We start from the raw sequence: 144,179 nt of genomic DNA, 5'->3' as shown, positions 1-144,179 counted from the left end.
TAGACAGGGAAAGGGACATATCCATGGAGTGATGAGAGAGAGAGCTCAGAAATGCAGTTTTTAGACTAATATACCCATCTTTGTGGGACTTACATAGCACAGCCACAGAACTAGGGCTTGAGAAAAATGTTAGAAGTCATTCATCCCTTTTCTAGCCAACTCTGGACATCCCTGTTACGATTTTGGTGTTGAGTTCTCTTTACAGTCTCAAGTAAGTTTTTCCTTTGGCAAAATTCTGCACCTTTGCTCAAACATTCCTCTAGGCCCAAATTCCAGTATTTACCTTATTCTCTCTTCTATTCATCTAAACAAGAGGAATCTGTTCCACCCAATAGGATTTACTCACTGACAGTTAAATAAACCTACATTTCCAAATGCTATATCCTGTGTACTTTATTACTAGGTTTGGAATATCTTTTCCCTCCTTTCATCTAAGGTAGAGGTATTCATCCTGTAAGTAATAATTTATATTTTTCCCCACATATGATCCATCCTTCAGTTCAGTCGCTCAGTCGTGTCCGACTCCGCGACTCCATGAATCACAGCACGCCAGGCCTCCCTGTCCGTCACCAGCTCCCGGAGTTCACTCAAACTCATGTCCGTCGAGTCGGTGATGCCATCCTGCCATCTCATTCTCTGTCGTCCTCTTCTCCTCCCGCCCCCAATCCCTCCCAGCATCAGACTCTTGTCCAGTGAGTCAACTCGTCGCATGAGATGGCCAAAGTATTGCAGTTTCAGCTTTAGCATCAGTCCTTCCAATGAACACCCAAGACTGATTTCCTTTAGAATGGACTGGTTGGATCTCCTTGCAATCCAAGGAACTCTCAAGAGTCTTCTCCAGCACCACAGTTCAAAAGCATCGATTCTTCGGCGATCAGCTTTCTTCACAGTCCAACTCTCACATCCATACATGACCACTTGAAAAACCGTAGCCTTGACTAGACAGACCTTGGCTGGCAAAGTAATGTCTCTGATTTTTAATATGCTATCTAGGTTGGTCATAACTTTCCTTCCAAGGAGTAAGTGCCTTTTAATTTCCTGGCTGCAATCAGCATCTGCAGTGATTTTGGAGCCCTCAAAAATAAAGTCTAACACTGTTTCCACTGTTTCCCCATCTATTTCCCATGAAGTGATGGGACCAGATGCCATGATCTTCGTTTTCTGAATGTTGATCCATCCTTCAGTTCAGTTCAGTTCAGTTCAGTCGCTCAGTCGTGTCCGACTCTCCGCGACCCCGTGAATCACAGCACGCCAGGCCTCCCTATCCATCACCAACTCCCGGAGTTCACTCAAACTCATGTCCACAGAGTCGGTGATGCCATCCAGCCATCTCATTCTCCGTCGTCCCCTTCTCCTCCCGCTCCCAACCTTTCCCAGCATCAGAGTCGTTTCCAGTGAATCAACTCGTCGCATGAGGTGGCCAAAGTATTGCAGTTTCAGCTTTAGCATCAGTCCCTCCACTGAACATCCAGGATTGATCTCCTCTAGAATGGACTGGTTGGATCTCCTTGAAGTATAAGGGACTCTCAAGAGTCTTCTCCAGCACCACAGTTCAAAAGCATCGATTCTTCGGCGATCAGCCTTCTTCACAGTCCTTAGCTCACACCAATTTCTCCTTTGAATTTTAAGCCCAAATTTTTATTCAGATTGTTTGGCAGTTGATCATACATAGAGTTGCTTGTGATTCATTAACATGTACTCATGCCTTACTCTCCTACCCATATTGCCTCCTCCCTAAGAAAAGGAAAGGTCATTTTAATTTTTTGTCACCTACATTGTATACACTGCCACCTAGCAAGTATTATTAAGATTTAGAAAAATATATGTTGAACAATATCTTTAAATTAAAAAGAATAATATTTCTTGGCATTGTTATTGATTCAACACAGCATAATTGCTGCTGCTAAGTCACTTCAGTCGTGTTCGACTCTGTGTGACCCCATAGATGGAAGCCCACCAGGCTACCCCATCCCTGGGATTCTCCAGGCAAGAACACTGGAGTGGGTTGCCATTTCCTTCTCCAATGTGTGAAAGTGAAAAGTGAAAGTGAAGTTGCTCAGTCGTGTCCGACCCTTAGTGACCCTATGGACTGCAGCCTACCAGGCTCCTCCATCCATGGGATTTTCTAGGCAAGAGTACTGGAGTGGCTTGCCATTGCCTTCTCCGACAGCATAATTAATAGTGTCTTATATGATAAATGGGAGAAGGCAATGGCAAGCCACTCCAGTACTCTTGCCTAGAAAATCCCATGGACAGAGGAGCCTGGTAGGCTGCAGTCCATGGGGTCGCTACGAGTCAGACATGACTGAGCAACTTCACATTCACGTTATATGATAAATAATGATAGTGCCCATTTATTGGGCCTTCATTATTTGACAATCCCTGTTGTACATGCTCTTCATGGATTATCTGGTCTTATAGTTGTAATAACTCAACCTATGACAAAATAGAGGAAGAGATGCATTAAGTTGCCAAAAGTACACATCTAGTAAGATGGTGGAGTTGAGTGTTGATCACAGGCTGTCTAATCTCAGAGCCCACATTTTAAAACTATTTCTTTCCCTGGTGGCTCCATTGGTAAAGAATCTGGCTATAATACAGAAGACTGCTGGCAATGCAGGAGACCTGGGTTCAATTCCCTGGAGAAGGAAATGGCAACCCACTCCAATATTCTTGTCTGGGAAATTCCGTGGACAGAGGAGCGTGGCAGGCTACAGTCCATGGGGTTGAAAGAGTTAGACTTGACTTAGCAACTAAACTACCACTTATATTTCTCCTTAGTACTTGGTTGACCCTGGGATTCCTTTACGTGCAGTAGATACTTGTAAAAGAGTTTTGTTGCTGATCATAGTGTTGAGTGACAAGATACCATGGAGGAAAGCTATTCCCATCTCAGATTTCTGGGAAAAAAATTGTACCTGAACAGAGATTTCTAATCCAGTTTTATTCTGTCATACCTACCGTGAAAGAAGTGACATTAAATGCATGGTCTTTTATACCTGCTCCCAGCATTTTGCCCTGGATCCTCTTTCCGTAATTATCCTTATGTTTTCCTTGTGAAATGTATGATACCCAAATAACAGAAAGGCCTCCTGTGTTACCATACCATTTCCTGGGTGATTCTTCCTCACTCTGTTTAGTATACTCAGCTCATTCATTCACTCAGCCTAGCTCTTGTTATTTCTTTTGAGTCAGTTACTATCCCAGACTCAGTGAATAGAGTAGGGAACAGGACCAAGTGTCATCTCACGGAGCTTACATTTTATTCTATGAGAAGGAAGTCAATTTTCATATATGAGGGGAAATAGCTAGTACGGATGTAGAGTTTGTACACAAATGAGACAGTGAAATAAGTGGTAGTAGGATGGCACCCCACTCCAGTACTCTTGCCTGGAAAATCCCATGGATGGAGGAGCCTCGTAGGCTGCAGTCCATGGGGTCGCACAGAGTCGGACACGACTGAAGTGACTTAGCAGCAGCAGCAGGGACCCGTGATAAGGCAGGAGAAGATGGGATGCAGAGCACAGGCCAGATTAGCCTTGGGCAGGAGGGTTTCTGGCTCCACCATCACTAGAGGGAAAGAGAATGGTAGCCAGAGTGTGAGGACTAGATATCTTCTCTGAGCAGGCTGAGATGGACTTTCAAGGCAAGTAGATAAAGTTCAAAATAACCACCACAGGAGAGGGGTTTTGTGAAAAGAAACATCAAAACAGGAGGGGAGTGATGTTGAGAGCCTGGTTGTGTTTTATAACCACAAAATTTATGAAAGTGCCAAATTTTATGGGTTGAGTAGTGGTGTAGTCCCAGAAGTATTCCAGGCATATGAGGTAGGTAGAGTCATATCAGCTCTGCTGCCATATTTTCAACAACCCTTGTTTTTTAAAGATTTGTTAATATGTCTGATGATCACCTGAGTTTGGGAACCATTAATTTGCATCACTTGCATTTCATCACAGTCCAGCCTTCTGAAGCAATATTTCTAACGAATTAAACAATGAAGTATAGGAGAGGAGGTCCCAACCTCCTCTGTTAACAAACTGAGGCTTTAGGCAAATCACCTCTCCACTCTGTTTCTTCATCTATAGAAGAATGGAGAGTAGGTTAGAAGAGCCCCCAAGTACCTTCCCTTCTGATATTCTTTGATCCAGGTAAGAGAAAGTACTGTGAAATGAAAAGATAGCAGCATCTTAGCCAATTGCCCTTCCTCTCTCCCCTCCCCAGCCTCCTTGAAATCCCGAAAGCAAAGCCTGTACTCTCTCCCCCTTTATCTCTCTTTGCATTTGAGGGATGTCTGAGCTGAGGCGTGCTGCGAGATCAAGAGAAGCGAGGAGTGCCTTTAACAGATTTCCTCTGTACATTAATGTCACAAGTGACAAGACAATTTTATAGGAAAAAGAGGAAATGTACTTGTTTTGTGGGAATGAAAGTGAGAGATTAAAACTTGAAGATTCACAGGACCTTTTGGGGAACTTTAAAGACAATTCTGCCCTAAGAAAACTCTTAGATTTCCAGGGGGAGCTGTTTAGCCTATTTTCCGTCTATAATCTTTTATGGCCTTTATGAGAAAAATGGTTGCATGTTACTCATAGTAACCAAGATGAAAAAAAGAAATGAAAGTTGGTAGCTCTGTGATAAATTTAAGAGATCTTGATGCCAAGCCTCTTCCTTAACAGAAGTTATAGAGGAATTGACTGGGTCTGTGTCCACCAGTCACTAAGGTGTACATTAGGACTAGTAAAACTGAGGACATGTATTGTGTGTATTAAAGCCCTGTATTGGGTTGGTACAGACATAATTGTGGTTTTTGCATTGTTGAAATTTGCCACTTGATACTGGAATACATTCTTAAATGTGGTTTGTTATGCATCATTTTAACACACATTTACTTTATGTTTTTTGCTAATGATTTATTACCTGCTGTTTATTTTGTATTTATTTTAGGCTATGGAAATGATGTTAGACAAAAAGCAAATTTGAGCAATTTTCTTATTTGTGTTCAAAATGGGTGGCAAAACCCTGAAGACAACTTGCAGCATCAGCAACGCATTTGGCCCACGAACTGCTAACAAACGTACGGGGCAGTGGTGGTTGAGAAGTTTTGCATATGTACCACAACTTTCTTATCCATTCATCTGCTGATGGACATCAAGGTTGCTTCCATGTCCTGGCTATTATAAACAGTGCTGCGATGAGCATTGGCGAACACATGTCTGTTTCAATTCTGGTTTCCTCTGTGTGTATGCCCAGTAGTGGGATTGCTGGGTCATATGGGAGTTCTGTTTCCAGTTTTTTAAGGAATATCCACATTGTTCGCCATAGTGGCTATACTAATTTGCATTCCCACCAACAGTGTAAGAGGGTTCTCTTTTCTCCACACCCTCTCCAGCATTTATTGCTTGTAGACTTTTGGATAGCAGCCATTCTGACGCGTGAAATGGTACCTCATTGTGGTTTTGATTTGCATTTCTCTGATAATGAGTGTTTGTTAGCCATCTGCATGTCTTCTTTGGAGACTGGAGCCTATTATACAGAGTGAAGTAAGCCAGAAAGAAAAACACCAATGCAGTATACTAATGCATATATATGGAATTTAGAAAAATGATAACGGTAACCCTATATGCAAGACAGCAAAAGAGACACAGATGTATAGAACAGTCTTTTGGACTCTGTCTTTTGGAAGAGGGTGAGGGTGGGATGATTTGGGAAAATGGCATTGAAACATGTATATTATCATATATGAAACGAATCGCCAGTCCAGGTTCAATGCATGATACAGGATGCTCGGGGCTGGTGCACTGGAATGACCCAGAGGGATGGGATAGGGAGGGAGGAGGGAGGGGGGTTCAAGATGGGGAACACACATACACCCGGGGCAGATTCATGTCAATGTATGGTAAAAACCAATGCAGTAACGTAATTAGCCTCCAATAAAAATAAATTAATTTATATTAACAAAAAGAAGTTTTGCAAAGGAGACAAGAGCCTTGAAGATGAGGAGCGTAGTTGGCAGCCATCAGAAGTTGCCAGCCACCAACTGAGAGTATCACCGAAGCTGAACTTCTTACAACTGCACAAGAAGTTGCCAGAAGAACTCAACTTTGACCATACTGCAGTCATTCAGCATTTGAAGCAAATTGGAAAGGTGAAAAGCTTGGTAAGTGAGTGCCTCATGAGCTGATGGCAAATCAAAAAATCTTGGTTTTACAGTGTCATCTTCTCTTATTCTGGACAATAAACCGTTTCTTGATTGGATTGTGACTTGTGATGAAAAGTAGATTTCACATGACAACCAGTGATGACCATCTCAGTGGTTGGACTGAGAAGAAACTTCAGAGCACTTCCCAATGCCAAATTTGCACAAAAAAAATAGGTCATGGTCCCTGGTGGTCTGCTGCCCTTCTGACCCACTATAGCTTTCTGAATCCCAGTGAAACGATTACGTCTGAGAAGTAGGCTCAGCAAATTGATGAGATGCACTGAAAACTGCAATGCCTAAAGCCGACACTGGTCAACAGAAAGGGCCTGATTCTTTTCAGCTACAGTGCCTGACCACATGTCCCACAACTAGTGCTTCAAAAGTTGAACGACTTGGACTATAAAGTTTTGCCTCATCTGCTATATTCTTCTGACCTCTTCCCAACTGACTACCACTTCTTCAAACATCTTGACAACTTTTTGCAGAGAAAATAATACCATAACCAACAGGACACAGAAAATGCTTTCAAAGAGTTTGTCAAATCCAAAAGCATGGATTTTTATGCTACAGCAATAAACAAACATTTCTCATTGGCAAAAATATGTTGATTATAATGGTTCTTATTTTGATTAATAAAGATTTGTTTGAACCTAGTTACAGTGATTTAAAATGCACTCTCTGAAACCGCAGTTACTTTTGCACCAACCTTACTAATAGAATAGATAGCCAATACTTATGTAATATGAAGGCCAGTTCTCTTAAAAGTCTGTAATTGAGAAAAATACCTTTTTCTCTATTTATTTATTCTCTCCACTTACTCTCTCTCTCTTTTGTTATCTCAAATTCTTCTTGTCTCCAAGCATGTCAGTATCCTCAATCTTTAACCACTGTCTCTTGGATTAAGTTTTGTTACTGATTAATTTCTCTATTATTAATAGAGTTTTCAAGAGTCTTTTAAACATGATACCATCTCAAAATCCTCATCTGTTATTAACCATTAGACCTGTTCTAAAATGGGAACTCTCTATTTCCATGAAAACTACTCTCATCAAGTGTATCAACAACCTCCATGTTGGTTGATCCAGTACAGACTTCAATTTCCATCTTAATCTTTTGCCCATATTCAACACACATAATTGACCATTACTACTTCTAACTTCTGTGATACTATACTCATTCAGTGTTTCTATAACTCGTGGACCATTCCATTAGTCCGTGTGTGCATGCATACGCGCGCACACACACACACACGTACATACGTATGCCCACAGATGTGTATATGGAGTAGGGACAATATGCATAAAAGTAAATACTTAGCACTTCCATTCAGTGATTTACTTCCATATACACACATTTGTGTAATGACCATCCAAACAAAGATATAGAGTATTTTCAGAAGTCTTTCTTGTGCCACTTCCCAGTCAATACGCTTCTGCTCAAAGAGGTAAGTACTATTCTGACTTTTGTAGGCTCCCAGTAGCAGCAGGAGATGGCAAGGCACATTAGTCCACACGTTTCTGTGTGAGAACCATTCTTCTAATATCCCACTGACCAAATCAAGTAACACGGGCAAGCCCAGATTAACAGTGGAGTAAGAGATGCCCCTTTTTATTAAGAGGAACTGCAAAGGCACATTACAAAGGAATGTTTCCACTTTTGCTAAATATACAGAGAGAGAAGGAGGATAGAGAGGTATGTCTGTGTATTGTCTCCTTGTTTCCCGCCACTTCTAATGTGGGTAACATTACACCATGACAGGGACCAAGCCTACAGTGTTTTCCTGTTGGTCATTAGTGCCTAGTCCAGTGACTGTTACATAGATATTAATAAATATTTTGTTGAAGGTGACTAATGGTTGGTATGTATTTAGGTTCAGATTTCATAACTCTCATTTGGTGCTTAGAGAAAGGCCTTTCAACCGAGTTTTGTAGATTTGCAGAACAAGGAATACTGGGTAGTGTGCAGATTATAAATATGGGTGATTATTATAAACACATTAAGCCAAGGTGACAGTCTTCTCCCAAATTTCTACATTCCAACGCAAGAAAAGATCTGTATTCCTTTGCTTTCTTAAAAGAAACTTGCTTCTGTATTGTTTACTTCTTTGTTTTCTGGAGACATTTTTATTGTCCCGTTAGCATTTGATTACATTTGATAAAACTGGCAATTATAATAACAGCTAGTATTTGTTGAGTGCTTTCAATATGGTCCACCTGCATTGTAGGCGACCCCAGTTCGATTCCTGGGTCCGGAAGATCTGCTGGAGAAGGGATAGGCTACCCACTCCAGGATTCTTGGGTTTCCCTAGTGGCTCAACTGGTAAAGAATGCAACTGCAATGCAGGAGACGTGGGTTTGATCCCTGGGTTGGGAAGATCCCCTGAAGAAGGGAAAGGCTACCCACTCCAGTATTCTGGCCTGGAGAATTCCATGGACTGTGTAATCCATGGGGTCACAAAGAGTGTGACACAACTGAGGGACTTTCACTTTCAATATGGTAAGCACTGGGCAATTATTACGTTTAATAATTACATGTAATTATTAAAATCACTATTTAATTTTACAATTAATAAATTATAATTTAATTATTTCATTTAATTCTCAAAACTTTTCTATGTAGTAATATTGTTATTGTCCCCATCTCATAGGCTAGGATACTGAGACTAAGAGAAATGAAATAACTTTTTATGGTATCAAAGAAAATATGTGGTGGAACTAGGACCCAAACACAAGACTGTCTGTTTCCAAGCTTATTATCTTAAGTGCTGTGCATCCTGGCTCTCATGATTATATTTATTTGGAACTTTTGGAGTTAAAACTCAGTGGAATTTATCTGCAAAAATAGGTTTTTAGAATTATGTACAAATTTTAATGTTCCCTAGTTCAATATCCAAAATTTGAAATGTCTCTGCAGTGTACTTGACAAGCACTTGCCTCATTATTTTTGTAGTCTCTTCAGTGATAAGGGAGCTAACAACTTTACTAGAAAGCCTATGACATTTCTAAGGTAGAAAATTTATTTTATCACCAGAGTGAGGTTGAAACCCAACAGATCCTCTTGAATTTCTAGGTGGGCTAATCTTATAGTCACCCATCTTAGTGTCAGTGAATTAGTAACTGGAAATAAAAAATAGGCATCTAATGGAAAGTTGAGATGCATTCATTTTATTACTGGAAAATCATTTATGGCTTCCCACCTCAACTTAAACTTACCTGTCAGATCATAAGTGAATGAATAGACTTGGGATGGTAGGTTGACTGCATTGTGGGGAGGAGGACAAAAGAGTGAAAGGATCTGGTCACAGGCTCTGAAATTTGGGGCAGGTACTCAACACTCAGAAAGAAACAAAGTAGGTGGACCGCTACTCCCCAGATTCCAGTTCAGTTCACATTCCTTTCTGTTTAAAATAACCCCGTTGATGTTAGATTCTCCCCAGTATCTCTTTTTAAATTAGGAGATTTTTTAGAAGGATCAGAAATTGAGAGAATTGGCAAATGAAATAAAATATTCTCTCAGAAATGCCAATTTTGGAGTGTATCGTGTTTGGGAGTGTGCAAATGTGTGCGGATTCGGGAAGCTGAAACAAAATTCTCCTCCAGAAATCATGAAGCATGAGAAGTTCCCCACCCGTGTCTCAACAAGAACTCACACATCATCACTTGGGAAGGAGTGAGACTCCTCTTGTAGCAAAACTGAAGTAAAGGATAGTAAATATCAGGGGAGAGGGTGTTATTTCTTTAGACAACTGCTGTTCCAGATCTGTTTCACAGAACATTTTCTCTGGAATTAGTCCCTGAGGAAAAGATTTTATCCTCCCCTGCCCCCTCATCCTTTGGTCCTGGAAAACTGAGGAGTACAATTGTCTTCTTGTTTGGACATCTATAAAACCTATTAGCTTATTAAAGGATGTGGCAAGTACAAAAACTGAAACAGAGCACATTCATTAAACATAACTATATATCACTGATTTCCCCTGGAGGAGGAAATGGCAACCCACTCCAGTGTTCTTGCCTGGAGAATCCCAGGGACGGCAGAGCCTGGTCGGCTGCCGTCTATGTGGTCGCACAGAGTCGGACACGACTGAAGCAACTTAGCAGCAGCAGGCTATGGGACTACTGTCTGAGGAAACACAAGCTACCGCTTACTGTTGCTCAAGTTGTACACTGTGCAAGTTGAGGATGACTGTTGCCTTTCTCTTCTCCTAAATTTGTGTAGCTATTACAACAATTTTCCGGCAGATGGCAATAAAATTTCTTAAGGTAGGGATGCCTCCCCCCCGCAACTCACCTAAATTCACCCTTTACAGATGCAATGAAAATATCACCACTCATTTTAGAGCCATGGTCTTCACTGGCAGTGGAAGAAATTCTGCAAACCGGGACATTGTTCTTTTAAGGTAATAAGCTGAGCTGTATTCCTTGAGGGTTTTTTAAAGACATAAAATTGGTGTTCCAGGAAACATTAAACTCAGTTGCCCTCACATAACCCAATACCTTCAACCAGAGACACTTTTTTTTTCTTCTTCTTCTTCTTTAGAATCATAATAAAACGAGTCAGCAAACAGATGGGTTTCATCTCTGACCTGAGACAGTGAGCCATGCCAAACACCAGAGTTCTTTGCCCCAAGGCAGTGGGATTCATGGACTTCATTAATTCTAGGAGTCCAGTTACCTGTGAATTTATAGAGGTCACCTGCTGGTAGGGATTGGACATTGAGCTGGTAGACAGGGTGTCTTGTTTCTGATTCTGACTTTGTGACACATATGATTGTGATATATCAATTTACCTCAATTTTCTCATGGGGAAAATTGAGATGATCATATCCACCATTTCTGTCTGTCTTAATTGTGGAAGTTGGGATGCATTAAATTGACAAAAAAAATGTGGAAGGTCATTATAGACCATAATTTACTATATAAAACATAAAGGTTTTTAAAATACTATTTCTATTTTGTCTTTAAGGCAAGGATCACGAGGTCTAATCTTTAAAGGACCAGTTAGGTAATTGTGCCAGCTATTAAGCTATCGATTCTTAACTTCCAACCCACTTTTCTTTACACTGTTTTGTAACCTTTGGTTATAAAAACAATATTTTAGCTTAAAAGCCACCACAAACTCTGTCTACAGAAGCAACAAAAGGAGACTGGGAGGCTAGAGGAGGATCAAATAATTTACACTTTTTTATTTTGCTTCCTTTTCCTATTTTACTTCAATTCCTGTTTTTGTTCTGTTCCTAATTCTGCATTTCCGATTTTATCACTACCAGCATAGCATTTCTCCACCTCAGTAACCACAGTACATTCCAGAACTAGCAGTTAATTCCAGTTTGCAGATTGTCAAACTTTTGCAGATTGTCTCATCATACCTCCTCCAGACACCCACACAAGGCAATGCCCTTTTCTGCAAAAGTCCAGGTTGCAGCCTCAGAGGTTGATTTCATCTCTGCAGGGGCCCTCCCACAGAGCTTCAGGTTTAACAAGTACAGTCTCTTTCCTGATTTTTCTCCCAGCCCCAGGGGTGGTAACTGCTTATAGTTGTATAATTTCCAGTTCCTCAACTGGCTCCTGATTAACACAGAAATATAATTTACTGAAGTAAGCTTGGTCTAATTGTTACTTTTGCATATTTATACTTGATTTGCATAGTAAACACACAGTGGTCTTTTATTTCCATAGATTTACGTGATCTTCCTCTATTTATTGTCCATTCTTTCTTTCTGCTTTTTAATGAAGCATGTAATGCTTTCACACTAGCTCAATTTATCCATGCCTGTTAAGCATATGTCCAATGACTATTTCACTTTTCTCTTAACATTAGTGGAAAAATTAAGCACAGCTGTAACAAAAAAGGACACCTATCACTGGAACTCAGGATTTCAGGGAAATTGGGAGAGATGGAGAAAGTGACAGATTAGAGATTGCACACCAAAGGTGATGACTGACTCAGTTCCTGCCAACTGTTACCAGGGAGGCATGAGCTCATGTCCCTGTGTCCCCGCATTTTAAGAAGCCAGAAATCCAGAGCTTTGTATCCTAAATTTAAGTGCACTTAAAGTTACTAGAAAATAATTTTAAATATCGTGCTGGCCAGAATCATGTAAACCAAACAGTAGCCATCTGTGGTCAGATCTTGCCCAGTACCTGTCAGAGTTGCTTTGTAATAGAATTTGATCCTATTTCTATAAACCAAGTTTTCATGCACACACTCATACTTTCAGATAATCACATTACAACAGAAGAATGAACACCTTGTAGCTAAGAAGAAAAGCACAGTTATTAAGGGAAAGCATTGATCTCATAATCATGATTTCAGAAAGACCTATTAAGAAATGTTATCTTTATAACTGAATCAATTCAAGGAAAATTGCTGTTTAAAGTTTTTGAGGAATAGAAGCATCTCCAAATGGTCATCAATTAGACATCTTCACTTCCAAATCAACACAACAGCCCTTGCCTTTTTCCAACAAACTTCCCTTTTCACCACTGATTTCTACCATCTCTCTTGGAGTTGAAGCCATTAAACCTGAGCATTTACCTTTACTTTCCCATCTCTCTTGTGTTTCACAGCTAATGAGTCATAAACTCACTCGTTTCCTCCCTTGTAGTATTTATCAAGTCTTTCTAACTTATCCCCATTCCCACAACTGCTGTAATCTCAACTGAGGCCATAATGCCTCTCTTACCTATATTCCTGCTACAAACTGTGAACAAGGCTTGCAGGCTCAAATCCTGCCATTAACCAAGCGGTTCTCCACATCATGGCCAAAAATTTGTACCAAAGCTCAATTATGAGCCACTGACCATCTTATAAAACATGCGTTGACTTAGTTTATAAATATTATTGTCATCTAACCTGTGATTGACTTTACAGCTTTCTTTATATATTTCTTTTTGCACCTTTTACTCCTGTGGAGTAATGGGCAAATTAGGCCTTGGAGCACGGAATGAAGCAGGGCAAAGGCTAATAGAATTTTGTCAAGAGAATGCACTGGTCATAGCAAACACCCTCTTCCAACAACACAAGAGAAGACTCTACACATGGACATCACCAGATGGTCAACACCGAAATCAGATTGATTATATTCTTTTCAACCAAAGATGGAGAAGCTGTATACAGTTAGCGAAAACAGGACCAGGAGCTGACTGTGGCTCAGATCATGAACTCCTTATTGTGAAATTCAGACTTAAATTGAAGAAAGTAGGGAAAACCACTAGACCATTCAGATGTGACCTCAATCAAATCCCTTATGATTATACAGTGGAAGTGAGAAATAGATTTAAGGGACTAGATCTAATTGATAGAGTGCCTGATGAACTCTGGACGGAGGTTCGTGACATTGTACAGGAGACAGGGACCAAGACCATCCCCATGGAAAAGAAATGCAAAAGAGCGAAATGGCTGTCTGAGGAGGCCTTACAAATAGCTGTGAAAAGAAGAGAGGCGAAAAGCAAAGGAGAAAAGGAAAGATATAAGCATCTGAATGCAGAGTTCCAAAGAATAGCAAGGAGAGATAAGAAAGACTTCCTCAATGATCAATACAAAGAAATAGAGGAAAACAACAGAATAGGAAAAACAAGAGACCTCTTCAAGAAAATTAGAGATTCCAAGGGAACATTTCATGCAAAGATGGGCTCGATAAAGGACAGAAATGGTATGGACCTAACAGAAGCAGAAGATATTAAGAAGAGGTGGCAGGAATACACAGAAGAACTGTACAAAAAAGATCTTCACGACCAAGATAGTCACGATGGTGTGATCACTCACCTAGAGCCAGACATCTTGGAATGTGAAGTCAAGTGGGCCTTAGAAAGCATCACTACAAACAAAGCTAGTGGAGGTGATGGAATTCAGGTTGAACTATTTCAAGTCTTGAAAGATGATGCTGTGAAAGTGCTGCACTCAATATGCCAGCAGATTTGGAAAACTCAGCAGTGACCACAGGACTGGAAGAGGTCAGTCTTCATTCCAATCCCAAAGAAAGGCAATGCCAAAGAATGCTCAAACTACCGGACAATTGCCCTCATCTCACACGCTAGTAAAGTCATGCTCAAAATTCTCCAGGCCAGGTTTCAGCAGTATGTAAACTGTGAACTCCCAGATGTTCAAGCAGGTTTTAGAAAAGGCAGAGGCACCAGAGATCAAATAGCCAACATCCGCTGGATCATGGAGAAAGCAAGAGAGTTTCAGAAAAACATCTATTTCTGCTTCATTGACTATGCCAAAGCCTTTGACTGTGTGGATCACAAGAAACTGTGGAAGATTCTAAAAGAGATGGGAATCCCAGACCACCTGACCTACCTCTTGAGAAACCTGTATGCAGGTCAGGAAGCAACAGTTAGAACTGGACATGGAACAACAGACTGGTTACAAATAGGAAAAGGTGTACGTCAAGGTTGTATATTGTCACCTTGCTTATTTAACTTCTATGCAGAGTACATCATGAGGAACTCTGGGCTGGAAGAAGCACAAGCTGGAATCAAGATTGCTGGGAGAAATATCAATAACCTCAGATATGCAGATGACACTACCCTTATGGCAGAAAGTGAAGAGGAACTAAAAAGCCTCTTGATGATAGTGAAAGAGGAGAGTGAAAAGGTTGGCTTGAAGCTCAACATTCAGAAAACAAAGATCATGGCATCTGGTCCCATCACTTCATGGGAAATAGATGGAAAAACAGTGGAAACAGTGTCAGACTTTGTTTTTTGGGGCTCCAAAATCACTGCAGATGCTGATTGCAGCCATGAAATTAAAAGACGCTTGCTCCTTGGAAGGAAAGTTATGACCAACCTTGATAGTATATTAAAAAGCAGAGACATTACTTTGCCAACCAAAGTCCGTCTAGTCAAGGCTATGGTTTTTCCCGTGGTCATGTATGGATGTGAGAGTTGGACTGTGAAGAAATCTGATCGCTGAAGAATCGATGCTTTTGAACTGTGGTGTTGGAGAGGACTCTTGAAAGTCCCTTATACTGCAAGGAGATCCAACCATTCCATTCTAAAGGAGATCAATCCTGGGTGTTCATTGGAGGGACTAATGCTAAAGCTGAAACTGCAATACTTTGGCCACCTCACGCGACGAGTTGACTCACTGGAGAAGACTTTGATGCTGGGAAAGGTTGGGGGCGGGAGGAGAAGGGGACGACCGAGAATGAGATGTCTGGATGGCATCACCGACTCTGTGGACATGAGTTTGAGTGAACTCCGGGAGTTGGTGATGGACAGGGAGGCCTGGCGTGCTGTGATTCATGGGGTCGCGGAGAGTTGGACACGACTGAGCGACTGAACTGAACTGAACTCCTGTGTTAATACAGGCAATTGCCATTTCACTGAACTTGCCTTAATCTTCAATTTAATATGTGAACTGATTGGAAAGCCATTCCCAACCTCTTTTCTATCCTTCTATTAAGTATTCTTAATAGAAGGCCCATCACATCATTCTTTCTGGATTTGTTTCTCCACTGATCTACAGTAGCATATTGGGTGCCTACTGACCTGGGGAGTTCCTCATTCAGTATCCTATCATTTTGTCTTTTCATACTGTTCATAGGGCTCTAAGGCAAGAATACTGAAGTGGTTTGCCATTCCCTTCTCCAGTGGACCACATTCTGTCAGACCTTTCCACCATGACCTGCCCATGTTGGGTGGCCCCACATGGCATGGCTTAGTTTCATTGAGTTAGACAAGGCTGTGGTCCGTGTGATCAGATCGACGAGTTTTCTGAGATTATGATTTCAGTGTGTCTGCCCTCTAATGCCCTCTCGCAATACCTACCGTCATACTTGGGTTTCTCTTACCTTGGTTGTGGGGTACCTCTTCACGGCTGCTCCAGCAAAGTGCAGCCACAGCACCTTACCTTGGACGAGGGGTGTCTACTCACAGCCGCCCCTCCTAACCTTGAACGTGGAGTAGCTCAAGCTCAGGCCCTCAAAACTGGAACCTGGAATGTTAGCTCCATGAATGAAGGCAAATTGGAAGTGGTAAAACAGGAGATGGCAAGAGTGAATGTCGACATTCTAGGAATCAGTGAACTAAAATGGACTGCAATGGGTGAATATAACTCAGATGACCATTATATCTACTACTGGGGGCAGGAATCCCTCAATAGAAATGCAGTGGCCATCATGGTCAACAAGAGTCCGAAATGTAGTACTTGGATTCAATCTTAAGAACGACAGAATAATTTCTGTTCGTTTCCAAGGCAAACCATTCAATATTACAGTAATCCAAACCTATGCCCCAACCAGTATTGCTGAAGAAGCCAAAGTTGAACAGTTCTATGAAGACCTACAAGACCTTTTAGAACTAACACCCAAAAAAGGTGTCCTTTTCATTATAGGGGACTGGAATGCAAAAGTAGGAAGTCAAGAAACACCGGGAGTAACAGGCAAATTTGGCCTTGGAGCATGGAATGAAGCAGGGTAAAGGCTAATAGAGTTTTGCCAAGAGAACACACTGGTCATAGCAAACACCCTCTTCCAACAACACAAGAGAAGACTCTACACATGGACATCACCAGAAGGTGAACACCGAAAGCAGACTGATTATATTCTTTGCAGCCAAAGATGGAGAAGCTCTACACAATTAGCAAAAACAAGACCGGGAGCTGACTGTGGCTCAGATCATGAACTCCTATTGCCAAATTCAGACTTAAATTGAAGAAAGTAGGGAAAACCACTAGACCATTCAGATATGACCTAAATCAAATCTCTTATGATTATACAGTGGAAGTGAGAAATAGATTTAAGGGACTACATCTGATAGATAGAGTGCCTGATGAACTATGGATGGAGGTTCATGATATTGTACAAGAGAGAGGAATAAAGACCATCCCCATGGAAAAGAAATACAAAAAAGCAAAATGGCTGTCTGGGGAGGCCTTACAAATAGCTGATTAAAGAAGAGAAGCAAAAGTCAAAGGAGAAAAGGAACGATATACCCATCTGAATGCAGCATTCCACAGAATAGCAAGGAGAGATAAGAAAGCCTTCCTCAGTGATCCATGCAAAGAAATAGAGGAAAACAACAGAATAGGAAAGACTAAAGATCTCTTCAAGAAAATTAGAGCTACCAAGGGAATATTTCATGCAAAGAAGGGCTCAATAAAGAAAAGAAATGGTATGGACCTAACAGAAGCAGAAGATATTAAGAAGAGGTGGCAAGAATACACAGAAGAACTGTACAAAAAAGATCTTCACGACCAAGATAATCACGATGGTGTGATCACTGACCTAGAGCCAGACATCTTGGAAAGTGAAGTCAAGTGGGCCTTAGAAAGCATCACTACAAAGAAAGCTAGTGGAGGTGATGGAGTTCCAATTGAGCTATTTAAAATCCTGAAAGATGACGCTGTGAAAGTGCTGCACTCAATATGCCAACAAATTTGGAAAACTCAGCAGTGGCCACAGGACTGGAAAAGGTCAGTTTTTATTCCAATCCCAAAGAAAGGGAATGCCAAAGAATGCTCAAACTACCACACAATTGCACTCATCTCACACTCAAGTAAACTCATGCTCAGAATTCTCCAAGCCAGGCTTCAGCAATACGTGAACCATGAACTTCTAGATGTTCAAGCTGGTTTTAGAAAAGGTAGAGGAACCAGAGATCAAATTGCCAACATCCGCAGGATCATGGAAAAAGCAAGAGAGTCCCAGAAAAGCATCTACTTCTGCCTCATTGACTATGCCAAAGCCTTTGACTGTGTGGATCACAATAAACTGTGGAACATTCTGAAAGGGATAGGAATACCAGACCACCTGACCTGCCTCTTGAGAAACCTGTATGCAGGTCAGGAAGCAACAGTTAGAACTGGACATGGAACAACAGACTGGTTCCAAATAGGAAAAGGAGTACGTCAAGGCTGTATATTGTCACCCTGCTTATTTAACTTATATGCAGAGTACATCATGAGGAACTCTGGGCTGGAAGAAGCACAAGCTGGAATCAAGATTGCCAGGAGAAATATCAATAACTTCAGATATGCAGATGACACTACCCTTATGGCAGAAAGTGAAGAGGAACTCAAAAGCCTCTTGATGAAATTGAAAGAGGACAGTGAAAAAGTTGGCTTAAAGCTCAACATTCAGAAAACAAAGATCATGGCATCTGGTCCCATCACTTCATGGGAAATAGATGGGAAAACAGTGGAAACAGTGTCAGACTTTATTTTTGGGGGGTTCCAAAATCGCTGTGGATACTGATTGCAGCCATGACATTAAAAGACGCTTACTGCTTAGAAAGAAAGTTATGACCAACCTAGATAGCATATTAAAAAGCAGAGACATTACTTTGCCAACAAAGGTCCATCTAGTCAAGGCTATGGTTTTTCCAGTGGTCATGTATGGATGTTAGAGTTGGACTGTGAAGAAAGCTGAGCACCGAAGAATTGATGCTTTTGAACTGTGGTGTTGGAGAAGACTCTTGAGAGTCCCTTGGACTGCAAGGAGATCCAACCAGCCCTTTCTAAAGGAGATCAATCCTGAGTGTTCACTGGAAGGGCTGATGATAAACCTGAAACTCCAATACTGTGGCCACCTCATGCGAAGAGCTGACTCACTGGAAAAGACTCTGATGCTGAGAGGGATTGGGGCAGGAGAAGAAGGACATGACAGAGACTGAAATGGCTGGATGGCATCACCAACTCGATGGACATGAGTTTGAGTGAACTCCGTCTGGCGTGCTGTGATTCATGGGGTCACAAAGAGTCAGACACGACTGAGCAACTGAACTGAACTGAATAGAAGGCCATCTAAGATATGGGAAAAAAACCTTGATTCAAATTCATCCAGGTACATTTATAAATTCTTTTTGTATACTCAATAACTTTATAATTTTGTGTAACAGAGTATTCTCTCTGCATCATAGATAAAATGAGGATTATCGTATCTACTTCCCAGAATTTTTGTGAAGTTTAAATGAAATAATGCATGCAAAGTGATGGACATGAATAGATTCTCTTGAAATGGAAAGAGCCTTGATGGTGGTAGCAATGATGATGGTGCTGAGGGATGACAATGAAAAGGAAATAATGATGGTATTACAAATGACTTTGGTCTGGATGCAGACTCTGGCCCTTCTAGCTCTATATTCCTAGAACTTAGGCCTGGTCAGTCTCTCCAGGCTTCTTTGGCCTCCATTATCTCTGACCTTCTCCAGCATGAAAATGTGTACCACCACAGAATTCATTTTAGAAACACATGCACCTTGAATTGTTAAGCTTCTGCTTGACGTATTTTCTTACTCAGGGATATTAATCACATTTTGAATTTTACTATAGTATTTGGAAGTTCACAGATATTTTTCTTATTAAGTCAATTAATATGCACAATATACTTGAAGTAAATCATGCCACATAGCAAGTCCCATATAAATTTTAGCTGCTATCAATATCTGTATTAAACCTATTATCAGTATTACATGTTAGTTCATGTAATTCTTGCAACAACATACTATGAAGTAAGTAGAGTGGATTTTTAAATTCCCAGTGAACAGAATAAGATACTCAACCTCAGAAAAACCTAGTGATTGCTAGCATTTAGCTTTCTGCTCAAAGCCAGGGAATTTTTTTTTGCTTAAGATGACTTTTCCAGCACTTGGTGCTTGTCTCCTCACAGAGCAGGTGTTCTCTGTCACTATTGTTAAATGCTTATGCAGGTGATTTATAAAGGCCACAGGAAGACATTGGCTCAGAAGCCCAGTTAGGTATAAGTCAAGTATAACATCCGTATTATATTAAAAAATCAGAATGAATAACTTGATTCAAGCATTGTTATACAAATGAAACAAATGACAAATAAAACTACACACTATATAAACTGTATGAAAGCTTTGCTTGAAATCACAAGGTCTTGAATATGTGCTGACCCTTCAGATATCTTCAAATGACTTTAACTGTTTTTGTTACTTTTTAGAAAAGTCTGAAAATAGCTGGTGATCAATACTTAGGGAACTGGACAACAGAAGTAAATGTCCAAGCTCTTGACTGAGACAAAAATGAGATGATCTCAATGATTATCTCTTCAGATAAGGTTCACTTATGAGTAGACCTTGGTGTTCCCCTTTATAGAATGTGGTAAAAGAGGCAGAGACGTGAAAACCGCTTAACTCACAACAACAGCTTGTTAAAGAAACATATTTAACTGAGGTCAAGAAACACAAATGTTCTAAAGTAATTCAGGTGCTCGGAAAGATTGAGGGCAAGAGGAGAGGGGGGAGACAGAGGATGAGATGGTTGGGTGGCATCACTGACTCAATGGACATGAGTTTGAGCAAACTCAGCTAGGTGGTGAAGGTCAGGGAAGGCTGGCGTGCTGCAGTCCACAGGGTCACAGAGAGTTGGACATGACTTAGTGACTGAACAGCATCAGCAAAAGTGACTTGACCCCAGCAGTGGGGGAGTGTTTGCGCTCTCAAGGGGCACCAACCTCAGGCAAATTTTGCACTAGAGGGGTGTGGGTGGGGGGAGGTGGGGGGGCATGGGGTGCTGTCTGTGCTACATCAATAGTTCATAGAGCTCCAACCATTTTTTTAAACAGTGTTCATCATTCAACGTCTAGTATTATTTTGATAAATGCACCAGGATAATTTAAGATGATAACTGGTGAAGGAATATACGGGCTTCTCTCTGTATGATTTTTACAGCTTTTCTATTAACCTAAAATTATTCAAAAATAAAATTTTTATTTTAAATTATACATTACGTTTTCTATTAGTTTGGCAAGGGTACAAAGGATGACTTGGATAATTAGGGAATGTTTCCAAGAGAAAGTGATTGTTAAAGTCTTTAAAAAATGAGTAGTGGTAAGTAAGTTGAGGCCGGGATAGGGAAGTAAACATTTAATAGTCTAATGTTTTTCCCAAATGACATTTCATATCTTGCTGTGTCAATTACTGAATTTCATCAGTTTTATTCGGTACAAGTAGTTTCTGGAATAGACATACACTAAATTTTTTTTATGAATATTTAGGGTATTAACATTTTTCCTTTTTTTGTAACCAAATCTGTAGGAAACATTATTTCCACTTATATTTTAACTACTTGTTTTATTTTCTCCCAGTAAACTGTAATCTTTCTGAGAACAACAGCTGTGCTTATCTTGTTTACTCATTAGTCCCAAAAATATGGTATAATACTTAATAAAACTTTATTGAATAAATGAAAATGTAGTGTATGCAAAACCATGAAGGGGGAATAAAACAGTAAGGCATGTAAGAAGCTTACAAGTAGTTTGTTTATAGCTGGAATGAAGGATGCCCATTGTGAAATTTGAGGAGACTGGAAATAAATTGAAGGGTTGACATTCACTCTCTAATACAGTCAACAAAATGTTTATTTCAGACTCAGTCTGTGTCATGCATTGTAACTAAAAAGTAAGGAATACATTTGCTCACCCAGGGAGTTTATAAGATTGCAGGAACTACCATATGAAGGACTTTTCTTTCTCTTTGTCTTAAAAACTGTAAGAAGCTTTTGAAATATTTTAAAATAGGAATCTGAGATCTTTGCATCAGCTGTAATTCTGCAGAAAAAAACAGAAAAAGGCAATATTAGGAAACAGAAGCTCAGTTAGAAGTTTGTTGCAGTAGTCTGGGTAGAAATGATGAGTGCTTCCACTAAATTAATTATGTAGAGACTACAAAGGAGTGGGGCCTGGAGGGGCAGCTAAGATTAGGAGGATGCAATGTGGTGGCACCTGTGAGAGGAGATTTAAGAGGAAAACACTGGGTTAAGATCAGCTATGAGTCAGCATCCAGAGAAGGCAATGGCAGCCCACTCCAGTACTCTTGCCTGGAAAATCCCATGGATGGAAGAGCCTGGTAGGCTGTAGTCTATGGGGTCGCGAAGAGTCAGACAAGACTGAGCGACTTCACTTTCACTTTTCACTTTCATCCATTGGAGAAGGAAATGGCAGCCCACTCCAGTGTTCTTGCCTGGAGAATCTCAGGGACGGGGGAGCCTGGTAGGCCGCTGTCTATGGGGTTGCACAGAGTCAGACACGACTGAAACAACTTAGCAGCAGCAGCAGCAGCAGGAGTCAGCATCAGCTATACTATATAACTGACTTGTTGTGGAGAAAGACGAGAAAAGAAATGGAATACAGATCACAATTTGATGGCTTGCATCACTGGATGATGGGTGGAAATAGCACACACGGAGAAAGGTAAGATTGAAGACAGTGCAGGCTGTTATGGGTATGGAAAGGGCTTTTGGAATATTGCCGGGAGCCAGCGAGGGAAATCCTACCCGTGGCAAAGGTCAACTGGGGAAGAGGCCTGACGGGCAAAGGCTAATCAGGACTCGAGGAACCCCCTGGACTTACCTGAGCATCTACCCCAAAGAAAACCGGAGTCTGACTGCTTTACTATCTTACGCCTCTTATCAAGTCCTCTAATACTTACGGGGGCTTCCCCCCAATCACCTTTCTCTGAAAACATTAATTCAGAGCTGTAGTTTAAAAGTTCTCCTCGGCTTAATAGGAGTGTTCCAATCCAAGCCCCTCTGATAGCTTTCTAACTTGCACGACAAGTTTGTCCGGGCTCTTACAACTATGAGTGTGACTGTTTATAGCCTCCCAGCCATGCAAGGACAGAAAGCCTAATATTCTAAAATACAGGAATCTGTTGAAGAAGTTAAAATCATTAGAATAGTACTAAAAAAGATTTCATTGTTGAATCAGTGCTTGCTGCAGTTTCCTCTATCTATTATATCCTTGGAAATATATTAATCACATATAGAGAATATAAGTAGTAGCCTTTGATTTAACCACATCAGATCTTAATAAGTTCCTTTCTTGCAGCTCACTACACCGGTGCCTTATAGGAATGTAACTTTGTTACGTGTCTAGCACCTAACTTTAGGAAAGTCACCTTAAAAGAATATAAGCCTTTTACTTGCTAACTAACCTATTGTTAGGAGAGAGGGCCATAAAACTGTTAGCAGGCCCCCTGGCCAGAAGATGATGTAAACCACCTAAAACTTTTATCACGAGACACACAAAAATAAGCCCTGATCCTGATAAGAATAAAGACTGCTGACCCCACGTACCTCCCTTTCTCTGTTTCTTATGCGCATAACTTAGGGTATAAAAGCAGCACTGGAAAATAAAGTTTTGGGCCTTGCTCACTGAAGCTTGGTCTTCCCGTGTTGTTCTTTCTCTTTTTCCATCCTTTTCTCTATTCTCCTTTTTCTGGTTGAGATCCTTGGAGCGCTGGGCCCTCTGAGTTTCCTTATCTGCCTGGGCTTCTAAGACCCACTCGAGGGGGTGCCCTGGTGGGGTGCCTCCAGTGATTCGAGAGGGCGCCTGCGGCCTAAGTAAACAGAGCAAGCCCCGTGCTGGGGTTTTATTGGTTTCCTGCGTAAACCAAGGAATCATCAGCCCCTGTCTCTCTCTTTCTCTCTCTCTCTCTCTGACGCTGACGCCGTTCATCCCGAGGATACCCTGGGCCATATCGAGGCTGGACCCCGATAGAATATGTTGAGTTAGATTTCACTCTAAAACTCCTAGGTGAAGATGCCCAGAGAGTGTTTGAGTATCCTGATTTCTAGGGAGAGAGCTCTGGCTGGAGATATCAGTTCAGTTCAGTTCAATTCAGTCGCTGAGTCATATCCGACTCTTTGCAACCCCATGAATCACAGCACGCCAGGCCTCCCTGTCCATCACCAACTCCCGGAGTTCACTCAAACTCATGTCCATCGAGACGGTGATGCCATCCAGCCATCTCATTCACTGTTGTCCCCTTCTCCTCCTGCACCCAATCCCTCCCAGCATCAGAGTCTTTTCCAGTGAGTCAACTCTTCACATGAGGTGGCCACAGTATTGGAGTTTCAGCCTTAGCATCAGTCCTTCCAATGAACACCCAGGATTGATCTCCTCTAGAATGGACTGGTTGGATCTCCCTGCATTCCAAGGGACTCTCAAGAGTCTTCTCCAGCACCACAGTTCAAAAGCATCAATTCTTCGGCGCTCAGCTTTCTTCACAGTCCAATTCTCACATCCATGCATGACCACTGGAAAAACCATAGCCTTGACTAGATGGACCTTTGTTGGCAAAATAATGTCTCTGCTTTTTAATATGCTGTCTAGGTTGGTCATAACTTTCCTTCTAAGGAGTAAGCGTCTTTTAATTTCCTGGCTGCAGTCAGCATCTGCAGTGATTTTCAGTTCAGTTCAGTTCAGTAGCTCAGTAGAGTCCGACTCTCCGCGACCCCATGAATCACAGCACGCCAGGCCTCCCTGTCCATCACCTTGAGTATCCTATCATTTTGCCCTTTGATACTGTTCATGGGGTTCTAAAGGCAAGTATACTGAAGTGGTTTGCCATTCCCTTCTCCAGTGGACCACATTCAGCTGTGGTCCATATGATCAGATCGACTAGTTTCCTGTGATTATGATTTCAGTGTGTCTGCCCTCTGATGCCCCCTCACAATACCTACCATCTTATTTGGGTTTCTCTTACCTTGGGCGAGGGATATCTCTTCACAGCTGCTCTAAGAAAGCGCAGCCACTGCACCTTAACTTGGATGAGGGGTATCTCCTCAAGGCCTCCCCTCCTGACCTTGAACGCAGAGTAGCTCCTCTCGGCCCTCCTGCGCCAGCGCAGCCACCGCCTATTGGACGTGGAGTAGCTCCTCTCCGCTGCCGGCCCTGGCCTCAGGCGTGGGGTAGCTCCTCACCATCGCACCTCTTTGCGTGGTCGGTTGCGCCGGGCCCAGCGTCTCTGGCGTCTGCGCTGCCGGGGCCGGCGTCTCTGGACACCCCTCAAAAAAGTCTGACACTGTTTCCACTGTTTTCCCATCTGTTTCCGTGAAGCAATGGGACCAGATGCCATGATCTCTGTTTTCTGAATGTTGAGCTTCAAGTCAACCTTTTAACTCTCCTCTTTCACTTTCATCAAGAGGCTTTTGCGTTCCTCTTCACTTTCTGCCATAAGGGTGGTGTCATCTGCATATCTGAGGTTACTGATATTTCTCCCAGCTGTCTTGATTCCAGCTTGTGCTTCTTCCAGCCCAGCCTTCCTCATGATGTACTCTGCATATAAGTTAAATAAGCAGGCTGACAATGTACAACCTTGACGTACTCCTTTTCCTATTTGGAACCAGTCTGCTGTTCCATGTCCAGTTCTAACTCTTGCTTCCTGACCTGCATACAGGTTTCTCAAGAGGCAGGTCAGGTGGTCTGGTATTCCCATCTCTTTCAGAATGTTCCACAGTTTATTGTGATCCACACAGTCACAGGCTTTGGCATAGTCATTGAGGCAGAAATAGATGTTTTTCTGGAACTCCCACACCCAAGAGGCGGTGGCTGTGCGAGCGCAGGAGGGCCAAGAGGAGCTACTCCACGTTCAAGTTCAGAAGGGGCAGCCTTGAGGAGATACCCCTTGTCCAAGGTAAGGTGCAGCAGCTGTGCTTTGCTGGAGTAGCTGTGAAGAGATATCCCACGACCAAGGTACGAGAAGTCCAAATAAGACGGTAGGTATTGCGAGGGGACATCAGAGGGCAGACACACTGAAATCATAATCACAGAAAACTAGTCAATCTGATCACATGGACCACAGCCCTGTCTAACTCAATGAAACTAAGCCATACCATGTGGGGCCACCCAAGACGGGCGGGTCATGGTGGAGAGGTCTGACAGAATGTGGTCCACTGGAGAAGGGAATGGCAAACCACTTCAGTATACTTGCCTTGAGAACCCCATGAACAGTATCAAAAGGCAAAATGATAGGATACTGAATGAGGAACTCCCCAGGTCGGTAGGTGCCCCGTATGCTATTGGAGATCCGTGGAGAAATAACTCCAGAAAGAATGAAGGGATGGAGCCAAAGCAAAACCAATAACCAATTGTGGATGTGACTGCTGATAGAAGCAAGGTCCGATGCTGTAAAGAGCAATATTGCGTAGGAACCTGGAATGTTAGGTCCATGAATCATAGCAAATTGGAAGTGGTCAAACAGGAGATGGCAAGAGTGAACGTAGATATTCTAGGAATCAGTGAATTAAAATGGACTGGAATGGGTGAATTTAACTCAGATGACCATTATATCTACTACTATGGGCAGGAATCCCTTAGAAGAAATGCAGTGGCCATCATGGTCAACAAAAGAGTCCGAAATGCAGTACTTGGATTCAGTCTAAAAAACGACTGATTTCTGTTCGTTTCCAAAGCAAACCATTCAATATTATAGTAATCCAGGCCTATGCCCCAACCAGTAACGTTGAAGAAGCCAAAGTTGAACAGTTCTATGAAGACCTACAAGACCTTCTAGAACTAACACCCAAAAAAGGTGTCCTTTTCATTATAGGGGACTGGAATGCAAAAGTAGGAAGTCAGGAAACACCTGGGGTAACAGGCAAATTTGGCTGTGGAGCATGGAATGAAGCAGGGCAAAGGCTAATAGAGTTTTGCCAAGAGAACGCACTGGTCATAGCAAACACCCTCTTCCAACAACACAAGAGAAGACTCTACATATGGACATAATCAGATAGTCAACACCGAAATCAGGCTGGAGATATGGATATATGTAAATATTGATTTGAATGGCCATATCTCTAGTCTTTTATATAATCATTACAAATGAGTTTACTCAGGGACACTAAGTAGGCAAGAAGGAAAGATAGCCTTGAGTGAACCGTGGAGAATGCCAGTGTTCAATATAAGAAAAAGAGGAGCATAAAAAAACACATTTGGAAGTTACGGTCAGAGTGGTGTCAGGGTCAATAGATGCGAATGATTTAAGAGGTGTATTACAGTGTAATTCAGTAAGTAGGAATAATTCCACACTACCAGATGTGAATGAAGGAATCAAATGATGATACTCCTATAAGTGATAGGATGTACACAATTAGGAAGTCATCTGTAGTCTAAATTAGAGCAATCCTAGGCACTGTGCCAGTTCATAACAGGGAAAACTGCATTTAACTTATACAACATCTTATGCAGGTAATATAATCCTAATTTTACAGATGAAGAAATGTTAGGTTAACTAACTGATTCACGGCCACCCAACTTGTTAGAGATAAAACTCATAATCAGACCTAAGAATGCTGATGCTGAAAACTGCACTTCGAGTAACTAAGCTCTATTGTGCCACCCACTGACATACCTAATTATTTTCCATTTAACACTGGACAGGTTAAAGTTTTATCATATCCTTCAATTTTTCATAAACCTATTAATTCTCAAATGATATTCTCAAAGTACCTTTTGGACTAAGTCATATCATATGCCTCAGTGTGTTCCCCCAAGTTTTTAATCCAGAACAGGTTACCCGTAGGTGTCGCATAAATTCCATTCAATAACTTATATTGAAAAGAAATGAGCATTTAAAGTTTTGGAGTAAAGGCAGAGAAGCCAAATTGTCATCCAGTGACACAAGTGGCAGACCGAAGGTCACAGTCAACTCTATTGTCTATAATCTCTGGTTCTAAGAACCAAATCATTATATTTCTCTAATGATTTATAGGGCTTCCCTGGTGGCTCAGAGGTTAAAGCGTCTGCCTCCAATGCGGGAGACCCGGGTTCGATCCCTGGGTCGGGAAGATCCCCTGGAGAAGGAAATGGTAACCCACTCCAGTATTCTTGCCTGGAGAATCCCATGGATGGAGAAGCCTGGTAGGCTACAGTCCACGGGGTCGCAAAGAGTCGGACACGACTGAGCGACAGAACAGAACAGAATGATTTATATGTGAAATTTCCAAGGTTATAAGACTGCACTACACAAATGAGGTCATACTCACATCTCTTATGGGCAGGTCCTTTGAGCTTAGAGTCCAGAAAAACTATTGTAAAAGGAGCATACTTTTCATCTTCCAACTAATAAAAAATCACCAGTTGTTTTATATTTCAAAACATCTGAACAGCACCCCAGGGCTCTGTAAAGGTTTTTTTTCTAGGTCCATAGCACACAAGCCATTGTCTTAATCATGTGCATGATCGTCTACTTAAGAGACACCATGGATTTTGCATTCTTCTGAAAAAGTGGACACCGTGGATATATTTTGCATAATACTAGCTGCCATGATGTAATTAGAGGAGAAATAAATTTTACCATCTTGATGACAGAATGTGAAACCGAAACTCGGCAGTATAGATGGCTTAGAGAAAATGGAATCTTGTATTTTTTGACAGTGTAATTATTACTGTGTCAGCTTATTCAACTTTTTTCATAAAATCACTTAATACTTCACAAAGATATTACTTTTGCCACCAAATATCACTTTGGGAAATGTTAATAATTTAGGAACTTCTATATTAAAAATGACTAAATCACTAAACGCATGAAGTGCCGTAACCTGAGAGTCCTCCTATCTCAAAGTTTTGTTTGACAAGTCCAATCCCAATGTGAGACACTGGAGAGACTCAGAGGGCAGCATTAAGTGTCCGCTGTCTGGTACTGGGAACCCTGATAGTCAACAGCTCAGTTGCAAAGAATTTAGGAAAGTAGCCCTACTATTTGTATGAGAGTTTTCTGTCTAATAAAGTGTTGTTATAAGTTCATTTTTTAAACATACCTAAAGGGTGTTCATTGGAAGGACTGATGCTCAAACTGAAACTTCAATACTTTGGCCACCTCATGCGACGAGTTGACTCACTGGAAAAGACTCTGATGCTGGGAGGGATTGGGGGCGGGAGAAGAAGGGGACGACAGAGAATGAGATGGCTGGATGGCATCACCAGCTCGATGGACATGAGTTTGAGTGAACTCCGGGAGTTGGTGACGGACAGGGAGGCCTAGCGTGCTGTGATTTATGGGGTCGCAAAGAGTCAGACACGACTGAGCGACTGAACTGAACTGAACAGAACTGAAAGGCATGTCTTGAAAGACTCATTTGAGCTAAAGTACACTAGTAATTGACATTTCCTTTTACTCTAAGTTGATTTTTAGAATTTATTTATATAAAGTAAAATCCACTGCTTTTGGTATAGACTAACATGAGTTTTTACCAACATATTCAGTCCTGTATCTACTACCATAATAAAAATACAGATAGGTTCTTCCACCCCCTCCAAATTCCTTTGTTGTGCCCTTTTATATTCAATCTCCTCCACCCTGTTCTAGTCACTGGCATCCACTGAGCTGTTTTTCATTCCTGTAGTTTTGCTTTTCACTGCTGTATAAATAAAATTATACAGGAAGCAACATTTTGAGTCTGAATTTTTCACTTAGAATGATGCATTTGAGATTCATCCATATCATGTATATCAAAATAGTGTTTTTTAATTGATGAACACTGTTTCATTGTATATAATACTGTCGCTTATTTATCATGAAAAAATACATTTGTAATGCTATGATGGCAGTATAATAATGACAAATATGCAGTTGCTTATTGTGTGTCAGGCATTATTCTAGCTCGGTCCGCATACTGCCGGTTGAGGGAAGTCATTGAGAAGACATGGCCAAGAGTTTGACCTGCGAGTTGGACCTGGACAACTGGAGACTCGTCACCTTCTTTCTGGTCCTTAGAATATGCCTCCCATTTGCCTTTTCCATTCCCAGAAGTTGCCCTAAGGATATAGCCTTGAGATAATGCTGTGGTAATGAGACTATCTGGACTGTTCTGAACCCACTTAAGGCCTCTATATAAAATTTTAAGATTCTGAGAGTGGGGGAGATGCAGAAATTCACTCACCTTGGGGCCACCCAAAACAAGCCTTGTAAGTCAGTTCCCTCGCTTATTAAACCTGCCACTTACAAATCTGAAAAAGCAGAGCTGCTTCTTTCTTTGCTCTCTCCCTGCCCTCTGCATAAGGAAGGAAGTCTGTTTCATTTTACACCTGATGATTTCCTAAGAAGTTTCATGAATCAACAATACCTCACTTAATTTTGTCATCAAATTACTATTCAACTTCATAGAAAAGAAATGGAGGCAAAATATTATATAACCTCCCTAGGACCACACCATTTATAAATGTCATAACCTACACTTGAATCTGAGGAGGCAAACCTCAGAACCTATCATTGTAACTGCTATTGTAAACTGCTCCACAGTAATAGCTAACAATTATCGAGTTTTTCTTTGGACCATGGCAAGCATTTTCTCAATTGATTTTTACATGAATAAGGGTAGTTTGAGAAAAATGAAGTTTTCAGAGATTATGCAACTTGCCCCAAATCACACTGATAACATTACCTAATTTTCAACGAAATTGTGAAAACTAGGCCTCAGTACTTTTAGGAGTATTAAGTTTGATCAGTTTCTGGCTTTCAATTGTTTTATAATATCCTACTATAACATTGCATTTCCAATTCCTCTCAGCATGCAGAGAACCTTTTGCAATTGGGATAACTTGTTGGACATTGATACAAATCATCTTCCAGTCTTTAAGATTAGATAATAAAATATATTTAATGCAAAAGAGATCTAGTCTCTATCTTGATTTATTTCTGTCCGTGGAGAATTCAAAAATTTTTTAAGTCTGCTATTCCTGATTCAAATTATGTGGAGTTGACATATAAAAAATTATATTCATTTTAACTTCATGTTGTTCCTAAAGAAGCTAAATCTTTATTCCAGAATAAAAATAATAATAAAATTTGTTCCTGGATTGCTTATATTATCACCTTATCATGAGCACTGTAGAACTGGAAACAGCAATCTTCTGTAGAAATGACTAAAGGAAGGATCTGCTTTTATTTTTCAGCTGTTTAATAGTAGTAATAATATGGCTTATGACTTTAATAAAAAGGTCTTGAAGTAGTCTGCTGCTGCTGCTGCTGCTAAGTTACTTCAGTCGTGTCCGACTCTGTGTGACCCCATAGACGGAAGCCCACCCGGCTCCCCCATCCCTGGGATTCTCCAGGCAAGAACACTGGAGTGGGTTGCCATTTCCTTCTCCAATGTGTACTCTACATATTATAATTAACACTTCTGTACTAAGGACATAGATATTATATCAATTTTAGTGAAGCATAGGATATAGAAAGCAAATTTGAGGACTTAAAGTTGAAGTCATGGCCAGGTGATAAAGATAATGTTTTCTGGTAGAGACAGATTTATTAAATGAAAGACTGGGAAACAACAAACAGCAAACTCTGTTACCTAACATTTCATCAAATCAGCACTCTGTACATCCCATTGTTCCTTTGGATTATTAATTTCTCACTAACATGCTATATGGGCCTTACCATATGGCTCAGTGGTACAGAATCTACCTCCCAGGCAAGAGACTCAAGTTCGATCCCCCGGGTCGAGAATATTCCATGGAGAAGTAAATGGCAGGTCACTCCAGTATTCTTGCTTGGAGAATCCCATGTACAGAGGAGCCTGGCAGGTTTTGGTACATGGGTTTGCAAAAGAGTCGGACACCACTTAGCAACTAAACAGCAATAAGGACAACAAACTTGCTGTATAAGAAACATGTATCCTACATACTCTTTCCTACCCTCATTTCTGGATTCATTTATGATATTGTATGGGGGAGATATCTTGTTTCTGAACAAGCTTAAACATTGTGGTCAACTATCTCATCTATGCTTTTTACTCCCATATATGTTTGGCTTAGTATAGGAGATTGGCCATGCAACAAAAGATGTGTTCTAAAGTGAGATTAGGACAGAACCAGCCTTAATATGGAGCAAGGATTATGGCACTGTTTCTAGTTCTTCATGTGAGTGGTAATTATCAACTACTTGCAAATTTTAGCTCAGTATAAGGTGATTATTTTTTTAAATAATTGGAGTTGTCCAGAATAGATTCATTTGTCTTTGTAGGCAGTGAATTATAAAGAAAAGATTCCAGCATATAGTAGGTGATTTGACTAGACACAGAGCAGGGCTTCATCCAGTTCTAAGAAGCTGACTAAAAAATTAGTTTAAACTTTTAATAATAAATTTATTGAGGTCGATGGACATGAGTTTGAGTGAACTCCGGGAGTTGGTGATGGACAGGGAGGCCTGGCGTACTGTGATTCATGGGGTCGCAAAGAATCAGACACGACTGAGTGACTGAACTGAACTGAACTGAATTTAAATATGATAAACTCTGATGCTTAAAATATATAATTTCATGTTTATTTTGCCACGTTAACCATTTTTAGTTGTATAGTTCAGTAGTATTCAGTCAATTCACACTGTTGTGCAACATCTCTACAGAGCACTTTCATCCTGCAAAACTGAAACTCTGTATCCAACAAACAACTCTCCACCCTCTTCTTCTGCCCAGATCTTGTAATCACCATTCTGTTTTTTGTTTCTTATGTAAATGCCTCACATAAATGGAATCCTACATAGTTGTCTTTTCTGTAATTGGTTTGTTTCACTTAGCATAGTGTCCTCAGCTTTCATCATTGTTGCAGCAGGTGACAGGATGTCCTTCCTCGTTGATACTGAATAGTATTCCATTGTGTGTATATAACACAGTGTGTTTACCATTGATGGCATTTGGGTTGCTTCTTGCTCTTGGCTGTTGTCAATATACTGCTATGAACATGGGCATGCAAGTATATCTTTGAAATCCTGTTTTTACTTATTTTACTTATATTATCCAGAAGTGAGATTTCCAAATTATTTGGTAATTCTGTTTTAATTCTTTTGAGGAACTGCTATACTGTTTTCTGTAGTCCATGGAAAATATCCATTCCAATTATACATTCCTACTTACAGTGGTCATGGGTCTAAATCCTTCACATCCTTAGCAACACTTTAAAGAACATTTTACTGTTCTTTAAAGTGGCCATTCTAGTGGTTATGAGATTTAGTTCAAACTCTTATAACTAGGAAGTTCATGAATTGAAAACCACAAAATTTTCCTGATTCAGATAATTTTCATTGTTACTAATTATAAATATCTTTGTACGAGTTACTTCACCTCTCCTTGCAGTTTTTCCAAGACATTAGATGACAGTAAAAATAATAATAATACATATCCTAAGAGAAGAGTTTTATGTGTTATGTGTGGTATATATGTGGGGTCGCTAAGGGTCGGACACGACTGAGTGACTTCACTTTCACTTTTCACTTTCACACATTGGAGAAGGAAATGGCAACCCACTCCAGTGTTCTTGTCTGGAGAATCCCAGGGACGGGGGAGCCTGGTGGGCTTCCGTCTGTGGGGTCACACAGAGTTGGACACGACTGAAGTGACTTAGCAGTAGCAGCAGCAGCAGCAGTGGTATATATAGACAGATGTATCTGCAAACATAGTATGTTGAAAAATATGAATATAGATAAGTACATGTGATGGGTGATTATACATGATTGAATCCTTATATACAATAAGATGTAGTAAACAGATATACGGTAACTTCTTTGGCAAATTTCGCTACATAGCTGCCTTCCATTTTCTGTCTCACTTCCCACTTCCCTAGGATCACATCCCAAATTAATTTTTTGCCTAGAGTCTTTGTTTAAGAGTCTGCTCCTAGGGAAATCAGACTAATACAAACACCTAATCCTTTTAAATCATGCAAATATAATATTTATTAAAAGTTTGAATTAGGAGGAGTGCATTTGATGAAACTAGCATAGTTCCTGGCAGTTATCTTTATTTCTTGTGTTACTATTTTGATGGTTATACTCATCATACAGAATGAAGAATAGTTAATATTTCTTTAACACCCTCCCCATCTCTTCCCATTGAGGGAGAATGATAGCCTGTATAGGGAACTACGCAATCAGAGGTTGAGAATCTCAGGCCTGAGCAAGACCAATAGCAGCACAAAGGCCATTTTCTTCATGTCTGTTAGCAAATATAAGGGCTGAATTTCACAGTCTCATTTTTCCCTCTATATTTTCTCTCCTAATCATCGGAAGATGAGCAGTATGAAAAATAAGGAGTAGCTAATTCTTTGCAGATTTAAAGAGTATTTGAGCTTCCTGAGGGTGATTCCTGGAAAGAAGTATGTAAAGAGGATTTTTCTGTTCTGGTGAGGCCCGCATTAAATGCTGTAATCTTTGGAAAATGGTAGGGATATAAATGAGTAGCAGTCGAAACATACTGTAGGCATGAGGATGCATCGTCCAATTTTCTTATGAAATCCTTCCTTTTATTGATTTCTGCCTACTGTAACCTATCTCAATGCTCATTTGTATCCTCTGGAGGTGGGATCAAAAATGAATTTTTTAAAAAAAGTGTCTTCCATCTTTGTCTGAAAGCAACCTCTGCACAACTCAAGTTCCATATCTTCACTAAATCCTTCCTACAGGTCACCCATCCCCAGATCAGTGTTTTTCTTCTCTTCCCCATGTTTCCATTGTGTTCTGTACTTCTGCTTTTGTGATTATCATTTTGTATTAAACTGCATTTACTCTCAGCCTGGATTGAATGTGTGCACTTAGGAGATAGAAACAAAACATTTTTTTTTTCTCTCCTCCTCTGGGATTCAGCATAATGTATGGCATGTATTTATAGATAAAAGGTTACATATCTGTCATTAAATCTATAAACTTTTATTTCAGTGATTTGAGAGCAGCGGACATTACTGACCACCTACTCTGTGCTAGACATTCTGGTAAATGCTTTATAAAATTCGTTTAATCTCACAAATGCTCTATACTTTATGCTGCTGCTGCTGCTAAGTCACTTCAGTCATGTCCGACTCTGTGTGACCCCATAGACGGAAGCCCACCAGGCTCCCCCGCCCCTGGGATTCTCCAGGCAAGAACACTGGAGTGGGTTGCCATTTCCTTCTCCAATGTGTGAAAGTGAAGTCACTCAGTCGTGTCCGACCCTTAGCGACCCCACGGACTGCAGCCTACCAGGCTCCTCCATCCATGGGATTTTCTAGGCAAGAGTACTGGAGTGGCTTGCCATTGCCTTCTCTGCTATACTTTATAAGTGGCTGCAAAACAAACCATCTTAAATTTAGTTGCTTAAAACAAAAACCACTGAGCCTCTAAAATCAATCTTCAGAGGGCACTGCCTTGGGCATGTGCAAGATCACCCCGAAATGACAGTGGTTGTAGCCGGTCTCTTTCTGACTCTCTCTCCCTAAATTTTTGTTAAATTTTCTCTTTTAGTATGACACCTACCTGTTAGTCTCTATTCTTTTCTAGCTCATTGCTCAATTGATATTTACAATGCCACAGTTGATATTGGTCAATTGATATTTCCACATAACCTGAGCCGATTAAATTTGTGACCTTTTACTGAACTAGTGTTTGAGACCAGTCCTTGAGATTTGTTTTGACCTAGTGGTAGATTTTTCTTAGTTGTTTCTTTCCTGGGTTCTCATGGGTAAACTAGCTGGCCTATGGTTTAACTTCTTATTCTCAGGAAGTTACATGCCTCCTCTTATTTGCTGATCATAATATCCATTTTAGGGAGGGAAGTAGAGTTCCCTTAGGACTGAATTGCTCCATACTTTGTTTCAAATAAAGTGAATTTCTAGAGGACAGCTTCAGGGTTGTCTGCTCTTATGGACTTCCTTCATCCCTGGGGAAATTCTCAGAGCCACTGATCTGGAGCCGAAGGCTCAGAGCAGTAGTCTGCTTTTCTTGTAGATACACCCACCTTGTAACAAGGGAGTTGTTTGGGAGCAGTAGCTTCTGGCTTTCTCTACTTGTCTCTAATGGTATGGAGCCCCTGCCCTTACGAGTGAGCTGCAGGAGGACAATTGTGGCTCTAATATTGTTAGACTTTATGCCTAATGTAGAGTCTCTATTTGTGGGAGGAGAAAGGAACCACTCTCACCAGGAATTTAGCTTCTGGAGTTCACAGGTGGGATAGTGGGTGGATAAGAAATGTTTACCCTCTCTTCCAGAAACAAAATGTCCAAAGTCATTTTGCACTTGTCCTGTGATGATATCATTGTGCTTTGATGCTACACAGTGAGCTAAACTGTCATCACTGCTGGCTGCCCACTTCTGAACCTTGAATATGGCTCTTTCTGCTGCTGCTGTCAACAAAATTGACTTGAAAATATACTTGTGGTGTTATTGTGACTCACTATATTGAGTCAAAGTTGAGTATGTGGATACAATTGATTTGAGAATCTAGATCACAGTCCTGCATACTATCCATAAAAGAAGTTGAGGGAGTGAGCATCTAGTATTTTCATCCTGATAGTAGGAAGTGAAACTTGTCTTCTGTCAGTAAGTATGAAGTTGGGAATGCCTTATAGGCAGAAAGGATGCTTGTTATACATGTCTTTAGAAAGCATATTTTGAATTAATGAATTACAGAATTAGGAATAGTTACTATGAGAAGTTATACTTAATCTCAAGTCTCTCTCAAACACCAAGAGTAGGAGGACAATGAACCATTTATCATAACAAGCCAATGAGAGGAGTGACATGGGTTTCATTCTTTTCATGATTCTTTATTGAATGCCTTCTCTGTGCTAGCCATTGTGTTAGGTAAATTGGACTCAGTGGTGAGGACAAACAGACATGTGCCTGCACTGAAGGAGATTATAGCCTTTAAGAGCAGAAGTGTGTTACTTTTAGGAAATGTACATGTGTAAATATCTTATAAATATTAAAAGAGTGTGGAATTGGGATGTGACCTCAGAAGAAGATTAAGCCAAAGCTTATCTGGGAAAAGAATGAACAAAGATCTAAAGAATAAAGAGAAAAATAGCTATGTAAAGAGGAAGTGGAGAGGGTAAATCAAAAGTATTCCTGATAACAGAGGAAAAACACTTGCAAAGGTCATGTGGAGGCTGGAAAAAGGTCCTCTAAGACACTAAAAAAAAGCAGTTAATGGCAGAAAATTTTATGCGATTTCAGGATGCAAATGGACACAAGGATAATACTGAGTTTTGGAGAGCTTATAAGGATAGGGATTTTATCCTAAGAACTGTGGGAAGTCATGGAGGGATTTTGTGGCAGACTCTTCCTGTTATATTTGTGTTTGGAAAAGGTAACACTAGTCCCAGTGAGGAGGGTGGATTAGAGAGTGCATGAGTGGTGCAGGACAACAGCTCGGAGGCTGCTGGACTAGCCTAGATGAGAGGGGATAGTGGCTTTGCCTGCAGTGGCAGCAATTAGATAGAAATAAAATATATATATCCTAGGATGAAGCTGAGGGAGATGCAGGAGAAGTAGGTGGCAAGGAAGACATACACCAGTTTTGCATTGACTGAAGCCCAATTGAATGCTCTACAAGGGCTGGCAGACAGAGTCCTGCCAGACTGGACTTTTCCCCAAATTCAGTCCAGTTCAGTTCAGTTGCTCAGTCGTGTCCGACTCTTTGTGACCCGATGAACTGCAGCACACCATGCCTCCCTATCCATCACCAACTCCTGGAGCTTGCTCAAACTCATCTCCCCAAATTTCCCCAAACTGAATTTCCCCAAACTGAATTTCCCCAAATTCATCATCTGCTACTATTTAAAATGAAATTTGTCATATAAAACAAAATATATTTAGGTTCTCCTTATTCTTCTCTAATAAAATTTGAAACATCAAATCCACCCTATAACATTCTCGATAACTTATTTTTATCTCTATTTAAGAAGTCATCTTTTAAATATTTTAGGTTGTTGATGTTTAGTCGCTCTGTCACGTCCATCTCTTTGTGACCCCATGGACAGCTTCCCTGTCCTTCCTATTTTCCGGAATTTGCTCAAACTCATGTTCATTGAGTCAGTGATGGCATCCAACCATCTTGTCCTCTGTTGTCCCCTTCTCTTCCTGCCTTCAATCCTTTCCAGCATCAGGGCCTTTTCCAGTGAGTCAGCTGTTCGCATCAGGTGGCCAGGTATTGGAGCTTCAACTTCAGCATTAGTCCATATTCAGGGTTGATTTCTTTCAGGATTGACTGGTTTGTCCCTTGCATGCCAAGGGACTCTCAAGAGTCTTCCAGCACCACAGTTCGAAGGCATCAATTTTTTGGTTCTCAACCTTTTTTATTGTCCAGCTTTCACATCCATACATGACTACTGGAAAAACGAGAGCTTTGACAATACTGACCTTTTTTGGAAAATAATGTCTCTGCTTTTTAATATGCTGTCTAGGTTTGTCACTGCCTTTCTTCCAAAGATCAAGTGTCTTTTAATTTCATCACTGCAGTCACTGTCCACAGTGATTTTGGAGCCCAAGAAAAAGTCTGTCACTGTTTCCATTGTTTTCCCATCTATTTGCCATGAAGTGATGAGACCACATGTCATGATATTAGTTTTTTGAATGTTGAGTTTTAAGCCAGATTTTTCACTATCCCTTATCACCTTCATCAAGAAGCTCTTTAGTTCCTCTCTGCTTTCTGCCATAAGGGTGGTGACATCTATATATCTGAGCTTATTGATATTTCTCCATGTAATCTTGATTCCAGATTGTGCTTCATCTAGCCTGGCATTTTGTATGATGTGCTCTGCATAGAAGTTACATAAGCAGAGTGACAACATACAGCCTAAACATACTCCTTTCCCAATTTTGAAACAATCTTTTGTTCCATGTCCAGTTCTAACTGTTGCTTCTTGACCTGCATATGGTTTTCACAGGAGGCGGGTAAGGTGATCTGGTATTCCCATCGCCTTAAGAATTTTCCACAGTTTGTGGTATCCACACACTTAAAGGCTTTAGCATAATCAATGAAGCAGAAATAGATGAATTTCTGGAATTCTCTTGCTTTATCTATGATTCAGTGGATGTTGGCAATTTGATCTCTGGTTCCTTTGCCTTTTCTAAATCCAGCTTGTCCATCTGAAAGTTCTCAGTTCACATACTGTTGAAGCCTAACTTGAAGGATTTTGAGCATTACCTTGCTAGCATGTGAAATAAGCACAATTGTATGGTAGTTTGAACATTCTTTGGCATTGCCCTTCTTTGGGATTGGAATGAAAACTGATCTTTTCCAATCCTGTGGCCACTGCTAATTTTTCCAAATTTTCTGGCATATTGAGTGCAGCAGTTTAACAGCATCATCTTTTAAGATTTTAAATAGCTCAGCTAGAATTCCATCACCTCCACTAGCTTTGTTTGTAGTGATGGCCCACTTGACTTCACACTGTATGGTGTCTGGCCCTCAGTAGTGATCACACCATTGTGGATTTTTTAGTTTTGATTGTGTAGGGTTGGTGCCCCTAATATATGTGTTGTTCAAGGGTCAACTGTACTCCTTAGAATGGTGTCCCAGGAATTTGGAGATAGCTCTTAAAAGCTCAATGGGAATCATAATTACCAGATTTTCTGTACTTGCCATTGGTGGGAACTAAATCACAGGACCCATGAAAGTTTTGAGGGATGACATGTCAAAATCATAAATTAGGGGCCCATGGTACTTCTGAGGCTACATTGAACAAATATATGGCAGTGGACATTTCTGAGTGGATAATGATTGTGGAAACAGGTTACCCAGAACAAACTTAAGTAACTTCACGAAATTGTTGGGGTCACCCTGCCACCTATCTCGATAGTCTTCCCATGGTTTACCACTGCTCACCTTTTTAGAAACAGATCTATGATACTTCAAAGAACAGTGGTTCTTGAACAGCAGCATGAGCATAAGAAAGGAACACTGTTCACACCCCACATTTATAAGTAAAATATACTTTACTGCATATTTTAGGAAAATCAGAGGAAGGGTTCTGAGTGCACACTCAGCCTGATACCCTTGGAAGTTCTATCCTACTTTCTCTTTCCTTGTCTCCTCCTCTAGGGCTGTCTTGGACTTGTTTCAAGTCCTTTTTTTTATGAATTGAGTATTACCGTCACTTGGCATCAGGCCCTCAGAGTTCACCTCTGCACTTAACCCCTAACAAAAATGAGTCAATAAAGCCATCTTCCACCAAGAGGGAAGTTGTGATTGTAGATGCCCATTTCAGAAGATAGAAGGCAAAGGAATTTGGGTCCATACCTAAAAGTAATAAGTCACTAAATGGGCCCTTGGGCTTCTCTGGTGGCTTAGACTGTAAGGAATCTGCCTGCAATGCAGACCAGGCTTCAATTCCTGGGTCAGGAAGATATCCTGGAGAAGGGAGTGACAACACACTCCACTATTCTTGCCTGGAGAATTCCTTGGACAGATGAGCCTAGCAGGCTGCAGTCCATGGGGTTGCAAAAAGTTGGGCATGACCGAGCAACTAACACATAGGCCCTTGAGCAGAAGTGTGACATGACATTAACGTTGAATAATTCCTATGAATTACTTCCTATATAGCAGACATTTTCATGTATAGCATTTATACCCTCTACTATCTTGGGAGTGAGAGTTTATTGGTATTTCAAAGATAAGAGAAGTGAGACTCAGAGAAAGGCTGAGTGATGACTTTCCCAGAGTCATATAGATTAAGTGAATGATAGAACTAAAATCCATGCCAGACCCCATATCCAAGGCTAGTGTCCTTTAAATAAAAATAAATTAGGCAGTTGTGTGTGAATAGGCACAGTTATCAGGAAAAGAAAATTATTGGTCTTGAAGTGGCATTCTATTTTGGAAGTTGGGAGAAAATGGTGGGAGGTAGAGATGAAACTTTCAGCAGATGAAGACTCCACACAGGAAATACTCAGAAATACTCCAGGCTCCCACTTTGTTCTGAATCAGTTGAGGACCAAGAGGCACCCAAAGCAAAGAGCAGCAGTTTAGCAGTCTGAACTTTCACACCATCACCCTTCTCTGGGTTGTGAATTAGGTCCCAGAGAAATCACAGCAGGGCCAGGCAAGGTGGGAAATGGATATTTCCTCCCTGAATGTGAGCCAATGAAGCTTTGTCACTCCAGTGAGTTCCTATCAACTTTCTCAGCTGAGTTTATGTCCACTTTGAGGTTTCTTGATTTCCTGCTGGGCCTCTAATAGACATGTGAACCCAGAGTGCAACTGTGAAGTCAAGAAGGGTGAGGTGAGGGTAACACAGGAAAAAAGAAGGACAGAATGAAAGGAGTCCATCCACAAAATCTATATCTGTTCAGTGACATGATCCAGGAGTTTACAGGGTCACAGAGCAGAGAGCCATGTCTGGCCAGCAGAGGTTTCTGTGGAACTTTGTGCAGGCCCACATATCAATATGATTACAGCAAAGTGTTGGCAGGCCCAAAATGTCAGGCTGCCATTTTGATTCTAGGAAGATAGGAGCCACTCAGAGAGGATTTTGGACATCTTCTCTGTATGCTGTCTAGTCAAGCATGACTTTTGTTCACAGTTCCATGAGGGTTATTTTTTTTCAGTGTTCCCAGAGACATGGCACACTCATCGTTCCTTGTTTACATGGAATAGACTGTTCTTTCTGTCAGTTGAATCTCCCGGCTGAAGATGAGAAATGGCCCTCACTGCTTATACCATCTTATTTGAGATAGCTGCCAAGAATGGAGAATAGTAGATCCTATTTTAGTTTCAAGGATAAAATTAGGATATTCATAAAAGCATTGCAAATAATTGTGTTCACATGATTAATTTTAGCTATATTGCTCATTTACCAATGCACTTTTATGAGTAAGGCACTGGGATAAATTATTTTATATGTTATCGTTAATCCCAACCATGTACTTTTTTTTTAATTGAAGGTTAAATGGTTTACAGAATTTTGTGGTTTTCTGTCAAACATCAACAAGTATCAGCCATAGATACACCCAAGGCCCCTTCCTCCTGAAACTCCCTCCCATCTCCCTCCCCATCCCATCCTTCTGAATTGTTACAGGGTCCCTCTTTGAATTCCCTGAGTCATACAGCAAATTCCCATTGGCTATGTATTTTACACGTGGTATTATAAATTTCCATGTTACTCTCCATACATCTCACCCTCTCCTGCCTCCCCTCCCCGTGTCCATAGGTCTGTTCTCCATGTTTGTTTCTCCATTGTTGCCCTGAAAATGAGTTCATCAATACCTTTTTTCTAAATTCCATATATGTGTCAGTATACAATATTTATATTTCTCTTTCTGACTTACTTCACTCTGTATAGTAGACTCTATATTTGTCCACCTCATTAGAACTGACTCACATGTGTTCCTTTTTATGGCTGAGCAGTATTCCATTGTGTATGTGTACCACGGCTTCATTATCCATTTGTCTGTCGATGGACCTCTAGGTTGCTTCCATGGCCTAGCTATTGTAAATAGTGCTGCCGTGAACATTGGGGTACATGTGTCTTTTTCAGTTTTGGTTTCCTCAGGGTATGTGCCTAATAGTGGGGTTGCTCTGTCATATGGTGGTTTTATTCCTAGTTTTTTAAGGAATCTCCATACTATCTTCCATAGTGGCTGTATCAGTTTACATTCCCACCAGCAATGCAAGAGGGTTCACTTTTCTCCACACCTTCTCCAGCACTTATTGTTTGTAGAGTTTTTGATGATGGCCATTCTGATTGGTGTGAGGTGGTATCTCATTGTAGCTAACCATGTACTTTTAAGTAAATATTATGTCTTCCAGTCAAAGAATTTGAACATTAGAGAGCTAAGTTTACTTGTCTAAGATAACACAGCTCATACATGGTAAAACTGGGATTAAAATTCTAGTTTCTCTCTCTGAAACGTTAATACTATCTCTACTGAATTCTCAATCAACAAAATATTCAGAGGTTGGTGTCACAGTGAGAGCTTTGCTTGGAGCCAGAAAAATTGAGCGTGCTCTATATGCTCTGTTTCCTAATAAGTCGTTGAAGGCTTGCTTTTTTTCCCCATGATTGACACATCTGATTCTTTTTTCAGAGAAAAGACATGTAACAAAACACTGTATAGTATTCTTATCATATCAGTTAATAAAACTTATCATCAGGTTTTATTTTCCAGTATTTTACTCCTTATCCATAATGTACTAAATGTTGTCAGTCCTTCTCAGAAGGATAGTTTCTTTCTAAGAGGGACGCCAGACAAGGAAGTGATGCAGCATGATTGGAAATGGGATAGACTTGGTCTTCATGGTACAGAAGCACAGTGGTGCCATTTCAAGGATCAGAGTAACATTTCAGTGGAAGAGAAGGTCAGAAGAGAGATAATGGAACACAGCAAATTTACAACACACAGGGCATCAGAAGGCCAGTGATCTAGTCCTATATCTTCTACTATCTCATGGAAGGACCCAGTAGGAAAGGTTTCTTCCCTTTGGGTCTCAGTGGAGTCACATATAGAAGGAATCATTTACTCAATTCGCATTTGTGTGTTTCAGTTGTGTCTGACTCTGTGTGATCCCATGGACTGTAGCCTGCTAGGCTCCTCTGTCCATGGGCTTCTCCAGGCAAGGATACTGGAGTGGGTTGCCATTTCCTGCTCCAGGGGATCGTCTCAACCCAGGGATCAAACCCGCATCTCTTAGGTCTCTTGCATTGGCACGCGGGTTCTTTACCCCTAGTGCCACCTGGGAAGCCCAATTCACATTTACATGAGTGAACTCCGGGAGTTGGTGATGGACAGGGAGGCCTGGCGTGCTGTGATTCACGGGGTCGCGGAGAGTCGGAGACGACTGAGCGACTGAACTGAACTGAACTGAAATTTCAGACAGATTATTAGCAAAATTAGAAACTTATTTGGAAAAAAAAAAAGATAAGTGTAAATACATGTGAAGATAAAGGTAAAAATAATTTATTCAAACCCTCTAGGAATTCTCATTTTGTTTGTAGGGATTACCAGTTGGTATAGGAATTCTGGGAATAAAATTAATAATTAGTAAAGAAAGGAATATTATTAATACCCTTAGCTCTGAAATAGAGTGGGCTATTGCAGGCAATAAATTTTTAAATAATCATTTAATGTAGGCTTCTCTTTGAAATATATCCTAACCACTAGAGAGTTCTAATTGTTCTAATAAACTTTATTCTGAACACCAGAATAATAATAGAGATAAGAAGCACTAAGTTGAAACCCAGTTAGTTACAATAACCACAGAATTTTAACAGCAGTGTTGTTGCTTAGGATGCTATGATTTCACAACATAAAAACACAGAATATTAAGGGTGTTAGACAACAGGAAGAATATGAACTGGATGCACAAATTTCTGTTAAGACACATTTAGATAAGCACTCTATTTTTATCTTAAAGGCAAAAATCAATTATATTATCATCTTTCTTCAACTAATCTTCTTAGTTGAAGATTAAGAGAAACAAATTCTTATACCCAGACACTTCAAAACCATGGTAATCTCAGATCTTGCAACTATTGTGGATGAATAGGAATCCTTTGCATAAAGTTAGGACAAAGCCCCGTCCTTGAACAGATACCAAAATTTATTAAGGGCATGGATGCACAGCACTTGGACAAGATAAACCGCGAAAAGTATCCACTCACAGAAGTCAGTGCCCAAAGTTCTAAGACATGGTGTTAGAAAACTAAAATTTGTATTATGAGGATTGATAGGAAAGCAAACTGTGCAACACTTTTCAAGTATTACTTCATAGTACCTTGAAAACTTGAGAATAAGAAAATCTGTTATCTGGCAGTTACACTCTGGGGCTATCCCTAGAGAAACTTGCTCACATTTTCACACATAGATATCTATGAGTGAGCGAGTGAGTGAAAGTCACTCAGTCGTGTCCGACTCCATGGAATATACAGTCCATGGAACTCTCCAGGCCAGAATACTGGAGTGGGTAGCCTTTCCCTTCTCCAGGGTATCTTCCCAACCCAGGGATCGAACCCAGGTCTCCCGCATTGCAGGCAGATTCTTTACCAGCTGAGCTATCAGGGAAGCTCAATCTATAAGAGCATTGAATAATTTTTTAAAGTGAAGCAATCTAGATTCTAATCAATGGTAGAATGGATAAATAAATTGTAGTATGATCACACATTTAAGCACTATTCAGAAGCGAAAACGAGTGAAGTAAAAGAACACTGTCTAAGGTTGGATATCCTAGAAAATAGACTCCAAGTCACACATTTCACACAGGAAGTTTACTGAGGATTGCTCTTGGGAACAACATCTGTTAGGGAATAAATGAAGCAGAACTGGACAGAAAATTTTTCTGCTGTGATACAGCCATAACAGAGACCTCAGTGAACCCCACGTGGAGCTCTGACATGGGGACAATTTTCAAAGTTATCCAAAATCCAGATAAGGGCCAGACATCTATACCTTAATTGACTAATTATTGGATAGTTGCTTCTGGCAAAGTATGAACCGGGACAAGGCAGATACCCACCTTTGGCTAAGGTCAATTCCTGGAAAAAGCAATCCCTGGAGAAGGTCTCAACTGAGAGCCACCAGTAGACAACAAGCACATCCAGTTCCTGAGTGGCTCAGTTCTGAGATTTCTGAAAGAAAACATAAGAAGCATACCAGAACATCCAGAATAGACATGCATCAATGTGATTTCATTTCCTAACATAATATTGAAGCAAAAACCAAGTTACAGAAGAAAACAGAGAAGCACAATGCAATTACTGTATAACATTTAAAAACATGAACAGTGATGCATGTTATTAGACATCCATAAATAAATAAACACATTAAATATAAATAGTAGTGAAAATATCAAGTTTAACATAATAGTTGCTACTGAATACAAAAGGAGATGTATGTATATTTTCACTGTCTAGGTGTCTAGATGATGTATATTTTGTAACTCAGAATTCTTTACAAATATTTATATGTTTAATATATTTTATTGGGAAATAGTAAAACTTTAATCTGAAAAATAAAATTATGATTTTTTATAAACTCATTTATCCATCCACTCCTTTTATATATATATACACACACATATATATGTATATATATATATACACACAGTTGTTTTATGGCTGAGTATTCCATTGTACATATGTACCATACATTTTATATGTGTGTGTGTGTGTGTGTGTATATATAGATATATCTATAGATATAGATGGGCTTCCCTGGTGGCTCAGAGGTTAAAGCGTCTGCCTCCAATGCGGGAGACCTGGGTTCGATCCCCGGGTCAGGACGATCCCCTGGAGAAGGAAACGGTAACCCACTCCAGTATTCTTGCCTGGAGAATCCCATGGACTGAGAAGCCTGGTAGGCTACAGTCCACGGGGTCGCAAAGAGTCGGACACGACTGAGCGACATAACGGAACGGAACGGATATATATATATAATACAATTTAAAACAGAGCTTAGGTCCAAATTCAACCTCTTCGATGCTAAGAAAAACAAGAGAAGTATAACATATGGCCCTTGTTCTTAAAAGGCTTTATCTAGTCTGGGAAATACAAGACAAACAAGAAACTTAGGACAATAATGTAAGATTTATGTAGTTGTTGGGCTTCCCTGGTGGTTGAGATAGTAAAGTCTCTGCCTGCAATGCAGGAGATGGGATGTGAGCCTGGATCTGTAAGATCTCCAGGAGATGGGAATGGCTATCCACTGCAGTATTCCTGCTTGGAGAATTCCATGGATAGAGGAGCCTCGCAGGCTAAAGTCCATGGGGTCGCACAGATGCAGACATGACAGAGCAACTAACACTTTCTTTCACTTTATATGGTAGTCGTTGTTCAGTCTCTAAGTCATGCCCACTCTTTGCAATCCAGTGGACTGCAGCCCTAGGTCATGCCTGATTCTTTGCAACCCAGTGGACGGTAGCCTGACGGGCTTCCCTGTCCTCACTGTCTCCTAGAGTTTGCTCAAGCTCAAGTCCGTTGAGTTGGTGGTGCTGTCCATCCATCTCACCCTCTGTCACCCCATTCTCCTCCTGCCCTAAACCTTTCTCAGCATCAGCATCTTTTCCAATGAATCAGCTCTTCACATGAGGTGGCCAAAGTATTGAAGCTTCAGCTTTAGCATCAGTTCTTCCAATGAATATTCAAGATCGATTTCCTTTAAGATTGACTTGTTTGATCTCCTTGCTGTCCAAGGGACTCTGAAGAGTCTTCTCCAGTACCACAATTCAAAAATATCAGCCTTCTTTATGGTCAAATTCTCACATCCATACAAGACTACTTGAAAAGCCATAGCTTTGACTATACGGACCTTTGTGAGCAACATGATGTTTCTGCTTTTTAATATGCTGTCTAGCTTTATCATAGCTTTCCTTTCAAGGATCGAGTGTCTTTTAATTTCATGGCTGCAGTCACCATCTGCAGAGATTTTTGAGCCCAGGAAAATAAAATCTGTCACTGTTTACACTTTTCCCCCTTCTATATGCCATGAAGTGATGGGACTAAATGCTCTGATCTTTGTTTTTTTGAATGTTGAGTTTTAAACCAGCTTTTTCACTCTCTTTCACCCTCATCAAGAGCCTCTTTAGTTCCTCTTGTTTTCTGCAACTAAAGTGGCATCATCTGCATTTCTGAAGTTGTTGATATTTCACCTGGCAAACTTGATTCCAGCTTATGATTCATCCAGCCTTGGATTTTGCACAATGTATTGTGCATATAAGTTAAATAAGCAGGGTGACAATATATAGCCTTGATGTACTCTTTTTCCAATTTTGAACCAGTCCATTGTTCCATGTCCAGTTCTAAATGTTGCTTCTTGACCTTCATATCGGTTCCTCAGGAGGCAGATAAGGTGGTCTGGTATTCCAGTCTCTTTAAGAATTCTCCACAGTTTGTTGTGATCCACACAGTCAGAGGTTTTAACATTATCACTGAAGCAGAAGTAGATTTTTTTTTGGAATTCCCTTGATTTCTCTATGATCCAACAATTGTTGGCAATTTGATCTCTGGTTCCTCTGCCTTTTCTAGATCCAGTTTGTACATCTGGAAAATTTTGGTTCACCTAGGTTGAAGGATTTTGAGCATTACCTTGCTAGCACAATGAGCACAACTGTACAGTAATTTGAACATTCTTAGGAATTGCCTTTCTTTGGGAGTGGAGTGAAAACTGACCTTTTCCAGTCCTGTGCCCATGCTGAATTTTCCAAATTTGCTGGCATATTGAGTGTATCACTTTAACAGCATCATCTTTTAGGATTTGAAATAGTTCAGTGGAATTTTCTCACTTCTACTAGCTTTGTTCATAGTAAAACTTCCTAAGGTCTACTTGTCTTCACACTCAATGATCTGGCTCTAGGTGAGTGACCACACCATCATGGTTATCCAGGTCATTAAGACCTTTTTTGTATAGTTCTTCTGTGTATACTTGCCACCTCTTCTTAATAGTTTCTGCTTCTATTAGGTCCTTACATTTTCTGTCGTTTATCATGACCGTCCTTGTATGAAATGTTTTCTTGGTATCTCCAATTTTCTTGAAGAGATCTCTAGTCTTTCCCGTTCTATTGTTTCCTGTTTCTTTGCATTGTTCACTTAAGAAGAAACTTTCTTATCTCTCCTTGCTATTCTCTGGGACTCTGCATTCAGTTTCATATATCTTTCCTTCTCCTTTGCCTTTCACTTCTCTTCTTTTTCTTAGCTATTTGTAAAGCCTCTTCAGACAACCACTTTGCCTTCTTGCATTTCTTTTCCTTGGGGATGGTTTTGGGAGATTTATGTAGGAGAACCTGTGTATAAAGGGAAGATACTGCTTTAAACACTAGCACATAGTATAGGCTGTCTCTCAAGGACCTGGATAAAGTTAAATGTAAAAGAATGTAAATGTGAAGGAAGAACACAGGAAAAATAAAACCCTCTTTGAGTCCTTCACTTTCCTTTCCAGGAAATAGATACAGAGAAATCTATTAACCTAACACCTCTGTGTGCCTCTGTTATTTCAAATGTTTCTTACAGTGCCCTAAAATCCTGCACCAAGAGTGATTTTCATTCATGGTATGTCTTTCAAGAAAATATCACAACTCTCTTAGAGGTATATCAGTGATAGGAGCTGTATTAATCAGTCATTATGATATCCTGTGTAAGGTAATACTTGTAACTATGTTTCTGCCTTAAGAACTTTTTATTTATGAAGATATATATTTATACCAGAAAATATCTTTCTTCTTAGTGGAGAACCAAGTGACTTAGTTCTGCGTACTTGACAACCATTTTTGAAGGACTGTATAAACAGGATTTACTTACCACTTCAAGGAATGACTAGAACACCAGGGAGGACCTATCAGTACTGATAGCTATACTGATATCTGTTATAACATCTCTGGCTGCCTTTAAAAATTGTTGTGCCATTGTCCTCCATGAATCTCCTTAAGCCCCACAATTTGTTGTGCTTGATATTGTTTCATTGTTTATGTAGGATATGCACTGGATAATTTTAGAGGTAACAATGTCCAAAATGACTTCTATTCCTGTGAACATAATGGGATAGCGTATTTTTTTTTGCTTCTGTCCATAAATAATCTAGTTTGAGAGGCAAAGGAAAGTTCAACGTTGTGATATTTCAGTGTTCTAGTAATTCTCCAAAAAATGTCTGATCCCACTGAGCCCATCCGAGCTTATGTTATTAAGCCGCCTGTATTTGTGATAGCTTCAAACCCAGCTGCTCATTCAGCTTTCATTTTTGCTTCATGAGAAGCTATTTAATTTTGAGTTATATTTCACATGCTTTTGCATTTTTATTTTTATTTTATAACATCCTCATAAATTAGCCATATTTCATGAGGAAACTGAGGTCTAGAGAGACTATGATTTTGCCTTAGGTCAGATGGTGGCCATTCCAAAACTAAATTTAGAACCAGAAAGTCTTTACCAGTTTTTTAATCTACCTAGTGACCAGTCATTGAATATTGCATTGAAATGTGAACCACGAAGTAATGTCAGTAAGATGACAGAATATGAGCTACCATTACCACTCAAGAGAAGTATAATTTTTTTTATTGGAGTATAGTTACTTTACACTGCTATGTCAGTTTCTGCTGGAAAGCAAAGTGAATCAGCCATACATCTATGTATATCCCCTTTTTATTTGGATTCCCTTCACTTGTAGGTCACCACAGAGACCAAGTAGGGTTCCCTGTGCTTTAGAGTAGGTTCTTATTAGTTATCTATTTTATACATAATAGTATATGTATATACGTATTGTATGCAAAGAACTTTCTCATTGGAAAAGACCCAGTGCTGAGAGAGATTGAAGGCAGGAGAAGGGGACGACAGAGGATGAGATGGTTGGATGGCATCACCAACTTAATGGACATGAGTTTGAGCAAGTTCCGGGAGCTGGTGATGGACCTACTCCAGGGAACTCTGTCATGCTGCAGTCCATGGGGTCGCAAAGCGTCAGACACAACTGAGTGACTGAACTGAATTGATTTCATGTATGTCAGTCTCAATCTCCCAATTCATCCCACCACCTTCCCTGCCCCTTTTACCCCTTGGTATCCATACATTTCTTCTCTACATTTGTGTCTCTGTTTCTGATCTGCAAATAAGATGATCTTTGCCATTTTTCTAGATCCCACATATATGCATTAGTATATATTTGTTTTTGTTTTTCTTTCTGACTTACTTCACTCTATATGACAGCCTCTAGGTTCATCCATATCTCTGCAAATGACACAATTGTGTTCCTTTTTATGGCTGAGTAATATTACATTGTATATATGTAACAAATCATCTTTATCAAGTCCTCTGTTGATGGGCACTTAGGTTGCTTCCATGTACTGGGTACTGTAAATAGTGCTGCAGTCTACATTGGGGTGAATGTATCTTTTTGAATTATGGTTTTCTCTAGGTATATGCCCAGGAGTGGGATTGCTGGGTCATATAGTTGTACTGTTTTTAATTTTTTAAGGATCCTCTGTAATGTTCTCCATAATGGTTGTATCAGTTTACATTCCCACCAACAATGTAAAAGGGATCCCTTTTCTCCACAGACTCTCCAGAATTTATTAGACTTTTTGATGATGGCCATTCTAACTGGCATGAATTAATACCTCATTGTAGTTTTGATTTGCATTTCTCTAATAATTAGTGGTGTTGATCATCTTTTCATGTCTTTTTTGGTCATCTGTATGTCTTCTTTGGAGAAATTCAGATTCATACTTTTGTGGGAGTCTATCTAGTCCAGCAGTGAAATTCCAGCACAACTTTGGAGCAAAAAAATCAAGAATCGGTGCATCAAGGAGGGTAAGAAGAACAGTTTTACTTTACTTGTGTCACCCCTTCTCCAAGGTAGCATAGATCAGTGCCTAGAGAGACCTTCTTAGCCTGTAATTTCTCCCACAAGTGAAAGTGAAAGCATAGGGTGAATGAGTACCTGGATGACCTGGCCATTACAGACACTGTCCAAGTTGTCACTTCCTTCTTTCCTCAGCCAGATTACTGAGGAGATCAGCACTCCTGAGTCATTGGGAGAGGCTGAGACCAGGGGAGAGAAGTTGCACACCCTACCAATCCCACTAGGAGAAGGAAATGGCAACCCACTCCAGTACTCTTGCCTGGAAAATTCCATGGATGGAGGAGTCTGGGAGGCTACAGTCCATGGGGTCGCAAAGAGTCAGGCACGACAGAGTAACTTCACTTTCTTTCTTTCTATAGTTCCTTTTGGAGAAGGAAATGGAAACCCACTCTAGTATTCTTGCCTGGAGAATCCCATGGATGGAGGGTTCTGGTAGGCTATAGTCTATGGGGTTGCAAAGAGTCGAACATGACTAAGCAACTAACACACACACACACATGCACACAAACCGATTCCACTATAGACTCCAATGGGAAACCTGCCCATGAGCCACGTGGGACACCTTGGTCATGAACCCATCCCACATGATGCATAAGTATGTCAAATGCTTTGTGTCCCTCACTTTCTCCCTCTGCAAGGTTGGATACAAGTACACCCCTGTAGACACTGAGAACAGGTGTCTCAGACAACTTGACTCTGCGTGACTGAGAAAATGTATACAAAACTGAGCAAATCACACCACCCTAGAAAAAGAAATAAGAGATTATCAACACACATTCTTGCTTTGCAGAACAGAGAAGCTATTCAATCATAAGAAAAAAATCCCCCATGAGATGTGGAATGAGCACATTGATGTATGAGAAAAAAATGTAAGAGAGACTTAGATCCCTGTCCAGTCTGCTGGTAAAGGTGTTTCTCTCCCAAAACTAAATCATAGAGACTGAAGGAGATGATTGCTGCTTCAGTTGCAAAGGCAGCAATTAAAGACTTCAAGGAACATGGAAAGTCAAGGAACCATGACACAAAAGGAACAAAATTATGTTCCTGTAGCCAATCTGAAAGAAATGGAGATCTGCAATTTGCCTAACAAAGAATTCAAAATAATTGTTTTAAGGAAGCTCAGTGAGCTTCAAGAGAACACAGATGGAAATTCAACAAAATCAAAGAACAATACGTGAACAAAATGTATTCAATAAAGAAGTTCAATAAAAACTAGAAATCATAAGAAAATCAGAAATTCTAGAGCTTAGAAAACAATGAATAAAATTTAAAATGCAGTAGTGAGACCCTTAGCAGTAGGTTGGATCAAGCAAAAGAAAGCCTAGAGATTTTATGGTACACCTTCAACAGAGCTAACATTCTTATAATGGTAGTCTCAGAAGATGAGTGAGAGAAAGAGGCAGAAAGTCTGTTTAAAGAAATAATGAATGGGAATTCCCTGGTGGTCCAGTTGTTAGGACTCTTCGCTTTCACTACCAAGGGCCTGTGTTTACTCCCAGGGCCTGAGTTCAAGTCAAAGAGCCGGACCAAAAAGAAAGAAATAGAGAGTGAAAGAAAGGATGAAAATCTCCCAAATCTGGTGAGATATATTTACATATGGTCCATGAAGATAAGAAATATGCAACTAGGTTAAACCCCAGAATACTTCACAGATACATATTAAAATCAAACTGTCAAAAATGAAAGACAAAAAAGATCTTTGAAAACAGCAAGAGAACCATTTCCAAGCTCAGTTTATGAGGTAACCGCTACGCAGATACTAAAGCCAGACAAAGATTAAATGGATTGTTTGAGGATTTTACTATTGGGTTATGTGAACTGTTTATATACCTTGGATATTAACTTGTTTTCAGATAAATAAAAATTTAAAAAATAAAAAATGACTGCATGTTTTCATGGGTAATGTTTGGGTAAATGTTAGTCAATAAGTGCTTTCCCTCTTTCCCTGCTGTCTGGTATCATTCACTGATCAACTGAGTGACCTTGGATAAATAACTCCATTTATCTATACTTAAATTTCCCATTTTACATATTAATAGGGTTAACTTACACAAGTGTTTTTCAACATACGTTTGACAAGATACAGCAACACCTGAAAGAGTTCTGTCATCAAAGTGAAAGTCATTCAATCGTATCCAACTCTTTGCAACTTTTCCCCAGGCCAGAATACTAGAGTGGGTGGCCTTTTCCTTCTCCAAGGGATCTTGCCAACCTAAGGATAAAATCCAGGTATCCTGCATTGCAGGCAGATTCTTTACCAGCTGAGTCACCAAGGAAGCCCAAGAATACTGGAGTGGGTAGCCTATCCCTTCTCCACAGTAGCTTACTGACCCAGGAATCGAACTGGGGTCTCCGGCATTGCAGGTGGATTCTTTACCAGCTGAGCTACTGAATGTATCTGGGGGGTAAATGTATTCAGTATCCCTTATATCTATTATTTGTTGTTCAGTCTCTGAGTTGTGTCCAACTCTCTGCATGGACCCCATGGACTCCAGCATGACAGGCTTCCCTGTCCTTCACTATCTCCCAGAGTTCGCTCAAACTCATGTCCTTTGAGTCGGTGATGCCTTCCAACCATCTCATCCTCTGTCATCCCCTTCTCCTCTTTCCCAGCATCAGAATGTTTTCCAATGAATTGGCTCTTCGCATCAGGTGACCAATGTATTGGTCCTTCCAATGATTATTCAGGTTGATTCCCCTTAGGACTGACTGGTTTGGTTTTGCCGTCCAAGGGACTCTCAAGAGACTTCTCCAGTGCCACAGTTCAAAGTATCAATACTTTAGCACTTAGCCTTCCTTGTGGTCCAACTCTCATATCTGTACATGACTAATGGAAAAACCATAGCTTAGAGGTTAACCATTAATATTCTAAAGTCTCTGAAAATTTCTACATACCTATTAAGTCTATTAGAAAAAAAATATTTGAGGGTCATTATTAATGGTTGTCAGCCAATGACAGAGGATTCTCTAAGCAAATAAACTTGGAGTAAATTCAACATTTCTGTTGAGCCAGAAAATAAGAGCTGTGGCTTTCCTTACTGAGGGTAAGCTCCTTACTGCATGCAGAATTCGTCAGTTACAAATTCCTGTTAAGAAATATATCCATATAGATCTTGCTTACCCCCTTTCTAGGGAAATAATAGCTCTTTTTTCTCATCTCTAAATGTCATCTGTGCAGCAAAGCATAAATAAGAGCAGTAATCAGAAGAAATATGAAAATGATCTAGCTCAGAACAAAAGAACAGCAGATGGCAGATTTAACTTCTCTTTATAATATACAGTGGGAGGAAATACTCAGGTGCATTTAGTCATTCTGATTTTTGACTAGAGGGAAAAGGAAGATCTAAGAGTGTTGCTCTTCAGCCACTCGAACATTTGTTGTGGGGCAGATTTGTGTCATAACAGAAGGTCATACTGTAAGAGAAAGAACCACACTAACTCCATTAGCTTCATAATAACAGATTGCAGCCAGTTTATGACTGTGCATTTTACACTTAAAGAAAACTGGGTAATACAGTCCAGTATTGGATTTACCTTACAAAAGATTCTGGGTTCAATCCCTGGGTCTGGAAGATCCCCTGGAGAAGGGAATGGCTACCCACTCCAGTATTCTTGCCTGGAGAATTCCAATGAAATAGGAGCCTGGTGGGCTACAAAGGGGTCCATGAGGTCACAAAGAGTTGGATACAACTGAGCAACTAACACTTTCATTTCACTTCACATAATCTTTATACATATACATCAGACATGTAATGACTATCCAGATACCTGCATGCCCATGTAAGTGCAGAGCTCATAGATTTTTTTTCTAAACCAAACATACCATGCAGTCAACACTCAGATTAAGAATAGACCTCCACCAGCACCAGTGTCCTTTCCCTTATGATCTTTTCCACATTGGTTCCTATTGTATAAATGTAACCTCCGTTAATGACAACATGTATTAGTTTTGACTGTTTTTGAAATTTACATTAGAGTATAACTATGCAGTGATGGACAGGGAGGCCTGTCGTGATGTGATCCATGGGGTCGCAAAGAGTCGGATACGACTGAGTGACTGAACTGAACTGATGCAGTATGTACTCTTTCATGTGATTTCTTTAGTTCAGTAAATATCAATATCATTGTGTATATGTCTTTATGTATTCAACTATGGATTAGCAATTGAGGCGTTTCCAGTTTGGGGCTATTACAAGTAATACTGCTATGTACATTTTGTCATTCCATTTATTACCTTAAATCTTTATTTGGTCACATCTGTCATTTCTCTTTTCAGTGTTTCAGTGGTGCTCAGCTGTAATCACCCTGTTCTAAGGCCCTTGTAATTACTATTTTTCCCGTACCTGTCAAATCCTGGAGGTACTGCACAACTCCTCCATCAGTGTCTTGTCCCAGTTCAGCAGAGATAAAAGCCTTTGCCATTGTAATGCCACTGCATGCCAGTGGTTATTTACCAATATTCCACTTACCACTAGTAATGGATACCTGGTTGCCAGCTAGCCAAAAAGTGCTTCACATCCGGAATCTTCTCCTTAGAAGAACCAGCTGTCTTAGGTCAGATTTTCTAAAAGGAGCCCCCAAATTTAGAATCTGTATTCAAGTGGATTTATTAAGTAAATGTTCACAGAGAAACTAGTAAGTGGGTGGGGAAAGTACCTCAATGAAAATAAAGCCAAGCTAGAATTCAATTTCAGTTGAAGCCCTGTTCTCCATCTGATTTCACAAGAAGCGTCAGAATCTAAACAATTCAGAATTCGTCTTACATCGATAAAAGTTGAGCTTTTGTATTATTTACCAAGTATTTACTGGGCGTGAGCTGCTGTGAAACAGGGTGCGTAGTATGACTCATGGAAATCTCTAGAACTTCATAAAAGCTAAGTGCCCCTGGTAGCCCTAAGGCATACTCTAAAGAAAGTTGTTGGTGGAAGCCCTTCACAGGAAAGCTAATAGAAGCTCAAATATGATTTCAGGGGAGCTGTGAAGGGGATTAGAATGAATCTGGGAAGAGCACCAAGAGCATCTGCTGCACTTCTGCAGCTTTCCTGGCCCCAGAGAGCACTCTGGTAGTGTAGTGTCATGTTAGTCCTAATGCCTGGGAATTTGCTTGGCATTAAATATTTTTTACATCCACTGTCTTCTACATTTACAATATCTAACTAGGATAGGCAGAAGAGATATTATCTCTTATAATTGATGAAGAAAGAGTTATAGCGTCATGAAATTAGTAAGTATCACAGATAGGGCCACAGCCAAATAGGCTGACTTCTTGTCCGAGTCTCTGGTTCTCCCATGAACAGATGCTCCTTGTTATTTCTTTGAGCATCCCCTAAACTTGTTTTTCACCTGTCCAAAGCAGTTTTCTATCTGTGAGTCACTTTTGCTGCCATAAGTCAGTTTTCAACAGAATTGATATTCTGTAGTGCATCAAATATCAAATATGTGATCAGCAATATGGTAATAGACATGGGTGACATGCGCTTCTTAGGTAGCACTAGTGGTGAAGAACCCGCCTGCCAATGCGAGAACATAAGAGATGCAGGTTCCGTCCCTGGGTCGGGAAGATCCTCTAGGGGGAGGGCATGGCAATCCACTCCAGTATTCTTGCCTGAAGAATCCCATGGACAGAGGAGCCTGGAGGGCTATAGTCCATGGAGTTACAAGGAGGCGGACATGACTGAAGCAACTTAACATACACACAGAACAGGTGACACCAAAGAGAACAAGAGCAGCTCCTCTGTCTGTAATGTTACAGATCTAACCCCCATTACCTGTGAATCTGACCTTATTTGGAAATAGGTTTTTTGTAGATTTACTCAGGTTAAGATAAGGTCTTTAGGGTTGGACTTCATCCAACAAGACTGGTGTCCTCCACTAGAAGCCAGGGAAAAACAAGGAAGGATGCCCCTTCTACAGGTTTAAGGGAGCCTGGCCTTGCTATTACCTTGATTTTGGACTCGTGGCCGCCAGAAATTTGAGATGATAAATGTTTATTGTGTTTCACAGATTGTCGCTCTGTTTTGGCAGCCATAGGAAACTAACACATGATTATTGAGGAAATAGAAGAATACCAGGCATGATAAGACTTACAACATTAGAAGACTTACTTTAGAATCTTGAAACTGGGAGGTCTAGGTTTAACTTCGTATAAGTCATTTGACCTCCCTGAATCTTAAGTTCCTCATTGAAGGTATCTTGTTCTTGCCTCGGACATCAGTCAAGTGAAGGAGCCGTGAGGCAATGAGCAGTGAACAGTACTGCCTGCCCAATTTCTGTTTTAACTTGAGAGGAGAGAGTCACCTATTACTTTTTAATGCTGATGTAAAAGCAAGAGTCTCTTTATAATTTTTTTGAAAGTATTTCAAAAGCACCCAAAGATACAAAAAGTTCTCTGGAGTTGGGCTGCATTTAACTTCTCTTTGCAAATTTCTGGGGAGTTGCAGGCATTTAATTTGTTAAAAGTTCCTTACTTAACTGACAGACATTCATATATCTGTGCCATATCAAAGAGAAGACACAGATAAAATGAGAAGGAGATATTGTTATAATGCCTGGGTGATGGTAGCTCCTCAAGAAAAAGCCAAGCCACAGTAAGGATATAAAACCTGTGCAGAATTGTAAGAAATCATTTTTGTCATGGCAATACTGCACCAAGTTACTGTGCATAGAAGACAGGTGTTTGGAATACAGGCCCTCCCAGAGAATGAAAAGTTCTGCATATATTCACAGCTGTCTCCTCTCAGGGTTAGGTTTTGCTCCAGGGCCAGTTTGAGAGTCTTATTTCAAATAAAAGCTCTTACTCAATCTGTAATGAATTGGGATTCCAGCAGGTAGAACTCATTGAGTGAAATTGTTCCTTGCTATGATATATTCATTCACAACTCTGAGCTATGTAGAGGAAATTATCCATGGATTTGCATTATTAGTTTAAAAGCTGCTGCAGTTGTTTTGTTTGTTTACATCAGTGTAACTTTAAAACATGTTAGAGCATTAGTGAGAAAATATATTTTCAATACATCTAACTCTCTATTGCTGGAATTGGGACATCAGAAATTTACTTTTCATTTATAGCCAATTGCATAGATAAACTTGAGAAAAGTTAGCATTCTCCTAAAAATATCATAAGCTGTGATTCCTGCTTGTTAAGCCCTTTATTAGAGAGACTTTGTCTGATCTGGGTATAGAGAGAGAGAAAAGGTGTCAAATTCCATTGTTGAAAACTACTCTATAATTGGTCACCTGGTTATATAAATTGAGTTTTTGAATTTTATATGGAATTTGATCTACCATGCTAAATTCAAAATGGAATTCAAATTATCCTCTGAGTTGCATATAAAATTGTTTTTGCTAATATAACAAAAATATAAAAAGATATTCATGAAGGAAACATTGAAACATTGGGGAAATAAGTGATGGGGATGTTAATGCCTTCATAGCGTGTCATATGGGTTTTCCTGTCAAGAGAGTTTTAAATATCTAAAAGAAGAGAGTAAGTAAATGCCTAAATAAATAAACACTCCAAGGAAGTAAACGAATGAACTTTGAAAGAAAATGTAGTTGTATCTTATTATTTTGCTTCAGATAAACCAAAGCATTTTTTAGTTGATATTCTGTTTATTCACTTCATTTTGTTTTGCTTTTAAGAAATGAATGATTGTTGATGAACATGAGGGAATGTGGACCTTTTTCTTCCCAAGGTCATTGCTGTAACATTAAGCATACAATGTTTGTCAGTAGTTAAGAGTAGTCTATAGTTGATTTTTGCTTTTAAATAATCTGAAAATCTGAAAACTGTCACCTGGAATAATTCACCCAATTATAACTAATATTATTAATGAGATAGTAAGTTTATAGCTCTCATCTTTATTTTCCATTTGTCTTGTGTTTTCTGATACTTTTTGTTATTCTTTCTTTTCTTCATTTGAATTAACATTTGAATTAATTTATTGTATTTTTTTAATACATTAGTTAAATTTTTGTAAATTTTATTAGGTATTTTAGAAGTGACAGAATGCATCCTAGACTGATTACAGCCTAATGAAAATCATTACTTTTACCGTTTACTCTTCCTATTATAACTTTAAAATTTTAAAACAGTATGTACTTCCTCATTTTTAAGTTGTCTTTCATGGATTATCTGCTAAATCAGACATTATTTTCTTTAACTATTTTTTGACTATTTTCTTATCCTGACGATATGTACTTGAAAATGAACTTAGTTGTATTTTTTTTCCTTTAAAGATAGTGTCTATTATTGATCTTGTGTTGCTCTTAATAATATTACTTTATTTTTATCTCTGATTATCAGCATTGTTTGTATGATATATCAAAGTTCACATTGTGTGTGTATGTATGTGTGTCCTGCTTAGTGTCTGATGAGCTCCTTTTGCTTTTAAATGTATCTTTTAATAGTGTAATACTTTCTCAAGCATTTTGTCTTCAGATATCAAATTCCACTCTCTTCACTCTCTCCTCTCTATGATTCCACTTATACATTTTTGCTATAGCTCAAATCTGATCGATTTTCATCTTGTACATTTTATAATTCTCTATATAATTCTTTATGGGAATTTTGTTGGAATTGGTTGATTTTGTGTTCATGAGTTCTTCAGTTAGCTGATAATCTAGTGACTGAATAATTGGCCCTTCTTTTTTCCCCACTTGAATTGAAGTATAGCATATACAATACTCAACAATTTAAAGTGTGTAGTTTCAATGGGTTTTGATAAAAAAAGGTATACAATTTTGTAACCAACCTGAGTCATATAGAAAAACAAAAACTAAATGCTGAAACTCAAACTATCCTCAGAAAAATTATCTGAGCTTTTTCTATCATTGAAACCTCTTATAGCAATCTACAGTGATAATACATACACTGAAAGATATCTAGAAAACTTTGAGACATTTCTAGTAGTTTAGAATACTACTTAAGGGTAATTTCTATAAAGTATTTAAAGTAACAATGATTATAAGATTATGACTATTTATCAAACTTAGCAAAACTCTCAGAAGTCATTCTGGAGCTTCATTATTCTACTTGTTGCTGACAGTGAGGAAACTTAGTTTTCTAAGTATGATAGCATCTTAGGAATTTATGTCTGGCTTTTTACAGCTTCTTCGGTCATGAATCAGGAAATATCATTGCTATTTTCATCTCTGTCCAAATTTATAGCGCTGCCATTATAATTTAGTTTCAAATCACCTACCCTTCTTTTTACATGTATGTGAGAGTAGAGCTGAAAAGACTGTGTAATTCAGCATCTATTTTTCTTCATACAAAGCAAGTTTTTAAACATTGGGTTGATGAGGAAATAGCATGGCAAAGGATAGACACAGATGTCCATTTTGAGACTCTAATGTAATAGGTAAATTCTAATAGGGAGTTAGTGGAATAAAGTGAAGGAAGGCCAGGAATCAATATAAACAGCTGTATTTTTCAGAACAGTGGTATAGGGGTTAGGTAGTTCCAATTGGGGGGTTTATAAAATCCAGGAAGAAGTATTAGGTTCTATTTCCATTCAATGTTTGTTGATTAAATTTAAAATTAACCTTAACGAAACAGAGAATTGCAGTTTTTTGAATCAGTGGGTATTTTATTTTCTTTCCCAAAACAGTCTTTGTAACGTTACATAAAGGAAATAAAACAGGAGAAGAGGACATATTTATAAATGCAGTGCAGTAAGGAGCAGGCTCCTGTTTCTACAAATCCCGGAGGAGGTGACCTCGTGGACTATTCATTACAGTCACCACGAAAGGCCAGCCAGCACGGTTGATAAACCTGGGCACTCGGTTCTACTGTTTTCTCTCTTTGTTCCTATGTGAGATACCACCAGAAGGGGTGCTTGTTTTCACAGTGTGCACACAAAAGATATGGAGCAAGGGGGCCTCATGACTTGAATATTAGGGACAGGAACCTGGCACTTTTTCCACAGAATTCCCCTGATTCAACTGTGAAAATGAATTTTCAAATCAAATAGACAATCAAATCTCAATTCCATGCCTACAACAGTAATCCTGTACAAATAAACTGATTTCGCAGAGACATGTAGTCACCATCTATAAGTCTAAGCTAATAACTAACACTAGAGTTTTGTGAACTAAATATTATGATATGTATAAAATAATATGTGAAATACATAGTGTCTGGTCTGTATGATTAAGTGTATGGGAAAGAATCTTTAAAAGGAGAAGAGAAAGAAAGAATATCCTATTCTAGTTAGGTTTTTAATCCACTTTTATTTACATTTTTCAATTAAACCCAAATAATTACATAATTAAACAGCATATTTCCAGACTAATTTTTCAAAGAACAGTTTAATGGTTTGCTTTTATAAATATGTGAGAATACAGTGTAATTTTATGTTACCTTTTAGATCTGTTCAAGAATAGTCACTGGAAAATATTTAAGATTGCGGATCTAGACAAGTGGCAGTTTCTACTATTTTCTTAATGTTAGCAAAGTACATGACTGTGGCAGGGAGAAGGCAAATCAAACAGAAACATGTTTGAAAGTGGCTGTTTCCCCCATCGCCCCAAATGGATGCAAGAACACATAAACACACATACTCACACACACACACACACACAGGCATACACAAAGCAATTCTCACAGCTCTTTTTCCTGGGCTCTGAACTTTTCTTCCCTATCAAAGTCATTCTTCCTTGTCCATGAGGGAAAACCTGTGTTGCTACTGGATAGCCTGTTCCTCCTTGCAAAAGATGGGGAATTCAGAAGACCCTTTTCTTTCTGAACTGTCTCTGTACCTTTAGCAGCTTCATTAAAATATTATAGGAGTTACAAGCATCAAATTATAATTTATGTCTTACACAAAAGTTCCATTCACTAATATCCTGGAGACTGGTCCAGGATATTGGAATTGTCAGTGTGTGTTGTGGGTCATTATGCTTAATGTTACTGGTAGCCCTCCAATTTTCTACCTGAGAGTATGCACACAACAGCACTATAAACATTTCTGAGGTCTTAACAAGAGATGTTACAACCACGCCTTTGACGTATCTCTACCATAAGACCGAGTTTTACATGCAGTGTGCATGTGTGCTTAGTCGCTCAGTTGTATCTGATTCTTTGTGACCTTGTGGACTACAGCCTGCCAGGCTCCTCTGTCCATGGGGATTCTCCAGGCAAGAATACTGGAGTGGGTTGCCATGCCCTCCTCCAAGGGATCTTCCTACCAAGGGATCAAACCCAGATCTCCTTTATTGCAAACAGATTCTTTACCATCTAAGCCACCAGGGAAGCCCATGAATACTGGAATGGGTAGCCTATCCCTTCTCCAGGGTATCCTCCTGACCCAGGAATTGAACCAGGGTCTCTTGCTTTGCAGGCAGATTTTTTACCAGCTGAGCTACCAAAGTCCTTTATATGCAATCATCAATACTTTATCTTATTCTGGGTCCATTTGTTACTTAGAGACCCTCTTCCCTCTTTTAACACAAGAAGTGTTAAAACTTCTTGTTTGATTCATCTCCACAAAATTCTTTCTTGCTTTCCTCCATTCCATATTTGTGTCCATTTTTATCCATAGTTCGAACTCAAAGTCTAACCAGGATCAGCAATTTTCCTTACTTGCACAATCTTACATTACACTAAATAATTTCAGAATTACTTCTGAAATATACCCATATCACTTAAACAAATTTAAGACAAAGAGCTTAACTTCCTCCCATCCCAAATGAGCACTAACAGGTAAATGAATCAAATTCTGTACATACAGATTCACTTGAATTAAGTTATTTTGTTTTACTTTGTTCATTTTTCCTTTAATGTGGCCATATTGTCTATTTAGGATTAAATTGGGTATATTTGTCATGGTATGATTTGTTTTAGTTCTCTCCTTTTAATGGACTTAGTGGCATTTTTTGGTTTGTTTATTTTGTCTTGTTTTAGAACATCAGATGCCTCCATAAATCAAAAGAGATACTGTGGCATCTCTTTATATAAATGTATCCCTTTTGTATTTTACAATGTCTTTTACTTCCTTTCTCCCACACATGCCCTGAACTCATGATGGGTGTTTGCTTCAACATTTTCTGCTTTGTCCTTCCTCTTTTTTTTGTAAAGAAAAAATTGTAAATATATGATTTTAAAATGTTTTCTATATTACATTATATTTAATTATATGTATATAATTATTTCCATTAATTTCTTACATATTATATATGATCTTCTGTTGTTTGCTTTCTTCATACCAAAAAATCACACCATTTTATTTTTATTTATTTTCAATTTCAACCTCATAGTACTTCATTTGATAAATATGCCATAGTGTATTCACCTCAGTTTCTCTGTCTAGATATTTAGGCATGCAATATTTGGCAATTACAAATAATCCTGAAATTTTTCCATATGAAATTTTTATTTTTGAGGAATTTTCTTCAGAGTGGTTTCCTAGAAGAGCCATTTCATAGAGAAAATGTAAATGTATATGTAGCTTTGTTAGATACTGCTGAATTTTATACCCGAAGCTGCAGTAACATTTAAATTTTTTGCCAGTGTAATAGTTGAGAAATGATATCTCAATATAGTTTTAATTTACATTTGTACATCTCATAAATTGAAACCCCATTTTATATATTTATGGTAAATTAGCTGTTCGTGGCCAACTTTTTGAGTCTATGGCCCTTCTTCTACAAGATTTTTGAATTTTTCTTCAATTTGTGAAAGTTCTTTTTTATATTAGGAATATTAACATTCATTTTGTACATATGTTGCAAATATTTTATTCTAATTTTTAATTTCTATTTTATCTTTTCTTGTAAAGATTTCCTCATGAAACAGTCATTTTTATTTTTATTTTATGCAGTCAAATTTATCCATGTTTACTTTTATTTAGTATAGAATTTGGGTCATAGCTTTTCCTTATATTTAAATTATAAAGGAATTGGATTTTCTCTTTTTATTGCATAGATTCACATTTTTACTTATCTATAATATAAAAGGGGCTTCCCAGGTGGCTCAGTGGTAAAGAAAGAACCCTTCTGCCAAGCAGGAGACGCAAGTTTGATCCCTGGGTTTGGAGGATCCCCTGGAAAAGGAAATGGCAATCCCACCAGTATTCTTGCCTGGAAAATCCCATGAGCAGAGGAGCCTGACAGGCTAATTAATAAAGTCCATGGGGTCGCAAAGAGCCAGACATGACTTAGCCACTCAACTACAAACAACAAATGATTTATGGACAGTAACTAAATTTTTATATTTTAAAATCGTTATTATTTATTTTAAAGTCTATCCTTGATTCATTCATTTTAGATACAATCTTTCTCACATACTGAATTTCTAAAGGAAGTCGGGTATATTTCTCAAATTTCTGCTCTATTCCATTTTATTACATTCCCCTACCGATTCATTCACCAATATCACAGCATTTACACAGAAAGTCTTTGTACCATGTTTTAATAACTCTTAGCGACTTAGCAGCAGCAGCAGAGTAATTCTCTTTCCTGGTTCCTAATTTTCAATATTATCTTAACTATTCTTGTATGTTTATTTTTCTTTATGGATTTTAGAATCAACTTTCTAGGTCCATAAAAACTTTGTTGATACTCTCTTTGGGATCACACAAATTTTTTTTTTTTTTTTGGAGTTTTCAAGTTGATTAGGGGAAACGAAACTTTTGATGATTTTGAATGCACAGCAAAACAAAATCAGTGTCTACACTTTTTAAGTTTACCTTTTTGTCTAGAATGGAGGTATGCATAGTTTTCCAAACATGCATTCTCAACAGGAGAAATAGTGTTATAATAATAGCTAATACTTAATGTTCTCTGGAAGCAAACATTGTCTTTTATCTGGAAAAGAGTGTCTTGATAACTGTGTTGAATAGAAGGAAATAGAGGACGACACAGTATTAAGAGATCAGACAGAGAAGAAATACTGCCCTGGAGACAGAGAAGAATTCTGAATTTGGGGAATTATCCAGAAAAAAATGGAAAGAAAGTTAAAATTGGCAGAGGAGGGCAGAGCCAAAAAAGTGGTAGAAAGTTGTACAAGACGTACTGTTAACTGTGTCCCTTTCAAGTTCACTCTGGAAATAAAAAATCTAGAAATCACAAGAAGGCATTGCGTCTTTTATCAAATTTTTAATTCTTAGGGAAAGAGTGTTCACACAGAGAAGGAGAAATCTGATTATTCATAACGCAGAACCACAGACACAGCTGAGCAACTGAACTGAGCTGAACTGATAACAGAACCAGAAGTAACTCAGAATTGAAGCTCCACAGTGCTTGGTGGAAATCTTCAAAAAGAACACATATATCCAATGGGTAGGGGTTTGAATTAATTTAAATTAGTTTTAGATTATCATTGCCTTGGATACTTAGTGAGGTTCTCAGTGACCATCTGAATTACAACAATAAATAAGAAATTAAGAACATCGTTTATAAATACTTTGGCACACTAACTTAAAAAAGGGCTTGAGAAGAATCTCATCCCATCACCCAGCAGGTATGAGGCTCTTAGGGATGTGCATGTCAAGATGTGTAAAGCAAAGGGGTCCTCCGTAAACTGCGGAAGGACAACTATGCAGTGCTACCATAATTGACAAGAGTATAATGATAGCTAATAGTTTTTGAGTCATATGTATATATACACACACACACATATATCTATATCTATAAACACACATCACATCTTTTAAGAGTTGCTCTCTTTGAAAAAAAAAAAAGAGTTGCTCTCTTTGAAAGAACTGAAGGAAATGCATGAAAAATTAAATAGAAAGTCAATCTTTGGAAAATATTTATAATGTCTGTTCTGTTTTGGAGGGAAAAATAAACCAGGTAATTTATTTATTTTTTTTGTAAAATTTTGCCCCCGTTGGCCATTGTTAGCTCTAAGGGCACAGCCACAGCCATAGCCACAGGATCTGTTAATGTTGTGGTAATTAATCCATGCTGTATAATGTCTCATTACTTCAATGTATGCTTCCTGTGCATTGCCAAGATGCAATAAAAGAAAATTAAAATAACCGAGGAGGCATAATTTATGGCATTTTTTCCTAAAGCATGCTTTTAAATAGCACTCAGTCAGAGCAGTGTCATCCAAGGCATTTGGGGATTACACATTGTACTATTAATAAATAGTTGGGGTAAGATGAATTATGTTAGTAATGGCGATGCAACTTAGATGTATATTTCATAGTGTGAAGAAATGGTTTCCTGGGGGAGGGTGTGGAACATCCTTCATTTGTCACCACATGAGCACAAGTAGGTTATGGGAAAGAGGTATTGGGAAAAATGTCAGAAGATCTGTGAAGATAAGGATCAGGGGCCACCACCCCACCCCCAAATTCAAGCATCTTTTGAGTGAAGAGAGAACAGTAACTATACCAAACTGGGGGAGGGGGCTGGTAAAGCCCGCTTCCGTTTCCCTCCTGCTGTCTACAGAGAGTCATGGTCATGAAGATCCTATCGTGGATAAATTAGTTCTGTTTCTAGGGTGATTCTTATGGCTTGGGGGTCCCTTATAAACACAATGGCTTCATTTAAAATCATGTCTGGATGTGTGCAAACCTTATTTCTCCACATAGATGGGAACAGTACAGAGAAGTTGAGTGTTATGTGGGTAAGAAAAAAAATAACAGGGACTAAAAGGAATACATTATACATTTGCATTTGCATTTCATTACATTTGTAGTTTAAATTTGCATTTCCCTGATAATTAATGAAAAATGAAAGAAAGTACAATCTGTAGGAACACTGTATGATTCCACTTATACAAGATACCTAGAATAGTCAAAGTCACAGAGTCAGAAAGTACATTGGTAGATGCTAGGGGCCCAGGTGGGGGAGTGGGGAGGGGAATGAGGGATTCATGATTAATGGGGACAGAGTTTCAACTGAAAACTGTAGTTTTCAGTCTACAGTTCCCTGTAGACAGGGAACATATAACTATGAGAAATATGCTCAACATGAGTAGATAAGGCAGATTTTCAAAGTAGTTATACTGATACCCTCCAAGTATAAGTATATAAGAATTTTGATTGAATATTCAAATAATAACCAGGTAATTTTCCATCTTTATCATTTTGACACTTCTGATGATTCTTTGGTGCTATTTTATTATTGTTTTAAGTTTGCATTTCTCGGTGATAAATCTGAGCACTTTTCATAACTTTATTAGCCCCTTGGATATCTTACTTTCTGATGTGTCACATCATCTCTTCTATCTTTCCTACTGAACTATCTCTGTATTTTTCTTATTGAATTTTAGGAGTCAATAATAAATATGATTAGTCTGTCTAACCCCTCTCACCCAAATTTTCTTACTCCATGCAGGGTGCATTTTCTCTCTTTTAATTTGCATCTTTTAGTTAACTAGCATTCTCAATTTTATCACAGAAAAATTTATTATTTCCTTATTGTTAATTCTTTACTGATCCTGCTTAAGAAAGTCTAGTCAACCACAACATTTTCTCTGATGCTGTCATTTAAAGCTTCTATCTTTCCTTCTTAATGTAGGTTTACAACTAACCTAATTGGCAGAGATACCTTCAGTAGACAAAATACCATATTTTCCCACTTTTGTTAGGTTACCAAGTAAAAATGAGTGAATTTCTAGGAGTTTTGCTTTATTCCATTGTTTATTTTATCTATTCTGTGCCAAGACAATGATATGTTATTATAGTGAGTAATAGATTTTTTTTAAATCTTGATATTTTCAGTATAAGTCCATCAGCTTTGTTCTTCTTCAAGACTATCTTGACAATACTTGACCTTTTGCGTTTCCATATACATTTTCTAGAGAGTTTATTAGTTTCTGGGAAAATTACTAGAATTTTTGTTGTAATTACATGGTATTTATAGATTATTTTGGAAGAACTGATGTCTTTCCAGTACTTAGTCTGCCCATCTATGAACAGCAATTGTTTTTCATTTTATTTTGGTCTTCTTTAATTTGTCTTATTTGTTTCATAACTTTTGGGATAGATATCTTGCACAAGTATTAGAAGAGTTGTTCCTAGGTGATTTATTTTTAATACTAAAATAAAATCAAAACTGGAATCAACCAAAATGACTTTCAGTAGCAGTATAGATAAACTTTGGCACATTCATATATAAAAGCTAACCAGAAAAGTCTATGTGCTGTATGATAGCAGTTGCATGACATCTTGAGAAAGGCAAAATTATGGATATAGCAAAAAGGTCACAGAGTGTTTGGAACCCATGCAGAGGGGAGCGGGAAGAAAGGTTAAATAGATGAGTCACAGGGGAAGTTTTAAGGTGGTGAAACTCTTCTTTATAATTCTGTTATAGCAGATACACGACACTATGCACAATAATTGTCAATACTCATAGACTTTTATAGCCCAAAGATTAAACCTTAATGTATGCCAGTGTTAGTCATTTCAGAAGTTGGTGATCCCATGACATAATGAAGAATATAATATAAACTTCTCTCTTAGAACTGCATTTGCTGCATTCCATAGGTTTTGAATCATCACGTTTTCATTTTCTTTTGTCTCTAGGTGTGATAAACAATGTAACTTTATTACAAACATGTGAATCACCTTTTCTGAAGAATTTGGGGGGAAGAGGCTGATCCAAGTAACTTTTGCAATTAATGATATCTGTAACACTAAAAGCAAAAGAAACAATATATAAGCACCATTCTTTAGTTGATAAAGCTGCTTCCCTTGGGAGTATGACCTCACAATTTGATACCACTATACACTTTGGCCACCTCATGCGACGAGTTGACTCACTGGAAAAGACTCTGATGCTGGGAAGGATTGGGGGCGGGAGGAGACGGGGACGACAGAGAATGAGATGGCTGGATGGCATCACCAGCTCGATGGACATGAATTTGAGTGAACTCCGGGAGTTGATGATGGACAGGGAGGCCTGGCGTGCTGTGATTCATGGGGTCGCGGAGAGTCGGACACGACTGAGCGACTGAACTGAACTGGACTGAACTGATACATGTTTACTGGAACTTAAAAATTAGCAAATTGGATCATGCATGACAGGAACAAAATTTCTCAGTGTTGGAGTAGAAATTTAAAGGTAAGCAAGGTGGAGAAGCTAGACTGATCTGTGTGTTAATGGATTAGTGTTGGAGAGCTCAGTATACAGTAATGTTTAGATTAACATCATACAAATGGTTGCATACAGAAATATCTACAGATGTGAGTATATGAATGGGTTGGTATTGGACTGGCCAAAGAGTTCCTTCATCTTTTTCCATAAGATGTTTTTGGCCAACCTAATATATACATGTATTTCATTGCTCTGTCAGCTGGGAGGGCTTAGAAATGATAGAAAGCCCATGATGTACATATTACTTGATCTCTACTGCCTAGAAGCCAGCTGAAAGAAGGGTTCAATAGCCAAAGCGGGAACAATTGGGCAAAAAGATAAAGTAATTCTGTATTACAACCCTAAGTATAAAATAAATATCATGAATCCATCCTGACATAAATGATTGAATAAGTAAATAAACAAAGAAGAAGCAAATCTCCCAAGCAAAAGAATCCAAATAATTTATGTGCATTCTCTGTCCTCTCCAGATGTGAAATGGCTTTCTACTCTTTAAATGTGGGCTGCACATAATGACCTTCTTCCAAAAAGTCCGTATGAAAAGGAGAGAGGAGGAGGGGAGAACAATTTTACAGTGGAGAAATCTGACAAGACTTCAGCCACGTGATCAAAGTCAATGTCAGCCATGATAGCCATTTTAATCATTGATACAATTTAGTGAAAATGACTCTTTATTTCAATTTTCTTTCTGCCCCCAACTCATAATACCAGTCTCTGCTTAGTTGCTTAGTTGTGTCTGACTCTTTGTGACCCTTTGGACTATAGCCCGCCAGGTTACTCTGTCCATGGGATTTTTCGAGCAAGAATACTGGACTGGTTGCCATTTCCTCCTCCGTGGGATCTTCCTGAACTAGGGATCAAACTCCCATCTCCTGCATCGCCGGCAAATTCTATACCCACTGAGGCATCAGAGAAACCCAGTACCAGTCTAATCATGGGGAAAATATGCAATTTCTGTTTGCGAGACATTCTACCTGATCAGAACTCCTCAAAATTGTTTGGGTCATAAAAAGTCAAAGAAAGTCCTCTCATAGTTCAGAGAAACCTAAGGAGAAATCATAATTCAATGCAATGCAGTGTGGTTTCCTGCATGGGATTCAAAACAGGAAAAAGGAAAGAGCATATTAAGTTAAAAAGGGAAAAAAAAAAAAGAAACCAGAATAAGATGTAGTCTTTAGGTAGTCATATTGCTTCAGAATCGGCTCATTAATTGTACCAAATATACCATACTAATGTAAGATGTTAAAAATAATAAGGGAACCTGGGTGTGGGATTTTTGAGAATTTTCTGTGCTATTGCCACAGATGTGTGTGTGTGTTTTTTTTTTTTTTTGTCTATTCAAAAGTATTCTACAATTGAATGATTTTTTAAGTGTAATTGAGAATCTTTTTCTTTTTCTCATTTTCCTTTGTCTTTAGACTTTTGAATAAAATACATATACATTTCTGTAATGACCTTGAATACATAGACCTCATTAATTCACTTATTAAATTTAATTCTTTTTAGATTTGTATTTTCTTGGTTCAAAAATCAAATCGTTTGAGAAAATGACAAGCTTGTTTTTTTTTTTTTTTTTTGCTCCATTTTTAAACTATACGCTTTCCTTTCATTTGTTTCTCTTGTGACATTAGTTAGGACTTCCAGTACACTCTACAATTTCCTGTCCTGTGTACTATCCTTGTCACATTTTGGAATCAAAGTTAGCTGGCCTAAGAAAAGAACAGTTAAGAATTTGCCCTGCATTATTTTTTTCCTTTCTTTTTGGAAATGTCTGTTGAAGATTGATGATACCCTTGTCTTAAGTACTTCTCTTAAAGTACCAGTGAATTCATATGAATTTTTGGTTCTTCTTCAGAGAAGGTATATTTTTTAAATAACACTCTCAACTTCCACAGATTTAAGAATCTTCAGTTCTATTCATTTTACTATAAGCTTTGGTCAGTTTCATTTTCTGAGTATTTTCTTTTATCTCAATTTATTAAATATATTGGCATAAATTGTTCATAACATAAATGGATTTATTTTCTTTTTGATGCCCATAAGATTAGCAATGATGTTCCCTTTTTTGGGGGAGGTGGCTGGAAGAATGAAAAGGTAATAAAGAAAGAACATAGACAATATAAAGATAAATATAAAATTTGATTGAATATCTAAAACAACAAAAATGGCAAAATTTTGAGGGGACTGTAACAGCATAAGCATGAGTAGAATATGCTCTGACCATTTTAAAGAGTAGGTTTTGCTACATGAGCAAAAAACTAGGAAGACTTTGGATACATCTGCATATAATGCTGTGTTATGCTCAAACACAATATAGATGAAAGCTAACCTCAGCTACTTCTAATATTTATAATCACAGTAGGTAATAGCAACTGTGTGCTAATCATACATTTTTAGTAATGGTAGGAGCCTTAGTAATCAATCTTATGCCTCATATAATTGTAGTCAAAACTAAAATCAGGAAAGGAAATAGAAAACCCTTAAGTTACATTTCACCACTTCATAATATTGCTTTTGATTAGCCCAGCTAGTTTGACTTTATTCAATTGCCAAACCAAGTCTTGAGCTACCAGTTTTCCAGTAGCTAACTACTTCATGTGAGGACACCATTCATATCCCTCATTTTGTCAGACTGCCAGAACTGGTAGTGTATGCCGAGTGGGGGAGATTAAGAATGAAGGAGCATTCCAATTATGATTTTATTTCTTCTACACATTCCTACTTTTCCATTTAGAGAAGACTGTTCAGATATACACTACTACATATAAAACAGATAAACAACAAGATCCTACGGTATAGCACAGGAAACTGTATTCACATCCTGTGATAAATCATAATGGAAAAGGGAAAAAAAAAGAATGAAGGAACAAAGGGAAGGGGGAAAGAAGAAAGAATAGAAATGATGTTATCAACAAATATATAAAAGTGTGAGTAGTAAAATCTGAACATGCATGAGGTGATGTTCACTGCAAAAACGTTTGATCATCACTGTTGTTTACAAATAATTATAGTAAAGTGTTGGAAATATTGTTAGAGTGACTAGAAGAGATATTTATAGTCAAAATTCAAATTTTAGAAAAGAAAATAAAGTGAAAATCAAGTATCTCACTTTCCAGTTGTGGAAGAAACCTAAAAATAAGTTAAACTAAGTAAAGTATAAAAATTGAAATGGAAATAAGCAAAATAGTTAAAGAAAGATACAATGAAATAATGCACGTTTTAACATAGATATTCAACAGATAAGTCTAAAAAGCCAAAAGTTGTTTCTTCATAGGGACTAAGAAATAATAAAGCCTTAAGATTCTGATCAAGGAGAAATGGACAGATAGAGAGAATTAACAATACATATCAGTAGATAAGACTACAGATTCTGTAAACATTGCAAATAAAAAACATATTTTAAAAAACTATGTGCACATAAATTTTAAAACTTAAAGTGTACAGATTTATTTTGAAAAACACAAAAAGTGATAGGAAGAAATGAGAAATTGCATAGTCCTTTATTTTAAAATGTAAATCTATATTTTAGTATTAAATAATTAAATATATTTATCTCAAAACTACCTGACTCAGCTGTCAAATGGAAGAATATTTCTAAATTCTGCCATTTATTTAATGAATAAACAATGCCGATTTTATACAAAAAGTTCGGAGAAAAAGAAACACTTAAAACACTTCTCATTTCTTTGAAGTAGGCATAGCTTTGATATCAAAACTTGGTAGAATTATAACAGTAAAATAATATCACAAGGTTCAATCTGCATTAACATAGGTTCAAAATTACTAAGAGTTATTAACAAAATTACTATAAGGAAATTTTAGTTAAAATATTAATATGCACAATAATCACATGGGATTTGTCTTAGCAATGTGATGGTTAATCATTTGAAAGTGCTTCATTGCACTACACATCAAAGAGTTTTTTAGACATATATTACCATAATTGATGGACACGCATTCGATAAATTTCACCACCCATTCAAAAACTGTCAGCACGTTAAGAATATTTGGGAATTTCTTTTCAGTAGTGCCCTGGATGTCCTAGCCAGTACAATAAGGCAATAAGGTAGAGTTATCTGATAGATAGATGGCAGATTTAAAAGTAAATGTCAGTAAATAAAGAAAAAGCCTTTATTAATCAACTTTAAAGATTCTATATTGAAAGTTTTTTAAAAAGGAATCTACCAACAAACTGAAAATCGTAAACAAATTTAACAAAGTTCCTGCATGCATTTCCAACTGTAATATCAAATGTATTTCTACATGGTAGCAATACAAAATAATGGAAAATACAATTTCAATAAATGAAATTTACCACATAAAAATAAATATTAATGAAAAAATCTAAAAACAATCACTTCTACACTGAAACTTAGAATATGTTGCTGTGGGAAATTATAGAATAACTAAATAATTTGGAAGATAAGTAATGCCCATGAATCAAAAATCTAAACAATGCTAGAATGTCAGTTTTCTTCGAATTTGTCTATAGGTTCAAACCATTCCACTCAAATTTGTAATAGTAAATATAATTAAATAACATTTTGTAAATGTATTAAAATTGACATTCTGGATCTGAAATTTACATGGAAATAAAAAATGTCTGTAAGAACCAAGACAGTCTTAAAGACGAGCAAAGAGCAATTGTGCTACTCAGTTCAGTTCAGTTCAGTCGCTCAGTCGTGTCCGACTCTTTGAGACCCCATGAATCACAGCACGCCAGGCCTCCCTGTCCATCACCAACTCCTGGAGTTCACTCAAACTCATGTCCACAGAGTTGGTGATGCCATCCAGCCATCTCATTCTCTGTCGTCCCCATCTCCTCCCACCCCCAATCCCTCCCAGCATCAGAGTCTTTTCCAGTGAGTCAACTCGTCACATGAGGTGGCCAAAGTATTGCAGTTTCAGCTTCAGCATCAGTCCTTCCAATGAACACCCAGGATCGATCTCCTTTAGAATGGACTGGTTGGATCTCCTTGCGGTACAAGGGACTCTCAAGAGTCTTCTCCAACACCACAGTTCAAAAGCATCAATTCTTCGGCGATCAGCTTTCTTCACAGTCCAACTCTCACATCCATACATGACCACGGGAAAAACCATAGCCTTGACTAGACGGACCTTTGTTGGCAAAGTAATGTCTCTGCTTTTTAATATATTATCAAGGTTGGTCATAACTTTCCTTCCAAGGAGTAAGCGTCTTTTAATTTCATGGCTGCAATCAGCATCTGCAGTGATTTTGGAGCCCAAAAAAATAAAGTCTGACACTGTTTCCACTGTTTTTCCATCTAGATATCAATATAAAACACAATAATTGTTTCAGTGTTCTGTTGGCAGAAATGAGGACAAGTGGGCAGAGAGAATATAATAGAGTCCCAAAACAGACCAATATATGACGGGCACTTTGTTGCTGTTACTCAGTCGCTTAGTTATGTTCAACTCTTGCAACTCCATGGACTGCAGCACGCCAGGCTTCCCTGCCTTTCACCATCTCCCGGAGCTTGCTCAAACTCATGTCCATTGAATCAGTGATGCCATTCAACCATCTCATCCTCTTTTATCCCCTTCTCCTGCTGCCTTCAATCTTTCCCAGCATCAGGGTCTTTTCAAAGGAGTCAGCTCTTTGCATCTGTTGGCTAAACTATTGGAGTTCCAGCTTCATCATCAGTCCTTCCAATGAACACCCAGGACTGATCTCCTTTAGAATGGACTGGTTGGATCTCCTCGCAGTCCAAAGGACTCTCAAGAGTCTTCTCTATCACCATAGTTCAAAAGCATCAATTCTTTGGCACTCAGCTTTCTTTATAGTCCAACTCTCATATCCATATGTGACTACTGGTAAAACCATAGCTTTGGCTAGACAGAGCTTTGTCAGCAAAGTAATGTGTCTGCTTTTTAATATCCTGTCATAGCTTTTCTTCCAAGGAGCAAGCGTCTTTTAATTTCATGGCTGCAGTCACCATCTTCTGTGATTTTGGAGCCCAAAAGAATAAAGTCTCTCACTGTTTCCATTGTTTCCCCATCTATTTGCCATGAAGTGATAGGACCAGATGCCATGGCCATGATCTTAGTTTTTTGAATGTCGAGTGTTAAGCCAGCTTTTTCACTTTCCTTCTCCACTTTCATCAAGAAGCTCTTTAGTTCCTCTTTGCTTTCTGCCATAAGGGTGGTGTCATCTGCATATCTGAGGTTATTGATATTTCTCTTGGCAGTCTTGATTCCAGCTTGCGCTTCATCCAGCCCAGCATTTCTCATGATGTACTCTTCATATAAGTGCATTGAAACATACCCAAGAGAAATAAGAACATAAATAAATCCACCAAAATATGAATTTACCTTTATTCATAATGGCTCAAACCTAGAAATTACACATGTCCATTAGCAGTGAAATGGATACATTTCTGTACATCCATCAAAAGAACAAAGTAATGATACACATGACAACATGGAAGAAATTCACGAAGTTTATGTTCAGCTATAGAAGCCAGATACATGTCATACAGTTCTGCTTATATGATGTTTAACAACAGGTTAAAATAATCTGTGTATTAGAATTTTAGCTCAAAAAGATTACCTCTGTGGAAGTATTGACTTGGACATCGGGCTTTGTGGGGATCTGGAAATAGTCTATACCTTGATGTTTTTGTGTTTACCGAGGTGATCACATAAGAAAAATGTATTGAGCTATGTACATAAGATACTTGACTATGCCTTTCATTTAAATAAAGGGAAAAAGGGAAGTAAGAATTTATGAATGAATGAATGAAGCATGTGCTGTGCTACCTGATCTTGTGTTTATTAAGCACACCTGACCATAGCCTATCAAGAAAGCATGATTGGTGCTGTCTTTAATGTCCTGAGTTGTCGTGATGTCTATTTTTCTGTGAAAGAGGTAAGCAGAATGCAGTTGACCACGGGTTCCACTCATTGTGCCATATACTACCTCTCAGACATTACCTGCTAATGGAGTATTGAGATAACCTCTTTAAAGCTTATCTGAGGCACCAGGTGAGGATGACCCTCTGAGGAGTCGAGGTGTTGTCCTTTAAAATTTATGTTATACTTTGAAGCAACAGTCTTTATGTGGGGTAGTATCCCAAACAGGTAAAAAGTGTGGGTAAGAAAATCAGAAGGTGGATTTAGAACTGTATTCACTCACCATCATTCTCAAAGATACATCTGGGAACTCTCTTCTCCATTGTATTTCAGTTTTCCAAGATGAGAATGCTTCCAGTAAGAAATGAAATGAAAGTTCTATTAAACCTGACAAAATAGATGTTGTTGGTCATTTGGCGTCTTCCTGTGTGATATAAGCAGGAAAAGAAAAGAGCTGCTATTCTGATAGGGGTAATCTTCCCAATTATCATGAGATCTGATTGCTATTAGATAATGGATAGGAAGAGATGCCTGTAATTTAGAGTATTCACTGGGATATATTTTGGTACTTCTATCCCCAGCAATAGCCCTGAAGAGGCAGTTACAACCAGAGCTTAACAAGGGCATAATAAATAGATCAGACCTTGTAGGAATACACATCTGATTTATGCCACAGGATAATCAATCTAGAGGAGTCAAAGTGCAGGACCAAATTTTAAGGGGATTTTAGAATGTTTGGTAGAGAACAGGGTGTTCAAAGCAGAGGGTGTCCCAACAACAAGTGCTGCAGAAGAAACTGTTCTTTGTCTCTGTCTCCATCTCTGTCCCTCTCCCTCTTAAATGTAATAGGCCATACATCAATGAAGTATCAATGACAAGATGAGCTAAATTTAATATGGTGCTGAGTGGATGCATGGTGAAGAAGATGGACTGTAGCAGACACTGTGCTGCTCAGCACAGAACAATGCTCTCCTCCAAATATCCTCATACGTTTGTCTGTGCTTGAAGGTCACTTCTACCAGCTTTGTCTACTTGTCAAGTACGCTGAGCATTCCAGAGAGTCAGTATCACCTGGGAGCAACCCTGAACAAACGAGGAATGGATAGTAATATTCAAATGCTCTCTCATTTGTTGGGTGTGACAGATCTGAGACACATGCGTGGCACTAGCTTCAAGAGTTGTCCAAAAGTAATAAGCCTTGTATACCCAGTGGTGTCTTGCTTCATGTGCATCTTCTGTTAATTGCCTCCACTTACCTACAGCTTATCCCCACTTATCTACCAGAGTGTCTTAGAATCACCTCTGATAGAATCCTTATGTCAAAATTGGCTTCTGGAGGGACACTAAACAGAGTGCTATATGCAGTATTGCTTCATGTATTTTTAAACACAACAAAAAACTATATGTCATGAAATGCATTTATTGTGCCTTTGATGGCAATTGTTCATTAAAAAAAAAAAAAAGCAAAACATTGAGTTTAAAAGATAGGGAAAAAGGCCCCAGCTTTAGTTATTAAGTGATCTTGAAAAAGGCATGTAACATCTCTCGATGTCATTTTCTTCCATTGTCAAATGAACTCTTGATGCAAAACTAGTACTATATAATTCAGTTCTTTACATTATTCCACTGAAATTTTTTCCCCCACTCCTACCCTTTTTCTTCTGTTTCTCTCAGGCATGGCCTCTGCACCACATCATTTTCAAATACATTATACAAATTATATTTTTGTCTGGTTACTATGGTGATCAGTGCAACTCAAATGCTTGGATAGAAGTGCTGAATTTTGTTCTCATCAAAAATAATTCTTATCTTTCCTGTTATATCTTATAGAAAGTAGAGAAACCTATGAACTGGTGACTGGTAGTACTTGAGCATTTGAACACATGCTGAAACCCCCTGCAGTAAGAGAAGAAGAGGCAGAGACAAAGGAGTACAAGGTAGTAGCACCTTAATAATTGAAAAATAGTTTTGTACAAAGGATCAGTGATTTTCTATTACTCTGGGACAATTTACCTCTTTAATTTTAGCAGTGAACCAATTAAATAGGTGGTGAGTGAGGACTACCGAAAGATAAAAAGACGTTTGAAAGTTACAGTTAAATTTCAGACTAGTCAGATTTTCCAGGGCATAATTCTTTAAGTGACAAATAATAGACTCATGTGAATTTTCCTCTATCAATATCTCTGACTCCAACCTAAAATACTTTCCACTAATACGTCACAATGTAGACGAAACCTCTATACTTCCTTAAAAAGTATTTGTTTTCTGAGGTTACAGGATGGCAAACCTTGGGCTGGATATAGGCCATATATAGGTTTTTTAATTAGGGTAACCAACAGTTCTAGTTTTCCCTGGGTGCAGGAATTTCAGTTTTAAAACTGGGTCTATCCAAGGCAAGTCAGGATGAGTTTTTTTCTTTGAACTACACGGTATTTAAAAAAAATTGATATCTTGAATTAATATCCCACGTATTAAAATAAAAAAATTCTACATAGTTATTTAGAATTTGAATTTCTTTTGTAAAACCATACTTGGCAACATGGGGCCTTCAAAACCTCGTAAGTATTTGAATGGCATCTGTTCTTTCCAAAGGTGAGGCTAAAGCTCTCCAGTTTGCTGCTATCCCCACTTCTCCCTGTTGTCTCCCAACAGTGTGACCAGGACATTATCTTCTCTCTGATGTTGTTTTTCTTATCTTTTCCTAACTTTTAACTATTTATAATAACTGCCTTGCCCCTCGGTGTTTTTAAGATCACAACCTACATTTTTCAAATGTCACTTTTTTTCTTTGCTATAAAGGTCCATCCTCTTGCTACACTCAGAAAACACATTCTTATATTTAAAGATGATTCAACCATGCTTTGACATACTCTAAAATTTGAGTTGAATATTTCCTTGTATACTTTTCCTCTCTTGCACATCAGTAGAACATTCATCACATGATGGTTAAGTTATTTATTTATAAGTATTTCTGTTTCCCCAGAGACCACTATATACAGAAGGAGAGACAGAGAAATAAATATTTAATGTATCATCAATTTATTTTTAGTATAAAATCTACAAAATGTAAGTTGAAGTAGAGAGGTAATATGGAGTAAGCATTGAAGAATGAAAAGAACTCATTTAGAAAGGTACAATTCTGCTGATGAGGATGAAAATTTGTAACACTTTGGATAGCAATGTAAAGAAAAGTGTGCGTTCCTAATGATCCATCAATTTCACTTCTGAACATCTACCTTAGAGAAACAACTACACCTCAGAGTGCCTGCAGGGTGATGCTCCTTTTAGCATTTATTCAGATTGTAACGATTTGGAAACAAATTAAATGACAAAAAATGGAGAGATAGTTAAATTGTGATATGTCTATTAGGAAATATTATATTAGAATTCAAAGAATAAGATAGATATTTACTATCTTTTTAAATCTTCAAAACAGCAAAAGAGCAAAACAAAATATGTAGTGCCAAAATATTACATATGCACAAATATAACGGAAACTATGTGTGTAAATATGCTAGGGCATACGCTGAAAAAGAGTCTAGAAGGAAACACCGAGGTGGTAACAATGAGTATCTCAGGATGAGAAAAAAAGATTTTAATGTCATCAAAGGGGGCTTGAAAGTGAAAGTCACTCATGTCCGATTCTTTATGACCCCATGGACTATACAGTCCTTGGAATTCTCCAGGCCAGAATACTGGAGTAGGTAGCTGTTCCCTTCTCCAGGGGATCTTCACACCCCAGGGATTGAACCCAGGTCTCCTGCATTGCAGGCAGATTCTTTACAAAGGGGGCTTAGGCTATTTAATCTTTTTCTTTTTTTTTTTTAAGAGGGAGAATTAAAAATACAGAAAAAATAATAGCAAGCATTCATATTACTATCACCGATAATCACCCGCTGTTAACTGTTGCTTTTTGTTTCCACTTAATCATTCAAAAATATAATGCATGCTTATTATAAAAATCTTAAACTCTGTGGAACAACACAGATAAGTGAAAATAACCCACCATAGCACACAGCTCAGAAAGCAAGTATATTTTATAATAGGTGTACATCATTCCAAAAAATTTTCTTAAGACTGTAAACAAAGAGACCCCTAGGTATATATACAGAATTATTTTCCAAGTGTGTCCTCATAATGCAAATTGATGCTCTTTTTAGTAAAAAAGTGTAACAGAAGAGAGTAAACTAAAGCAGCTGTTGAATTTAAAATATGTGATGCATTACCACAGAGACATTATTTCCTAAATTGTAGCTTAAAATCTAAGGAATAAAAGATTAAGAAAAAAAATGCAGGTAAAAACATAATATGTTTCTTCAACTTTGTGTTTGTTTAATGTAGTATCAATTCACTCCTGCTGTGAGAGACAAGGATAATTGACTCGTTGTCTTCCCTTTTACCTTCTGATATTTCACTTTACATTGTCAATTCTAAGTCAGTTCTATAGCATAATTTGATATAGTTTGACCTATAAATGTATTAACTATTCACCATCGGTCCTTTGGTGCAGTTTATCTGTTCCTGAGAGGTTTTTAAGATATCTTAAATCACAGTATTAAAACTTTTTTAATTCAAGAAGGATTCACAGGTGTTTTATTCCCTGAGATATTTCACATTTCAGACTGCCTGCCTATTGACTTTGAATATTCTTGAATTGTACTTTCTTATCTTCAGAACATTGTTTCTGTAGAGGAATCTGAGGTCTATCTGAATTTTTTTTATCCTGTGTTTTTCTTTTTTTTTTAATGTCTGAAGTGTCTTTACTCTTAAAGAGCTTAAAGAGTAACTTGTATATTTTGTATCACATTTTCATGGACAGTTTCACAATATTTCAATATTTAGATATACTGTACCCAATATTTGGATACATTTTTTTTTTTAGGATATGTTTTATTAAGTAGCTAAGTGAATTTTCTCCTTAATATTTACTCAAATACTCCAGTTATTATTACATTGGAATGTGTTTATCAGTTGTCAGTTTATCAGTGATCAGTTCTTATTTTAATGAATTAAATAACTTTTATGTAGTAACATCAAATTTAAAAAAAAGACAAGCAATTTCCCTATATTCCTTGAAATGTATTTTTTTAATTTAGATCTGAATGTTTTTATTGTTCAGCATGTTTTTATTTTCTTCCTTTTCTTTCAATTAGGTTACTTGATCTAGGGAATTTTTGGAAATTTTATCAGTCCCACACTTCACTGCATCACCCTAAAATTTCACTGTTTTGTCAGAGACAGCATGTTTGTTCCCTTTTTCACAAGTTTGTGATTCTCTTAAGTCAAGAAAAGTGAAACTTATAAATATTAATTGTGCTTCTTTCCCAGTTGGGTATACTAGTAGAATTCTCAGAATTTTATTGACACACTGAGAATGTTTGGGATTCTGGGGATCCAAGCAAGAATCAAAGTCTCACTGTAGCTCCCGGCTTCACTCCAGAATCTCCTGTTTCTTTTGTGTTCCACCTGTTTTTGAAGACTACCAATTTCAGTTCTAAATCCTAGATTCATGAGACTCATTTGGGAATTTATTTTTTTACTGCAAATACCTAGGTTCTGTTTCTCAGAAAATGGATCTGGGTTGAGATGTGAGCATCCTCTTTAAAAAAAAATTTACTTGGTAAAGTCTAATAAGCAGACGAGTTTTAGAACTACTAATACATCTTTCTCTGCCTTTCTCCTTGTTTGACTCTATTAACAATTGCTTTTTAGGGAGTGGAGTTAATTTTTTTCAGTTAATTAAGGGTAAGAATCTGAGAGAGAGCATCAGTTCACTCTCTCAACATTGAAGTACACTGCATTTTTCAGAATAAGCTATTTCTGTATCAAACAGTCTACATATTAGAGTCCTATGACAATAGTTTTTGTAGCATTGTATATGAAACATCTAACATAGATGTTTTTGACTGTGTAAAACTCCCAAGCAGTCAGAGACCACAGATATCCAGGTTGTGGTTCCACTATGTTCAACACATGATTTGGAAATTATGCTGTCATCATCCAGCTGGCAGGTGGGAGAACGGAGAGACAAAAGAGAAAGCACACTTCTCCTCACTGCCACCAGCCTGGAAGGCACTGTACCATGTGAAGTGAAGTAGATGCTCAGCATAGCCCATAAGGACAACCAGCCAGTGGCTACCACATTGCCTCATTAATGACTGTACGGTTTTCCACAACAAATACTTGTGTATTATTAGCTACAACTAAATTTGGTCTCTAAATAAAGAAGAAATTAAATAATTTTGACAAAGAGATCAGGCAGTGAAGAGATCAGGTTGCTTAGAGAAAAGAGAGTTTTCTGAAGAAAAAAATAATGATGGATTGGAGAGAATAAACAAACCCCTCAGAGGAGAACATGGACTTCTAGGCAGATAAATTTAAATTGAATAGAATTGGCAACAATAGCCACAAAGTTTCTTGGTCAGGGGCAGAAACATTATGTATCAAACCATCATGAATTAGAGTTAGGAAAATTAGACAAGATCTTTGCCAAATTCTCCAAAGATAGCAGAAAATGGTGGTATGTAGTTAGGCATTGTAGTTAGTCTTGTTCATGACTTCCTGTCAGAACAGGTAAAATCAAATTCTGTTTTCTGTGCTCCCAAATCATTTCTTTGACCTTCAGGTACAGAATTAGAGAGGCAAGAATGTTTATAAGAAAAACAAATCTAGAAAGTAAACACCATATCCCAACAACAGCCTCCAATTTCTTGTGGAAAAAGTGATAACAAAGCTAGATAAATAAGGGTCTTCGTAATTTGGGAGGGAAGAATGGCTTTGCTTCCTGCAGATGTTTAGAATAAAACTATCTGTTGAAACAAAGCCCCGCTAACTTCTCTCCCTGACAAATTCCCAGAGCTTCCATCTAAGAGGAAACTACTGAGGTTGTAGTCTGCAGCTGAATAACGTCACGAACTCTGTATTCTTCCCTGCCATACTCTGTCTAATCTTTCAGAAACACTGGTGGAATGGTTCCCTGAAATGTGGTGCTGTCTGTTGGCTGGACCCCAGCTCTGAGTACACGTTCTAGCACAGTTATTGGCACACGATAGGGGTTAGTCATATGAATAAATGCATGTTTACCTACTTTGCCTTCTGATAAATAATCTTAAAAAAATAGTATAATGGAAATACTTGGAGTCCAGAGAACTGAGTCCTAAATTCCATTCTGCATCCAACTTAAAGTGTGGCCTTGAATCACTCTGAGGGTTTTGCAACCTGAAGAAACAGCTGGTCTCCAAATTTTTTAAAAACCTAGCATTTTGTGGTTCTGTCTGTTTGCCAATCCTCTAATTAATCTGTGTTGAATTTTTTGTTTGTTTTTTAGTTTTTACAATGTTATGTTGGTTTCTGCTATACAACAACGCAACTCAGCCGTAATTCTTCACCTTCCCTTTCCCCACCTCCCAGCTAGGTCAGCACAGAGCACCAGACTGGCTCCCTTTGTTGCACAGCAGCTTCTCACCAGCTATTCCTTTTACACATAGCTGTGTTTATATGCTGGTGCTGCCGTCCCCATCAGTGCCATTCCCTCCCTCCCCGATGGTGTCCACGTGTCCATTCGCTACAGATGAACAGAAGAAGAAAATTAGAAAAAAGGGTCAAATTTTGCTAATAGAGTGGATAAACATAAAATGGTTTTAATCAGTGCCTTGTTATTACATGAACTTCTAGTAATCATGTCGTGAAAAAACAAACATGGCTCCATCCCACCTTCTCTATGAAATTGAGCATACAGAGCACACATTCCCATGAACTGGGATGCCAAGTGTGAAATTAACTCATGTTGCCCACATAAGTCAAGGAAAAGAGAAAGAAAAGCTAATGTCTCAACATTTGTTAGCTTGTAAACACCAAAAGACACTATTATAATTTTACAGTGTGGCCACATTAACTCATCCGTATATTATCCTCCAAAATTATTATTCCAGCTAAAAAATTCATCAAGATAGGAATACCAGTATTTTTCAGGAATTATGTGACAGTGTTGATCTGAAAAATAAAGTGCCATTTGGCCTTAATTGCATATATAATCTCAAAATGATCAGTGCATATAAATTCCTAAAGCAAAATGTCTAAACAACACCTAATAATCAAAAATATTTAGTGAGATGATTCACCACTTTAGATTACAAAATCTATCTGAAAATAAAAGCTTAATATGTTTTTGATGAGGTAAATTGGTCTTCCTATGTTCATGATAGTTTTATTATTTGAGTAACATTTAACATCCACAATACTGACTTTAGCTTATTTTCATTATCACTATTATAAACAACCTTGGAATATTCATGTTTTGTACTCAGTTCAGTTACTTATCATAAGCTGACAGTGGAATACTAGGGAGTGATACATTATCTCCTGGGTACTCTGCCACCAAAGTAGCTAATATATTAACAGTATTATGACAAGTACCTTGAGAATTATTAATGATCAGATTAATTACTTATTTGATTGTTATGACATGTTTTAGTGTCCATACACAGAAGTAACTAAATGTGAGTTGCTGCTTAGAAAAATATAAAAAATATAGCTGCTGAAGTTGTTATTCTTCATATCATGTGATCCATATCATTTCATGTGATGCATATCATCTCTACTCTGTATCCTAGAGTCAGATATCACAGTGAAATTAAGAAGATAAGGTTATCATCAGCATTTCCCAGATTCTCCTTTCAAAGCTTCTCCATGTGGTATCACATTTAGACACATCACAGCCAAATATTGCCTTCATGTTGTGTTTCAGACACCCAGAGAGGATCCACATGCAGTCCAGGCCTCTCCAATCAGTGTTCACATGCAGGACATCTCGCATTGCTCCACACCTACTCTTTCTGACTTTAGTTCTATGTACACTCATTGCTATCGTCTCTTAGATGGAGGTCAATGGAAAAGAACCGGTGGATTTCATGGGGGGAGTGTTAGTTATTCTGCTCTTTCATTTCCAATGATGAGATAAAACATATTGAAAATGTCTTGCTCATAGTCCATGGCTCCGTGCGTGTGCTTGCTGTCATGTCTGACTCTTTGCCACTCTGTGAACTGTGGCTCACCAGGCTCCCACTTCACTGTTTTTCTACAAGAGTGATTTATCTACCTGGGTATATTCAATCACTTGACTTTAAATCCCCTGCCTTTGTTGCATGTTTTATGGAGTGGGAAGCCATAGGGGTCCTCTTTGGCTGTGTCTCTCATTGAGGCTGGACTGATTGAGTAGACTGACTCCACCATCTCACCAGGCTCTCATTAGATCTCTCAGTGATGATTCAGTCCATTTCAATGGCAATAGAAAACCCTCCTCCATCCTCTGGTCTAAAGTTGGGTTCTCTCCATTTCAGGTATACTATTATTGGTGTATCTCCTTTTTCCTCAATGAATTTTAGAACCCAGAAAAGAGGAGATATACTCAAAACTATTCAATATGCAGAGCAAACTAAGCAGACTAAACAGTGTTTACATTGAAATAGGATGTTAACACTTGCGTGCATGTATACTTAGTGGCTCAGTCGTGTCCAACTCTTTGCAACCCAATGGACTGGAATGTTTTCCAGGCAAGAATACCCTTAGTTATCACAATGAAAAAACAACTTAAAAGACATTTTGTTTATATTAACAGACTAGTGCAAGAGACGGAGAAGGCAATGGCAAGCCACTCCATTACTCTTGCCTAGAAAATCCCATGGATGGAGGAGCGTGGAATGCTGCAGTCCATGGGGTCACTCAGTCAGATATGACTGAGCGACCTCACTTTCACTTTTCACTTTCACGCGTTGGAGAAGGAAATGGCAACCCACTCCAGTGTTCTTGCCTGGAGAATCCCAGGGACGGGGGAGCCTGGTGGGCTGCCGTCTATGGGGTCGCACAGAGTCGGACATTACTGAAGCGACTTAGCAGCAGTAACAGCAGCAGCAGTGCAAAAGAAATTTGAGGCTAAGAGACTTGGTTGAGGTACCATAGACATAGGAAAGCATTCATTTATCTCCCCATCTCTCCACTCCAAAGTAAATATTTAAGATTAAACATGCCATCAGATTTTACATCATTTTGCTTCAAAACACAAATTCTGGATCCAGTGCTTATGGATTCTGAGCCCTGTTCACCTTGCTAATAGGTCAGTGACTCTAGGTATGTTAGTTAAATTCTCTATAATTCACTTAGCATACCTGCAAACTAGAGAAAATATTACCAAACTCATTGATTGTTTTGAGAAATAGGTGAATTAATGCTTAAACATTAACAGAATAATAGAATATAATAAGGATTCAAATTCAATAAATGAATATGATGATAATTATTATTTTAATGAGTATTTTATTCCTTCTTTAGCTTTCCCACCTTTGCTTTGTATCTTGCTCCTTCATACCCTCTCTCTCTTCTGCCCTCCTGAATTTTTATCCTCATGCTTACCACAATATATTGGCTACATGTATTTCTTTCTCCTTGGTCTGTGTTCTCTTCTGGGGCTTAGGAAAGACGTTGACATTCACAGTTCACAGTCAGTAATGTATTGAAAATTAGCTGGACACTTGGAATATGCTAAGCAACTTAAAGTGTTGGAGACATTTCGAGACGTTAAAGCTAATCGCTCCAACTGGAATTTATCCAGAACAGCCATGGAAAATGCATCGTGAAAATTTTATTGACTATAAGTGGCAAAGACCTTGATTTTATGTGTCCTCTAAATGACAACACCTCCCTTCTCCCAGTTGTCTGCCAGAAGTAGGGGAAGACAAATTGGTCTTCTCAACAGAGATTCAGTTCAGTTCAGTTCAGTTGCTCAGTCGTGTCCGACTCTCTGCGACCCCATGAATCACAGCACGCCAGGCCTCCCTGTCCATCACCAACTCCCGGAGTTCACTCAAACTCATGTCCATCGAGTCGGTGATGCCATCCAGCCATCTCATTGTCTGTCGTCCCCGTCTCCTCCCACCCCCAATCCCTCCCAGCATCAGAGATTACTTGGACCTAAAATGTCACAAAACCATTTTTTTTTTTATTCAGGGGTAACAGAGATGGGAATCCAAGACCACCTGCCCTGCCTCTTGAGAAACCTGTATGCAGGTCAGGAAGCAACAGTTAGAACTGGACATGGAACAACAGACTGGTTCCAAATAGGAAAAGGTGTACGTCAAGGTTGTATATTGTCACCTTGCTTATTTAACTTCTATGCAGAGTACATCATGAGGAACGGTGGGCTGGAAGAAGCACAAGCTGGGATCAAGATTGCTGGGAGAAATATCAATAACCTCAGATATGCAGATGACACTACCCTTATGGCAGAAAGTGAAGAGGAACTCAAAAGCCTCTTGATGAAAGTGAAAGAGGAGAGTGAAAAGGTTGGCTTGAAGCTCAACATTCAGAAAACAAAGATCATGGCATCTGGTCCCATCACTTCATGGGAAATAGATGGAAAAACAGTGGAAACAGTGTCAGACTTTATTTTTGGGGGCTCCAAGGTCACTGCAGATGCTGATTGCAGCCATGAAATTAAAAGACGCTTGCTCCTTGGAAGGAAAGTTATGACCAACCTTGATAGTATATTAAAAAGCAGAGACATTACTTTGCCAACCAAGGACCGTCTAGTCAAGGCAATGGTTTTTCCTGTGGTCATGTATGGATGTGAGAGTTGGACTGTGAAGAAAGCTGATCGCCGAAGAATCGATGCTTTTGAACTGTGGTGTTGGAGAAGACTCTTGAGAGTCCCTTGGACTGCAAGGAGATCCAACCAGTCCATTCTAAAGGAGATCAATCCTGGGTGTTCATTGGAAGGACTGATGCTGAATCTGAAACTTTGGCCACCTCATGTGACGAGTTGACTCACTGGAAAAGACTCTGATGCTGGGAAAGTTTGGGGGCGGGAGGAGAAGGGGACGACGGAGAATGAGATGGCTGGATGGCATCCCCGACTCTTTGGACATGAGTTTGAGTGAACTCCGGGAGTTGGTGATGGACAGGGAGGCCTGGCGTGCTGTAATTCATGGGGTCGCGGAGAGTCGGACACGACTGAGCAACTGAACTGAACTGAACTGAACTGAACAGCAACATAGAAAGTCTGTAGAAGTCCAGGTGATAGAGACTCAAAGTCTTGAGTTTCCCTGATTTCTAATTCTCAGCCTGCTAATTACTGACTGTGAGGCTTGGACAAGTGACTTATGGTTCAGAGTCCAAGTTTTCTCATTTGAAAAATGAGAATGAAGCCATCTAAATGACAAGTTTGCTATGAGGAGTAAAGGAAATATCATTCCTAATTGGCCTTGCACAGGGCCTGGTTGAAGTAGGTAATCAACAAACCTTGCTTTTATCCATCTGATTACAAAATCTTCCCTTGTTTTCAGATTTCACTTTGGCTAGAATCTGGGTGAATAAGTCAACTTTTTCCTGTGCTGTTACCCAACCCAAGTAAATGGTATTCTCAGATATGAGATATAGCTCAGAAGGCTTCCTTTTCAAGTCTTACAGATTCTACCACTTGTGAGACTTTTTCATACCCAGTTGGCAATCAAGATGTGTAGTTATTGTTAATTTATTTGATGCATTAAAGTATTTTTACAAACTGCTGTGGACTAGGAACCGTTCAAAGTACGAAGTAAGAAAAATCAAGACTCTTGCTTTTGAAGGGCTTCAATTCTAATAAGAGATAGTCAGAAAGAATAAACAGCGAAAGAAGATCATTACAGAAATTCAAGAGAGCTGTGAACTAAATCAGAAAACTGAGAGACAGTGTCTAGGTGGAGGACATAATTTTATTGATGAGTTTCTTTGATAAATATTTGAACTCATGTATATATGTTCTTTGGAGAAGGAAATGGCAACCCACTCCAGTATTCTTGCCTGCAGGACCCCATGGGCAGAAAAGCCTGGCAGTCCATGGGGTTGAAAGAGTCGGACATGACTTAGCGACTAAACCACCACTATATGTTAATATACAATGTTTGTTTTTCTCTTTCTGACTTCACTCTGTATGACAGTCTCTAGGTTCATCCACATCTTTGCAAATGGCCCAGTTTTGCTCTTTTTCATGACTGAGTAATATTCTGTAGCATATATGTACCACATCTTCTTTATCCATTCCTCTGTTGGTGGACATTTAGGTTATTTCCATGTCCTGCCATTATAAATAGTGGTGCAGTGAACATTAGGGTGCATGTGTTTTTTGGAATTATGGTTTTTCTCTGGGTATATGCCCAGTAGTGGGATCACAGGGTTACATGATCGTACTATTTCTAGTTTTCACAAAGCAGAAATAGAGACACAAAAGAAGAAAACAAACATGAATACCATGGGAGAAAAAGGAGTGGGATGAATTGGAAGAGGGGGGTTGACGTACATACACTATCGATACCATGTATAAAATACATAACTAATGAGAACCTAGGGCTTCCCCGGTGGCTCAGTGGGGAAAGGATCAATTTTCAATGCATTAGATGCAGGAGACGCTGGTTCAGTCCCTCGGTCGGGAAGATCCCCGTGGAGAAGGAAATGGCAACCCACTCCAGTAGTCTTGCCTGGCAAATCCTATGGACAGAGGAGCCTGGCGGGCTATAGTCCATGGGGCCACAAAAGAGTCGGACACAACTAAGCGACTGAAGACACACACAACACACAACAAGAACCTACTGTATAGCACGGGCTTCCCAGGTGGTTCATTGGTAAAGAATTCACCTGCCAGTACAGAAGGCACAGGAAACATGGATTTGATCCCTAGGTTGGGGAGATTCTGCTGGAGAAGGAAATGGCAACTGGCCCTAGTATTCTTGTCTAGAGAATCCTATGGACAGAGGAGCCTGGTGCTAGGGTCAGTCCATAGGATCACAAAAAGTGGGACGCAACTTAGTGACTAAAACACCACTGCCATGTATATATATAGCTGATTCTCTTTGCTGTACAGTAGAAACTAATACAGCATGTAAAGCAGCAATGCTCCAATTAAATTTTTTTAATGAAATTAGAAGTCTAAGGAAAGCTTAAAAAAAAAAAACTGAACTGTTTCTAAGTGGTAAGAACCTAGCTTTGAGAGAATCTCTGTGAAGAGGTTTACAGGAAGTTTAGTTCAGTTCAGTTCAGTCGCTCAGTCGTGTCCGACTCTTTGAGACCCCATGAATCACAGCACGCCAGGCCTCCCTGTCCATCATCAACTCCCGGAGTTCACTCAAACTCATCTCCATCGAGTCGGTGATGCCATCCAGCCATCTCATTCTCTGTCTTCCCCATCTCCTCCCACCCCCAATCCCTCCTAGCATCAGAGTCTTTTCCAGTGAGTCAACTCGTCCCATGAGGTGGCCAAAGTATTGTAGTTTCAGCTTTAGCATCAGTCCTTCCAATGAACACCCAGGATTTTGATCTCCTTTAGAATGGACTGGTTGGATCTCCTTGCAGTCCAAGGGACTCTCAAGAGTCTTCTCCAGCACCACAGTTCAAAAGCATCCATTCTTCGGCCATCAGCTTTCTTCACAGTCCAACTCTCACATCCATACATGACCACGGGAAAAACCATAGCCTTGACTAGACGGACCTTGGTTGGCAAAGTAATGTCTCTGCTTTTTAATATGCTGTCTAGGCTGGTCATAACTTTCTTTCCAAGGAGTAAGCGTCTTAGAAGAAGGCAAATTCAGTCTTTGAGGTGAGAACCAGCTTAGAAAAGCAAAAGACTTTTGGTAACAAGAAATGTCAGGGGAGGAAATGGAAAGAGGAGGCAAGAACCAGATAGGAAGAATCTTGAGATCATGATTCAAGCTTGGGTTTCATTCCATATGCAAATTCCATATGCAGATTCCATGTGAAATAATTGAACAGTTTTAAACATGGAAACAACCTAATCTGGAGGCTTTTAATATTTTCAAGGAAACTTTTAGCTAAGAAGTCAAGAAAGACTCCTGGAACTGGAGGTGGTTAATAGGTCTTTCACCTCAAATTTTTCATTTTAAGATGATAAAATTGTCGCCCACCCCCAGAATATTATTTATTCAAAAGCTTGCATGTTGTTACTGATGAAAGCAGAAACTTAACATGAAATTTTGGTCTTTTGGCTCAAGTTCTTACTATAGTAGAGCCCCAAGCTCTGCTTAATCTCACCCAGGTTCTCATTATTGCTTCCATATAAGAAAATAAAGCAGATAGAGCACCTCATGAGTGTCCTCCCAAGAATCTTTAGGGGTCTCCAGGAATGCCTCCATCTATTAGTCAGAATATCTGTTCTGATATCTTTTCCTGCTCTTTCTCAATTTCATCCACTTAACGTCTTTATGATAACCCCATTGTCTCTGTCTGGAGTACCAGTCCCTTATGCTCCAAAGTTCATCAGCCCTGAAGGGAACACTGTCGTTTCTCTACAGCAGGGGGAAATTGTCCTTACCTGCTCTACACAGCCTTTTGTCTTCTAAACTCCACATTAACATTACCTGGGCTATAGACTCATGTGGCTACCATTAAAATAGCTCCCTCACCATCTCTCTTAACCAATCCTCAGGAACCTCAGCTGGTCCTCAAAACTGGACCAACTGACTGGACAAGGGGATGCATCCTCCTCTTTCTTTCCATCCCTCCCATATCAACCGACAGCCATATGTTTGTCTAGTCACTAGGTTGTGTCCAGTTCTTTTGCAACCCCATGGACAGTAGCCCAACAGGCTCCTCTGTCCATGGTATTTTGCAGGCAAGAATACTTGACTGGGTTGCCATTTCCTTCTCCAAGGAATCTTCCCAGCCCAGGGATCAAACCTGCATCTCATGCATTGGCAGGCAGGTTCTTTACCACTGAGCTACCTGGAAAGCAACAATTAAATAACTTCCTGCCCAAATCAAAGCCTAATGAAGCAAAAATCTATGCACGTCAGTTTATGCACTTGAGTGCTCTCAGGAATCATTTCTCCACAGTTTTTTTTTTTTTTTTTCTTTCTCCAAACAGCCCAGTCTGGATTCCATTCTGGGTCACTCAAGAGTCTCTGCTAAATGATAACTAAGGGAGATGTAGCTGATAGAAGTTGTGGGCCCTGCCCAAAGTCCTCCCTGCTGTGACTTTAGGAAAAAGTTTTGCTTTTTTAGAATGTTATCATTTCAGCAGAGGGTGCATTTCTTTGTGACTTAAGCAAGGCCATTACTGCCTAGAGAATGGAGAGATAGGGGATTTACTGCTTGAAAGACTTCTTAATAAGTCATTGGCCTCAGCAGGGGTGTTTTTGCTTAATTTATAGAGGAAGTGATCAATCACTGGGAAGTACATCCTGCTCATTAAAGTGAGCCATTGACCTCTGGCCAACTCATCCCCCTGAACTACAGGGTCTGGGACAGAGGAGTGAGGGACAGCCTCTCTCTGCCACTGATTTTCAGGGCACAGTTATAAGTTTTATCATTGCATCAGAGACCTCAAAGTGTATAAAAAAGCCGAGACTTGGAAAAACAGTTGTGTGGGATGATATATGAGAAGAGAAGAGATTTGTATTTCATGTGGTTACTGAAAGAAAGAAGCTTCCAGCTCTTCCTGAAAGTATAAATGATCCTTGTAACAGGGATCATCTGTAAGACTTGGAAACCTGATGCTCAAACTAGGGATTGTGAAATGTACAGTGAACACTGAGTTATCAAACTCCTACACCTTTCCTTTTCAGCGTAAGGGGAAAGGGCAGGAGGAAGATTAGAAGAAACAGAAAAGCAAGGGGAAGGACAGGAGGAGTAAAAGAAAAGAGAAATTGAACTCTTCAAATCAGGGAATCAGAAGAGAAAGAGGAAGTTAAAATCAGAAGGCATATTGTGTCTAAATTGCTCAACAGTCTGGCAGACTTGACTCAAATCTAATGTCATTCTTATTTTCAAATGTGCAGAATCACTAAGAAATCACTGTTTTTCTCCCTGTCATTTGTAGAAATGAAAAAAAAAATAAAACACCCAGACTTCAGGGCAGCTAGGCAGACATCCCATGTCACACTTGCCTGAGCTTCAGCTGGTTCTTTGGACCCCAGAGAGGCAGCTTCTGGCTTACTGCTTCCTGACCCACAGGTCCCCTCAGTGAACCCCTTGCCCTCTGGAGAAGAGGAGGGCTGTGGCGAGTAAGAACAAATGAGAGCTATTTTGCTCTCCTACTTTTATCAAGGCATTGCTATAAGGGCCTCCGAAGATCAAATTATGAAATAACCCACCCTCCCCTGGTAATTTTGTTTCTTTCACTCAAGGCTCTCCTAGGAGAATCCATCTTCCTCTCTCCCAGTACAATCTGCTCTCAGAGACATCATTGACACTGAGGTGTCAGTGGATTTATCTGTGTGTAAACCCTAGGTCTAAAAGCATTAATTGTTAAAAGTAGAATTTAGTTTCAGTTTAGCCTGTGAGAAGTCTGTAGTTGTCCAAGATCCAGTGAAATCACCCTTGTTGTGACCTCAAAGATCCTAAGTGATCTTGCCTGTCCCCAGGTTTCAGACCCTATTCTACTGTGATGTTTCTTTTTGTCCCCCTCCCAAACCATCGTCCAATCAACACAGGGTCTTCTTATGTGTTCTTTCACCTAGAACTCTCTTTGCTCTTCACATAGTAAAATCAAGCTTAGCCTTTACATCTCAGCTCACATGTCACTTCTTGATGGAAGATTTCCCTGCCTTCCCAGATGGGGGCAAACCTCCCACACTTCATGCTCAAATTCCTGTGCACCACTCCCCTGTAGCATTTACCATTTGTTTCTTATTGGAATCATTCTATCAATGGCCGTCTTTTCCTCTCCATTGTAAATAAGGAGTCTGAAAGTATATATGCAGTTTTAGCATTGTTTTCTCAGTACTAAATGCAAATCTAAGGGGGTAATAATATTCCAGACAAAAAGGCAAGCTATTTTAAAAGCCCTAACATATGAATAAGTCTGACATGTCCCAGCTAGCAGAAGACAGAGAAATAGCAGAAGATGAGATTAGGGAGGAAGATAGGAACAGATCATGTAGAAACTCCAAGGTCTAGTTCCAGATTTTCTTCTAAACAAATGGGAAATGTTTGTTTCTCCATTTTTTCTCATTGAAGAGGAATATATATATATATATATTTATAAAGATATAAATTAAATGTATAAATTAAAATTTATATATTTATATATATATATATTTGTTTTGCTTTACTTTTAAATTTTTCAAAAATACTATCAATTTCCTGTATACCTTTCAAGCAGCCTTCCATAATATAAGCACCTGTACATTATCAAAATCAAGAAATTTATATTGATACCACTAACTAAACTGCAGACTGGATTTCATCAGTTTTACATGCACTGTGTGTGTATGTCTGTATCTGTAGTACAATGAAATCACATCACATGTGTAGATTTATGTAACTAGCAACACAGGATATAGAACAATTCTATCATCACAAAGGAACTACCTCATGTCACCCTTTTATAGCCCCAATTACCAACCTTATATCTATCACTATAATTTTGTCATTTCTGCAGTGTCATATAAATGGAGTCATATACCATGTCACTTTTGCGATTGGCTGTTTTTGCTCAGCATAATGCCCTTGTTTATAGTCATCTTGCAGAGATGAAATGGACACCTGATGCAACATTTCGTTTGAATGTCAACATTTGATTTGGATGCTACACATTCACCAAGAGGGTATGGAAATGTTTATTGCTCACAGAGTGAGGTTTTTTGGTGAAAGCAGAATATTCTCCCAATCAGGTACAAAAATGTCTTGAGAAAAAGAGTGGGGGACACTGTCTTTGGTTTATTATGATCAAGGAGTGGGACTGTGGTGAGGGTTACTAGATGTAGCCCAGGGCTTTCATTTTTGCATACGCAACTGCATTCTGTGTGGATGCAGAATTATATGATAGTTCCAGTGGCAACCCACTCCCGTATTCTTGCATGGAGAATCCCATGGACAGAGGAGCCTGGTAGGCTATAGTCTATAGGGTCGCAAAGAGTTGGACATGACCTAGCGACTAAGCACACACACAACCCCAAAACACAGGTACAACTGGACATCTACTTTGTGCCAAGGACTGTCCTTGATCTTGGAGGCCAGAGATGATGAAGATGCTATACTTGCTCTTGTGAGCAGACATATTTGTTTTCTCAAATTTGGGCATTATAAGCAGCTTTGGATGAAATAACTAGATATATGTTACAAAATATTTTTCTCTTGTGCTATACTGTAAGGTTATTGACTAGGTTCCTATCACCTCTACACCTCCCAAAATGCCTGAAACTTAATAAATTTTTTATTAAAATAAGTATTTTGTTGGGAAGACAAAGCAAAAATAATGGAAAAACTTGAACAACATTATGAAGATACAGTAAAATGCAGTAATATAATTCAGAACTGATAACAAATATTTATTTACCTGAATTCCATTTTTAAAGGCAATATAAGAAATGAAATTCCTGTTTACCTTTTTTTTTTTTTAAACAAACCTTGCAACTTTATGGGAAGGTGGCAAAAAAAAAAAGTGTACTGAAATCATTCTAGAACATTTAGAAAGAATATATGAACACACAAGGAAAGCATATGTGGTGGGAAAGCTAGCAGGTGCAAAATGCTCACTCTTGAGTATTTTGCAGTAGTTTAATTTATGTTTTGGGAAGCAAACAACCCTGCATTATGGTTAGTAAGGAGAAAGACTGCAGTTGAGGTCTGGCTACAAGTCATGATATCCAAAAAGCAACAGGTGCTTGTTTTGAATACATTCGTGTTATAAAATAGCTATGATATTTGGCTACTGGAACATTTTGAAAAAAAAATCTGCTCCTATCATTTATAATCATAACATCTCACTGGACATTAGACAGTCATCCCTCTCTTGTTTCAACCCTTCAGTTAAAATTGATAGTTTTTGACTTCAAATTTCTATGGTGGGGTACTTATCAGTTTTTAAACATATTGTTAGCTATCCTCTATAAATTACATTTTTCTTTTAAATCTAAGAAAGAAAAAAAATTCTATTTTAGTTCCTGATAACTGCTAGGAGAGATGACTGGAGTTGTTTAGATAGAGTGTTCTGCTCTACTGCCTACTTTAAAAAATGCATCCAGTGTCCCTAAATTGTGTTCCTAGATAGTAAATTATCAGTTTTTTCTTCTATAGATTTTAACATATCCCCATCAAGTAATTTTATTACTAACTCCAACCACATGTTTGGGGTCTAATGACCCTGTCTTATTTCCTGCTAGTTCCCAAATAATACCCTTGGTTCAGAATTCTATCTTCTCTGCCTTAAGTTATCTCTCATATCCAATGGGCAAAACTATAATCCAGCCTTTGAGACTCTGAGGCATGGATTGATAATCACTTAGTTTTCTTTTTCCATGGCATTCTCCAGGCAAGAATACTGGAGTGAGTTGCCATTCCTTTCTCCAGGGGATCTTCCTAACCCAGGGATCAAGCCCCTGACTCTCCTGCAGCTCCTGCATTGCAGGTGGATTCTTTACTGCTGAGCTCAAAAATAGATTGCCTGTTATTTCTTCAACAAAAAACAAAGCAAAACAACAAAAAAAGAGTTTTTTCGGAATCAGTGGACAATTGCAATTTGGGGTCTGCAAGCACAAGCTGGAATCAAGATTGCCGGGAGAAATATCAATAACCTCAGATATGCAGATGACACTACCCTTATGGCAGAAAGTGAAGAGGAACTCAAAAGCCTCTTGATGAAAGTGAAAGAGGAGAGTGAAAAGGTTGGCTTGAAGCTCAACATTCAGAAAACAAAGATCATGGCATCTGGTCCCATCACTTCATGGGAAATAGATGGAAAAACAGTGGAAACAGTGTCAGACTTTGTTTTTTTGGGCTCCAAAATCACTGCAGATGCTGATTGCAGCCATGAAATTAAAAGACGCTTGCTCCTTGGAAGGAAAGTTATGACCAACCTTGATAGTATATTAAAAAGCAGAGACATTACTTTGCCGACCAAGGTCCGTCTAGTCAAGGCAATGGTTTTTCCCGTGGTCATGTATGGATGTGAGAGTTGGACTGTGAAGAAGGCTGATCGCCGAAGAATCGATGCTTTTGAACTGTGGTGTTGGAGAAGACTCTTGAGAGTCCCTTATACTGCAAGGAGATCCAACCAGTCCATTCTAAAGGAGATCAATCCTGGATGTTCATTGGAGGGACTGATGCTAAAGCTGAAGCTCCAATACTTTGGCCACCTCATGCGACGAGTTGACTCACTGGAAAAGACTCTGATGCTGGGAAAGGTTGGGGGCGGGCGGAGAAGGGGACGACGGAGAGTGGGATGGCTGGATGGCATCACCGACTCTGTGGACATGAGTTTGAGTGTACTCCGGGAGTTGGTGATGGACAGGGAGGCCTGGCGTGCTGTGATTCATGGGGTCGCGGAGAGTCGGACACGACTGAGCGACTGAACTGAACTGAACTGAACTGAACCACAGCAAGCCACTTGCAAGTCCCTACACAGCAAAGGAAGGAGAACTCTTTTAAAGAGAGAAAAGAAAGTTGGGACTGCTATACTAAGCAAAGAATATGTGTCTTTTCATTGGCTGTTGAGCTGAACTGTTGCCAGAGAAGGGGAATATTCCTTCTTCCTGGTGGCTCTGCTAATCACTGGAAGTGAGCACTCCCCCTACTGGTTTTCTGACTCTACATAATTGAAGTTTCTGTTTGTTAATTGTTCACATCCCAGATCATTGTACCCCAAAGTCAGCTGTCTGATATCAGATCAGTGGAGCCTTAATGTGAAACACAAGAGCATCCGGTTGCCTATTATTTACAGTCAAATGTTTGTGGTCCCCAAGGCAGGCTTTTATCAAGTGGGGAGTTGACTTGGAAGCATTAATCATTGATGAGAACGTTCTCATTAATGCTTTGTTTTGCATTTTGTTAGCAAGAACTCATTATTATTTGAAGGTCTCTCTAGATATTCTGATGATTTTTATGAATACAACAAAATGCCAAGATTTTGTCTCCTCTGTCTTAAAATCATCTCCTTCTTAGAAGCGTGTAGGTATTTCACCCCACCTGTTCTCTTTCTCACTGTCTTCTAATATATTTAGGCCTAAGAGAAAGACACTTCAGCAAAGATGTGGGCTCTGACTGGGTATGGTCAAGAAATTCAGCTGTGCCCATCAGTTTCCTGGGTCAGAAAAACACAAGTCAGACTTGGTGACAGAAAGAGGGCTGGGAAAAATTGGTGAACAAAGACTCACCTGAAGCATTTTGGCCAATTGCAATTTTGAGATGCCATTTTTTAAAAATCTGGATGTAAAGGATTTAAAGTCTGCAGTTATTCTAAATGTGTTCTGTCAAGTTCCAGAGTACATGAAATGCCAGAAATTCACAATTCATTTCTGACATGTCTCATTCTTTCTTTAAAGTTTCAGTTCAGTTCAGTCACTCAGTCGTGACCGACTCTTTGCAACCCCATGAATCACAGCACGCCAGGCCTCCCTGTCCATCACCAACTTCCGGAGTTCACTCAAACCCATGTCCATCGAGTGGGTGATGCCATCCAGCCATCTCATTCTCTGTTGTCCCCTTCTCCTCCCGCCCCCAATCCTTCCCAGCATCAGAGTCTTTTCCAGTGAGTCAACTCTTCACATGAGGTGGCCAAAGTATTGGAGTTTCAGCTTTAGCATCAGTCCTTCCAATGAACACCCAGGATCGACCTCCTTTAGAATGGACTGGTTGGATCTCCTTGCAGTCCAACGGACTCTCAAGAGTCTTCTCCAACACCACAGTTCAAAAGCATCAATTCTTCGGCGATCAGCTTTCTTCACAGTCCAACTCTCACATCCATACATGACCACTGGAAAAACCATAGCCTTGACTAGATGGACCTTGGTTACCAAGGTTCGTCTTTAAAGTTTAGACTTAATTAAAGAAAACTTTGGGTTTATCAGACTTTCATGGGGTCATGTCCTTAATTTGCCCAGCTGAAAAAGTAGAGTTTGCCCAGCTGAAAAATTAGAGTTGTATCACCTTAAACCTTTCAGAGTTTCTTAAGGTAGAATGTGACAGGCACATTCTACAAGTCTTTGCCCTTAGGTTGTATCTTAATGTCAGTGTCCAGAGTTTGGGCTTTGCCCTAAAGTTTTATTTGAATGGACAAATATTTGAAATGATTGAAAAATCTGATTGTTGTCTTGAAAGCTTGAAATGTTTGGGATGTATATAGACCCTGTCAATTATATTTGCAAACCTTTTTATCTGAACTCATCAAATTCACCTAGTATCCGCCAGCTCACATTTTCAATAATACAACTCAAAACCATTTAGCTGAAGGTTCAAGATAATTAATAACACCCTGTGTATTCCAAGTTACCCCAGGTGATAGACATGCCAAATATGTTGCCGCTGCATAACTTGGGTTGCCACACTCTCAGCATCCTCTAAGTGTCTCCTCACTGTTCATTACCAGTCCCAGAGACAATATTTTAGACTTCCGTTATGGTAATGTACCACTTTCAATACAAATTTCTGTATCAGTCAGCTAATGCACAATAATATTACCTAATAAATCTTCCCAAGTATCAGCCGCTTACAACAACCAGTACCTATTCTTATTTTATGAGTCTGTACACTGCCTACAGTTTAGCTTATGGAGACTGACTTAGCTCCAGGGTCCAGGCCCATATATGTTTATTCTGAGGTCCAGATGGAAGGAACGGTAGCTATTCAGAGCATGTTCTTCTAATAGCAAATCACTGAAGCATAGAAGGACAAACTTCCGAGCACAGTTAAAACTTCTGCTTCTGTCATTTCATTTTCAATTCTGTTGGCCAAAACACATTACATGCCATGCCCAAGGAGTAGTCTCTGCTCACCATGAAGCCATCACAAAGTTGTGAATGTTATTATTCTTCTATAGAGAAATAACAAATTCTAGGAACAGCAATGGGAGAAGGAAATGGCAACCCACTCCAGTATTCTTGCCTGGAGAATCCCAGGGACAGAGGAGCCTGGTGGGCTGCCGTCTAAGGGGTCGCACAGAGTTGGACGACTAAAGCGACTTAGCAGCAGCAGCAGCAGTCTAAAGAGAAAGAGCAGAATGAAGCAGAACAACCACTGCATAAAGCAAAGTGTGAGCGGCACCTTTCCCTTTCCTGCTTTTAATTCCTTCCTGAGGCTCAGAAGTTTTCTTCTGCTTCTTTAAGACCCTTTCCTTAACCTTAAAATATATTTGTTTTATTTTTAAATTAGGTATATGTGTCTAGTCTTCAACCCCATTCCTACAGTTCCTAAAACACTTGGAATTTCTTAACTGAGGAGATAGAATATCTTTTGTTATGTTAATGTGATGGTTTTTGTAACCTAGCCTTAGGTAACCAAAGAAACAGGGATTGCCCAAGAGGTTAACCACTTAATTAAGGTTTGGAACTTTCAGTCCCACCCCCAACCTCCAGGGAGGGAAAAAGGGCTGGGGATTGAGTTCAGTTGCCAATGACCAATACTTTATCAAGCATGTCTGTGTATCAAAGCCTCCTTAAAAACTCAAAAGGCTAGGGTTTTGCAGGCTTCAAGTGGGTGAACACAAAGAGATGCAGGGAAAACTGCACACACAGAGAGAACATGGAAGCACTGAATCCTTTTCCATGTACCTTGCCCTGGGCATCTCTTCCATCTGGCCATTCCTGAGCAATTTCTTTTTATCATAAATTGGTGATCTAGTAAGAAAAATGTTTCTCTGAGATCTTGAGCCATTCTAAAAAATTAAACAAACCCAAGATGGGGGTCATTTAAACCTCCAATCTTTATCTGGTAGGTCAGAAGCACTGGTGATGACCTAGGTTTGTGATAGCATTTGCAGTGGTTATGGGAGGGAGTCTAGTAGGACTGAGCCCTTAACTTGTGAGATAGGATGCAGATCAGTTCAGTCGCTCAGTTGTGTCTGACTCTTTGCGACCCCATGGACTGCAACATGCCCAGCTTCCCTGTCCATCACCAACTCCCAGAGCTTTCTCAAACTCATGTCCATCCAGTCGGTGATGCCATCCAACCATTTCATCCTCTGTCATCCCCTTCTCCTCCCGCCTTCAATCTTTCCCATCATCAGGGTCTTTTCCAATGTGTCAGTTCTTCTCATCACATGGCCAGAGTATTGGAGGTTCAGCTTCAGCATCAGTCCTTCAGGACTGATTTCCTTTAGGATAGACTGGTTGGAACTCCTTGCTGTCCAAGGTATTTCTAAGAGTCTTCTCCAACACCACAGATAGCAGGGTAAAAATTAAGTTGAATTATAGGACACACGGCTTCCCAGGCGGTGCAGTGGTAAAGAATCTGCCTGCTGATGCAGGAGACACAAGAGACTCGAGTTTGACCCCTGGGCTGGGAAGATCCCCTGGAGGAGGATTGGGCAACCTGTTCCAGTATTCTTACCTGGGAAATTCCATGGACAGAGGAGCCTGGTGGGCTAACGTCCATGGGGTGGCAAAGAGTCAGACATGATTAAGTGACTGAGCACACACATACATAGGACACACAGCTGGTGCTGGAGACTTGCTTGGTGGTGTATGAAACTAGGCCAGATTGATGATTCCTTAAGTCCCTTCTAGCTTAGAAGCTTTAGAAGAGGTTCTTTCGAGGTGTACGGCTATCCTGAAGGATCTATGCCTTTGTCACACTCGCAAGTGTTGACAGTGTTAGTGGAGACTAGCCAAAAGTGAGAGGATGACTCAACATAAGCCTGCACCACACAAACAAGTCAAAGTATATATGCCCTTCCAGAAGAGCATGGTGATTATCTAGGCATCAGCTATGTACCTTCTTTTAGGGTCCAGAGTATGCACATTAACTCAAGATTTATTGTGTTTTTATAATGTGAACAACAACAACAACAAAAAAGGTAAGCCATAGAATGAACAGGAAGCAAAATCAGTTTATTTTATATGTGTCATCTTCAAAGACTGAATTATGTGTACAAACAACCTGGGGGTAAACATTTTTTTTTTTTTTTTTGGACAATTTATCCAATTGCTGCAACCTACTCTCCACTTCCTCAGAAAACTGGGTAGCACATTAAAGAGTATTCTCCTTGGGGATATTGTTGGCAGAGAAGTTGTCTCGGGAAAGGACAAGCAGAGGGATGCTCCATTTTGCATCTACTTGACATGAATAAGACTTTTTTCTCTTATTTAATCAAAGATGCACTGTTGACAGCAATACATGAGTTCCAGATTTCTTTACCCACTACAGAGCAAAACCTTTCCTCAGATGGTTGGCCTGTGGAGTTCCTCCAGTGTGTATCCAAGTATTAAACCTAGCAACTTGGTGAAGAATATGGTTTGGTACCAGTTTTCTTCCCTCTTGGATTGGCAGTGTTATTTACTTCAAGAAGATTTGAATCGTTATACAATATACATAATTTGTTAGTGGTCTGACATGAATCAAATTGCTTAACCTCTCTAAGGCTCATATTTAAGGTATTGATAACACTGCCTACTTCTTAGAGGTATTGTTTTATAAGATGATATGTGCAAAGAGGTCAGCAAAGTAACTGGCAAAAAGATTTGTTTTTAGCTCCTTTGCTATCTTCTCTTGCTTTATTGCACTAATATATGGATGGATACACTATGGATGATATACCTTTTTAGGGGAAAATGAAGGACTTGCCTCTTGATATTTTAATATCTATTGATCTTCAGTCTTATCTAGGTATTCACTGGACTAAAACAGTTCTGTCCCTCTCCGGGGCTTTATGGCTCCTGTGCTATGTCTTCATAGAATATTAGAACCAGAAAAAACCTTACAGTTATTCATTTTTCAGATGAAAGAACAGATGACTGGAAAGATGAGGCAGCTTGCTCAAGGTCATTCAGCTAGTAGTGACAAGACTGATGTTATACTCTATTTTACCCCATGTTTCACTTTGTCATCCAAACTAGTGTCTGAAAATGAAGAACTTACAAATTTCTTTGGTTAGTTTCCTGCTAATTTCAGCAAAATCTACAACAATAAGCAACAAAGATAATAATAACAAAATGGTCTATTTTCCCAGCTTCTTCTTGGCTCCAGATGATGTACTTAGATATTAAATCTAAAGTTTTGTAGTCAGGAGACAGAAATACAAATGACTGTGAGTAGATTTCAGAAATCAGTATGAACTAAACACATTCATAGAGTCCAACTATCTCTAAACTCCAATAATCTTTGAGGGGTCCACCACTGGATCCAATGAGAGAATAGAAAGGCCCTCCCAGAACCCCCACAAAACTCAGGACCCAGGAATACTCAGCAAGCAACCAGCAGTATGATCCAGAAACAGGCTTCATTAAAGCACATAGCAGTGTACAAACCTAGACCACCTGCATTGTTGAGACTTAGAATTTGTTCAAAACAGAATAAAAGAGAAAAAGGAAAAAAACAAAAGCTTTAGTTAGCTCCAAGAGAGATAGTTTGTGTTTGCTCTAATGTCCCATGAGAGGGTGTATTCATGAAGTAACTATGCCTGAAAATTTACAGCTGTACCATTGGCAGTTCAGATATAGGACCAAAATATGTAGTGAGTTGGAAGATGAGTCTGGTGATTGCTAGCACCTTATATGGGGATGATGCTTGTGACTTAGATATGGAAAATGTATGTTTTCAAACTTGAGACATCTGTAAGTACCATGTTTTGTACCATGCATACAGGTAACAAAGAGAATGGCTCAAGATGCTATATTCACAGATAGTTATTACCAGAATCATCAAAACCTCAATGATGTGTGAGAGAAATAGGCAGTGAGTGCATTAGAGTTTCAGTCAACAGAGGTCACTAGGATTGAGGAGTTGAAGGAGGGCTTCCCAGGCCCCACAATTCTGGCTTGAGCTCTGCACTCCCATTCTGATTATCTTTTATTGGAATCTTTGGGTCCTGACCCTGATAGTTCAACATAGGTTGTTTTGGTCAGTTCAGTTCAGTTCAGTCGCTCAGTCGTGTCCGACTCTCTGCTACCCCATGAATCACAGCACGCCAGGCCTCCCTGTCCATCACCAACTCCCGGAGTACACTCAAACTCATGTCCACAGAGTTGGTGATGCCATCCAGCCATCTCATTCTCGGTCGTCCCCTTCTCCTCCCGTCCCCAAGCATCAGACTCTTTTCCAGTGAGTCAACTCGTCGCATGAGGTGGCCAAAGTATTGCAGTTTCAGCTTTAGCATCAGTCCTTCTAATGAACACCCAGGATTGATCTCCTTTAGAATGGACTGGTTGGATCTCCTTGCAGTATAAGGGACTCTCAAGAGTCTTCTCCAACACCACAGTTCAAAAGCATCGATTCTTCGGCGATCAACCTTCTTCACAGTCCAACTCTCACATCCATACATGACCACGGGAAAAACCATTGCCTTGACTAGACGGACCTTGGTTGGCAAAGGAATGTCTCTGCTTTTTAATATACTATCAAGGTTGGTCAAAACTTTCCTTCCAAGGAGTAAGTGTCTTTTAATTTCATGGCTGCAATCAGCATCTGCAGTGATTTTGGAGCCCCAAAAAATAAAGTCTGACACTGTTTCCACTGTTTTTCCATCTATTTCCCATGAAGTGATGGGACCAGATGCCATGATCTTTGTTTTCTGAATGTTGAGCCTCAAGCCAACCTTTTCACTTTCCTCTTTCACTTTCATCAAGAGGCTTTTGAGTTCCTCCTCACTTTCTGCCATAAGGGTAGTGTCATCTGCATATCTGAGGTTATTGAGATTTCTCCCAGCAATCTTGATTCCAGCTTGTGCTTCTTCCAGCCCAGCGTTCCTCATGATGTACTCTGCATATAAGTTAAATAAGCAAGGTGACAATATACAACCTTGACGTACACCTTTTCTTATTTGTTTTGGTAGTATCCTTGTTAAAAACTTAAATCAAATCTGGAAGTTTTCCACAAATGGTGACCCTAAGACTGGTTCTGAGATTTCCTCATTGTGCTTTCAAATGATTAGTCTATGTGGAATACTCTTTATCAGCCCAGACTTAGCATACTGATTGTTTATATTCTTCTACTTACATGATTTTCAAGCTCCTGTGTCTTCCTAACAAAGGCCATCAAACAGTATTATTTACTCCTATTTCTACAAATGTCCAAGTGTTTTTTTTTAACCCCAGCAATAACTCTGAAATAGATTTCTTTCCTCCAGTTTACTAGTACCACTTATTTTTTACACTGACACATGCAAATGCTGGATTTTAAAGTTACCACTGTCAATTTATTCATATCCTTGAGTGATTCAGCTTCTGAATGATTGAGGAATTGTTCCTACCTATAATAGGGAATCTCTTCACTCTTCTCAGCCAGTCGTTATTATCAACATGAATTCGAATATCACAGTTAGCGGTATCACAGTTAGTGAGCCATTAACAGGGAACTGCTCTGAGATCCGCTTAATTTTTTCAAGATATAGTCAATTGTTGTTATCCTTAACTAGTAAATAGTACTATCAGGAGTTTTTGCTGGTAAATATTTAACAATCAACTCTTCAGGTAAATGGTCCTGATTTCTACTATTTACTGATTTTCATGGTGTAAACAGTCCCACCACGTCTGACTTAAAGCTGCATATTTGAGATGACTGAACACAGAATTGGGAAGAGAAGCTCACACTCAGCTCTTTTGAGCCCATATGAGGTGGTTCCAACACCGCCAGTGAATAAGTAATATTTAACAATGCACTTTTGCTGTAACCAAATAAAGGTGTCATTATTTTTCAGTTTGAATGAGGCAGAAGAGCATATGCACACAAAACATGCATATACTCATATATATTGTAATAAGGTGTAAAGCATAGGGGGATTTTGTTCAGAGTTCACAGTGGAAAGGTAATTATTAGTATGGATATTCTAGTATATGGAAAGTACTGTGCATGTTATCATGTTTAATAAGAAAAACAGAAATCTATTACAAGGTATTCGCACGTTCTTAAAATATTGCTTTGATGAGTTTAAAAAGGCAGCAATTAAATTGCCGTGTTGAGAAGACTTTTTTATTCAGTTCAAGTATTTTGAACAGCCACCCACAGGTCTCTGAATTTGGATGGTTACTCTCTGTTCATTCTCCAGGATGTAATGTACAAAGTGATTTATTCAACAAAAATCTATATAACATACTCTACCAGGTACTGCACAAAAAACTACTGGTGAAATAGAGAATGAAATGGACAAGTGGGAGGAACAATGATATTGATATGGCTACATATTTACCTACGCAGTGGTGTGATCGTATCTGCTATGAAAGGAATGTGCAGGGTATTATGAGAACTCAAGGCAGGAAATTGATGTAGAATGGAAGTAGAAGTTCTCTGAAGATGTGATAATTCAACAGTAACACAAAATTTGAGTGGGATTTAATTAGAGAAAGAGAAGAGTATTGGAAGGTACAGTAAAAGCCAAGGGAACTGTAGCACATATAAATCTCCAAGGCACTGAGGGGTGACACATTTTAGAAGGTTGACCATTGTGGACAGAATGCCAGAGAATGGAAGATGGCCAGAGATGAAGCTGGAGAGACAAGGAAAAGCCAGATCAGGGAGTGTCTGGGGGATAGTACCCTAGAATTTGAATTTTATTCCAAGAAGTAGGATAGTCATTGGGATTGGGGTTGGAGGAAAAGTAAACAGGAGAGTGATATGATGAGAGGTCCCCTGAGGATCTCAAAAATATGGCATTAAATATACATAACATGAAGCAGATCTTGATTCCATTTAGTGCATTTCTGCTTTGGGGGTGATATAAAGAAATACTTCCTTGAGCATCACTCCTATTTCTGGGCATCTTTTTACCAAAAAAAAAAAAAGCCCAAATGCTAAGAATATCATCAGATGGTTTTATCTTTGTGGTGTCCATCTGGACAGGACTCTCTAGACTATCCTGACAGATGGGTGGGGGAGATCTGATGCTTTTTGTCTCTGGGAACAATAGAGACTTCTTGAGTGCTACCTGTCAGCCTCTTAGTTGCAGGAATCCAGTACTTTGAGAATGCGGAGTTCCAAAACTGATGGAGAGGAAGATGTTTTGGGGGTGGGGGGCGGGAGGGGCGTGGCTGTCTGTGGACAGAACAGCAGATTTGTTCCAGTTTTAGAATTTGGAGGAGAGTTCGGTTAGCTCCTCACCAAGATTTCCCCACCCCTCTAGCACAAATGCTCAAAGTTCTGTTGTGAGTGTTAACCTGGATAGAAGTGGATTTTTAAGTGTTTAAATATCAATTTTAAGTTAACAACCTTAGACTTGACCAGATCCATAGAAATTACCTAAATCAGCAGCTTGAGGTTCATTTCACACAGAGAGGGAGAGGGATTAGACAGGAGATTTGATGTTGATGCTCAGCTGCTGCTGCCTCCTCAGCTCCATTGGTGGGTACTGGGGACGTGTTTTATTTTCGTCCACTCTGCTCATCCTTTCTTACAATGTGTCCTGGTACTGGCAGCTTCCTCTCTGCCCCCTCCCGTCAAAACAAACAAAACAGAACAATTCCCTCTCTTCCCTAGATGCTGCTTCTGCTTTGTTTCTTGACTCTCAAAATCTGTCTCCTCACTGATTTTTTTTATGGTGGTGAGATGGAGTAAGGGGAAGTGCCTCCAGAATGCAACACAAGTATATCATATTGTGAGCTCCCTAACAGTCAGCTCCATTATATGATAGAATAAAATCCCCGGAGGTATAGTAAGAGGGCAGTCATCTGCATCACTTAAAACCCAACTGGACAAAGAGTCATGGAAGATGTGCTACCAGGACTGTCAGAGCTTCAGCCAAATGAGAATGAAGAAAGAGAACATAAAAGATTTAGCTTCTGACCTCATTTCAGTTTTTCTCTAGGCTGAATTCTGAAGCCCCTGCTAAAATCAGCTATATGTGTGCTTATTTGCTCAGTCATATCTGACCCTTTGCCATCCCATGGTCTGTAGACTGCCAGGCCTCTCTATTCGTGGGATTCTCCAGGCAAGAATACTACAGTGGGTTGCTATTTGCTTCTCCAGGGTATCTTCCCAACCCAGGGATCAAACCAGGATCCCTTGCATTGCAGATGGATTCGTTACTGTCTGAGCCACCATGGAAGCCCAAAATCAGCTATTATCTATGGACAAAAAATTTCTTGTTTCACTGCTGCCACATTCCTTGTACTAGGGGAAAAAGCAATTCTTCCTTCAATGATCAAGAAGCAGCATTCAGTTCAGTTCAGTTCAGTCGCTCAGTCGTGTCCGACTTTTTGCAACCCCATGAATCACAGCACGCCAGGCCTCCCTGTCCATCACCAGCTCCCGGATTTCACTCAAACTCATGTCCATCGAGTCGGTGATGCCATCCAGCATAGATGCTGTTAAAAAAATTCAGATCCAAGTTCCAATTCTGGGCCTGTTCCCAATTCTGTAGCAATCCTCTGGAAATGATATGGGGAAGGTCAGTATGTAACACTTCTACAAATGTACCTAATTATATTATACATGTCTGGTTCCAGGTGAGTGGTCACGCCATCATGATTATCTTGGTCGTGAAGATCTTTTTTGTACAGTTCTTCTGTGTATTCTTGCCACCTCTTCTTAATATCTTCTGATTCTGTTAGGTCCATACCATTTCTGTCCTTTATCGAGCCCATCTTTGCATGAAATGTTCCCATGGTATCTCTAATTTTCTTGAAGAGATCTCTAGTCGTTCCCATTCTATTGCTTTCCTCTATTTCTTTGCATTGGTTGCTGAGGAAGGCTTTCTTATCTCTCCTTGCTATTCTTTGGAACTCTGCATTTAGATGGTTATATATTTCCTTTTCTCCTTTGCTTTTCGCTTCTCTTCTTTTCACAGCTATTTGTAAGGCCTCCTCAGACAGCCATTTTGCTTTTTTGCATTTCTTCTCCATGGGGATGGTCTTGGTCCCTGTCTCCTGTACAATGTCACGAACCTCCGCCCAGAGTTCATCAGGCACTCTTATCTATCAGATCTAGACCCTTAAATCTATTTCTTACTTCCACTGTATAATCATAAGGGATTTGATTTAGGTCATATCTGAATGGTCTAATGGTTTTCCCTACTTTCTTCAATTTAAGTCTGAATTTGGCAATAAGGAGTTCATGATCTGAGCCACAGTCAGCTCCTGGTCATGTTTTGCTAACTATATAGAGCTTCTCCATCTTTGGCTGCAAAGAATATAATCAATCTGATTTCGGTGTTGACCATCTGGTGATGTCCATGTGTAGAGTCTTCTCTTGTGGGCCTTAGAGAGCATCACTACGAACAAAGCTAGTGGAGGTGATGGAATTCCAATTGAGCTATTTCAAATCCTGAAAGATGATGCTGTGAAAGTGCTGCACTCAATATGCCAGCAAATTTGGAAAACTCAGCAATGGCCACAGGACTGGAAAAGGTCAGTCTTCATTCCAGTCCCAAAGAAAGGGAATGCCAAAGAATGCTCAAACTACACCACAATTGCACTCATCTCACACGCTAGTAAAGTCATGCTCAAAATTCTCCAAGCTAGGCTTCAGCAATATGTGAATTGTGAACTTCCAGATGTTCAAGCAGGTTTTAGAAAAGGCAGAGGCACCAGAGGTCAAATTGCCAACATCCGCTGGATCATGGAGAAAGCAAGAGAGTTCCAGAAAAACATCTATTTCTGCTTCATTGACTATGCCAAAGCCTTAGACTGTGTGGATCACAATAAACTGTGGAACATTCTGAAAGAGATGGGAATACCAGATCACCTGACCTGCCTCTTGAGAAACCTGTATGCAGGTCAGGAAGCAACAGTTAGAACTGGACATGGAACAACAGACTGGTTCCAAATAGGAAAAGGAGTGCGTCAAGGTTGTATATTGTCACCCTGCTTATTTAACTTCTATGCAGAGTACATCATGAGGAACGCTGGGCTGGAAGAAGCACAAGCTGGAATCAAGATTGCCAAGAGAAATATCAATAACTTCAGATATACAGATGACACTACCCTTATGGCAGAAAGTGAAGAGGAACTCAAAGGCCTCTTGATGAAAGTGAAAGAGGAGAGTGAAAAGGTTGGCTTGAAGCTCAACATTCAGAAAACGAAGATCATGGCATCTGGTCCCATCACTTCATGGGAAATAGATGGGGAAACAGTGGAAACAGTGTCAGACTTTATTTCTTTGGGCTCCAAAATCACTGCAAATGCTGATTGCAGCCATGAAATTAAAAGACCAGCCTAGATAGCATATTAAAAAGCAGAGACATTACTTTGCCAACCAAGGTCCATCTAGTCAAAGCTATGGTTTTTCCAGTGGTCATGTATGGATGTGAGAGTTGGACTGTGAAGAAAGCTGATCGCCAAAGAATTGATGCTTTTGAACTGTGGTGTTGGAGAAGACTCTTGAGAGTCCCTTGGACTGCAAGTAGATCCAACCAGTCCATTCTAAAGGAGATCAATCCTGGGTGTTCATTGGAAGGACTGATGCTAAAGCTGACACTCCAATACTTTGGCCACCTCATGCAATGAGTTGACTCACTGGAAAAGACTCTGATGCTAGGAGGGATTGGGGGTAGGAGGAGACGGGGATGGCAGAGAATGAGATGGCTGGATGGCATCACCGACTTGATGGACATGAGTTTGAGTGAACTCCGGGAGTTGGTGATGGACAGGGAGGCCTGGCGTGCTGTGATTCATGGGGTCGCAAAGAGTCGGACACAACTGAGCGACTGAACTGAACTGAACTGATATTGTACATCTCTTCCTGCAAATTTTATCCACAAATCAGTAATGCTTTCACCCCACAAAAAACAAAAAAATAACTATTTTCTGATTTCAAGGTATTATAGCCATTACTCTGAGTCTATTTATGTATTTCTTTCTTTGTTTTTTAATATATATCAGCTGAAAGTCTGGCTCCAGACCAAAATCCTGTGTGATCTTTCAACCTGGTCATTGGCAATTCCAAAGCTTTGCTTGGCAGGCCATGGGGTAGGGGACAGTAGCTGTCCTCTCCATGCAGACTTGGTGCACTGTCAGGGCATTTCCTTCAGACTGGAGCAAGCTGTAGTCAAGGACTCAGGCTCAGGAACTTGTATTCAGAGATTTCCATGTTGAAAGCCTCTACTGAGGCACTTCCTAGGAGATTTTGCCAACACCTCCTCATCAGAGGTCTTGGCTTAAGTACTCTTCCTCACTCTGACTGAGTTTATCTTCATGCCTACCTCTTCCCTCTCTTTGATCCTGCTTCTGCTGCTGCCACCGTTAAGTCGCTTCAGTCGTGTCCGACTCTGTGAGACCCCATAGACGGCAGCCCAGCAGGCTCCCCTGTCCCTGGGATTCTCCAGGCAAGAATACTGGAGTGGGTTGCCATTTCCTTCTCCAATGCATGAAAGTGAAAAAGGAAAGTGAAGTCGCTCAGTCGTGTCTGACTCTTCATGACCCCATGGAGTGCAGCCTACTAGGCTCCTCCGTCCATGCTGTTTTCCAGGCAAGAGTACTGGAGTGGGGTGCCATCGCCTTCTCTGCCCTTTGATCATAGGTCTTGTAAAAAGGCGGGAGCCTTTTCTGCAGAGCTCCTCTGTAGTGAGATGGTTCCCTCCTCTGTGCTATATGTCATCTGAGCCAACCCAGGGCCCATTCTGTGGGGAAAATGAAACATTGTGGAGCTGATACATTTTTTTTTTTTAATCTCTTGCCTCTACTGTCTCAGAAGGGAATAAAGGCTTCATTGCTAACTTCCAATTTGACCCACTGTCTCCTCATCAGACAGATCCAAACCAGCATTACATGACAGTAAAGAAAATTTTGTGACCCCAATTATGTGAGCTACACGCATCAATGTGTTGAGGTAAATCAGTGTTCCTGTTGCCTAGCAGTCTAGGTTCAAGGAAAGGTGAAGTGGCTTTCTATGACATTGGTGAAAGTATGGTAAATATAGCCCTCATCCCTCCAAAAAATTTTGATTAAAAAAATACTATGTTTTGATAAGCCAAAGTACCATATTCATAGCTCTCATAGTTTATGGAACACTGTGGAAGACAAAATAATGTTCCCTCCAGAGATGTCCACATCCTAATCCTGGATCCTGTTATGTTATTTTGTGTGTGTATATGTGTGTTCTTGCGTGCTCGTTTGGTTCAGTTCATTTACTCAGTTGTGTCCAACATTTTGTGGCCCCATGGACTGCAACATGCCAGGCTTCCCTGTCCATCATCAGCTCCCAGAGCTTACTCAAATTCATGTCCGTCAAGTTGGTGATGCCATCCAACCATCTCATCCTCTGGCGTTACCTTCTCCTCCTGCCTTCAATGTTTCCCAGCATCAGGATCTTTTCTTTGCATCAGGTGGCCAGAGTATTGGAGTTTCAGCTTCAGCATCAGTCCTTCCAATGAACATTCAGTAGTGATTTCCCTTAGGCTGGACTGGTTGGGTCTCTTTGCAGTCCAGGAGACTCTCAAGAGTCTTCGCCAACACCACAGTTCAAAAGGATCAATTCTTTGATGCTCAGCTTTCTTTATAGTCCAACTCTCACATCCATACATGATTACTGGAAAAACGATAACTTACTAGATGGACCTTTGTTGGCAAAGTAATGTCTCTGCTTTTTAATATACTGTCTAGGTTACTCATAGTTTTTCTTCCAAGGAGCAAGCATCTTTTAATTTCATGGCTGCAGTCACCATCTGCAGTGATTTTGGAGCCCAAGAAAATAAAGTCTGTCGCTGTTTCCATAGTTCCCCCATCTGTTTGCCATGAAGTAATGGGACCAGATGCCATGATCTTCGTTTTTTGAATGTTGAGCTTTAAGCCAGCTTTTTTACTTTCCTCTTTCCCCTTCATCAAGAGGCTCTTTAGTTCCTCTTCTCTTTCTGCCATAAGGTTGGTGTCATCTGCATATCTGAGGTCACTGATATTTCTCTCTACAATCTTGATTCCAGCCTGTGATTCATCCAGTCTGGAATTTCACATGATGTACTCTGCATAGAAGTTAAATAAGCAGGGTGACATTATACAACCTTGACGTACTCCTTTCCCAATTTGGAACCAGTCCATTGTTCCGTCTCCAGTTCTAACTTGCTTCTTGACCTGAATACAGATTTCTCAGGAGGCAGGTAAATCTGGTATTCCCATCTTTAAGAATTCTCCACAGTTTGTTGTGATCCACATAGTCAAAGGTTTTAAGTCAATGAAGCAGAAGTAGATGTTTTTCTGGTATTCTCTTGCTTTTTCTATGATCCAACAGATGTTGGCAATTTGATCTCTGGTTCCTCTGCCTGTTCTAAATCCAGCTTGAACATCTAGAAGTTCTCAGTTCACATACTGTTGAAGACTAGCTAGAAGAAATTTCAGCATTACTTTGCTAGCATCTGAGATGAGTGCAATTTTGCAGTAGTTTGAATGACAGAGGATGAGATGGTTGGACGGCATCACTGACTCGATGGTCGTATTTGAGCAAGCTTCAGGAGTTGGTGATGGACAGGGAAGCCTGGCATGCTGCAGTCTATGGGCTCGCAGAGTCAGCTACTGAGCTGAACTAAACTTGAACATTCTTTGGCATTGGCTTTCTTTGGGATTGGAATGAAAACTGACCTTTTCCAGTACTGTGACCACTGCTCAGTTTTCCAAGTTTGCTGGCATATTGAGTGCAGCTTTTTCACTGCATCATCTTTTAGGATTTGAAATAGCTCAACTGGAATTCCATCACCTCCACTAGCTTTGTTCATAGTGATGCTTCCTAAGGTCTGCTTGACTTCACACACCAGGATGTCTGGCACTGCATGAGTGATCACACCATTGTGATTAACTGGGTCATTGAGATCTTTTTTGTATAGTTCTGTGTATACCTGCCACCTCTTCTTAATATCTTCTGCTTCTGTTAGGTCCATACCATTTCTGTCCTTTATTGTGCCCATCTTTGCAAGAAATGTTCCCTTGGTATCTCTAATTTTCTTGAAGAGATCTCTAGTCTTTCCCATTCTGTTGTTTTCCTCTATTTCTCTGCATTGATCACTGAGAAAGCCTTTTTATCTCTCCTTGCTATTTGGAACTCTGCATTCAAATGGGTAAATCTTTCCTTTTCTCCTTTGCCTTTAGCTACTCTTTTTTTCTTATGTATTAGTAAGGTCTCCTCAGACAGTCTTTTTGCCTTTTTGCATTTTTCCCCCCTTAGGGATGGTCTTGATCACTGCCTCCTGTACAATGTCGTGAACTTCCGTCCATAGTTTTTCAGGCACTCGGTCTATCAGATCTAGTCCCTTGAATCTATTTGTCACTTACACTGTATAATTGTAAGGGATTTTATTTCGGTCATACATGAATTGTTTAGTGGCTTTTGCTCTTTCTTCAATTTAAGTCTGAATTTGGCAATAAGGAGTTCATGATCTGAGCCACAGTCAGCTCCCAGTCTTGTTTTTGCTAACTGTATAGAACTTCTCCATCTTCGGCTGCAAAGAATATAATCAGTCTGATTCAGTATTGACCACGTGGTAATGTCCATGTGTAGAGTCATCTCTGGTGTTGTTGAATGAGGGTGTTTGCTATGACCAGTGTGTTCTCTTGGCAAAACTCTGTTAGCCATTGCCCTGCTTCATGTTGTATTCCAAGGCCAAATTTGCCTGTTACTCCAGGTATCTCTCGATTTCCTACTTTTGCATTCCAGTCCCCTATGATGAAAAGGAAATCTTTTGGGGGTGTTAGTTCTAGAGGGTCTTGTAGGTCTTTATAGAACCATTCAGTTTCATCATCTTCAACATTACTGGTCGGGGCATAGACTTGGACTACTATAATATTGAATGGTTTGCCTTGGAAACCAACAGAGATCATTCTTTCATTTTTGAGATTGCATCCAAGTACTGCATTTTGGTGGAGAAGGCAATGGCAAGCCACTCCAGTACTCTTGCCTAGAAAATCCTATGGATGGAGCAGCCTGGTAGGCTGCAGTCTGTGGGGTCGCTAAGGGTCGGACACGACTGAGCGACTTCACTTTAACTTTTCACTTTCACACATCGGAGAAGGCAATGGCAACCCACTCCAGTGTTCTTGCCTGGAGAATCCCAGGGACGGGGGAGCCTGATGGGCTGCCGTCTCTGGGGTCACACAGAGTCGGACACGACTGAAGTGACTTAGCAGCAGCAGCAGCAACTGCATTTTGGACTCTTTTGTGGACTGTAAGGGCTACTCCATTTCTTCTAAGGGATTCTTACCCACAGCAACAATGGTAAACTAATACAGACTCTTTCATAAGCATCCTATCACTTAAATAGCAAAAGAGCTTCTTGAAATAGATATTATCATCTCTACCTGAGGAATTATATCCTATTTATAAGCTTTAGGTTGTCTATTTGGGGGAAATAATTTGCTCAATCTTGCACAGCTGGTAAGAGACAGAGCTGACACTCAAAGATAGATCAATAAATCAAATCCCTATCTTTTTTTAATGATATTTTCCACCCTTCCCAAGTTTATTTGGAACCTCAGAAATATTTCAGTTCAGTTCAGTTCAGTTCAGTCGCTCAGTCGTGTCCGACTCTCCGTGACCCCATGAATCACAGCACGCCAGGCCTCCCTGTCCATCACCAACTCCCGGAGTTCACTCAAACTCATGTCCACAGAGTCGGTGATGCCATCCAGACATCTCATTCTCGGTCGTCCCCTTCTCCTCCCGCCCCCAACACTTCCCAGCATCAGAGTCTTTTCCAGTGAGTCAGCTCGTCGCATGAGGTGGCCAAAGTATTGCAGTTTCAGCTTTAGCATCAGTCCTTCCAATCAACACCCAGGATCAATCTCCCTTAGAGTGGACTGGTTGGATCTCCTTGCGGTACAAGGGACTCTCAAGAGTCTTCTCCAACACCACAGTTCAAAAGCATCAATTCTTCGGCGATCAGCTTTCTTCACAGTCCAAATCTCACATCCATACATGACCACGGGAAAAACCATAGCCTTGACTAGATGGACCTTTGTTGGCAAAGTAATGTCTCTGCTTTTCAATATGCTCTCTAGGTTGGTCATAACTTTCCTTCCAAGGAGTAAGCGTCTTTTAATTTCATGGCTGCAATCAGCATCCGCAGTGATTTTGGAGCCCCCAAAAATAAAGTCTGACACTGTTTGCACTGTTTTTCCATCTATTTCCCATGAAGTGATGGGACCAGATGCCATGATCTTAGTTTTCTGAATGTTGAGCTTCAAGCCAACCTTTTCACTCTCCTCTTTCACTTTCATCAAGAGGCTTTTGAGTTCCTCTTCACTTTCTGCCATAAGGGTAGTGTCATCTGCATATCTGAGATTATTGATATTTCTCCCAGCAACCTTGATTCCAGCTTGTGCTACTTCCAGCCGAGCGTTCCTCATGATGTACTCTGCATATAAGTTAAATAAGCAAGGTGACAATATGCAGCCTTGAGATGTGTTTTACTGCTAATCCTCACTGCCTCTTACCCTAATCCTCTGTATATGCCTAGTCAAACAACCACAAACATAAATACAATGTTTTAACCAATACCCCAGAAGCAATTAGTGCTTGTCTACTTGAAGCACCAGCTGGAATCAAGATTGCTGGGAGAAATATCAATAACTTCAGATGTGCAGATGACACTACCCTTATGGCAGAAAGTGAAGAGGAACTCAAAAGCCTCTTGATGAAAGTGAAAGAAGAGAGTGAAAAGGTTGGCTTGAAGCTCAACATTCAGGAAACAAAGATCATGGCATCTGGTCCCATCACTTCATGGGAAATAGATGGAAAAACAGTGGAAACAGTGTCAGACTTTATTTTTTTGGGCTCCAAAGTCACTGCAGATGCTGATTGCAGCCATGAAATTAAAAGACGCTTACTCCTTGGAAGGAAAGTTATGACCACCCTTGATAGTATATTAAAAAGCAGAGACATTACTTTGCCAGCAAAGGTCCGTCTAGTCAAGGCAATGGTTTTTCCCATGGTCATGTATGGATGTGAGAGTTGGACTGTGAAGAAAGCTGATCGCCGAAGAATTGATGCTTTTGAACTGTGGTGTTGGAGAAGACTCTTGAGAGTCCCTTGGATGCGAGGAGATCCAATCAGTCCATTCTAAAGGAGATCAATCCTGGGTGTTCATTGGAAGGACTGATGCTGAAGCTGAAACTGCAATACTTTGGCCACGTCATGCGACGAGTTGACTCACTGGAAAAGACTCTGATTCTGGGAAAGGTTGGGGGCGGGAGGAGAAGGGGACGACCGAGAATGAGATGGCTGGATGGCATCACCGACTCTGTGGACATGAGTTTGAGTGAACTCCGGGAGTTTGTGATGGACAGGGAGGCCTGGCATGCTGTGATTCATGGGGTCGCGGAGAGTCGGACACGACTGAGCGACTGAACTGAACTGAACTGAACTTGCAAACAAGCTTTAATGCAAAGATAAGTGAAGTGAAATTCGTTCATTTGTGTCCAGTTCTTTGCCACCCCATGGACTGATAGTCCATGGAATTCTCCAGGCCAGAATATTGGAGTGGGTAGCTGTTCCTTTCTCTAGGGGATCTTCCCAACCCAAGGATCAAACCCAGGTCTCCCATATTGCAGGCAGATTCTTTACTAGCTGAGTCATAAGGGAAGTCTTATTCTCCAATACATTGATGAAATAAACAGTTCATATACACAAATCTTCAACTATAATTGTTTTTAACAGATAGTAGCTCTGATGTCATGATTTTACTTCTTATTGCTAGACTCTACCACCTAATTCTGCAAGAGAAACATTCCCCAGGACTGACTGGAAAAGAGGAACATTAAAGATACTGTAGTTGCAACCATCCAAGGGGTGACACAGAAATGCCTTTGGTATTAAAACAATATCCAGAAGTAGGTAATAACTTTGAATTCCAACGAATTGAAATAAACCTCATTTACAAAGTAACCTCATATTATCCAAAACAAAGACACACACTGAGACACAGGTAAATCAAGACAGACAGACAGAGAGAGATATCATGGTTTTCTGCTTGAGATTTAAAATGTCTCTTTGACCCTTTTCTCTCTCTCTCTCTCTTTTTTTGTTTTTCCCCAGTCTTGAAATTCTAATTTGCCCAAGCCTGAGGTCTCAGGCAAATTGGGCTCTGTATTTCAAGGACGTGGCAGAGGTTGCATGCTGTGCTAAATCATTTTAGGATATCTCTCATGAAAATTCTTTTGGATTTTATGCAACTGGGATGAAGAAGTTAACTCTGTACCTGATCCTCATCATGATCAGTTTGAAGGACTCTCTGTCCCTGGCTCCCTGACCAAATCAGGTTCTACTACTATGAGGTCACACCACTTAAAGGCTTTCCCATGTGCTCTCAGAAAGCACATGTGTGGGTAGGAACAACTTATGACTGATTCAAGTTAATGGAAGGTCCAAGCAACGTCTATCATCCCATTGTCATAAGCAAGAGCATGCTGTCTCCTACAACTGACTGGTACCTTCTACCAACCATAGATAACCATCAAAAACCTCACAGCCCTTAGAGGGTGACAAGTGTAAAAATAGCAAACTGGTGGACATGGAATGAATACTCTGAATAGCATGAACACTGCTTAGGAAAAGAGCATGCCTCAGCAAAAAAGTAAATCAGACCTCCACTCAGTCATCATTCAAGGATGAACTGCTCTACATTCACTCTTCATATCTCCCCAGCAGAAGGGTTCTGCTTTGACCACCTTGCCCATGTAGCTTTGTGTCTCTAATCTACTGTATATCTCTTTTTCCACTTAGCAATTTCTGTATTACTTCTGTATTACTGTATTTCTGTATTGTCCAGTCTTTTTATTTTTAACAAAGATTCATCTCAAAAAAGAAGAAAAAATTCTCAATTTTTGTCTTTGGTTCCCTGAGAAAAGGTTGCTGTGATAGGAAAAATAAAAACATTAATTCATGTTCTCACTTAATCATCACATCGACCCCAGCAGGCATGTATGGATATTCACATCTTTTTCAGATGAAAAAAACTGAGTTTAAAGAAGTTAAGTATATTTCTGAAGATTATATGCACACAGACCTGGGTCTGATTCATAAGCAAATACTTTCTGCTGCTGCTCGGCAGGGTGAGAAAGCAAGACTGGTTTTCACAGTTGGTGAGTTCTTTGAGCCATATGTGTCCAAGCCTTTCCCATTTCATAACCGCTACTATGATGAATGAGGATTGGGCTCAGGGAAAGTGATTGGAGATCCATGGTTAAAATGAGAAGGAACCAGGAAAGAAGGAACCTTAAAATGAAAAGGCCAGGCAGACTGCTAAACCGAGTTATCAGTCTAAATGGTTTAGACAGACAGAATTTGGACTCAAAGCTAATGATATAAAAATTAGCCCAAAGAGATAAAACCCAAAGCAGAACAAGAAGAAGTTTAGGTGTAGAGCCTGGATTCGTTCCCCAAGCTGATTGGCACCAAAATGACATGTAGTTATAATAAAACAATGTCTCTCTAAGAAGACAGGTTAAAATAGATAAAATACAATAAACAAGAAAATAAACTAAGACTGACCTGTACTCCATATGGACAGTGTAGTTTGGTGACTTGCAGGAAAGTTGAGATAATACAGAAAAATATTTTTTTAAATATTTTTTCACAGATATCAGGAAAAAATGAAGTTTAAATAGTATGTTTAACTCATAATTTTATATTTTCAATGAGGCTAAGTTTGGGGATACAGAGAAAGAGAAAGAAAGAATTTGAAGACAATGTCAGGAAGTACTGCTAAGTAAATGTGCGATAAAATTACCGCAATTTGGATAAGGCAAAAGTTATTAAGCTTTTATGAGAATAATCTCTAAAAAGAGGAAAATCCTTTATTAGTCAACATAATTGCAACAGTTCCAACTAAAAGAGACAGATGGCTATACATTTGATTAAGCAGTACTTCTTGTGATTTCTCTTACAAACTCACCAATGTGCTGGTTCCTTTAATGTTTGACAACACAGGGGAAGATAAAATACCTACTATCCATCGTCATGAAGCAAATAGTCTATTGTGAAGGCAAGATAAAGTCCACAGGAAATTTGGCCAAAAAAAAAAACTGAGTGTGAATCTGAGAGGGTCAGATGGTAAATCAGACACAGGAAGAAAAAAAAAAATGGAAAAAAACAGAGAGATTTCATGGAATGGAGAAAATATAGTCTGCCCCTTGAAGGATATGTTGAATTTGCCTAAGTGTGGAGGAAAGGAACAGTATAGAAGAGTAAACAGTGTAATTTAAGATGAAATTAGTAGGTTGCATTTTTTAGAGATGTACAAATGACATGGGTAGTAAGTAGACATTAAAGAGGTAAGCTGATATTGGGGAGAGTAATCTAAAATTAATGTGTCCAAGTAATTCAACAAACATAAAGGTTGTGCTAATTTCACATGCTAGCAAGGTAATGCTCAAAATCCTCCAAGCTAGGCTTCCATAGTATGTGAATGGAGAACTTCCAGATGTACAAGCTGGGTTTAGAAAAGGCAGAGGAACCAGAGGTCAAATTGCCAACATCTGTTGGCTCACAGAAAAAGCAAGAGATTTCCAGAAACAAACAAACGAGAAAAAAAAAAATCTGCTTCATTGATTACACTAAAGCTTTTGACTGTGTGGATCACAGCAAAATGTGGAAAATTCTTAAAGAGATGGGAATACCAGACCACCTTACCTGTCTCCTGAGTAACCTGTATGCAGGTCAAGAAGCAACAATTAGAACTTGACATGAAACAATACACTAGTTCAAACTGGGAAAGGAATATGTCAAGGCTGTATACTGTCACCCTGCTTATTTAAATTCTCTTCAGAGTACATCATGTGAAATGCCAGCTGGATGACTCACAAGCTGGAATCAAGATTGCTGGGAGAAATATCAACAACATCAGATATACAGATGAAGCCTTTCTAATGACAGAAAGTGAACAGGAACTAAAGACCTTTTGGTGAAAGTGAAAGAAGAGAGTGAAAGAGGTAGCTTAAAACTCAGCTTTCAGTAAACACAGATCATGACATCTGGTCCCATCACTTCATGGAAAATTGATGGGGATAAAGTGGAAACAGTGGCATATTTTATCTTCTTGACCTCCAAAATCACTGCTGATGGTGACTGCAGCCATGAAATTAGAAGAAACTTGCTCCTTGGAAGCAAAGCTTTGACAAACCTAGACAATGTATTAAAAAGCAGAGATATCACTTCGCTGACAAAGGTCTGTCTAGTCAAAACTCTGGTTTTTCCTGCAGTCATGTATGGATGTGAGAGTTGAGCCATAAAGAAAGTTGAACATAAAGAATTATGCTTTCGAATTGTGGTATTAGAGAAGACTCATGAGAGTCCCTGGACAGCAAGGAGATCATATCAGTCAATCCTAAAGGAAATCAACCCTGAATATTCATGGAAAGACTGATGCTGAAACTGAAGCTTCAATACTTTGGCCACCTGATGTGAAGAGCCGACTCAGTGGAAAAGACACTGATGCTGGGAAAGGTTGAGGCCCAGAGGAGAAGGGGGCAACAGAGGATGAGATGATTGGATAGCATCACTGACTCAATGGACATGAATTTGAGCAACTCCAGGAGATAATCAAGGACAGGAAAACCTGGCATGCTGCAGTGCATGGGTTCACAAAGAGTTGGACACAACTTAGTGAATGAACACACACACACAAAGGTTTGGGATTAGTGTCAGCTCGGAGAGTCTCTGGATTTATAGTGACAGATTTTGCGCCTCACCAGTGTGAGAGTCAGACTGTGAAGAAAACTGATCGCCGAAGAATTGATGCTTTTGAACTGTGGTGCTGGAGAAGACTCTTGAGAGTCCCTTGGACTGCAAGGAGATCCAACCAGTCCATTCTGGAGGAGATCAATCCTGGGTGTTCATTGGAAGGACTGATGCTAAAGCTGAAACTGCAATACTTTGGCCACCTCATGTGACGAGTTGACTCACTGGAAAAGACTCTGATGCTGGGAAAGGTTGGGGGCGGGAGGAGAAGGGGACGACCGAGAATGAGATGGCTGGATGGCATCACTGACTCTGTGGACATGAGTTTGAGTGAACTCCGGGAGTTGGTGATAGACAGGGAGGCCTGGCATGCTGTGATTCATGGGGTTGCAGAGTCGGACACGACTGAGCGACTGAACTGAACTGAACTGAACTTTTCCCTTCATGAATAGTTGGGCTCACCTCTTTAAAACAGTCACTCTGATTGTAAAGTCTATGATGATGGAGATAAAAATACTTACTCATAAGGCCACTGAGACATAGTATGCTGCTGCTGCTGCTAAGTCACTTCAGTCATGTCCAACTCTTTGCGACCCCACAGACAGAAGCCCACCAGGCTCCCCCATCCCTGGGATTCTCCAGGCAAGAACAGTGGAGTGGGTTGCTATTATAGTATATCATATGCTATATGTCAGGCACTGTGCTAGAAAGCCTGAGGATATTGAAATGTACAATTTTCTGTCTTCAAACAAAACCAAACAAACAAACAAACTCACCATCTGGGCGGGAAAGCAGACAAATTAATGTCTGATTATAATGTATTATGAAAATGGTAAGGGGACAATTAAATACATTTCAAGGCATCATATTCAAGAATTAACCACATCACCATGGTCAGGAAAAAGAGATAGTTAAGAATGTTTGAGTAGTAGCTGGAAAGACAAGTCGACATGAACAGAGTCAATTAAGTAGATAAAGGTACCAAAATGAAAGAGGGAAGACAGTTCAGTTCAGTTCAGTCGCTCTATCGTGTCCGACTCTTTGCGACCCCATGAATCACAGCACACCAGGCCTCCCTGTCCATCACCAACTCCCGGAGTTCACTCAAACTCATGTCCATTGAGTTGGTGATGCCATCCAGCCATCTCATTCTCTGTCATCCCCTTCTCCTCCTGCCCCCAATCCCTCCCAGCATCAGAGTCTTTTCCAGTGAGTCAACTCTTCGCATGAGGTGGCCAAAGTATTGGAGCTTCATCTTTAGCATCAGTCCTTCCAATGAACACCCAGGACTGATCTCCTTCAGAATGGACTGGTAAAAACAAAAATAAGAACGAGCAATGTTCAGAGAATAGTAAATGTTTCAGTATACTGATATATAGGCTGCATGGAAATAGAAATTAAGAATGAAATTAGCAAGAGAGCAGAGATACAGCTTATCAAAACATGAATTGGATTAACCTTCCTATAGAAAAGAACTATAGATACACATTAACACACAGACACATACACAAATACACACATGTATGATATATATGGTTAGATGTTTGTATTGAAGAGCACCAACTAAAGCAGCACCTGAGAGGGCATGGTACTTGAAATAAGGGTAATACACAAGATGAAGGACACACTGATCTTGAGTTTCTCTGGGGACATTTTCTGGTTGGCAGTGCAGGGAATAGAGCCCCAAGCACTAAGTGTCAGTTTAGCGAACTGAAGAGTCTAAAGAGTCAGAGACCAAACCTCAGGCCAGCGATAGCGAAAATGTGAGTGACATTTTGGAGCAGAGGGAATCACAGAGAAACAAGTCTAAAAATCTGCATACAATTATACTCAAGTCATTGAATAACTTCCAAATCCTTCACACAACAGGAAAACTCCATGAAACCCACCACAAAAGCTTAGTAAATGAAAGAACAGAACACAGATTTCTGGTGTCACTCAGAGCCAGGGTGATGAGGGGTCCACTTCAAACACCGCCAGGAGGGTCCTTGGTAAACACCTGGGGATTTGTGCTGAGACCCCAGAAGGACTTGGCATTGGAAGTGAGAACAATTCCTAGGATTAAACACAAAACTAACATAGATCAATAAAGTTGAAAACTGTCCTTAAAAGGACAAAGGTCATTTACTGCAACACTACCTTTGTGACAAGAGAAAATGTGTCTTCACAGAAAGAAAACGTCAAGATTTCCTTTTTTTTTTCATTCATAAATCCAGGATCCAATCAATAAATTACGATACATACATGGCAAAAATAAAGACTAAGTGACATCAAATCAGTAGAAAACAAGGAATAAAAGATTAAAAAAAAAGAAATCAGGATTTTCAGAAAAGAACTTTAAAATAGTTACAATCAATATATTAAAAAAAAAGAAAGAGAATTGTGAGCAAAAAACTTAAAACATGAAAAATATATCAAGCTAAAAATTATAGAAATTGCCTGTAAAATATACCAAAAGCTTAAATAAAATTATCCCATTATAAATATGGAACTACTCCCTCCCCCCCCAAAAAAAATGAAAAAGAAGCACAGAGGAAAGGTAAAAATGAGGATGTCACAGGTTAGTTCTTTAAGATGTATACGGAAAGTTCACTGTATTGTGTGCTCCCCAGCACTTTTGGAGAGTAAATGAAGCACGATTGGATAGAGGGATTTGGCTACCAAACGGTAAAAACAAAGCTCTCAGTCAGTGCTCTGTGGCCTTCTGCTCTCTTGTCCTCTCTTCACTAGATGAAGTCTGCCCCAGGAAGTGGGCTGATGGGGGGAAGTGATCTTGGACAAGATAGTTCTCTTTAACCAAGGACAAATGGTACTGAAATGGAGCAGAATGCTACGGCCCTTTCCCCTCATGTCCTCTGTCTGCCCTTTGTCTCTAGAAAAACTTTAGCCAAAGAGTCAGTTTAATCAGAGAAGTGAGAAAATGCAGAAACAAAGAGCAAATAGGACAAAATAAAAATAGTCATTAAGCAAAGTCAAGGACCTTAAATTCCTCCTCAAGTGCTATAGATAGTATTCTGACCCATATACTTTGAGCTGCGTTGTATATACTAAAATGCCCACCTGATGGAAGAAGTTTGACCACATGATGCTCAGGCTATCTGACATAAGCTGCCACCATTCCAGGAATTGGCCTAAAGGAAATGAGAACGAACCAATCTTGGACATGAAGATTAATTGTACTTAAGACAATCAAGATGACACTGATCAGACCGCTGCATAACCAACTTCAGGATGACTGTCAGAACCGATGGTGTTTCTCCACGTAACCCCCTCCTTCCACCTACACAGCCCCTCCCCTTGGAAACTCCCCTTTAACTCTTCAAAATTTCTTGCCCACCGGTTGTCAGAAGAGGGGATGGGAGGACATGGAGTTGGCCTCTGGACATGAGTCCACCATTGCTCCTAGTGGCCAACCTCAGGAATAAAGCAAGCATTCCTTTCCACCATCCTTGCTGCTTTATTGGCTTTTGAGCAGCAAGCAACGGGACCCCACTTTTAACTAACAATATGGAGAGAAACCAAGTTTTGTGCTGTTGGCTCTTTACACTAGAGCTGTTGCGTGAATGAATGTTTCAGTCCCGAAGAGGTTAGATCTGGGCAGGGCAATGCCATGTCTATTACAGTTTTACCTCTTAGGTACTTGAATCTACAGAAATAACCTGAAGATGTTGAGGGTTCAGACCAGACCATCTCAATAAAATGAATATTGCAGTAAAGTGTCTGGTGTGAAATTGTTGGTTTGCCAGTGCATAGAAAGTTATGTTTATATGGTGCTCTATTAAGTGTTAAATAGCATTATGTCTAAAAAAACAATGTATATATCTAAATTTAAAAATATGCTGTTTATAAAAAAAAAAAGCTAATCCTCATCTGAGCCTTCAGGGAGTCATTATCTTCTTAAAAGAGTAACATCAAAGATCAGTGATCATGAATTGCCATAAAAAATGTAATAATAATGAAAAAGCTCAAAATATTGTGAGAATTACCAAAATGTGACACAGAGCCACAAAGTGAGCAAATGCTAAGGCGAAAATGGTACCAATAGACTTGCTTGAGGAAGGGTTGCCACAAACCTCTGGTTTGTTAAAAACAAAATCACTATCTTTGAAGTACAGTAAAGTAAAGCACCCTGGAGAAGGAAATGGCTACCCACTCCAGTATTTTTGCCTGGGAAATCCCATGGACAGAGGAACCTGGTAGGCTACAGTCCATGGGGTCACAGAGGCAGACAACAACTGAGAGACTTTCACACACACAAACACGCAAAGTGAAGCACCATAAAATGAAGCATGTCTGTACTTGTATCTTAAAAGTTCGTGGAGCAACTTCTTCAGGATTCTGGTACACTTTTTTTTTTCCCCTGGATGAACTGTATAAGGAGAATATTTATGGTATTAGAGTTTAACTATTCAGCTACATTCTAGGCCAAAACTTACTGTCTTCATCTACCATTGATTCCAGATTCCTCTCTCCTGGTATAGGTGAATTGCCTGGTGGGGTGACAACCCCTCATTCCTGGCTGAGTCAGCAAGGCTTTTGTCTTTGAATCAGGATGCTATGTTTGTTCATTTGCTATCATAGCCAGTCAGCAGATTCCTAAATGGATCATTTAGATGTCAAACATGTTTCCCTACCCTGTTTTACAATAGTAGCCTGAACTCCCTCTAAATACACATGTCATGGCAATGACTCCTTTCCTTGCCTGATGGTCTGAGAAGCTGAGAAAGAATGGGTGACAGTTTCTGGGGGCAATTTAGTAGCACTACTGCTGTCTGGAAATGAATACCTCTGAACTTACAGAGCCCAAGATTTTTTTTTTTTTTCTTAGAAGGCATTGGGTTTTTAGGGCTGAGATTATGACGGGGGTACTTGAGGATTCATAGACTTTCCAGAATCACCCTCCATTTGCCACATGGTAATGAAAGTATACCTGCTGTAGTCTCCTCCCAGGAAAAGGATGAACAGGCTTCCTTACTAGTCCTTTTATCTAACTGTGAATATTAGAAAGAACTGTACAACCACAGGCAGGAAGCTGTGGTTCTGTGCAGTTCTTGGAAGAATGCCAGAATAAGTTACCTTCTCTGACATAAAGACTGCTCATGAGGGATTATGGGCATGAGATGTTTCCAACAATAACCTCCCTTTCAAGGCTTTAGTTTTCCCGAGTGTTGCCAATGTTCCAATTTGGCTCCCAGGACATGATCTGATATTTACTGATGTGCATCGTGACTAAAGTGAAAAGAAAATCAATAAGCTGTCCATCCAACATCTGATGCTAATGATACTTGCCTTTGGGTTCACCCACCTCCATACTGCAGGCTCCTGCTGCCTTGCTGTCAACTCCCATTGCATCCTTGCTGTTCTTCTCCTGTTGCATTGTTGATGTTTTTCTCAGTGTGCATTAAGAAGAGTCAGGGATGCCACCAGGATTGCGTGTTTCCTCTGATTCACTGTACATTCTGATCCTCCGAGATTTTATATCCAGCATTAATCCTGGAGACACTTGGAATAACAATGAGAGGGAAGAATTTGGAATTTGGTAATCTAAAGCTCTCATCTTCCAGCATCACTTTGGAAAAACATTTTACACTTCACACTTCGGGACATCAGGCCCCTCATCTCTAAAAGGAAATATCAGTTTCTCTTTCAGCTGAATACTTTTGTGATTCTGTAAGATATTACAGGGATTTTAATTTGCCAACGTTTTGCCAAAGGGAAATAAGTATTTTACATAATCCTGAAACTTTCCAAGGATAAAATAGGCCTGATTCATTGCTATTTCTATCATGTGGCATTGATTCTATCAGATCTGAGTTACTGATTGATGGATGAAGTTGATAATTTAATAAACATTTATAATGAAACAAACATAGAATGATTTATAGGACCAATTATAGGGTGAGTCACATAACATTGGAGCTGCCTTAGTTAAACCTTAGCTTCTTTGGCTATAAATTAAGGACATTACCATGTCACAGGGTTTACATAAGATTATCTGATTTGATACTGATAAATCACATAACACTGTGCCTAAGCTTGTTAACTGTTTAATATACCTTGTCACTTTTCTCAGGTTTTGAACATAACCTTGTCACTTTTCTCAGGTTTTGATTGCAAGGTCAGTAATTATGTAAATAACAAGTAATATTCATGCTGACAGCAGTTAGGAAGAATGTTCCTCTTCCTCCTTTGAACAAACATGAAAATACTGAGTTCTAAACCCCCAGCCCTCCTACACCTAAAGAAAATAAATGGGCCTTTAATGTTTAAGTTTATCAATGCTATATGAATAAGGATGACAAATGAAGTCCAAATGCTTGTCATCTCTGTTAAAATATATTTTCCAGCCTCAGGGAACTTTAATACTACTGCCAAAGCCCCTGTCTTGTGCCCCCTTATACTCACAGCACCTCTCTGGGTAGCTCCTACCCTCCTTGCTAAGAGGAGAGTCTATGCAAATTTTTAAAAGTTTTTACAAAAGTTAAGTTTCATAATATCCAATCAAATTATTTTTGCAGTTCTTCCTTATTAGGACCCATCTAAGAAAACTGTTCACCCAGATCAGTCCTGGGTGTTCACTGGAAGGACTGATGCTAAAGCTGAAACTCCAATACTTTGGCCACCTCATGTGAAGAGTTGACTCATTGGAAAAGACCCTGATGCTGGGAGGGATTGGGCGCGGGAGGAGAAGGGGACGACAGAGGATGAGATGGCTAGTTGGCATCACTGACTCAACGGACATGAGTTTGGGTAAACTCCAGGAGTTGGTAATGGATAGGGAAGTCATGGCGTCGCAAAGAGCTGGACACGATTAAGCAACTGAACTGAACTGAACTGAACTGAAGAAAACTGTGGTTTCCCAAAATCCATGACTATTTCTCCTATAATTATTTTATGTTGCATGGTTTTAGTTGAGTTAAATAATCCATTTTGGGTAAATTTCTACATCTAGTGTGCAGTAAGGGTCAAAGTTTGTGTTTTGTTTTGTTTTTCTAAATAGATATTCAGTTTTTTCAGCTGCGTTTTGTAAAGATTATTCTTTCACACATTGAATTATCTTGACATCTGACATTTTTACTGAAAAAAATCAACTGGGTATGTATGTGTATTTCTACTTCTCTCCTTACTGTTCTGTTCGGTTAATCTATCTGTCTGACGCAAATATGACGTTGTCTTAAATACTGTTAGGTTGTGTGGTTTCCCAGCCTTTTCAAGATTATTTTGTACATTTAAATCATTTACACTTTCACAAAGTATTTTAACAAATTGCATCTTGTATTTGACCTTGGACCACTAGTACAATACTGAATAGAAGTGCTGAGTGTATATAATCCATAAGTCTTCCGTTCCATCGCTCAGTCGTGTCCGACTCTTCGCGACCCCGTGGAATGTAGCCTAACCAGGCTTCTCCGTCCATGGGATTCTCTAGGCAAGAATACTGGAGTGGGTTGCCATTTCCTTCTTTAGGGAATCTTCCAGGATCAGGGATCAAACTTGTGTCTCCTGAATTGGCAGGCAGATTCTTTACCTCTGGTATGCATTCCTGCAGCTCTCTGTAGCCACCGCAACTATACTTGAGTCCTTTTCACCTGCATTAGTGAATCAAACTTCTTTGTCTCACTCAGGATCAGCAATTAATCTTTATATCCCAAGGACTTGGCAGGGCAGTTCCACCAAGGCTCAATGAAAGAACCATTGTTACCTTTTTTCTGTGGCCAGCAGAGGACTACGCGCGACGCAGAAGTGTTGTTGTTGTTTTACCTTTAAACATGATTTTAGCTGTAGATTTTTCATAAATGTCCTTCATCAGTTTTAGGAAGTTATTTTCTATTCTTTATTTAGTTTGTACAGTGAATATGTGTTGACTCTTGGCAAATGCTATTCAGCACATTTTTCTCTTGGAGAAGGAAATGGCAACCCACTCAATGCTCTTGCCTGGTAAGTCCCATAGACAGAGGAGCCTGGTGGGCTATAGTCCGTGGGGCTGCAAAAAGTTGGACATGAATTAGCGACTGTACAACAAATTCAGCATATATAAAATAATCATATTTTTCTCCTTTATTTCTTTAATAAATAGAATTGATTGCTGTTCACATGTTAAAAGAACCTTGCTTCCTCATACAAATTCTACTCAGTCATTATATTTATCAGTTTTACATATTGGATTTTATTTTTTAGTATTATCTTAAAGATATTTTTACATCCCTCATAATCAGAGAAATTCAAATCAAAACCACAAAGAGATACCATTTCACACTAGTCAGAATGGCTGCTAACCAAAAGTCTACATGCAATAAATGCTGGAGAGGGTGTGGAGAGAAGGGAACCCTCTTACACTGTTGGTGGGAATGCAAACTAGTACAGCCACTATGGAGAACAGGGTGGAGATTCCTCAAAAAACTGGAAATAGAACTGCCATATGATCCAGCAATCGCACTCCTGGGCATACACACCAAGGAAACCAGAATTGAAAGAGACACATGTACTCCAAAGTTCGTTGCAGCACTGTTTATAACAGCCAGGACATGGAAGCAACCTAGATGTCCATCTGCAGACGAATGGATAAGAAAGCTTTGGTACATATACACAATGGAGTATTTTTCAGCCATTAAAAAGAATGCATTTGAATCAGTTCTAATGAGGTGGATGAAATTGGAGCCTATTATACAGAGTGAAGTAAGCCAGAAAGAAAAACATCAATACAGTATAATAACGCATATATATGGAATTTAGAAAGATGGTAACCTTAACCCTTTATAAAGTAAAGTAAAGTTGCTCAGCCATGCCCGACTCTTTGCGACCCCATGGACGGTAGCCTACCAGTATAAGAGACAGCAAAAGAGACACAGGTATATAGAACAGTCTTTGGGACTCTGTGGGAGAGGGTGAAGGTGGGATGATTTGGAGAACGGCATTGTAGCATGTATATTATCATATGTGAAATGAATCACCAGTCCAGGTTCGACACATGATACAGGATGCTTGGGGCTGGTGCACGGGAATGACCTGAAGGGAGGATATGGGGAAGAGAGAGGTGGGAGGGGTTTCAAGAAAGGGAACACATGTACACCCGGGGCGGATTCGTGTCAATGTATGATAAAGCAACCAACATATTAATGTAAGGTAATTTGCCTCCAATAAAATAAAAGAAATTTTTTTAAAATAAATAATTATGGTATTTGAAACAAAAAAATAAGATATTTTTGTCTAATTTCATGAGGAAAATTGGTTGGTAATGTTTATTCTTTATAGTGTTTATTTTTTGAATAAGGATAAACTTGGTCACATAAAATGTGTTGGGCAATATTTCTTTCTACTTAGTGTTCTGAAAGAGTTAGTGTAGAATTTATATTTCCCCTTTATGTATTTGATAGAATTTGCCTAAAGAATTTTTGAAGCTTAATGTTTTATTGAAAGTGAAAATAATATGTTAATATATTATTTTTAATATATTGCATAATTATATAAATATATTACATATCATGAATAAATTAATATTATAAATATATAACACATAAATTAATATATAAATAAATATATTGTTTAAATTATTGAAAGTGAAGATAATATATTGTTGAAAGCTCAGTCACGTCTGACTCTGATACTGGAGTGGGTAGCCTATCCCTTCTATAGTGGATCTTCCCAACCCAGGAATCAAACCAGGATCTCCTGCACTGCAGGCAGATTCTTTACCAACTGAGCTATCAGGGAAGTCAGTTGAACTAAGTGGAATTTGCCTTCTTCTTGTGCTGCTGCTGCTGCTAAGTCTCTTCAGTCGTGTCCAACTCTGTGCAACCCCATAGATGGCAGCCCATGAGACTCCCCCATCCCTGGGATTCTCCAGGTAAGAACACTGGAGTGGGTTGCCATTTCCTTCTCCAATGCATGAAAGTGAAAAGTGAAAGTGAAGATGCTCAGTAGTGTCCGACTCTTAGCGACCCTGTGGACTGCAGCCCACCAGGCTCCTCTGTCCATGGCATTTTCCAGGCAAGAGTACTGGAGTGGGTGCCATCGCCTTCTCCTCTTCTTGTGCTAGTTTTCATCATTTGTGTCTTTTATGGAATTTTACAGAAAAACTAAGCTGTCAAATGTATTGATATGTCTTTCTTCATAATATTCAGTTTTTCTCCCATTTAAATAGCAGCTTTAATGAGATATACTTCACATATCATGTAATTCAACCCTGTATAATGTACAATTCAAAATTTTTTGTTTCATTTTGGAAATTTGCTCTATTCCTTATGAACCACGACAGTCAGGTTTACAACATTTGTCAGTCCAGAAAGAATTCCAGTACCCATCAGAGGTTGCTTTGCACTTCTCCCTACCAACCCCAGTCCTAGGTAAACACTAATGTGATTTCTGTCCATGTATATTCCTGTTCTGGACATTTCATATAAATGAAATCATGCAGGATGTCATTTTTTTTTTGTAACTAACTTCTTCTGCTTTCCATAATATTTTTAAGTTTCATCTATGTTGTAGCATGTGTCAAAGCTTCATTTTTTATTGTTGAATAATATTCCATTGTACAAATACACCACTTTTAATTTGCCCATGCCTTAGTTGATAGACATTTGGATTGTATACATTCTTTAGCTATTATGAATAAGGCTTCTATGAACATTAGTGTACAAGTTTTTGTGTAGACATATTTTCAGTTATCTTGTATAAATACCTAGAAGTGGAATTTTCTGGGTCACATCACAACTTTATGTTTAACCATTTGGGTAAGAACCAGACCGTTTTACAAAATGGCTGAAACGTTTTACATTCCTACCAGCAATGAATGATTCCAGTTTCTCCACATTCTTGCTGACACTTGTTATCCTGTCTCTTTTATTTTAGGCATCCTAATATCTCACTGTGGCTAGTATTATTGAACAACATTTCATTTGCTTATTGGACAATTGTATAACTTCCTTGTAGACATGAATATTCACATAGCAGTTTAGAATGTTCTGTAGATGTCTGTTAGTCCTTGTTGGATCATAGTATTTTTCAAAGCTTCCATCTTCTTGTTGATCTTCTGATTAATTTTTCTGTCATTTTGAAAAGGGTGCTAAAGTCTGCAACGGTTACTGTTGGATTGTCTGTTTCCCCTTTCAATTTTGTCAGTTTTTATACTTCTTCGATTTTAGCATTCTGTTATTAGCTGCATATATATTTATAATTATTATATCTTCCTGAGAGATTAAACTTTATTTTTTAAATTGTGGTAAGAACACTTATGAGATGTCCACTCTTGAAGGTTTTAAGTGTACAGTATATTGTTATGTATAGGCAGAATATTGTGCAGCAAATCTCTAGAACTAATTTATCTTGAATACTGAACTTTTATACTCTTTGATTAACAACTCCACCTACCCACTTCTACCCAGCTACTGGCAACTGCTATTCTGTTTTTTACTTCTATGAGTTTGACTATTTTAGATAGCTCATATAGGTGGAATCATGCACCATTTTTCTTTCTATGACTTGATTATTACATTTTGCATGTTATCAGGGTTCACTCAAGTTGTCAATACTGCAGGATTTTTTTTTCTTTTTTGATACTGAATGATGTGCATTGTGTGCATACCTCCTTTTTATAACCCATTCACCTATTCATAAATATTTAGATTCTTTCCACATCTTGATTATTGTCAGTAGTGCTGCAGTAAACATAAGGGTACAAATTACTCTTCAAGATGCTGATTTCAACTCTTTTGGATAAATGCCAAGTGGATTTCTAGGTCATATAATCGTTATGTTTTTAATTTTCTGATAAACCTTTGCATTGTTTTTCTTAGTGGCTACAACATTTTGCTTTCCCACCAGTAATGTACAAGAGTTCCGTTTCTCCACATTATCATTAATAGTTGATACCTTTTGTATTAGTGATAATAATTATCCAAACAAGTGTGAGGCACTATCTCACTGTGGCTTTGATTTGAATTTATTACCCTGATACATAGTGACATTGAGCATCTTTTCATATACATTGGACATTAGTATGTCTTTTTTAGAGAAATGTCTACTCATGTTCTTCAGTTCAGTTCAGTCACTCAGTCGTGTCCAACTCTCCGCGACCCCATGAATCACAGCACGCCAGGCCTCCCTGTCTATCACCAACTCCCGGAATTCGCTCAAACTCATGTCCACTGAGTCGGTGATGCCATCCAGCCAGCTCATTCTCTGTCGTCCCGTCTCCTCCCGCCCCCAGTCCCACCCAACATCAGAGTCTTTTCCAGTGAGTCAGCTCGTTGCATGAGGTGGCCAAAGTATTGCAGTTTCAGCTTTAGCATCAGTCCTTCCAATGAACATCCAGGATTGATCTCCTTTAGAATGGACTGGTTGGATCTCCTTGCAGTCCAAGGGACTCTCAAGAGTCTTCTCCAGCATCACAGTTCAAAAGCATCAATGCTTCGACGATCAGCTTTCTTTATAGTCCAACTCTCACATCCATACATGACCACCGGAAAAACCATGGCCTTGACTAGATAGACCTTGGTTGGCATTTTAAATCATGTTATTAGTTTTTCTTTCATTTGTAGTTATAGATGTTTTTAATATTAATATTTTGGAAATTAACCCTGTATCAGACATATGGATTGTAATATCTTTGCTCTCTCCATAGATGATCTACCCACATTGCTTATTTTCTTCCTGAGTAGAAGCCTTTTAGTTTGATGCAGTCCTATTCATCTATTTTTGCTTTTGTTTTCTGTGATTTTGGTGAAATCATGACTACTCATGAAATCATTGGCAAGATAAACTCCATGCTTTTCCCCTATATTTTCTTCTAAGAATTTTACAACTTCAAATATTATGTTTGAGTCTTTAAATTTTGAGCTGAGTTTTGTTTCTGGTATAAGATAAAGGCCCACTTTGATTTTTTTGCATGTGAATATTCACTTTTCCCAACACCATTTGTTGAAGACAGTATCCTATCCTTATATTGTATTCTTGAAACTCTTGTAGAACATCAGTTGGCCACACATGTGTGGGGCTATTTCTAGACTCTCTGTTCTGCTCCATTAATCTATGTCTGTCTTTATCTTGATAGCATGTTTTAGTGACTACAGCTTAGTAATATATTTTGAAATCAGGCTGTGTAATGCCTACACAATTGTCCATTTTCAGGATTTCTTTTTTGTTTTACTCTTCAGATCAGTTCAGTTCAGTCGCTTAGTCGTGTCCGACTCTTTGTGACCCCATGAACCATAGCTCGCCAGGCCTCCCTGTCCATCACCAACTCCCGGAGTTCACTCAAACTCATGTCCATCAAGTCGGTGATGCCATCCAGCCATCTCATTCTCTGCCATCCCTGTCTCCGCCTACCCCCAATCCCTCCCAGCATCAGACTCTTTTCCAGTGAGTCAACTCGTCGCATGAGGTGGCCAAAGTATTGCAGTTTCAGCTTTAGCATCAGTCCTTCCAATGAACACCCAGGATTGATCTCCTCCAGAATGGACTGGTTGGATCTCCTTGCCGTCCAAGGGACTCTCAAGAGTCTTCTCCAGCACCACAGTTCAAAAGCATCAACTCTTCGGTGCTCAGCTTTCTTCACAGTCCAACTCTCACATCCATACATAACCACGGGAAAAACCATAGCCTTGACTAGACGGACCTTGGTTGGCAAAGTTATGTCTCTGCTTTTTAATGTGCTATCTAGGCTGGCCATAACTTTCCTTCCAAGGAGTCAGTTCAGTTCAGTTCAGTTCAGTCGCTCAGTCGTGTCCGACTCTCTGCGACCCCATGAACTACAGCACTCCAGGCTTCCCTGTCCATCACCAACTCCCGGAGTACACTCAAACTCATGTCCACAGAGTCAGTGATGCCATCCAGCTATCTCATTCTCGGTCATCCCCTTCTCCTCCCGCCCCCAACCTTTCCCAGCATCAGAGTCTTTTCCAGTGAGTAAACTCGTCGCATGAAGTAGCCAAAGTATTGCAGTTTCAGCTTTAGCATCAGTCCTTCCAATGAACATCCAGGATTGATCTCCTCTAGAATGGACTGGTTGGATCTCCTTGCAGTGTAAGGGACTCTCAAGAGTTGGAGTAAGCGTCTTTTAATTTCATGGCTGCAATCAGCATCCGAAGTGATTTTGGAGCCCCAAAAAATAAAGTCTGACACTGTTTCCACTGTTTCCCCATCTGGCACTTTATTTAAAATTTAAAAATTAATATAAATTTTAGGAACTTCCCTGCTGGTCCAGTGGTTAAGACTTGCACATCCACTCCACTCCAAGGGGAATATGTGCCATGAGGTGGGGCCAAAAAGTAAAAAAAAAAAAAAAGTCATTTTTTCCTAATTCTGTAAAAATGCCTTTGGGATTTTTGATAAGGATTGCACTGAGTTTGTTAATAACTTTGTGTAATATAAACTTGTTAACAATATAAAGTCTTCTGATAAATGAATATGGAATTACTTTCAATTTGTTTGCTTCTCATTTAATTTCTTTCATCAGGATTTGTAATATTCAGGGTACAGTGTTTCACTTCCTTAGGTTTATTCTTAACTATTTTATTATTTTTAATGCTATTTTAAATGGAATTGTTTTTGTAATTCTTTTTTCAGATATTTCATTATTATTATTAATAATTTTGATATTTTGATTTTTGTATCCTGAAACTTTACTGTATTCATCTATTAGTTCTAACAGTATTGTGATGGAGACTGTTGGCTTTTCCATATATGAGTTCAAGTCATGTGCAAATAGAGGCAATTTTACATTTTCCTTTGAGATTTTTAATGCCTCTTATTTTTCTTGCCTCATTCCTAGGCTAGACCTTAAAATACTATGCTAAAGATAAGCGGCACGGGTAAGCAAACTTGTCTTCCTGATCTCACTGGAAAAGCTTTCAGTTTTTCGTTGTTGAGAATGTTAGCTCTTGGCTGTTTATATATGAATTTTATTCAAACTTTATTCAAAAGATTCAAAAGAATCTTCCTGCAATGCGGGAGACACAAGTTCAATCCCTGGGTTGGGAGGATCCCCTGGAGAAGGAAATGGCAACCCACTCCAGTATTCTTGCCTAGAGAATTCCATGGACAGAGGAGTTTGGCAGGATATAGTCCATGGGGCCACAAAGAGTTGGTCATGACTGAGCAAATATAGATAGATACATGTTTATTTAATCCCCTGCTATTCCTAGTTTGTTAATTTTATGATTCAAGATTGCTGGATTTTGCAAAATGCTTTTTTGGCTTTTGTTAGATGATCACGTAAATTTTATCCTTATTCTTTTAATGTGGTATGTCACATTAAATGAATTTTTGTTTGTTGATACTTCCTGGCATCCCCAGGGATAAATCCCAGTTGGTCGTGGTGTGTGATCTTTTGAATGTGCGGTTGAATTTGGTTTTGCATCTGTGTTCATATAGAATGTTGGCCTGTAATTTCCTTTTCTTGTAGTGTCTCTGTCTGGTTTTGGTATCGGGGTAATTCTAGCTTCATAAACTAAGTTTTGAAGTGTTCCCTCCTCTTTTATTTTGTGAAAGCGTTTCAGAAGGATTGCCTTTAATTCTTTAAATGTTAAGTAGAATGTGCCAGTGAAGCCATCTGGCCCTGAATTTTTCTTTTTTGGAAGGTTGCTGATTACTGATTCAATCTCCTTACCAGTTATTTTTCTGTATATTCCTAGGAATGTATCCAAGTTTTCTGGTTATTCAGTTCTTTGGTGTATAATTGTTCATAGCAATCTCTTATGATACTATTTCTGTGGCATCAGTTGTAATATTTCCACTTTCATTTGTTGATTTTGTTTCTATACTCTCACTTTTTTCTTTGTTATTCTAACTAAAAGTTTGTTGATTTTATGTTTTTTCCCAGAAAAGAACCTCAGTTTGTTGAGATTTTTTTCCTATTGTTTTCTGTTCTCTCTTTTACCTATCTCTGATCTAATTCCTATTATTTCCTTTTTCTACTAACTTCCGTCTTAATTCTCTCTTCCTTTTCTTGTTCCTTGAGGTATGAATTTATGTTCTTTATTTGAGATCTTTCTTATTTTTTAATGTAGAGTTTATTATTATGAACTTTTGTACTGCTTTTGCCTCATCTCATTGATTTTGGTATGTGTGTTCATTTTTATTTGCTTTAAAATTTTTCTAATTTCACTTTTGATTTTTTCTTTGACACATTGGTTGTTCAGAAGTGTTCTATTTAATTTTCACATATTTATTAATTTTTTGGTTTTCCTTTCGTTGTTGACTTCTAGATTTTTTCCATTCTGGTCAGAAAAACTACATAGTATGATTTCAATCTTCTTAAACTTGTTAATCCTTGTGACTTATTATATGATCTATTGTGTAGAATACCTCATATATACTTGAGAAACATGACTTGTTCTGCTGCTGTTGCATTGAATATTGTATGTATGTCTATAAGATCTGTTTGTTATATTGTTGTTATTTAGTTCCTAAGTCATGTCCAACTCTTTGCAACTCCATGGACTGCAGCATGCCAGCCTTCCCTGTCCTTTCCTGGAGTCTGCTCACACTCATGTCCATTGAGATGCTGATGCCAGCCAACCATCTCATCCTCTGTTGCCCCTTTCTCCTCCTGCCCTCAATCTTTCCCAGCATCAGGGTCTTTTCCAAATAATCAGCTCCTTTCATCTGATGGCCAAAATATTAGAGCTTCAGCATCAGTCCTTTCAAAGAATATTCAGGGTTGATTTCCTTTAGGATTGACTGATTTAATCTCCTTGCTGACCAAGGGACTCTCAGGATCCTTCTCCAGCATCACAGTTCAAAAGCATTAATTCTTCAGTGCTCAACTTTCTTTGTTGTCCAATTTTCACATCCATACATGACTACTGGAAAACCATAGTGTTGACTATATGGACCTTTGTCGGCAAAGTTATGTCACTGCTTTTCAATGCACTGTCTAGGTTTGTCATAGTTTTTCTTCCAGGAGCAAACATCTTTTAATTTCATGGCTGCAGGTACCATCTGCAGTGATTCTGGAACCCAGGAAAAGAAAATCTGTCACTGTTTCCACTTTTTCCCCATATATTTGCCATGAAGTGATGGGACCAGATGCCTTGATCTTCATTTTTTGAATGTTGAGTTTTAAGCCAGCTTTTTCCTCTTTTACCCTCATCAAGAGGCTCTTTGGTTCCTCTTCACTTTCTGCCATTAGGGTGGTATAATCTGCATATCTGAGGTTGTTGATATTTCTCCCAACACTCTTGATTCCAACTTGTGATTCACCCAGCCATTGTTCAAGTCTTCTTTGTCTTTATTGATTTTTCTATCTGGTTATTCTGTTTATTACTGTAAATGAGTTACTGGAGTGTCCCCCTATTATTGTATTGCTGTGTATTTCTTCCTGCAGTCCTGTCAAAGTTTATATATTTGGATGCTTTGATACGGTGTGTGTATTCATATTTATAACTGTAATATCTTTCTGGGAGATTTGACCTATTAAATTTATATAATGTCCTTTTTTGTTTCCTGTGACAGTATTTAACTTTAATGTTTAATTTGTCTGATATAAATATAGACATCCTGATCTCTTTTGGTTACTATTTGCATAAATGTCTTTTCCCAACCTTGTACTTTCAGCATATGTGAGTCTTTAAAATGAGTAATTTATAGACACCAACTCTTAGCCATGCTTTCTAGGAATTTAGTCTCTGCACCTGCAGCTGAAGATAGTGTGACATACTGGAGATCTGCCCCTCCCAATGAGATACCATATCCTTTGACTGAGAACTAGCAGAGAAGAAACCTGTTTTTTCAGTCACACATCATCTGAAGTGTTTTTTCATGCTGATCTGGGAGATGGGGCTGGAGGGAAAGGGTAATAGCTCAAGAAGCACAAACTCATTGTACTTACTAAGATTTAATTCATTTTCTTGAATAAATGTTTCTCCCATTGCTATATGCCCATAGGATAAGTTCCATATAATTTTTGTTGTTGTTGTTATTCTTTTAAATAAATAATAAAATTTTGAGGCTTCCCAGGTGGCGCTAGTGGTAAAGAACCTGCCTGCCAATGCAGGAGACTTAAGAGATGCAGGTATGATCCCTGGGCCAGGAATATTCCCTGGAGATGGAAATGGCAACCCACTCTAGTATTCTTGTCAGGAGAATCACATGCACAGAGGAGCCTGGTGGTCTGCAATCCACAGGATTGCAGAGTGTCAGACATGACTGAAGTGACTTAGCACACATGGCTCTGTCACTGGGGATTGGGTCCACAGATCTCCCACAGCAGTTCCAGGGGTGAGCAGTTTCACTTACTATCCTATAAAGACTGTAGGACTTGTAGTAATATACCACTTTACATTCTGATATTGATAATGCATATGTTCTTTTTATTTTACTTCATTATTATAGTTATAGGATTAATAAATTGAAGAAAGTAGGGAAAACCACTAGACCATTCAGATATGACCTCAATCAAATTCCTTATGATTATACAGTGGAAGTGAGAAATAGATTTAAGGGACTAGATCTGATTGATAGAGTGCCTGATGAACTCTGGATGGAGGTTCGTGACATTGTACAGGAGACAGGGACCAAGACCATCCCCATGGAAAAGAAATGCAAAAGAGCGAAATGGCTGTCTGAGGAGGCCTTACAAATAGCTGTGAAAAGAAGAGAGGCGAAAAGCAAAGGAGAAAAGGAAAGATATAAGCATCTGAATGCAGAGTTCCAAAGAATAGCAAGGAGAGATAAGAAAGCCTTCCTCAGTGATCAATGCAAAGAAATAGAGGAAAACAACAGAATAGGAAAAACAAGAGAGCTCTTCAAGAAAATTAGAGATTCCAAGGGAACATTTCATGCAAAGATGGGCTCGATAAAGGACAGAAATGGTATGGACCTAACAGAAGCAGAAGATATTAAAAAGAGGTGGCAGGAATACACAGAAGAACTGTACAAAAAAGATCTTCACGACCAAGATAGTCACGATAACGTGATCACTGACCTAGAGCCAGACATCTTGGAATGTGAAGTCAAGTGGGCCTTAGAAAGCATCACTACGAACAAAGCTAGTGGAGGTGATGGAATTCCAGTTGAGCTATTTCAAGTCTTGAAAGATGATGCTGTGAAAGTGCTGCACTCAATATGCCAGCAGATTTGGAAAACTCAGCAGTGGCCACAGGACTGGAAGAGGTCAGTCTTCATTCCAATCCCAAAGAAAGGCAATGCCAAAGAATGCTCAAACTACCGCACAATTGCACTCATCTCACACGCTAGTAAAGTCATGCTCAAAATTCTCCAAGCCAGGCTTCGGCAGTATATAAACCGTGAACTCCCAGATGTTCAAGCAGGTTTTAGAAAAGGCAGAGGCACCAGAGATCAAATTGCCAACATCCGCTGGATCATGGAGAAAGCAAGAGAGTTTCAGAAAAACATCTATTTCTGCTTTATTGACTATGCCAAAGCCTTTGACTGTGTGGATCACAATAAACTGTGGAACATTCTGAAAGAGATGGGAATCCCAGACCACCTGACCTGCCTCTTGAGAAACCTGTATGCAGGTCAGGAAGCAACAGTTAGAACTGGACATGGAACAACAGACTGGTTCCAAATAGGAAAAGGTGTACGTCAAGGTTGTATATTGTCACCTTGCTTATTTAACTTATATGCAGAGTACATCATGAGGAACGCTGGGCTGGAAGAAGCACAAGCTGGAATCAAGATTGCCGGGAGAAATATCAATAACCTCAGATATGCAGATGACACTACCCTTATGGCAGAAAGTGAAGAGGAACTCAAAAGCCTCTTGATGAAAGTGAAAGAGGAGAGTGAAAAGGTTGGCTTAAAGCTCAACATTCAGAAAACAAAGATCATGGCATCTGGTCCCATCACTTCATGGGAAATAGATGGAAAAACAGTGGAAACAGTGTCAGACTTTATTTTTTTGGGCTCCAAAATCACTACAGATGCTGATTGCAGCCATGAAATTAAAAGACGCTTGCTCCTTGGAAGGAAAGTTATGACCAACCTTGATAGTATATTAAAAAGCAGAGACATTATTTTGCCAACCAAGGTCCGTCTAGTCAAGGCAATGGTTTTTCCCGTGGTCATGTATGGATGTGAGAGTTGGACTGTGAAGAAGGCTGACCGCCGAAGAATCGATGCTTTTGAACTGTGGTGTTGGAGAAGACTCTTGAGAGTCCCTTATACTGCAAGGAGATCCAACCAGTCCATTCTGGAGGAGATCAATCCTGGATGTTCATTGGAGGGACTGATGCTAAAGCTGAAACTGCAATACTTTGGCCACCTCATGCGACGAGTTGACTCACTGGAAAAGACTCTGATGCTGGGAAAGGTTGGGGGCGGGAGGAGAAGGGGACGACGGAGAATGAGATGGCTGGATGGCATCACGGACTCTGTGGACATGAGTTTGAGTGAACTCCGGGAGTTGGTGATGGACAGGGAGGCCTGGCGTGCTGTGATTCATGGGGTCGCGGAGAGTCGGACACGACTGAGCGACTGAACTGAACTGAACTGACTGAGGATTACTAATATTATTGTCAAATAATATTAGTCAAATAATTATTGTCAATAATATTAGTAATCCTATAACTATAATAATGAAGTAAAATAAAAAGAACATATGCATTATCAATATCAGAATGTAAAATGGTAAAAACAAGACCAGGAGCTGACTGTGGCTCAGATCATGAACTCCTTATTGCCAAATTCAGACTGAAATTGAAGAAAGTAGGGAAAACCACTAGACCATTCAGATATGACCTAAATCAAATCCCTTATGATTATACAGTGGAAGTGAGAAATAGATTTAAGGGACTAGATCTGATATATAGAGTGCCTGATGAACTATCGATGGAGGTTCGTGACATCGTACAGGAGACAGGGACCAAGATCATCCCCATGGAAAAGAATGCAAAAAAGCAAAATGGCTGTCTGAGGAGGCCTTACAAATGGCAGTGAAAAGAAGAGAAGTGAAAACCAAAGGAGAAAATGAAAGATACAACCATCTGAATGCAGAGTTCCAAAGAATAGCAAGGACAGATAAGACCTTCCTCAGCGACCAATGCAAAGAAATAGAGGAAAACAACAGAATAGGAAAGTCTAGAGATCTCTTCAAGAAAATTAGAGATACCAAAGGAATATTTCATGCAAAGATGGGCTCGATAAAGGACAGAAATAGTATGGACTTAACAGAAGCAGAAGATATTAAGAAGAGGTGGCAAGAATACACAGAAGAACTGTACAAAAAAAGATCTTCACTACCAAGATAATCACGATGGTGTGCTCACTCACCTAGAGCCAGACATCTTGGAATGTGAAGTCAAGAGGGCCTTAGAAAGCATCACGACAAACAAAGCTAGTGGAGGTGATGGAATTCCAGTTGAGCTATTTCAAATCCTGAAAGATGATGCTGTGAAAGTGCAACATTCAATATGCCAGCAAATTTGGAAACCTCAGCAGTGGCCACAGGACTGGAAAGGATCAGTCTTCATTCCAATCCCAAAGAAAGGCAATGCCAAAGAATGCTGAAACTACTGCACAATTGCACTCATCTCCCATGCTAGTAAAGTCATGCTCAAAATTCTCCAAGCCAGGCTTCAGCAATATGTGACCCGTGAACTCCCAGATGTTCAAGCAGGTTTTAGAAAAGGCAGAGGAACCAGAGATCAAATTGCCAACATCCGCTGGATCATGGAGAAAGCAAGAGAGTTCCAGGAGAGCATCTATTTCTGCTTCATTGACTATGCCAAAGCCTTTGACTGTGTGGATCACAATAAACTGTGGAACATTCTGAAAGAGATGGGAATCCCAGACCACCTGACCTGCCTCTTGAGAAACCTGTATGCAGGTCAGCAAGCAACAGTTAGAACTGGACATGGAACAACAGACTGGTTCCAAATAGGAAAAGGAGTACGTCAAGGTTGTATATTGTCACCCTGCTTATTTAACTTATATGCAGAGTACATCATGAAGAATGCTGGGCTGGATGAAGCACAAGCTGGAATCAAGATTGCAGAGAGAAATCTCAATAACCTCAGATATGCAGATGATATCACCCTTATGGCAGAAAGTGAAGAGTAACTCAAAAGCCTCTTGATGAAAGTGAAAGAGGAGAGTGAAAAGGTTGGCTTGAAGCTCAACATTCAGAAAACTAAGATCATGGCATCTTGTCCCATCACTTCATGGGAAATAGATGGAGGAACAGTGGAAACAATGTCAGGCTTTATATTTTTGGGCTCCAAAATCACTGCAGATGCTGATTTCAGCCATGAAATTAAAAGGTGCTTACTCCTTGGAAGGAAAGTTATGACCAACCTTGATAGTATATTAAAAAGCAGAGACACTACTTTGCTAACCAAGGTCCATCTAGTCAAGGCTATGGTTTTTCCCATGGTCATGTATGGATGTGAGAGTTGGACTGTGAAGAAAGCTGATCACCGAAGAATTGATGCTTTTGAACTGTGGTGCTGGAGAAGACCCTTGAGAGTCCCTTGGACTGCAAGGAGTTCCAACCAGTCCATTCTAAATGAGATCAATCCTGGGTGTTCACTGGAAGGACTGATGTTAAAGCTGAAACTCCAATACTTTGGCCACCTCATGCGACGAGTTGACTCACTGGAAAAGACTCTGATGCTGGGAGGGAATGAGGGCAGGAGGAGAAGGGGACGACAGAGAATGAGATGGCTGGATGGCATCACCAACTCGATGGAGCTGAGTTTGATTGAACTCCAGGAGTTGGTGATGGACAGGGAGGCCTGGCGTGCTGTGATTCATGGGGTCACAAAGAGTAGGACACGACTGAGCGACTGAACTGAACAGAAGTGAACTATTTCTTAAATCTCTCTTACGTCACTGAT

The sequence above is a fragment of the Moschus berezovskii genome, chromosome 12, assembly GCF_049115385.1.
Source record: "Moschus berezovskii isolate FMDL1 chromosome 12, NW_MosBer_1.0, whole genome shotgun sequence".
Lineage (NCBI taxonomy): Eukaryota > Metazoa > Chordata > Mammalia > Artiodactyla > Moschidae > Moschus > Moschus berezovskii.
Note: the sequence above shows the minus strand (reverse complement) of the source record.